The sequence below is a fragment of the Salvelinus sp. IW2-2015 genome, linkage group LG1 (assembly GCF_002910315.2).
Source record: "Salvelinus sp. IW2-2015 linkage group LG1, ASM291031v2, whole genome shotgun sequence".
In the NCBI taxonomy this organism is placed as follows: domain Eukaryota; kingdom Metazoa; phylum Chordata; class Actinopteri; order Salmoniformes; family Salmonidae; genus Salvelinus; species Salvelinus sp. IW2-2015.
The window spans coordinates 9,609,235-9,753,413 of NC_036838.1; the positions used below are offsets into that span (position 1 = coordinate 9,609,235).

A 144,179-nucleotide genomic window follows, 5' to 3' on the forward strand; every position below is an offset into this window, starting at 1 on the left:
ACTCTTTCTTTCTAGTGCCTGTCTGCTCATACCGGGGCTCCAGAGAAAAATCCCCATCTTTAAAAAAAAGTGAGACGACATGGTATGTCTCACCGGGCATTCTTACACCTGCCAGATCTACCATATCTTGCTCTTGCTCTGAGAGTGACCTTGAGGAGGAACCCGTCCAACTTGTTCGCAGTTCTTTTAGTGCCTTGGATAGAGAAGCATCGGATACCAAAGCTGTTGACTCTCTCTCTGTAAGAGCCTCACCTGAAAGAAAGACCATTGTTAGATCTTTTCAACAAACTATTGGTTCAATAACTATTGTTTTTACATTTTAGAAGCCTGCGACTCCCTATCAATTTGAACCTAAAACCTGTGATCATGAGAACAAGGGAGCATACTGGTAATGTTGTTTATTAACTTGATATTGCCTTTTTTATTGATACAATTCAAGGAAAGCACAAAATGACCATTCTTCATTTGTGTTGTTCTGCCCTACAGGTTCCAGTGGCCCCATGCAGGTCTGTTCCAGTGCAGTATAACAGGACTAGTATTTGAGATGGAGGGGGAGGGAGAGGTGCTCTATTGGACAGTCCCCTGGAACAGGAGGCTTCTAGCCCAGAGAGGCAAGAGGCCTGCAGGGCCCCTGTTTAAGTTTACATGTCCCCAAGGATCTGTCGGTCAGCTACACCTCCCACACTGTGAGCTCTATGATCGTGATTGGTGATTTGATAAAAGTCCTAAGACTTTACGACTGATTTGATTCTGAAGGAGCATGTGCTTTTCATTTACCTATCATCTGCATCAACATTGTTTTGATTGTCATAAAAATCTCAGCATGTCATGAAATTCTATAAATATATTTCTTTCCTAGAGGGTGGATGTGAGTTCCTGTCTGTAGCCCATGTGACTGATGACAAAACAGTGGAATTTATCGATAACCTTGAGCTAACAGACACGCATGTCATAATAAATGTCACTGGATTTTCTAAGTATGGCATCGTCAGTGAAGAAGGCAGGCCCATCTCCCCTATCGATGCCCTTGTCTTGTTATTCTACCAACTCCCAGATGTTGACAAGAGGTCCATCCTGAAGGTTTTGTTGCTTCCCAGTAATGTTGTACTCAAGGAGGTAGGCATATCAGAAAACCCTATACTTTTGCTGGAATTCAATTAAATACACACTGTGAATAATGCTGAACACAATTTATCCGTCCATTCCATATCTGTCTTCTCAAGGTACGGGAGGAAAGGAGAAGCAGCAATGGGGATAGAGAAATCTACCTTGAAACAACTTCTCACTGCCAACTCACCTCGAAGCAAGAATACACCCTCTCCACCGATCTTACAGATGACCATCGAATAAAACCAACGGTGATATCTGAGACGAGCTAGAAAATGTTGCTTGCCAATTATTTTATTACCTTGTGTATTCAAATGGCATAATTTGATTGACTAAACTAACTCTTCTTTTACAGAAAGCATCATTTGTTGATTTCCAGTCCTATGAAAACTACATTCCAACATTTCAGTTGTTCATGCAATCGATTGTTAAGGAAGCAAATATTTTTCTGAACGAAAATGGCAGTGATAAATTTGTATGGGATGGACTTGTCTGGCTTCCAGGTAACTGAAAGTGAAAGGTCAAAGTGCGCAATTCACATGTGCAAGAAGTACTAGAACTATTGGTCATTTTGCTGTTGTCATTTATTTTGATCAATATGTTTTATTTATTTGTAAAACAATGTTGTTATTTATGATAGTGTATTTATATTATCATGATGACTTATTGTAATAGATGCAGTCTTTCATCAGATAGCAACAAAAATGTGTTTCTCATCCACAGCCTCACTAACAGAATTCACCTCTACAGGTAACTTTACTCATCACAACTTCTACTTTGCCATTCGTGATGAGTATATCTCACAATTGAAACAATAATTATGGAAAAATCCAAATCAAATAAATCCAATTAAAATATATTTAAGATGCACCATTGTAGCTATCCTAATGGTCCTGAGCGATTTAAAAAATATATATTTTGGATGTCAAGTCTCAATTTTAAATAAGTATTTTTAATTTCCCAGTTTTGGCCCCTCCACCTGCAACTCCTTCTATCCCCCCTGGTCGAGCCTTCATTACAAAACACAGAATGGCGCTAGAGACTCGTCTGGGAGTCTTGCGACCCATACTCCTGCGTCTCCAGCAACCGGACCAGGGGGTTCTGATTGACGAGGAGAGGGAGGAGGTGCTCAGCATAACCACCAAGACCCTGCAGAACCAAGCTCTGCTGGACATGGTGATCAGAAAGGGGGCCCGCGCCCAAGAACACTTCTACCAAGCCCTGAGAGAAGCAGACCACTGCCTGGTTGAAGACCTGGAAGAGCAGACAGCCTGAGAGGTGGCGATAGACACAAGAAGATCAGAGTGTATTTAATGAGGAGCCATCCTGATCAGAGGTGGTTGGTGTGTAAAGTGTTAACCCCACCCAGGATATGACAGCACTTTCAGCAGGTTGAATTCACTAGACACCAAGTGGACTGAAATAGGGAGGTGATATAGAATTTTGTTATCAATTTACATACATTTCAATTATCCTACTCGGTCTGCAACCCAGAGTGTGTAAAGTTCTGGTTTAAATGAAACAGACAGAATTCCCAGCTCACAATTAGTCAAATCCAAGTTTATTCACGAGAGCTCTACCGTGCATATACAAAGATGTTCCTTTTATAACATTATTCTTTAGCTACGCACACACATGCACACTAACATTAGGATACTATCTTCTTCTCCTGAATTCTCACCACAGTTTATCACTACCCAGCTGACAGTCCCAGTCCCCCCCAGATAAGGGAAACCTGGAGGGGTACTCCCTGTCCTATCCTATCTCTCCAGTTATAGCCGGGTCATTTCAAACATAGGTTAAGGATTCTCTTTGTTTTCTTTCGGCAAACACATACATTCCTCTCTTCCCCAGTCCAACCTAGTTGGACATATGTTTATTCTTTTTAATTACTCCTTGTCCCTGCTACATAACCTCTAATCCCTAATGGTTAAGTTTCCGGGTAGAATTATTTAATCATTTATCTTAAACCTTATAAATTATTTTATCAGGAGGGACTACCTGAACTTGTCCAATAAGAAATGCTTGTTTTCATTTTACGTTGCAAACATTTTGCTACAGATTGCACTAATGAATACCACCAAGTTGTTCCAGTTTAATGTTAAGTTGATACAAGACCAAAGAAAAGGGCAAGGTTAAGTTACTGTGTGGGGCGATCGTCCACCAAACAACCTACCTCTGCTACACAGGTGCATTGGTTATACTCTAGCTCAGGGACTCAGATTTTCTTAGTGGTGTGACAGAATTGTTCATATCTCTTTAGTGTATAGATTTATAGAACATTATTTTTCATGTGCAAACATGACATGTTTTGATCTGATCTACAGTATTGCGATGGAGAAATGTTTTTTATATTTAAAAATGTCTGTAAATGCTGTAGTGTATACATACAAAGGTATTTGTATTGTATTTGATACATTTTCATGTAAGTTTGTAGTCTTTTGTGGAGTACCCCAGGTTAGCCACCAGGGAGAGACGTGTTGAGGCCTGGTGACAGATGGGAGTCTACATCACACAGCGATGGCTCCCTCTGCTGGATATGCCAGGTCTCGACTGGGTCTCCGGCCAGGACTAATTGGGGCTGATTATGCTTGGTGAGTAATCAAGGGGCTGATTGTTCACCAGCTGGACGAGTCCCATTAAAGCTGCCAGAAGGGCATCACATGAGAGTGGGGACTGTGGAAGAGAGGTTACTTAAGCGATAAGGCCCGAGGGGGGTGTGGTTATTGGCCAATATACCACGGCTAAGGGCTGTTCTTAAGCACGACGCAACACAGAGGGCCTGGATACAGCCCTTAGCCGTGGTATATTGGCCATATATCACAAACCCCCGAGGTGCCTTATTGCTATTATAAACTGTTCAACGGAATTAGAGAAGTGAAAATAAGTGTTTTGTCATACCCGTTGTATATGGTCTGATATACCACGGTTGTCAGCCAATCAGCATTCAGGGTTCAAACCACCCAGTTCATAATCCTGTATAGTCGTGCTCAGTACCAGAGATAACGGAGGGAGCTTGGTTTTGTTCCCCATAGGATACAGCAAGACCCCGGAGCCCCAGAAAACAGTATCCTGGAGGAGACCTATTCTTTTCTCTTTGTTTATTATTTAAATGAACACCCTTGAAATTTTGTCCGTGTCTGATCTGTGTAAATGTCTTGACCAAATCCCCTGGTCTGCCACACTTTCTTCCTACCAAGGTGATCCGTTTCAGGAAATTAGGCATATGACGCAAGTCACGACTTCACAGGAGAGCAATTTGAACATTTTACTTTTTTTTAATCAAAATGCATTTTTAGGCAGAAATGCCTTCTGGAACATGTGAACTTTCATGTGCCTTAATGACAAATGTGTATGCCATCTGTAAATACGAATACAATTGTTAAATTAGCCATAATTGACAGAGGTAATGAGCGGGCTGGACATACTAAGAGAGGAGTTCGGATTGGTCTGCCATAGAGAGGGCTTCTGTCTATTTGAGCTGATCAGTCTGTGTTGGTAATCTAGTCAAATGCAGCTTTTTAAAAAAGGTATCGTGTAGTGGAGCTGCATAAGTGTTGCTCTCCACTTTCTGAAGGGTTGAATTTTGAAATCAGTGGAATTAGAGTGTGGTAGCTTAAAAGCTGGCAAAAACACCTGTCTCCGGATTACATCTTCAAACTAAGGGCAACCGTGGCATGGCAACCATGACATAGCATCCGTGACAGGGAGACACTAGCTACATTTTCAGATATTACACATTTCAAATTTTGGCAGAAAGTGGTTTAATTTCAAGCTAAAGTGTACTGTTTAACGATACATGTGTAACGTTATTATTCATTGTTGTTTAACTAGCTAATGTTAGCTGGCTGGCTCATTAGCTAACGTTACGTGATGTGTGTGATCTTACACGTTGTTTACCTAGCTAGGTTAATTGTTTACATAGCTAGCTAGCTACATGTCTTATGCTAAAGTATACTGTTAGCTAGCTAACATTAGCTGGCTGGCTCCCTAGCTAACGTTATGTGCATGACGTTATTATTCGTATCCCAGGCCCGTTTGCTTTGCTAGTTAGAGCCTAAAGTTAGCTAGCTAACATTGAATCTGGTTGGTTAGCTCCCAGCAGATTCATGCAGCGTAGTAACAACATTATTTGACGCTATGTTCATAGTTGTTTAACTAGCTAACATTAGCTGGCTGGCTCATTAGCTAACGTTACGTGATGTGTGCATTCTTACACAATGTTTACCTAGCTTGGTTCATTGTTACCTACCTAGCTAGCTACATGTATTAAGCTAAAGTGTACAACACCCGATGAATATGACCGGTGTCAGTAAACGTCGGCAAAAAAGCAGAATTCAATTAATTTACAATTGGTTGAGTTGTCGTCGAATGTGAATTCAATGTGGAATCAACAAAAACTGTCATCATGTCATTGGATTTAGGTGAAAAACTGTGAAAAAAAGACAATGTCTTTACGTTGATGACTTTTTGCAAATCCAATCAGTTTTTACATTGATTCAACATCACATTGAATTATTTTGTTGAAATTACATGGATTCAACCAGTTTTTGCCCAGTGGGTAGTACATTTTACTGACAGTGGATATTGAGTAAGCATATGGTACATTTTATTTTTCATTCAAAACTTTTCTGGGAACTTTGAGTGAGAGGCAGTGGCGTAGCTTCAGCCGGTGAGGACGTACATTGGCCAAGTGACGGGCCCTGATCTGCAGAGCGGCGGGACCCCTTCGTAATTTGAATATCGCCCCACCATGCCTAAGTATTAATTGTTGACAAGGGTCCATCACGTCTACAATTAGAGGCAAATATATTTCTTTAATCTATGCTATATGATAAATTATCCTACTGATGGTTTCACCAACAAAATGTTTTTTGCCACTACATAAGTCAGTATGATATTTTAGTGTATCGGTGCCAAAAAATCGAATTAATTTGCTAATAAATCATATTACTCAATAGTTTCAATACTATGTTAAGATAATACAATGCATTCTGGGATTCATTGTGCAAATACTCTCCAAAGCGTTGTTGTTTCTGTCATCATTTTAAGCAACAGTTGAGCTAGCTATCAAGAGACAACGCCGGAAAAAAATTAGAGAAAAAATTAAGGATTTAAAAAACAGCAATGTATCAACACAAAAGTGGAGCCCCAAAGAGGAAGGCCAGAAATGATAAAGCAAAGGATGTATCAAAATTAGTTTAATTAGATTCCTTTTTCAAATGCAGTTCAAGTGCTAGCACAAGCAATGTAGCGGGACCAAAAGAGGATGTAGGTTTATCATCGCCAGCAGCAGCTTTTAGCGGGTCAAGTGAGCCAAGGCCAAGCTGTTCCATCGTGCCAGAAGAAGCAACTTACAGGTTGTCAGGTATCGCGGATACGACCCTGAGCACAAGCCAGGCCGGACAAGCTATCCCCGGGCCGGTCCGGGGAGGAAGCGGGGAAGGGTGAGGCTAGAATTGTGCCGGCTGATGAAACAGGTGGAAGTGGGACAGATGGCCTTTTAACCTATCCAGCTGACGGGTCATTATGCAACAAATGTGGAAGCAAAAGTTAAACGGCACGTTACTGCATTAGGCTCGTGTAAGCCTACTGGCCCATTCCCAAGAGATGACGAAAGGCGGTGTTTTTCTGAGTCGTATTACACCACTACAATCAAGGCTGGAATCAAATTACCACGTACATGGCTATGTTATTCGGCCAAGCTAGATTGCGCGTATTGTGAGCCTTGCTGGCTGTTCGGAGATCGGAGTGCCCCTTTCTTCTCTGATGCATGGGTAAATGGGGTGAGAGATTGGCGCCATCTAACATCCAAAATAGCATGTCATGAGACATCCCAGATTCACATGGGTGCCTGTTTGGTATATGAGCAATGGAAGCTCAATGGCACTATTGACGCAAAAATGGAGAGAGGCGTGCGTAACGCAGCACATTTCTGACGACAGGTGTTGCAGCGCATAGTTAAAACCTTTTTGGGGTAGGGGGCAGCATTTTCACTTTTGGATGAATAACGTGCCCAGAGTGAACTGCCTCCTACTCTGTCCCAGATGCTAATATATGCATATTGTTATTAGTATAGGATAGAAAACACTCTGAAGTTTCTAAAACTGTTTGAATGATGTCTGTGAGTATAACAGAACTCATATGGCAGGCGAAAACTCATATGGCAGGCGTTTGTAGTTTTTCAAAGCTTGGCCTACCGAATACACAGTGTCTATGGAGACAAGTTGCACTTCCTACGGCTTCCACTAGATGTCAACCGTCTTTAGAAACTGGTTTGAGGATTCTACTATAAAGGAGGGGCTCATGAGACCTCTTTGAGTCAGTGGTCTGGCAGAGTGTCTCATGCTCGTGACGAGTGCTCTCGACAGAGTTAGCTCTCGTTCCAGTGCTTTTCTTCAGACATAGGAATTCTCCGGTTGGAACATTATTGATGTTTTATGTTAAAAACATCCTAAAGATTGATTCCATACATCGTTTGTTTCTACGACCTGTAACGGAACTTTTCGAGTTTTTGTCTGGACGAAGTGCTCGCGCCTCATGAAGATGGATTACTGGGCTGAACACGCTAACAACAAGTGGCTATTTGGACATAAATGATGGACTTTATGGAACAAATCAGTCATTTATTGTCGAACTGGAATTCCTGGGAGTGCCTTCTGATGAAGATCATCAAAGGTAAGTGAATATTTATAGTGTTATTTCTAACTTCTGTTGACTCAATGGCTCTGAGCGCCGTTCTCAGATTATGCTTTTTCCGTAAAGTTTTTAAAAAATCTGACACAGCGGTTGCATTAAGGAGAAGTCTATCTTTAATTCTGTGAATAACACTTGTATCTTTTATCAATGTTTATTATGAGTATTTCTGCAAAATCACCGGATGTTTTGGAATCAAAACATTACTGCAAGTAACGTGCCAATGTAAACTGAGGTTTTTGGATATAAATATGCACATTATCGAACAAAACATACATGTATTGTGTAACATGATGTCCTATGAGTGTCATCTGATGAAGATCATCAAAGGTTAGTGATTCATTTTATCTATATTTCTGCTTTTTGTGACTCCTATCTTTGTCTGGAAAAATGGCTGTGTGTTTTTTTGGCGGTGATCTAACATCATATGTTGTGCTTTCGCTGTAAAGCCTTTTTGAAATCGGACACGATGTGTAGATTAACAAGAAGTGTATCTTTCATTTGCTGTATTGGACTTGTTAATGTGTGAAAGTTACATATTTAAAAATATATATTTTTGAATTTCGCGTGCTGCCTTTTCAGCGGAATGTTGTCGAGGGGTTCCGCTAGCGGAACGCCTGCCCTAGAAAGGTTAATGTAACTCTCACACTTGCATCATGTAATTTGGCGTTCAGAGGGCACTGTGAAAAGCTGGGGCAGGCAAACAGTGGGAATTTTCTCAATATAATTGAACTGCTGTCATTTTACGACCCAGTTCTAAAATAACGTTAACTATCTCAGTCCTCAAATCCAAAATGAGCTGATTTATATTTTAGCCAAGTGAGTGAAGTGTGACATTCAGGGAGAGATGCAGGAAGCCCGATTTTTTTCAAATGATTATGGACATCACACCGGATGTATCCAAAGTAGACCAGTTAAGCCAAGGTTATCGCTATGTGAGAATGATAAGGGATGCAAATAATGTCGCCACAGATCTGACCATCACAGAGTCGTTTTGGAGATTTCTGGAGACTGCTGACACATCAGCAGCTGAGCTTCAACATGAAATCCTTGGCAGCATAGAGGACAATGGGATGGATATTTCAAAATGTTGTGGGCAGGGGTATGATGGAACTGCTAATATGAGCGGGGTCTATTCGGGGTGTGCAGGTCAGAATATCCGAAAAAGAGCTGCTTGCTGTTTATGTGCATTGCGCAGCGCACAATCTTAACCTGGCTTTCTCTGTCAAAAATGTGCCAGAGATTAAACAGTTTTATGATACTATTGAATTGTTATACAGTAGCATAAAGAGCATAGCATAAAGAGATGGTCCATGTTGAGTGGTTTATTTGATTTTGCGTCAGAAAAATAAAATGTAACTCTAAAACGACTGTGTCCCACCCACTGGTCATCTAGATATGAGTCCCTTGCCGCCCTGAGATACAGATATGTGGACGTAATGAAGGCCCTCGCCAAGATTGTGCTTTTAAGTGACACGAAGGAGGAGAGGGATGATGCAGCAGCACTGAAAAAGATAATGGAAAGCTGTAGTTAAATTATTTTGTCGTTATCCAGACTAACACGGCGCCCAAACCGGCTGCGCACTTGCGCCATCGTGCATAAATTTATTTTGTCCCCCTACACCAAACGCGATCACGACACGCAGGTTAAAATATCAAAACAAACTCTGAACCAATTATATTAATTTGGGGACAGGTCGAAAAGCATTAAACATTTATGGCAATTTAGCTAGTTAGCTTGCACTTGCTAGCTAATTTGTCCTATTTAGCTAGCTTGCTGTTGCTAGTTAATTTGTCCTGGGATATAAACATTAGGTTGTTATTTTACCTGAAATGTACAAGGTCCTCTACTCCGACAATTAATCCACACTAGAATCGTTTCTAGTCATCTCTCCTTCCAGGCTTTTTCATCTTTGAACTTATATTGTGATTGGCATCTAAACTTCCATAGTATTACCACGACAACCGGCAACACAGTTCATCTTTCAATCACCCACGTGGGTATAACCAATGAGGAGATGGCACGTGGGTACCTGCTTCTATAAACCAATGAGGAGATGGGAGAGGCAGGACTTGCAGCGCGATTTGCATCAGAAATAGAAAGGACTTCTATTTTAGCCCTTGGCAACGCAGATGCTCGTTGACGCGCACGAGCAGTGTGGGTGCAATAATTGAATAACATAGATTTCAAAATTTATTTTGCAACGCTCGCGCACGCGACGCGAGTGGTGTAGTCAGGGTATAAGGTTTTAGAAAATGTGAACGTCGTCTCTAAAATGCTACAGGCCAAAGACGCAGACCTGTACAGGGCAGTCAGCCTACTCAAGGACATGAGAGGCCAAAGTCACTGCAAAGATGAGACCGCCAGTCGGCTGGCTGAACATTACAGCAAAGATATATCAGCACGCTTCCCTGGCCAATTACTCTCTTTCAGGGCCTGTTTTAAGAAGGAAATAGCAAAGCACACTACAGTGAGAGACCTGGCCAAGATGCTCATTGTGGATTACAATTCAGTCACTGCTACATTTGGGGAAGTAGTTACAGCGATGCTCCTTTTTATGACTGCCTGTAACTGTAGCCAGTGCCGAGCGCTCCTTTTCCAGACTGAAAATAATTAAATCATACCAGCATGGGACAGGAGAGACTGGGTGGGTTGGACATTCTGTCCATTGAAAACACCAGGGCCAGGACCATGGATTTGAATGCCTTAGTCAACGACTTCGCAGAGCGCAATGCCAGTCGAATGCCAATCAAATGAGTGAGTAAGATTGTATTTTTACAGGGCAGGCTACCCAGACAGCCTATATAAATCAAGCTTTATATAGATTAATTTACATTGCTTGTCAATCTACGACTATGCTCGATCTGTCTTTGGAAACCATGTTCTTGTGCGCGGCCGCTGAGCCATTTCATTGTCATCATAGCCTATACGTTTAACTAGGCTATAAGAATAATAGTAAGCACATAGGCATCTTATACTGTTAAATGGCATGCTGCCATTTAAGCAATCTGTTTGAATGCTCCACTTGATGGATTTGCTGGTGTTTCTGCAATAGGCCTCTGCTGGAGGCAGATTATATGAAATACCGGTGTGACAGTTTTGCCGCTGTGCATAACTTCAGCTAGCATGTACTGGGTCATTAGCTGTGTTTCTGTGTTTCTGTCAAGAGGTTTTATCTATTTCTTTATGTTTTATAATATAGGATATTGCCTATTATTTGCAGATAAAATAGGGTGTTTTTTGACCGCTTTGTGCTTTCCGTGGTGCTGATCAATATATACGGGTTAATTTCGGACTGCCGTTCATGGTGTTGAATGTATTGGCTATATTGCGGCTTCTCTGGTAACAGCTTCAAATGTGCACTTAGATTAGGTTCTGTTCTGCTGTTACAATGCTTAGTAATATTAACACACAGCCTTACCAACAAAATAATTTTCATTTTAAGGGAAATATGGGTGGTGATAGGGGCCCGTCTTTTTTGGGGGAACCTGGGCCCGTCATGATTAAGATATGCTACTGGACAGAGGAGAACCAATCAATAAAAAATCACAACCCCCTTCATAATCGAGCATCATGCCTACAACATCAAGGAGCCTTTCCAGACTCTGAAGTCAGGAAGAATGAGTTCGGTGTCAGCCAGACTAAAAGACTGTGGCTTAACCCTGGCAAATGCTAACATGCTTTGTTATGAGATAGTTTCCTATGTGCTTTACTTACTTGCAGTACACAATCACCTTCTCTGCATTTTCTTTTTGGTCTCGCAGCTGCTGTATGACCCAGGCCACCTCTGCTCAGATACCCCTCCTACCTCTGCAAGCGGTTATTGCCAGGTGAATATCAATGTATCATCCTGTGTGGCTCATTTGGTAACGGTGTAGAGCAAGCTAAGCCAAGGTTATGGGTTTAACCCCCACAAAGATCAGAGACATATACAAAAAATACAGTATTCAGTCTGTATAGTGTGAGCCACATTGGATTAAAGTGTCTGCTAAGTGACATACTGTAGACTGAACAAACATATAAAGGAATATGCAACAATTTCAAAGATTTACCTGAGTTACAGTTCAAATAACGAAGTCAACCAATTGAAATCAATTATTTAGGCCCTAATCTATGGATTTCACATGACTGGGAATACAGATACAGTGGGGCAAAAAAGTATTTAGTCAGCCACCAATTGTGCAAGTTCTCCCACTTAAAAAGATGAGAGAGGCCTGTAATTTTCATCATAGGTACACTTCAACTATGACAGACAAAATGAGAAATAAAATTCCAGAAAATCACATTGTAGGATTTTTTATGAATTTATTTGCAAATTATGGTGGAAAATAAGTATTTGGTCAATAACAAAAGTTTATCTCAATACTTTGTTATATACCCTTTGTTGGCAATGACAGAGGTCTTCACAAGGTTTTCATACACTGTTGCTTGGTATTTTTGCCCATTCCTCCATGCAGATCTCCTCTAGAGCAGTGATGTTTTGGGGCTGTTGCTGGGCAACACGGACTTTCAACTCCCTCCAAAGATTTTCTATGGGGTGAGATCTGGAGACTGGCTAGGCCACTCCAGGACCTTGAAATGCTTCTTACGAAGCCACCTCTTCGTTGCCGGCGCGTGTGTTTGGGATCATTGTCATGCTGAAAGACCCAGCCACGTTTCATCTTCAATGCCCTTGCTGATGGAAGGAGGTTTTCACTCAAAATCTCACGATACATGCGCCCATTCATTCTTTCCTTTACACGGATCAGTCGTCCTGGCCCTTTGCAGAAAAACAGCCCCAAAGCATGATGTTTCCACCCCATTGCTTCACAGTAGGTATGGTGTTCTTTGGATGCAACTCAGCATCTTTGTCCTCCAAACACGACGAGTTAGTTTTTACCAAAAAGTTATATTTTGGTTTCATCTGACCATATGACATTTCCCAATCTTCTTCTGGATCATCAAATGCTGTCTAGCAAACTTCAGACGGGCCTGGACATGTACTGGCTTAAGCAGGGGGACACGTCTGGCACTGCAGGATTTGAGTCCCTGGCGGCGTAGTGTTTACTGATGGTAGGCTTTGTTACTTTGGTCCAGCTCTCTGCAGGTCATTCACTAGGTCCCCCGTGTGGTTCTGGGATTTTTGCTCACGTTCTTGTGATCATTTTGACCCCACGGGGTGAGATCTTGCGTGGAGCCCCAGATCGAGGGAGATTATATTATATGTCTTCCATTTCCTAATAATTGCTCCCACAGTTGATTTCTCAACCAAGCTGCTTACCTATTGCAGATTCAGTCTTCCAGCCTGGTGCAGGTCTACAATTTTGTTTTCTGGTGTCCTTTGACAGCTCTTTGGTCTTGGCCATAGTGGAGTTTGGAGTGTGACTGTTTGAGGTTGTGGACAGGTGTCTTTTATACTGATAAAACAGTTCAAACAGGTGCCATTAATACAGGTAACGAGTGGAGGACAGAGGAGCCTCTTAAAGAAGAAGTTACAGTCGTGTGAGAGCCAGAAATCTTGCTTGTTTGTAGGTGACCAAATACTTATTTTCCACCATAATTTGCAAATATATATTTTTTTGTCATTTTGTCTGTCATAGTTGAAGTGTACCTATGATGAAAATTACAGGCCTCTCTCATCTTTTTAAGTGGGAGAACTTGCACAATTGGTGGCTGACTAAATACTTTTTTGCCCCACTGTATGCATCTGTTGGTCTAGGATGCCTTAAAAAGTGGGGGCATGGATCAGAAAACCGATCTGTATCTGGTGTGACCACCATTTGCCTCATGCAATGCGACACATCTCCTTCGCATAGAGATGATCAGGCTGTTGATTGTGGCCTGTGGAATGTTGTCCCACTCCTCTTCAATGGCTGTGCGAAGTTGCTGGATATTGGTTGGAACTGGAACGCGCTGTCGTACACGTCAATCCAGATCATCCCAAACATGCTCAATGGGTGACAATGTCTGGTAAGTATTCAGGCCATGGAAGAAATGGGACGTTTTCAGCTTCCAAGAATTGTGCACAGATCCTTGTGACATTGGGCTGTGCATTACCATGCTGAAACATGAGGTGATGGTGGCGGATGAATGGTACGACAATGGGCCTCAGGATCTTGTCACGGTATTTCTGTGCATTCAAATTGCCATCAATAAAAAGCATTTGTGTTTGTTGTTCGTAGCTTATTCCTACCCATACCATAAACCCACCGCCACCACGGGGCACTCTGTTCACAACGTTGACATCGACAAACCGTTCTCCCACACAACACCTTACACGTGGTCTGTGGTTGTGAGGCCGGTTGGACGTACTGCCAAATTCTCTAAAATGACGGAGGAGGCTCTGTGGCATTGTGTTGTATGACAAAACTGCACATTTTAGAGTGGCCTTTTATTGTCTCAAGCAGAAGGTGCACCTGTGTAATGACCATGCTGTTTAATCAACTTCTTGATATGCCACACCTGTCAGGTGGATAGATTATCTTAGCAAAGGAGAAATACTCATTATCAGAGATGTAAACAATTTTGAGCACAAAATTTGAGAGAAATAAGTGTTTTTGTTCGTATGGAATATTTCTGGGATGTTTTATTTCATGAAACATGGGACCAACAACACTTTATATGTTGCGTTTATATTTTTGTTCAGTGTAAATGGCAATTTATTTTAAAAAAGAAACTGAGAGCAACAATAGATATAGCAAATCTATTCTATGATCCCCAGCAGAGATGATCTCTATCTCAGAAATTCCCAGGTGCATCCTGTCGATGAAATCTGTAACCATGGTTTCTGAAGAGGTGGTTCAGGAGCTTGGATAAAATCCAAATCACTGTGCCGAATACAACAGGTGTAGACTTTACTGTTAAATGCTTACTTACGAGGCCTTTCCCAACAATGCAGAGTTAAAAAGTAAGAACATTTGCAAATCAAAATGGAACATTTTCATGAAATAAAAAATAATGAGGCTATATGCAAGGAGTACCGATACCGAGTCAATGTGCAGGGGTACTTAAGGTAGTTAAGGTAATACAGTATGTACATGTACTGTAGGTAGGGGTAAAAATGACTAGGCAAACTAGATAGATCACAAAAAGAGTAGTAGCAGCAGCGTATGTGGCGAGTGTGAAAGTGTGTACCATCAATATACAGCTGAAGTCGGAAGTTTACATACACTTAGGTTGGAGTCATTAAAACTTGTTTTTCAACCACTCCAAACATTTCTTGTTAACAAACTATAGTTTTGGCAAGTCGGTTAGGAGATCTACATTGTGCATGACACAAGTCATTTTTCCAACAATTGTTTACAGACAGATTATTTCACTTATAATTCACTGTATCACAAGCTGACTGTGCCTTTAAACAGCTTGGAAAATTCCAGAAAATAATGTCATGGCCTTAGAAGCTTCTGATAGGCTAATTTACATCATTTGAGTCAATTGGAGGTGTACCTGTGGATGTATTTCAAGGCCGACCTTCAAACTCATTGCCTCTTTGCTTGACATAATGGGAAAATCAAAAGAAATCAGCCAAGACCTCAGAAAAAAAAATTGTAGACCTCCACAAGTCTGGTTCATCCTTGGGAGCAATTTCCAAACGCCTGCAGGTACCACGTTCATCTGTACAAACAATAGTACACAAGTATAAACACCATGGGACCACGCAGCCGTCATACCGCTCAGGAAGGAGACCCGTTCTGTCTACTAGAGATGAACATAAACTCAGCAAAAAAAGAAACGTCCCCTTTTCAGGACCCTGTCTTTCAAAGATAATTCGTAAAAATCCAAATAACTTCACAGATCTTCATTGTAAAGGGTTAAACACTGTTTCCCATGCTTGTTCAATGAACCATTAACAATTAATGAACATGCACCTGTGGAACGGTCGTTAAGATACTAACAGTTTACAGACGGTAGGCAATTAAGGTCACAGTTATGAAAACTTAGGACACTAAAGAGGCCTTTCTACTGACTCTGAAAAACACCAAAAGAAAGATGCCCAGGGTCCCTGCTCATCTGCGTGAATGTGCGTTAGGCATGCTGCAAGGGGGCATGAGGACTGCAGATGTGGCCAGAGCAATACATTGCAATGTCCGTACTGTGAGATGCCTAAGACATCGCTACAGGGAGACAGGACGGACAGCTGATCATCCTCGCAGTGGCAGACCACTCAGTGGCAGACCACGTGTAAGAACACCTCCACAGGATCGGTACATCCGAACATCACACCTGCGGGACAGGTACAGCATGGCAACAACAACTGCCCGAGGTACACCAGGAACACACAATCCCTCCATCAGTGCTCAGACTGTTCGCAATAGGCTGAGAGAGGTTGGACTGAGGGCTTGTAGGTCTGTTGTAAGGCAGGTCCTCACCAGATATCACCGGCAACAACGGGCACAAACCCACCGTTGCTAGACCAGACAGGACTGGCAAAAAGTGCTCTTCACTGACGAGCCGCGGTTTTGTCTCACCAGGGGTGATGGTCGGATTCGCGTTTATCGTCAAAGGAATGAGGGTCCGTCATGGTCTGGGACGGTGTGTCACAGCATCATTGGATTGAGCTTGTTGTCATTGCAGGCAATCTCAACGCTGTGCGTTACAGGGAAGACATCCTCCTCCCTCATGTGGTACCCTTCCTGCAGGCTCATCCTGACATGACCCTCCAGTATGACAATGCCACCAGCCAAACTGCTCGTTCTGTGTGTGATTTCCTGCAAGACAGGAATGTCAGTGTTCTGTCATGGACAGCGAAGAGCCCGGATCTCAATCCCATTGAGCACATCTGAGACCTGTTGGATCAGAGGGTGAGGGCTAGGGCCATTCCTCCCAGAAATGTCCGAGAACTTGCAGGTGCCTTGGTGGAAGAGTGGGGTAACATCTCACAGCAAGAACTGGCAAATCTGGTGCAGTCCATGAGGAGGAGATGCACTACAGTACTTAATGCAGCTGGTGGCCACACCAGATACTGACTGTTACTTTTGATTTTAACCCCCTCTTTTTTCAGGGACACATTATTCCCTTTCTGTTAGTCACATGTCTGTGGAACATGTTCCGTTTATGTCTCAGTTGTTGAATCTTGTTATGTTCATACAAATATTTACACATGTTAAGTTTGCTGAAAATAAACGCAGTTGACAGTGAGAGGAAGTTGCTTTTTTTGCTGAGTTTACTTTGGTGCAAAAAGTATAAATCAATCCCAGAACAACAGCAAAGGACCTTGTGAAGATGCTGGAGGAAACAGGTACAAAAGTATCTATATCCACAGTAAAACGAGTCCTATATCGACCTAACCTGAAAGGCCGCTCAGCAAGGAAGAAGCCACTGCTCCAAAAACGCCATAAAAAAGCCAGACTACGGTTTGCATCTGCACATGGGGATAAAGATCGTACTTTTTGGAGAAATGTCCTCTGGTCAGATGAAACAAAATAGAACTGTTTGGCCATAATGACCATCATTATGTTTGGAGGAAAAATGGGGAGGCTTGCAAGCTGAAGAACACCATCCCAACCATGAAGCTCGGAGGTGGCAGCATCATGTTGTGGGGGTGCTTTGCTGCAGGAGGGACTGGTGCACTTCACAAAATAGATGGCATCATGAGGAAAGAAAGTTATGTGGATATATTGAAGCAACATCTCAAGACATCAGCCAGGAAGTTAAAGCTTGGTCGCAAATGGGTCTTCCAAATGGACAATGACACCAAGCATGCTTCCAAAGTTGTGGCAAAATGGTTTAAGGACAACAATGTCAAGGTATTGGAGTGGCCATTACAAAGCCCTGACCTCAAACCCATAGAAAATGTGTGGGCAGAACTTGAAAAGTGTGTGCGAGCAAGGAGGCCTACAAACCTGGCTCAGTTACACCAGCTCTGTCAGGAGGAATCGGCCAAAATTCACCCAACTTATTGTGGGAAGCTTGTGGAAGGCTACTTGAAACGTTTGACCCAAGTTAAACAATTTAAAGGCAATGTTACCAAATACTAATTGAGTGTATGTAAACTTCTGATCCACTGGGAATGTGTTGAAAGAAATAAAAGCTGAAATAAATCATTCTCTCTACAATTATTCTGACATTTCACATTCTTAAAATAAAGTGGTGATGCTAACTGACCTAAGACAGGGAATTTTTTACTAGGATTAAATGTCAGGAATTGTGAAAAACTGAGTTTAAATGTTTTTTGGTTAAGATGTATGTAAACTTCCGACTTCAACTGTACATGAGTTACACAACTAATTAATATAGACAATAGAATAGTGACATATACAAAAGTGACATGCATGATACATGATATAGTGGAAAATGTCCATCATACTAAAGTTTTTAGGATATGACCATTGTAGGAAATAATTTCCCCAATTCAGCAGTTTGGGGAGCTTTCAGGTCAGGACTTGGTACTGCAGCAGCCTTAGGAGTTGTCATCTCATGCTGAAGCTACTGGTAGTGAGTGTATTTCATTCAACTCAACCATGGCATCATTTCTAGACGTGTGCTTATGCCTACCAAGAAAAGGGAAAACAATTAGGCACCTGACTTCGTCATATTAACATAAAAAAAATGTTACAGTAGCTAATAAATTGAGCAGCAATGGTTGCCAACTATCGTCTAGCAAGTTTGATAAGAATCTGTCACACTTTTCAATTGTTTAACCCAGCCTGTATTTAACGGACTGAAAATGAGAGCTTATTGTGCAGAGTGTGTTTGACAGTACCTTCCCTCTACGTCGAGGATGTTTTCCGGAAGACACACATTCAGGGTCTCGGGCAGCAGGAAGACCACACAGCCGCTGCCAATGGCGGTGGCGGCGAAGATAAGTGGGGGCGTGAACACCCAATAGTCCTCCAGCAGCATGACCATGGGGACCAGTGAGCCCCCCATACGCCCCATGAATGAGGTGTAACCTAAACCACACTGTCTGAAGGAGGAGGGGAGTGCAAAGTCCGTGTTAACACAGTCTATCCTGGGGTCTCATTAAGAAAAGTTGCCTACTTTCTTACTTACATTTCACAGTCAACTCTTAAAATGTGAGGAAACAAATGTATCCATAGTGGACAAAGTAGACTCTGTGAAGCAGAATTTGGAAACGCAGAAGACTAAGAATGACAAAAGTTCAGACGATTCAACCATCATCAAAGAAAGTAAGGTGATTTAGGAGTAGTGTGCATATGCATGTAAGTTATGGCGCTAGTTCCACAGTCGCACTTACCTGAGAACGGTGGGATAGAGCTCCGCTGTGTAGAGAAAAGCTGTAGTGAAAGCAACTTCTGAGAAGCCCTTCCCCACCACAGCTATGCAAGTGCGAACCAGGGCATTTTCTGGATGAAGAAACAAGAAGGATAGGATAAGAACAGGGGCGTCGTGATCCCCAAATCTGAGGGGCCACAAAGTATGTGAGGACGGCTGAGGGGTGTAAGTTGGGAGAATTTTGTATTTTTCAAACACCTGAAACAGCTTTTTCCAGCAATCTAGAGCGGCAATCATTATGCTTAATTCTATGTACAAAAATATATATATTTTTTCTATATATCTAAGCATACGTCTTTTTTAAAGAAACGAAATATGCTTCTCTGCATCTCTGCAAAATTTGAGAGGCGCACCGCGATGCGGTGTGGAGCTTGATTTGGCCTGAGCATACCTCCGGAGGCTCCGCAAATTGCATCACACCCTCCATATGAAGCCTCCGACCACATTTACGGATCAAGCTTAAATTGCCTTTGACTTGATTGATAGCTTGAAATAACTTCTTGATAGCTAGTTATGAGGGATGTCCACATACTTTTGTAAATAGTGTATCTGGGTTAGCTAAAACCAACTTTACAAAATTGCTAGGTGGCTAGTAGTATTACATTTTAGTAAATTTGACTAAATCACTCACTCAAAATGTACCAAGTATAATCTATTAAATGTATAAATATTATTTACATATTAATGTTTATGTACATTAAGTAAGTATTCAGAGACTTGCAAAATGTAGATAACCTCTCTCAACAACAATTATACAGAGCAGGCCTGACACAAAATGTAGAAATAGTAGCTTACTTTGACAACAATTCAGTGAACGCAACAAGTATTAGAGAAGATACAAAACAGACCATTTTAAAAGGTACACAATTTCCCAATAAGATTTGTAGGACAAATTATTCATATTTCACACTGTCACATTAGTGTTTGCATTTAGCCTACAACATGACATGGAGTTTCTGGAAGCATGACCCCATCCTTTAAAGTAGCACAGAACGAGTAGGACACCCAAAGTAGGTTTCTACACATCTCCCACTCTTTGCCCTGCGTCCACTCCGGATGCACACCACTCCCTCTCTTGTGCCCTTTAAACTTCACCAGAGAGTGACCTGCTTTCAAATGATGAGTAACAACTCTGTCCACACCCCTCTGTGCCACACTGTTGGCTCCCCCCTTCCCTACCACTATAGCCATCACAAAGTGAATGCACAAGGGGCATTTTAAATGCCTTCAGGGACCAGCGCCTGCGGTTTATGGGAAGGGGCCTTTGCAGGTTCCCTCATACAATGTATGCATTTATGATGGCAATGTTGAGCATCCCCCAAAACACATACTTCCACCATTTCTGCCTGTGCGTCTAACATTCTATTAGCTCTTCAGTTGGTCAAGATGGTCAACTCTGCTCATTTTCTTGTTGTAATCCATTAAAGCTCTGGAACAGATATGTTTATTCTGCCTGAATTTGGACACTAGTTTTAGGATGTCCTTCCCTGAGCTGTTTGTGGACAGACAATCTCTTTTGACCCTCCACCAACACGCCATTACATTATCTGCAGACCATTTTACACTCTGACCTCTCTGGAGCTTTCCCTTCATAATGGCCTTGGGGAAGTTCTTACGATTGGGCCTTACTATGCCACAACAATCAGTACGGTGGATGCCCATGAGTGCTCCCTATGGGCATGACGCCTCTGGATAAAAGTCCCAGGATAAGAGAAGAGCAACTGTGATATGCATATATCAAGTAGAAGAGCAACTGAGTTTTAAACCATTGCATTGATATTCAATGTCACTGTTTAGTATTTTGTGAGTTGTTTTAATATGTCAGAAACTCTTCAATACAGGACCTGAATCACAAGATGAGTGTGCATAGAGTGTTTTTAATAACCTACCTGTGGGGATAGCGGTATTGAGAGCTATCAGCGCTCCCGTGATGATGAGAGACCACGCCTGGCCATTTCTTCGGCCAATGCGATCCAAGGCGAAGTAGGCCCCCACTTTGGCTGGGACTTCAATTGCGCCGTAGACAAAATGAGTGAGGTACATGTTCAGACCAAACCCTGTAATCTTAAAGCTGATCCCATAGTATGCGAACGACACAGCAAACCTTTTGGGAGGTAAATATAGGTAAAAACATTACTTGCAGTTTCAGTGAGGGCTCAACATATATTATAATCAGTAATTGGGGAAACTTGAAATATGAGTAAGTGAAAGAAAGTATGCAAGGGAAACATTTTATGGGGCAGAATGTTTTAATTAAAACGTGTTGAAAGTGGAATCATGGAGATTGCAGGTCTAAACTGGACACAAATGTACATGCATGCCACAAACTATACACACACACACACACACCTATTTCTCTTCACAGCAGTAAGTCCACTCTCGCCCTAGCTTAGGGGCAGGCAGACTCTATATCTCCAATCAAAGTTATGGGTGGAGTTGTGGAATCATAGACCTTTCAGGCCTAAACTGGAGACAAACACACTCATGCACAAACACACACACACACATTTCTTCCCAAATACTCCACTCTCCCTAGCTTAGGGACAGGCAGCTTCGCTAATTGTCTGTCTCATCAAAAAGGTCAAGGGTGAAAAATTTTTTCCTCATACCAGAATATTCCTGAGCAAATAGTGATTTTCCTGAGCTTGGGTGTCTTGACCAGATCCAAGTAGGAATAGTTCTTTTTGGCAACCTCAGAAACAGTTATCTTCCTCAAAGTCTAAGATAAGAACGAATCAGAATATAAAGTTCAGAGGGTAATGTTCAGATATATTTTATTAGTCAAGTTTCAGTAGAATAATTTTGGTCTGCATTTATTCTATAATGCTCAATAGGTAATAAGCAGAGCTTTGCAAAATATATATTTTTTTTTAAACAATTGGACAAAATGTAAAACCTCCAAGATAAATTGTATTTCGTACAAAAGTTTTCATTCAACTGTCAGATGAATTTCAGGATTTATCCATTTGTTCTCAAACACATGTATTTTAAGACATGAGAAAATGATGGTGTTTCGTTTACATTTCATTCAATTATGTATTTACTGTGTCTTCAGAAAGTATTCATACTTATTCCACATTTTGTTGTGTAACAGCATGATTTTAAAATGGATTAAATTGATATGTTTTCTCACCCATCTACACACAATGCTCCATAATGACAAAGTGAAAATATGTTTTTATACATTTTAGAAAATGTATTGAAAACGAAATACAGAAATATCTAATTTACATAAGTATTCATACCCCGGAGTCAATACTTTGTAGAAGCACCTTTGGCAGTGATTACAGCTGTGAGTCTTCCTAGGTAAGTCTCGAAGAGCTTTCCACACCTGGATTGTGGATTGACATTTTTTATTTTTTATTATTCAAGCTCTGTCAAGTTGGTTGCTGATCATTGCTAGATAACCATTTTCAGATCTTGCCATATATTTTATAGTAGATATAAGAAAAAACTAACTCGGCCACTCAGGAACATTCACTGTCTTCTTGGTAAGCAACTCCAGTGATATTTGGCCTTGTGTTTTCGGTTATTATCCAGCTGAAATGTGAATTCATCTCCCAATATCTGGTGGAAAACACACTGAACCAGGTTTTCCTCTAGGATTGTGTCTGTGCTTAGCTCTATTCCGTTTATTTTTTATCCTGAAAAACTCCCCAGTCCTTAACAATTACAAGCATACCAAAAAGATGATGCAGCCACCACTTTGCTTAAACATATGGAGAGTGGTAGTATGTAATGTGTTGTATTGGATTTACCCCAAACATGACACTTTCAGGACAAAAAGTGAATTACTTTGCCAGATTTTTTCCATCATTACTTTAGTGCCTTGTTGCAAACAAGATGCATGTTTTGGAATATTTGTATTCTGTACAGGCGTCCTTCTTTTCACTACAATGTTGTTGATCCATCCTCAGTTTTCTCCTATCACAGCCATTAAACTCTGTGACTGTTTTAAAACATTCCCAAACCAGAAACCGTGGATTGACGGCAGCATTCGCGTGAAACTGAAAGCGCGAACCACTGCTTTTAACCAGGGCAAGGTGACCGGAAACATGACCGAATACAAACAGTGTAGCTATTCTCTCCGCAAGGCAATCAAACTAGCTAAGTCCCAGTATAGAGACAAAATAGAGTCGCAATTCAACAGCTCAGACACAAGAGGTATGTGGCAGGGTCTACAGTCAATCACGGATTACAAAAAGAAAACCAGCCCCGTCGCGGACCAGGATGTCTTGCTCCCAGACAGGCTAAATAACTTTTTTGCACGCTTTGAGGACAATACAGTGCCACTGACACGGCCCGCTACCAAAACCTGCGGGCTCTCCTTCACTGCAGCCGAGGTGAGTAAAACATTTAAACGTGTTAAACCTCGCAAGGCTGCAGGTCCAGGACGGCATTCCAGCCGCGTCCTCAGAGCATGCGCAGACCAGCTGGCTGGTGTGTTTACGGACATATTCAATCAATCCTTATCCCAGTCTGCTGCCCACATGCTTCAAGAGGGCCACCATTGTCCTGTTCCCAAGAAAGCTAAGGTAACTGAGCTAAACGACTACCGCCCTAGCACTCACTTCGTCATCATGAAGTGCTTTGAGAGACTAGTCAAGGACCATATCACCTCCACCCTACCGGACACCCTAGACCCACTCCAATTTGCTTACCGACCAATAGGTCCACAGACGACGCAATCGCAACCACACTGCACACTGCCCTAACCCATCTGGACAAGAGGAATACCTATGTGAGAATGCTGTTCATCGACTACAGCTCAGCATTTAACACCATAGTACCTCCAAACTCGTCATCAAGCTCGAGACCTGGGTCTCGACCCGCCCTGTGCAACTGGGTCCTGGACTTCCTGACGGGCCGCCCCCAGGTGGTGAGGGAAGGTAACAACATCTCCACCCCGCTGATCCTCAACCACTGGGGCCCCACAAGGGTGCGTTCTGAGCCCTCTCCTGTACTCCCTGTTCACCCACGACTGCGTGGCCATGCACGCTCCAACTCATCATCAAGTTTGCGGATGACAACTACAGTGGTAGGCTTGATTACCAACAACGACGAGACGGCCTACAGGGAGGAGTGAGGCCTCGGAGTGTGGTGTCAGGAAAATAACCTCACACTCAACGTCAACAAAACAAAGGAGATGATTGTGGACTTCAGGAAACAGCAGAGGGAGCACCCCCTATCCACATCGACGGCAGTAGTGGAGAAGGTGGAAGTTTTAAGTTCCTCGTGTACAACATCACGGACAAACTGAATTGGTCACCCACACAGACAGCGTTGTGAAAAGGCGCAGCAGCGCCTCTCAACCTCAGGAGGCTGAAGAAATTCGGCTTGTCACCAAAAGCACTCACAAACTTCTACAGATGCACAATCGAGAGCATCCTGTCGGGCTGTATCACCGCCTGGTACGGCAACTGCTCCGCCACAACCGTTAAGGCTCTCCAGAGGGTAGTGAGGTCTGCACAACCGATCACCGGGGGCAAACTACCTGCCCTCCAGGACACCTACACCACCCGATGTCACAGGAAGGCCATAAAGATCATCAAGGACAGCAACCACCCAAGCCACTGCCTGTTCACCCCGCTATCATCCAGAAGGCGAGGTCAGTACAGGTGCATCAAAGCAGGGACCGAGAGACTGAAAAACAGCTTCTATCTCAAGCCATCAGACTAAACAGCCACCACTAACATTTAGCGGCCGCTGCCAACATACTGACTCAACTCCAGCCACTTTAATAAAGGAATTGATGGAAATTATGTAAAAATGTACCACTATCCACTTTAAACAATGCCACTTAATATAATGTTTACATACCCTACATTACTCATCTCATATGTATATGTATATACTGTACTCTATATCATCTACTGCATCTTGCCATCTTTATGTAATACATGTATCACTAGCCACTTTAAACTATGCCACTTTATGTTTACATACCCTACATTACTCATCTCATATGTAATATACTGTACTCTATACATCTACTGCATCTTGCCTATGCCGTTCTGTACCATCACTCATTCATATATCTTTATGTACATATTCTTTATCCCTTTACACTTGTTTGTATAAGGTAGTAGTTGTGGAATTGTTAGGTTAGATTACTTGTTGGTTATTACTGCATTGTCGGAACTAGAAGCACAAGCATTTCGCTACACTCGCATTAACATCTGCTAACCATGTGTATGTGACAAATTTGATTTGATTTGATTTGATTTGAAAGTCCCCATTGGCCTCATATTGAAATCCCTTAGTGGTTTCCTTCCTCTCTGGAGGAAGGACACCTGTATCTTTGTAGTGACTGGGTGTATTGATACACCATCCAAATTGTAATTTTTAACTTCACCATGCTCAAGGGGATATTTAATATCTGTTTAATTTTTTTTTTTTTTTTACACATCTACAATAGGTGCCCTTGTTTGGGATGCATTGGAAAAACTCCCTGGTCTTTGTGGTTGAATCTGTGTTTCACTGCTAGACTGAGGGACCTTACAAATAATTGTATGTGTGGGGTACAGAGACGAGGTAATCATTCAAAAATAATGTTAAACACTTATTGCAAACAGAGTGTGTCCATGCAACTTATTATGTGACTTGTTAAGCAAATTTTGCCATAACAAAAGGCTTGAATATCCTAGTTACTGACTCAAGAATTATGATATTTTAATATTCAGACTTTTTTAAATTCAGGCTGTAACACAAAAATGTTGGGAAAAATTCAAGGGGTTTGAATAGTTTCTGAAGGCAATGTATTTACATGTATTTTTTGATAGCACCCAGGGCTGGGGTCAATTTAAATCCCAGGCAATTCAGGAAGTGTACTGAAATTACAATTACAAATCCAATTCCCTTCAATGCTTTTCAATTCGAAAAATGTGGAATTGGAATTCAGAATTGATTGGAATTGAAATGGACCCCTACCCTGATAGCAGAACATTATTAAACTGAGAAGAAAGAGTCCCTAGTGTACACCTGGGTTCGTTGACTCACCTCAGTGTCTAGTTTTGCAGCGTAACCATACTTCCCATTCATTATGGCACACTGCACCAAATACTTCTTTGCCTCCTTAACTTTGCCTTTGGCCAGTAGCCATCTGGCAGACTCTGGTATCCACCTAAACGAAGAAAAAAAAATCTGGATGTTATATTTGTCATTATCCACTGTGGTAACAGGATAATATCTTGGACACAAAATCTGAGATTCAAACCATGAGCACATTGATTCATTAATGACCTTTAATAATAATAATGCACTTTAATCCTTCATCAATCACTGTACTGTTATTCGTTTTGTTTCATTCGTAACTCTACATTAGATGTACTGCATAACGCTAACAGGTGGGAACACATCATGCGTGCGTCTTCTTTTCCGTTGGCAACTTTCAAATGTATGTAGTTCTGTCCTTGAGCTGTTCTTGTCTATTGATGTTCTGTATTATGTCATTCTGTATTATGTTACATTTGAGCAAATGTATAAAACTAAAACTGAAATATCACATTTACATAAGTATTCAGACCATTTACTCAGTACTTTGTTGAAGCACCTGTGGCAGCGATTACAGCCTTAAGTCTTATTGGGTATGACGCTACAAGCTTGGCACACCTGTATTTGGGGAGTTTCTCCCATTTTCTCTGCAGATCCTTTCAAGCTCTGTCAGGTTGGATGGGGAGCGTTGCTGCACAGCTATCTTCAGGTCTCTCCAGAGATGTTCGATCGGGTTCGGGTTCTGGCTGGGCCACTCAAGGACATTCAGATACTTGACCTGACGCCACTCCTGCGTTGTCTTGGCTGTGTGCTTAGAGTCGTTGTCCTGTTGGAAGGTGAACCTTCGCCCCAGTCTGAGGTCCTGAGCACTCTGGAGCAGGTTTTCGTCAAGGATCTCTCTGTACTTTGCGCCATTCATCTTTCCCTCAACCTGACTGGTCTCCTAGTCCCTGCCGCAGAAAAATATCCCCACAGCATGATGCTGTCACCACCATGCTTCACCATAGGGATGGTGCCAGGTTTCCTCCAGACGTGACAAATAGTTCAATCTTGGTTTCATCAGACCAGAGAATTTTGTTTATGATGGTCTGAGAGTCCTTTAGGTGCCTTTTTGCAAATTCCAAGCTGGCTGTCATGTGCCTTTTACGTCTGGCCACTCTACATTTAAGGCCTGATTAGTGGAGTGTTGCAGAGATGGTTGTCCTTCTGGAAAGTTCTCTCATCTCCACAGAGGAACTCTGGAGCTCTGTCAGAGTGACCATCGGGTTCTTGGTCACCTCCCTGACCAAGGCCCTTCTCCCCCGATTGCTCTGTTTGGCCGGGCAGCCAGCTCTAGGAAGAGTCTTGGTGGTTCCAAACGTCTTCCATTTAAGAATGATGGAGGCCACTGTGTTCTTGGGGACCTTCAACCCTGCAGACATTTTTTGTAACCTTCCCCAGATCTGTGCCTCAACACAATCCTGTCTCAGAGCTCTACGAACAATTCCTTCGACCTCATGGCTTGGTTTTTGCTCTGACATGCACTGTCAACTGTGGGATCTTATATAGACAGGTGTGTGCCTTTCCAAATAATGTCCAATCAATTCAATTTACCACAGGTGGACTCCCAAATTGTATAAACATATTTCAGTTTCTTGTTTGTAATACATTTGCAAAAATGTCTACAAATCTGTGTTCACTTTGTCATTATGGGGTATTGTGTGTAGATTGATGGGAAAAAATAATACATTTTAGAATAAGGCTGTAATGTAACAAAGTGTGGAACAGGGAAAGGGGGAAGAATACTTTCCGAATGCACTGTATGTCATGGCTATGATGTTATTGACTATGGGCTATTAAGGTCTTGCTCCAAAACCACTTCTATAGTATCACAGCAAAAATCTGTAAGATACTGTCCTTTCTTTTTTTAAATAGTCTGTTTAATGAGATTTTTGTGACATTTCAAGTGTAAAGATGAACAGATTACTCAATTAATTTCCTTCCCACATTTGTCAGAAATATACTGTCTTTTACAGGGTTGGACTTCATTCCATTTCAATTCAGGAAGTACACTGAAATTCAAGTTTACTTCCTGAATTGACTGAATTGAAATGGCATTGCCCCCAACCTGGAGTTTTTCTAGCCCCATCTTACCACCAGGAAATGATTGCAGCGATGCAGGGGGACGTCACCACCAGCATGAGATATCTCCAGTCTCGTATGAAGTATGCCAGGAGGGCCAGGAGCATGTTGCCCACACTCCAGCCCAGACTGATAATGGTCCCTGTGAAGGTGCGATGCTTAATGTCCGTCCACTCTATACCTGGAGGGAAAAACACAACTGCAACTTACCTCTGTGTACAGTAAATAGCATTTATGGGATAGGTTAAAAAATATATATTGTCAGGGTAGTCCTTTAGGACTGATTTTGGGCCCATTGCTTTAAAATGACTGTCTGGGATCTGGAAGTCTGTTCAATGGACATTTCAATTCTTGATGAAGCCTCAAACGGTCTTTCACTATCATAACCCAAAATATAACGTCTTATACCTTTATTGTTCTCAAACAAGAATGTAAACAAACCATGTATAGCTTTGTTTAAAACTATCATGTGGATGTCATGGACTGTAAGTCCTTGCATCTGGAGTGCTGTCTATAAATTTGAGAGGGGTTACATTTTTCCATTGGATGTTCAGTCCTTGCATCCATAGCTCTGTCTATAAATTTGAGAGGGGTTAAATTTCCCAGTGGATGTTCAGTCCTTGTATCCATAGCTCTGTCTATTAATTTGAGTGTGGCTGCATTGTTGTTGTTTGAACTACAAATTGCCCCTTTAATCAACACATATCATGTTATAGGAAACCCAGTGGGGGTTAAAGATCATAATAGTACTCAGGGCAAGAGTGGTAATGGTCATTCCCGTCAGTGCGACTCCACAGAGGGTCCTGGTCACGGCAAACATGACGTAAGAGACAGAGAAGGCGGACATGGTTCCAAACACGGCACTGGCCACGAAGGACACTAGGATCATGGGCTTCCGACCAAATCTGCAGCAGGAGAGAAAGGGGAAAGATTCAGAGTTCCTTCAGCGGTCTTCACTGTCTGAATGTCTGCCACAAAATACAGAAGTACAGCGATTTCTCTCTCCCAAAAATTATTTTAACCACTAGCCCTAACCCTGACCTTAATCCAAACGTTAACCTGACTAACTTGGTCATCGAATTCTGATGATATAGCAAATTGAGTCATTTGTAGCATCTAGTAAGTAAGGACATTCTCTTTTATTGTGACCATCAGTCTGCAGCTAATGTATGACTGTCTACTTCTATCGAGACCGTGTTAAGAAAGCAATGCCAATTTTCTTGTTTCATGTTGAGAAAAGACAACACAGTTTTGAAACATGGCCAAGCCTATGTTTTGTAAATTATGTTTGTATGCAAGATGCTGTGGTCAAGTGGTAACATGCATGTCCTGTAAATGTTGAATTTGGGAACATTAATATTGTCAAATATTTGTCACAGTTATTACCATAGAATAATTTGATTCTAATAGGATAAATAACATACTTATCTGAGAGGTATCCAAATATAACTGCACCGATTGTGACTCCAACGAAAAAGAAAGTAGCAACGGCCTGGTTTAATTTCTTACGGTCACACACCAAATCCCACTGTGAAAAAATAAAAAATAAACAGGTTCATAAATCAGAATTAACCCCCAGTTCCACCAGTTTTCCCACAAGCACCCCAAGGTGTCATAAAACAGCAAACAAGGCCTTTCACACCACAATGTGAAAAGAAATGATCCAAGCCAGCACAGTTCGGTTTGGGTCAGCCATGTAGGGTAAAGACTTGGGCTGCAGTGTGACCGTATTACCGCCACACTGGCAGTCATGAGTCAAGACCGCATAAAATTCCATGTGGCAGTTGAGTCACGGTAATCTCCTCTTATGCACTCTGGACAGGCTTTGATAGTACCCAACTCACTAATGACCATGAAGTCCTAATGGCCTGGTACTCAGGGTTCCATTGTCCCTCTAACCACTCTGACATCAACGCAAATGGAATAGAAAATCACATCAAACACTTATCAGAAAAACAGTATCATGCTTTTAAAACTCACCTCACTGTGATGATCAATTTAAAGAAAGATGTTCAACAGCAGGTTGAAACTGAGTGTAAAACATGGTCGTTGTGGATGTTGTTTCAAAGCCTAACACAACAAAATGGACAGCTTTTTCTAAGATGATTATTCATTCAAAACACCTATACGAATATTGGAGCTTAAGCAATCGCATAGGCTTATGAGCTCAATCCCGAAGAAAAACCCCTGAATACATACAGTTGAAGTAGGAAGTTTACATACACCTTAGCCAAATACATTTAAACTCAGTTTTTCACAATTCCTGACATTTAATCCTAGTAAAAATTCCCTGTTTTAGGTTAGCTAGGATCACCACTATTTTAAGAATGTGAAATGTCAGAATAATAGTAGAGAGAATTATTTATTTCAGCTTGTATTTCTTTCATCATATTCCCAGTGGGTCAGAAGTTTACATACACTCAATTAGTATTTGGTAGCAGTGCCTTTAAATTGTTTAACTTGGGTCAAACGTTTCAGGTAGCCTTTCACAAGCTTCCCACAATAAGTTGGGTGAATTTTGGCCCATTCCTCCTGACAGAGCTGGTGTAACTGAGTCAGGTTTGTAGGCCTCCTTGCTCGCACACGCTTTTTTAGTTCTGCCCACAAATTTTCTATGGGATTGAGGTCAGGGCTTTGTAATGGCCACTCCAATATCTTGACTTTGCCACAACTTTGGAAGTATGCTTGGGGTCATTGTCCATTTGGAAGACCCATTTGCGATCAAGCTTTAACTTCCTGACTGATGTCTTGAGCTGTTGCTTCAATATATCCACCTAATTTTCTTTCCTCGTGATGCCATCTATTTTGTGAAATGCACCAGTCCCTCCTACAGCAAAGCACCAAATCAAATCAAATCAAATTTTATTTGTCACATACACATGGTTAGCAGATGTTAACAACATGATGCTGTCACCCCCTTGCTTCACGTTTGGGATGGTGTTCTTCAGCTTGTAAGCCTCTCCCTTTTTCCTCCAAACATAACGATGGTCATTATGGCCAAACAGTTCTATTTTTGTTTCATCAGACCAGAGGACATTTCTCCAAAAAGTTCGATTTCTCCAAAAAGTTCGATCTTTGCCCCCATGTGCAGTTGCAAATCGTAGTCTGGCTTTTTTATGGCGGTTTTGGAGCAGTGGCTTCTTCCTTGCTGAGCGGCCTTTCAGGTTATGTCGATATAGGACTTGTTTTACTGTGGATATAGATACTTTTGTACCTGTTTCCTCCTGCATCTTCACAAGGTCCTTTGCTGTTGTTCTGGGATTGATTTGCACTTTTTGCACCCCAGCACGTTCTTCTCTAGGAGACAGAACGCGTCTCCTTCCTTAGCGGTATGACGGCTGTGTGGTCCCATAATGTTTATACTTGCGTACTGTTGTTTGTACAGAGAGCGTGGTACCTTCAGGCGTTTGGAAATTGCTCCCAAGGCTGAACCAGACAACCAGGTCTACAATTTTTTTCTGAGGTCTTGGCTGATTTATTTCGATTTTCCCATGATCTCAAGCAAAGAGGTACTGAGTTTGAAGGTAGGCCTTGAAATATATCCACAGGTACACCTCCAATTGACTCAAATGATGTCAATTAGTCTATCAGAAGCTTCTAAGGCCATGACATCATTTTCTGGAATTTTCCAAGCTGTTTAAAGGCACAGTCAACTTAGTGTATGTAAACTTCTGACCCACTGGAATTGTGATACAGTGAATTATAATTGAAATAATCCGTCTGTAAACAATTGTTGGAAAAATTACTTATGTCGTGCACAAAGTAAATGTCCTAACCGACTTGTCAAAACTATAGTTTGTTAACAAGAAATTTGTGGAGTGGTTGAAAAACGAGTTTTAATGACTCCAACCTGAGTGTAAACTTCCGACTTCCGCATATTACGGATGGCAGAAGAACAGATTTTCTAAAGACGTATTTTTGGTAATTCCCAGCTGCACATGATGATGGAGCACATGATGACTGGGAGTGTGACAAAGTCATAGGTCACATGTTATTTGGATAGACAACAACAGATCTGTTGATGCTCAATCTATCACCCTATCAACTCATCAACTGCATCTCTGTTGATATGCAACAGCTTGCTCACGTGAAGGCTTTGGTTGGGGCTACAATTTAGGATTAGGGTAAAGGGGGATACTTAGTTAGTTGTACAACTGAATGCGTTCAACTGAAATGTGTCTTCCGCATTTAACCCAACCCCTCTGAATCAGAGAGGTGTGGGGCGCTGCCTTAATCGACATCCACGTCATCGGCGCCCGGGGAAGGTTAGTGGATAGTTAGTTGAATAATTGTTGAGAGTTAATGGAACACCTATAACCTATATAACCATATATTGCAACATCACAAACACCTCATTACCACAAACCACCACATCATCATACAATTCATCGAAGATGGGTAAAGCCATAACAAATGAAAACCAATGGAATGGATAAAAAAAATATTTTACCAGGTAAATTGACTGTGAACACATTCTCATTTACAGCAACGAGCTGGGGAATAGTTACAGGGGATGAATGAGACAATTGTAAACTGGGGATGATTAGGTGACCATGATGGTATGAGAGCCAGATTGGGAATTTAGCCAGGACACCAGGGTTAACATCCCTAATCTTACAATAAGTGCCATGGACTCTTTTAGTGACCACAGAGAGTCAGGAGACCTGTTTAACATCCCAGCCAAAAGACAGCACCCCAACATTGCCCTGGGGAATTGGGATATTTTTTTTATAGCAGAGGAAAGAGTGCCTCCTACGGGGCCTCCAACACAACTTCCAGCAGCATCTGGTCTCCCATCCAGGGACTGACCAGGACCAACCCTGTGTAGCTTCAGAAACAAGCCAGCAGTGAGATGCAGGATGGTATGCTGCTGGCCTACTGTACACTGTGTTACATATGCTGTGGTTATGAATCTGATTGGCCATCTCTTGGTAAAATATGCATGTATAAAAAATTACAATGGCAGTGCTATTTATAGCTACACAAGCTAACCACCATTCTATCAAATATTCAGTTGGAGTTACTGTAGTCATGGAAACAAATGATATTGGGGAAGTTTTACAGTTTGATCATTTTTTTCTTCTGATTGACAGAAACTACAAACAGGGTAACAATTAACATGAACTGCATGTTCACGAAGCATACATTAGACATCTATAAGCACATTAACATGACATTACATCTACATAAGGCATCAAACCCATCGGTACAAGTGTTCTGGAGGTAGGAGCTTAGACTGCTAGACCACCATTGTGGGCAACAGTGTTAATTTTTTTAATTTTACCTTCTTTTTTTTTAACTATGTAGAACAAGGGGAGGAACGATAGATTTTTACCTTGTCAGCTCGGGGATTCGATCTTGCAACCTTTCGGTTACTAGTCCAACACTAACCACTAGGCTACCCTGCCGCCCCGTTAATAATGACATTACCTGGGTGGCAGTGGTGGATGTGAACTGGGAACGGTCGTACACCCAGCCGTCCTGGCACGGCACCGACATGGACACATTGGTGTAGTTGGAGTGGCCAAGGTCAAGGGTCACCAGAGTGGCAAAGGCCCTGCAGGAGCTGAAGGAGCCGTCGGCTTCACGAGGGACCCTGAGGGCCAACGTCATGGGGTCGGCCAGGGTTTGGGGTCCATCTCCATGGATCCCGAGGGCGCAGTGGTGCGGAGGCACACCCGAGATGAAGTTGTGCAGGAGAAAGTGGAGGGGGAGAATGACCCTGGGCAAGCAGAGCAAGTGGAGCATGAGGAACTGAAACTTGGAGAAGCCACCCACCTCGTCCAACACCTCCTCGAACCTCATCACGAGAGTGTATGAGTGTGCGTGTGTGTAAAGTCAGGCAACACAGGCCTCCTTTTTCCTTCTTCCCTCTCTGTCTTCTCTCCCCCAGGAATAGGAGTCTCTCAATGTGGAGTACCCAACAGAGGGAGGGAGGGTCTTATTCAGTGTAAGTGTGCAAATTGAGGCACACCATAGGCCTTGCTTCTGATTCCCACACTGTCTGTGGATAATCCCAATATAGTACACTACTCATTGTAGTATTTCATAGCGCTAGCTTCTGTCGTACGCCTGTTGAACTGTGAGACACACAAACACTCCTTTGTGTAAAATGGTATGCGTGAAATAGTACTCACAGGGATCCTCTTCACCAGAACTTCTCACCTGACCAACAGCGAAAAAGCAGATCTAATACATTAGCTCTGGCAAGAGCTCCTTCCTGAAATCCATCGTAATAGTGCTGGTTGTGTAAGATGTAAACTAATGACCAGATAGAACTAATAATGAAGATGATCCCTGTCTAACTCTTGAGCATATGTTGGCTTCCATCTATGATTTAGAAAATGTGATTTTATACTGAACAAATGCAACATAATTGCAACAGGCAACAATGTCAACGATTTTACTGAGTTACGGTTCATATAAGGAAATCAGTCAATTGAAATAAATTCATTAGGCCCTAATCTATGGTTTTCACATGACTGGGCAGGGACGCCCATCCACGGGAGCCAGGTCCAGCCAATCAGAATGAGTTTTATTACAGACAAAAATACTCCTCAGCTTCATCAGCTGTCTGGGTGGCTGGTCTCAGACGATCCCGCAGGTGAAGAAGCCGGATGTGGAGGTCCTACGCTTGCATGGTTACACATGGTCTGCGGTTGTGAGGCCAGTTGGATGTACTGCCAAATTCTCTAAAATGACTTTGGAAGCAGCTTATGGTAGAGAAATGTACATTCAATTCTCTGGCAACAGTTCTGGTGGACAATCCTGCAGTCAATATATCAATTGCACGCTCCTTCAAAACTTGAGACATCTGTGGCATTGTAACACAACTTAACATTTCAGAGTGGCCTTTAATTGTCCCCAGCATAAGGTGCACCTGTGTAATGATTTTGCTGTTTAATCAGCTTCTTGATATGCCACACCTGTCAGGTGGATTGATTATCTTGGCAAAGGAGAAATGATCACTAGCAGGGTTGTAAGCAAATATGTGCACAAAATTTGAGATGGGTGTAATGGTCATGTGGATTGTGAATATATTGTTTATTTAACATATAAGGCACGGGGGGGTGGTACATGGCAAACATACCGTGGCTAAGGGCGGTTCTTAAGCAAGACGCAACGTGGAGTGCCTGGATACAGCCTTTAGCTGTGGCATATTGGCCATATACCACAAACCGCTGAAGTGCCTTATTGCTATTATAAACTGATTACCAACATGATTAGGGCAGTAAAAATAAATGTTTTGTCATACCCACGAGGTACAGTCTGATATACCATGGCTACCAGCCAACCAGCATTCAGGGCTCAAACCAACCAGTTTATAATATATGATAATGTATATGTGCACTTGTATTTTGTTTGACCTGATAAACGATTATCTGGATCAAAACATTGTCTTTTAAGGTGTTATTTAGGTGCATATTCAGTGTGCAGACCTTTCTTTTCATGTACTTTATTAGACCAGCAACTATGTTTTTTCAGATTTGCCTATAACCACAAGCATTTCTAGATACTGTACGATGGCTTCCGCCATTACTCACACTAAGACTGAAACTCATCTAGACTGCTGTTATTTTTTTACTTGAACTTTAACGTAAAATCTTGTTACGATCTCACTCTTCACTCTCCTTGATCTTTATCATTCTGTCTCCAAGCTCAGTCAAATTGCCGGAAAATGTGCGAGGCGACATTTGCCACACCACTTTTGATTTAGTTTAAGAAAATATATTGACGCAAAGCATTAAAAAGAGGGGCAAATTGCTGTTTTTTAACCGATTTGCCAACTCAGGCAAAAATGATCTGTCCTTCACATGGGGAATGCTGCTGCAGGGTCTTTGCGTGTCTTGACCAATCAGATACTTTCCTACAGTATTCATTTAGCAAGCGTAGGTGATTTGAGGAGTTAGCAAAGTAACTTTGGTCAACGCTGAGTTCATCTCGGGATAACTGGTCAACGCATTATTTGCTTGACAAATAACTTTTCTTTCATTTTGATTTCGGCACAAATGAAAATGTGGCACTGACTCGCTGATGGATTGATGTTTCAGCATTGTCTCAGTTTAGAGTTCGGCGCTCGACTAGCCATGTGCTACATGCACGCGCAGTTACATTGTCTGCTAGAAATAGCGGCAGGCAGACGAGCAATATCTACAGTTGTAGTATGGATGAAGCTTGGGTTGGAATGTGACGCTAACTGAATGTGAAGCTTTAGAAAACCCTGAGTAGATCTACCTTGCTTTGTAGGATACCCTCTGGTCAACATGATACAACAATGCCAACTCTCCAGTATCTTTGGTTTATTAGCTAACCCAACAATATTTCCCTAGTTCATTCAAGTCCTGTATTCCGGTATTTAGATTTTCATTGCCGTAAATCATCACATGACCTCTCTCTGCTCTCACTTGGTACGTTTACATACACTCAGATTAATATACTAGTTTGATTAATAGATGTACATGCTTTGCAAGATCAAGGATTTCCCTAATAACTTTGATTCCCTAATAACTGATGACTGCCGAAAAATCGCCAATCAAAATAACCACAGTGACCCATGTTATTTCTGGGAAACCCGTTTGATTCCGAGTTCAGACATATACCTTTTATATGTGAAAACGATTTCTAAGATGCATACTTTCAGTTTTTCCGAACTCACTTCACTCACGCTAAAGAGGGAGGCTCGCACTGCTGGTGCTAGCACATGTGCAGATAAAATATACCCCTGGAACGCAGATTAAGGTGTTTACATGTCCTAATAATTTGAAAGATTGCAAAATAAATCCAGGTGTTTTAATAGGCGTATGCTTAATTCGATTGTGACCTTACGCTGGTGAAGATAGACATGTAAATATCTTACTCGGCCTAATGTCATACTGTGGATGTAAACATACTCACTATTCTACCACGCCTTACCTCATACTCATTTGGGATTTAATCATTTTTTATTGAACTTTTTACAATACGTCAACGTAACCTCAGGGAGACATCTCACAGCCTCGTGGTAGGGAGGGAGAGACCATCTCACATGCTTGCATTGAACAAGTGGGGGCGGGGAGAAAGGGAAAGGGAGGCCTCCCTTCTACTGGATATCTCTCAGGACTCATAGGCTCAGCTTTCAGTGCATATATAACAGAATTTAAAGGGCAACTCCAAGAGACCATTAGTCTCAGCACAGTACTACACTGCAATGAAACATACTCCTATGCGCATAAATTGCATTATTTATGTAATCAATTGCTTCCCGTTGGGATGGATCAAAGATGAATTTAATAGCATTAATAGTATTCAAATGTGGGTTATGTACTTGCTCAGGAATATTCTGATATGGAAAAAAATAAACATTTTCACCCCTGGCCTTAACGAATGTAGACAGACAATTAGAGAAGCTGCCTGAGCCTAAACTAGGGAGAGACTGGACTTACCACTGTGAGGAGAAATGTGTGTGTGTCTGTGTGAAATATTTAACAGTATGTCGTTTTTGTACACGTCTGTACTGTAACTTTACCTCTTGAAAATAAAATGACCTAAATATGTGAAAACACTTCAAAAATGTGTCGGAGTCAATTCACCCTGATAAGGAACCTTTCAGACCTATTCAGTTACCCAGGACGCTTCAGTTCCAGTCCTGGAGGGCCGAAACACTTCTGCTTTTTGTTTCAACCTGGTACTTTTATTGCCCTCACCTGGTGTCACCTGGTGTTCACCTGGTGAATCAGTCTCTGATTAGAAGAGGATGAAAACAAGAAGCAGTCCTTTCTAGAGGCGATGGTTATATCTGACAAACAGTGTAGAAAGGAAACAGGAGATAGTCAATCCACACGACCATGATTTTACTTTAGCTCAGTGCCCTGCAATTGTAGGTTTCATTTACCCAATACAAACACAAAACATGGGTTCCAATGATGCACCATTCATTTCATTGTCAGAACATTAAAAGGCAGGTATCTATCGCTCAAAGTTAACCTTATTTTTCTCATGCGTAAAAAAACAGGCATATTTGCCAACATTGTTCAACAGCAGAGGAAAGGCAAAATATACAGGTTGTTTTCACAAGATAAAAAATAAAGATGTCTTTTTTCAAGAAATGATCATATTATATACACGTCTTCGGAATGTAAATATAATCAAACACCCCAAAAATAGAATGATATAATGCATGCCCATTGTCACACGCTAACAAGGAGACCAGCAATATTACTTCTGCATTCGCTTAATATCGGCAGTAATTTACCCCATAATCCAACCTTCCTCTTTTAACACATCTGACCAGAGTTGGGAATGATTTTGGCCTTTGCATTCTATCAGATTTGGTTATCGCGTCAGACCATTGGAAGATTGAGACTTTCGTAAATTTCCTTAACATTATTCAAATTATCAAAAGTGTTTGTGATATCTATACCATGCAATGTAAAGTGAGCAGGATATTGTCGATGATAACTTAGTATATCGGTGTGAGACGTTTGTGTGTTGAGAAAGATTGCAACTTGGCTTGCAAAGGGGTCATGACGACCGACTTTGTTCAAATACATTTCTTGCATGTAGGATGCAAAATTCACAAACCTAAAGAAATGTTCAACCTCAGAAACAAAAGGAACATTTATACAATGCACCAGTGAACAGCGTACACATAGCACCATGGTAGCATCGCTCCTCGGTGACATTGACTAAAAGTTATTTGACTGGAAGCTCATGAAGATCGTTCCGTATGGTTCCTCTTGTAAATGTTGTTGTCATGGTCTAGTTAGTAGAGGTACATGATTTGGATCAAAGAAGGTAATTGAAAGATTAAAAAAGATGGGAAACCGCGTCAGTCTTAATTTGGGGTCGGCCTGGAGCTTTTTGAGGCATTGAGTCTCTCTGAGGACAACAGAGAAGCGTATGCGTTTCATCCCAGTGAATCTGTTTACTATCTCGAGGTAGCCATCTTGTCCTCTCTGCTTTGTTTCGCTTTGGCAGGGCCTGTGGATTTGGCTCGGATTCTGGCAGGCATAGCGGTGAACGCCTGGGTAAAGCGGCCCTGTGAGTTGGCCTGTTTCATGGTGGTGGTAGTAGTATTAGCCCTGGGCCGGAGCGGAGGAGCAGTTGTGGGCCGGACAGAGAGGGGCTGTCTAGTTGGACGGACACGTTGTGGGGAGGGGCTGTCTGTCCTGCAGTGGGAGGTGCTTAGGCTGCGTGGGGTCATGAAAACGCAGCGCAGGGGCATGCGGGGGCTGCCGCAGGGCTGGGCGGGGACAGGACATGGCCTTGGACAGGAGGAGGAAGAGGAGGAGCCAGTCTGCAGAGGTTTAGACCGCCTCTGGGTCGGGAGAGTGCTCAGTCCTATTTTCTGAACTTGGAGCCTGAAATGAGAATAAGTGGAATAAGAGTTAATTCTTCCCCCCAGAAACCTTTGATGAGTCATCATTTAAGTGTTTTTACAAAAACCATAACAAAACTTTAAAGAACATGACACCGTTCAACCAATCAAATTAAGTTTAGGTCATAAACGACAGAAATCAGACTGTCTTTGGCAATGGCTAAACTCTTGATATTTGGCACTGTAAAGAAGTGTTTTCATAAATTATAGTAAAGCAACCACGGGTCTTTTCATTTACAGTGGTAACCAATAAGCCATACAATGTTATAATGTTATGTTTGCAAACATGATGTTGTGAAGACTACTTACCCATTACCAACGGTGGATGCATCTCTACAAATGCCCGATACTGGCAACGCGAGAGGGGAGGCCACGGCGGCTACCAGCCGCCCCGAGGGCCTCTTGATGGGGGTGACAGGCCTGGGGATTCTGCTGCGCCACTCCGTATGGCTCTGGTCCCCCCCAGCCCCTGCCCTGGCCTTCAGACATGAGCTCCTCCTGGCCAGGGACTCGTCCGAGGCGTGGGTGTCTTCTTCCGAGCCGGTGGTGGAGAGCGTCTCGGAGGCCCTCCCATCGCCAGAGGACAATGAGGAGGATGTCCCCGAAGGTAGCCTCATCCAGCGGCCCTGCTGCTTCTGCACCACCAGGCGTGCCAGGTCCAGTTGCCGGGCTCTCTTCCGTAGTCGCGCTCGGGCAGAGAGTGAGGCTGAACGCTCCGAGCCTGTGTCTTCTTCAGACAGTAGAACCGGGATGCGGCTTTTGATCCTCTGCCTGAGTGCGGTATACGGTAATCCAGCGTTGGACTCGGCAACACCTTCGGTAGACAATGCCCCCTTGTTGGGATCTGCAGAGAGAGTTTTGTGTTCCAGAATGGGCGACATGGCTTCTGGGACAGGCTCCAAGGACTTAACAAAAACCAGCGGTGGGCGGTCGTCTGGTTTGGTGCGAGTGACACCCTTCTCCAGGGTCACGTCTGGGATAGAATGGGCTTGGGGCTCTCTGGAAAGACGCTGGGATTCCTCACCCTGTTCAACATGTACGGTCTGATCATGGGAGTCTCCTTCCCATGGTGAGGTCTCCTGGGTAACGGCAGAGAGGTCGCTGCTCTCCTTTGCGGTCTGACCTCTGGAAGACATGACGTTAAAGTGAGAAGTCTCTGCGATGTGGACAAAGGTGCGCTCGACTTTGGTGAAGGGGGGAGACGCGGGGGCGATTGGGGTGGATGGCCTCAAGTCTGACCTCAGTGTGAAGGAGAGCTCTGGCTGGCTGCCCGCACCCACCAGAGGCATATCGCTCCTAGGGGTAGAGGCAGACGGCGTCCCGAAGTCAACCTCCAGCAGGACGTGTTCTCCCTCAGTGGATGGAGACTTTCGGGTATCCCCCGGTGAGAACAGAACCAGGGTCTTGGAGCCGTCCTCCAAGTCAGGGTCAGCATCTGCGGCCGAGGCGGGTTCCCGGGGGCCCCTGGGACCATCATCGGCCATGAGAGTATTAGGAGCCCCATCCTGGCTCCGCTCTGTGCTTTTTTGGCTGGCCTCGCTGTTCGACTCACTCTTGGTCACGTCATCGTCCTGCGGGCCCTGGACCTCGTTCTCTGCCGGCAGAGCTGCTGTGAAGGTTCGCCGCTGAGGAAGGGTGCCGGTCAGCATGACGGTGAGGAAGTCGGCCCGCTTGACCTGGAGCTGGGGAAGGATGTGGAAATGCTCCTTCTCGTCCAGCTGGCCCTTGGTCCTGAAGTCTGGACAAGGCTGAGATAGACCATTGTGCTCAGTCGGAGACATGATCACCTACAAAAGATGCAATTAAATAATTACTTTTGCACTTGGAACAAGAGGCATGCTGGAAATATTGTCAAGGCAAAAAATATAAAACAATAAGTATTTTGGAAGATATGGCTCATGTCACATGATGTAAATGAGGACAAAACTGGGAAAACACCCAAGATTATGTAATGTGAACATATCTAAGATAACTTCATAAAGAACGAAACGAGGGACAAAATTGTTTCCCCAAACGATTTAATGTTTTTTGGGTTATACACAGGCTTTTAAAGATTGTCTAGATTACATACATTGATAGAAAAGGCACAAAAATGCATTGAAGAGTATTCCCTTTTAGAGAGACACTTCAATATCTTGTGATTTTCAAGTGTTTCCCTTCATAAAGATTTGACATACAGTACTGTAGTATATACACACTAAAACCAACTATCTTGCATGCTACTACAGATTAACTGAGAACTCAGTAGGCAAACTGGTTAAAAGTACGTATTTTCAACATGTTTTAAAGTTAAAAATACATCATTTCAAACAGTTTTGCCCACTGGGAATTGAAAATGTATTGAGTTGTATGTATATATATATATATATACACACATACATACGTTTTGTTGATTTACAAAAAGTTTAAAATACATGCTTTTTACCTGTAAATATTACAAGCAGACTGTACAATTGTATTGTGATACAAAAAATGCTTACACGTGTATATACAGTATATCGTACATCTAAAAGACACTCACGGATCACGCTTGACAAATACTGCAGTTATACTCACTACTATTTATTTCTTTCACAATTATATCATACAGTACCTTCTACTATCTCATGAGCCCTGTTTCCAAATATGAAGATGAATGCTCACTCATTTACAACGACTTGACAAAAATCTCTCCTGTAGACTGAACAATGTTCTTGTCTTCTATTTGACGAGGTTGAAGCACTTCTGACACCATGATATGTACTGTGCAGCAGAGCAGAAGCAAATAGCTCAGCTTCAAAATGTTAATGATCAATTTAGTGATACCCGCGGCCTACCCGTACCGTAGTTATTGATGAAAAAACAGGCCCTACCCGGCACTAACCCAATGTATAATGTCAAGGCCCATCGGGCTCAGGTCGTGTAGCAGAGCTCTAGCCTACATCCCTGAACACAACAGGCGCATTTTATTCAATTTATTCATTTCCTGCACTAATGTGTTATCATTTACACACCCGACGTTCATTTGAAACAGGCGTTTTTTTGATGAAATGTGTGCCATTGCACGGCTATTAAAAAGTACATGCGGCTATTTGAGACTGCATTTCATTTAAGTTTTACAGTACATCTTAATTTTCAGTAAATTTTCCTTAAGGAGATGCATAAAATATTCAAGTCATTAAACACTTACGACTTATAGACTGAAAACACTTTCAAATTCTAGGCTATCTTTGACAAATATAACTGCAATTCAAGATAATAATTGTATACAAGACCACATCATGCTTTTATTTTAACTCAACTTGAAAGGCTAAGGGGCTTTCTGAGCATACAGTGTGCTTTACAGTGCAGTGGCTTTATGTAATGTTATGTGATATGTTAAACAGGTATCACATCGATGGCATTTTCAATCACTCTTAGTCCATGGCTAAAAGGGATTTCTGCCACAATAAACAGTTTACAATATTTCACAAGACACTTTGCCCATTGTCCTGTGGATTTCGCAGCAGATTTCTCAACTTATAACGCTATCCATTTACAATAGATTGGACACCCAGCCTCGCGGTCAAGTCATTTTTCAGACTATAGGACATGATATGCAGAACATATGGAAGATATGCTCATGTATCAGTGACGTGAGCTGAATATGTTTAACTTATCTGAGAAATTAAAATAATAAGGTGCGAAGCACATAGTTTTGTTAACTGAAAATGCAAGTCCCTCTTCGCTGCAACTTGAAATACATTTTTGATCCGTGAGTATACTCCGAGTCAATATTCACATAATAAGGAATTGCACGCCCACAAATTGGGGAAAACAAACATTCTTTCAAATTGACCCCCATTGTAAAAGAGCCAACTTCATCGTTGTTTTTTTGTTATATAGAAATAACAAAACATGCCGAAAAGCTGCTGTGTTGTTCAATATAACCAGGTAAAAAAAAATCCAGATCTATGGTTCCCAATGCTCCCATATAGGGAAATAGAGCCTGCGAGAAGAGCTATTTGGCATGGGAAGAGAGTGTCCAAGTATGCTCCACATAGCTGTCTGTATGGAAAACATTTCCTCACAGGTAAGACAGTTAACTTGTTAAGTATAGTCTGTTTGTAACTCCACTCACTAGTTGTAGCTGTATAGTCCGTTTGTTTGTGTTGTTGGTCTTGGCTATCTTAATGTTGCGGTTGATAGCTAGCTAGCTCTCACTCACGTGGCTGCTAACACCTTCATGAAAAGGGTCACGAGGGAAGACCTACAATATAACGTTTTTTCTAAGCAGTGGAAACGCAGGCAATGTTGAAAAGTCCTCTTTAGACATATTGTACTTTTCTTAATTGTAGTTCTGTAATTGACTAAAACAAGCAGACAAGAAAAGTGCGTTTGAAAAAGGTCACGTTTTTGCTGTGAGCCAATGGGGTAACTTAGGTAACCACAGTTTGTTTCCCCACAGGCGAGTGGGGCCGGTACGTTCTATATCTAATACCGACTGGGACTATCCCTTTACCTGTGGTAATATACAGAACTCACCGAGAAAAAAAATCACTGGGTTCCACCAATTGCGTGCCATTTGAGTGCCAAAACTTTTGATTTCACCTAATTTATAAAAGGGTTGACGTGTTTTGCTCGACACCCTCAGGTTTCCAACACAAAACACCAGAGAATTGCCAAAATGGGCACAACCAGCTCACCTGCTTTCACACTATGATTTGACTTCAAGAATTAAGAATGAATAGTTTCACCATATCAAAATGAGAGTTCGGTTAACAGGGTTGACCTTAAAATGAGGGACAGATGTAAATTAATCACATGAAATATATAATAATCTTTCAGAAATGACTTTGTCAAAGCAACAATGTAACTATAGCATTACAATGATGAAGACTTTGGATTTTTTGGGGTTGTTGGTTAAAATCTTCCTAAACTCTGAAGAACTTGAGGGACCTTTCAAAATTCTGGCACTTTAGCAAGTCTTTTGGCACTTTAGCAAGTCTTTATTCATATTATAAAAACAGATTTATTGAATTGTTCATGTTGGCTATGTTAAATGATACTTCATTGAATATAACAGGCTTTTAGAATTCAATATTGGTGCACAATTATTATTATTATTGTTTTATTTTGTACTTTTGGTATCCAATTGGTAGTTACAGTCTTTTCCCATCTCTGCAACTCCACTACGGACTCAGGAGAGGCGAAGGTCAAGAGCCATGCGTCCTCCGAAACACGACCCTGCCAAGCCGCACTGCTTCTTGACACACTGCTCGCTTAACCCGGAAACCTTCCGCACCAATGTGTGGGAGGAAACACAGTCCAGCTGGCGACCGAGGTCAGCTTGCAGGCATCCGGCCCGGCACAAGGAGTCGCTAGAGCGCGATGGGACAAGGAAATCACGGCCGGCCAAACCCTCCCCTAACCCAGACGACGCTGGGCCAATTGTAGGACGCCTCATCTGTCTCCCGGTCACGGAAGGCTGTGACACAGCCTGGGATCGAACCCGGGTCTGTAGTGACGCCTAAAGCACTGTGATGCCTTAGGCCACTGCGCCACTCGGGAGGCCCATTGGTGTACAATTTCTACTTAAAATACTAAAGGGACGCAAAAGGCATTAATTTCATAGAATGACCGTACTATACATTTATAGCCAGAGGTTTGATATTATTATATATCATTCAAATAATGTTAGAAGTATGAAAACAGTCTTGTACAATACAATTTCTCTGCAAGTACATTTCAAAATTGCCTGCGTTATTTTCAGAGTTCAGTGACAACATTCGACATCCTGTTTTGATTGAGTATTATGGCGAGATTTGTTTGACCGAGAACGGACAAAAAAGTACAAAAACAATATATTTTTTAATATCATTGCCAATTATGTCAATGAACAATTTGCATGTGTGCAAAATGAAGTTTGGCGTTAGCAGCTAATCCACTCTCAGTACATTCACTGAGTAGTGCTCGTTACATGATGCTATACACAAAACGACAAGCATGATTTGCTGAAAATCGTCTAACCAAGCAGTGATTAATGAACTGACGGAACAGTTATCTTTTCTAAATCAGAGACAGAGGCGACATTCAGAGAGGGATGCTTGCTTGCTTGCTTCTTAGTGCCGTTAAGTAAATGCAAACGTCTTAAATGCAAAGCTTGGCAAAAGTAAAAATGGTGCATATTTCTGTAAGCGTAGCCCTTTAGCGCATTCACAAAAGCAATCATAAAAGAAACATAAGATCCTACTCATTGAGAAGACCAAATAAGAAGGCTGTATGTGGTTATGCCATTTCAGAAATACAGTAGTATCGTTCCTCTTCACAATGGTTTCAGCAAAACAGGGAACACAAAGCCAAGAGATACATGGTTATTACAAGATATCAGTAAAATAACAGCATAAAACGTTCATTAAAATGTTGAAAAGACATCCAAAAAACATTGGCGTGTAACAAAAATCAGCTTACAGTGCAGCGTGAAGCCTGTGATGTCACGGGTCAAGTATTTCTAAGCTGAGGTGCAATTCTATACAATTCATTTCTATACTGTACATTTTTGCACTTGGCTACATCTACAGTGCATGCCCTTTACATTAGAACTGCTACCCACTTAAGTGTCTGAAACCTCATTGGTTGGGGATGGAGAGAGTGGCATAAAATGAGTGTGGAAATAACCAATCCTCCTCCTTTCCTCAACCTTTTTTCTTCAAAATGGCGTAACATTTCCCCCCCAAGCACCCTTATTTATTGCGTTTCTCATCTTTTGCATCAATATTTTCTACCTGGGCCCAACAGTAACCAAGTTCTCCTGTTAAGTCCTTAATAAAGTGCAATAGTGAGGTACAGTACTCAAAGGACAACAATGGAGAAAGTGCTATGTTGATGACTTATCTACACAAACATACCGTCACATACAACAGTCGATCCTGATACAGTATGTAGCTCACTTCACTGCAAAAATACACACCAAAACCCACAGAATTCCAATGGCATTTTTGGCTAACTTTGGCTACTTTAATTAATGGTTTATGCTATTCTGCAGGAAGATAGATAACGCAACGCCCCCCCCAGTGCAATCCAAACCCTGGCATTATCTATCTATAACAATGACAGAGTTGAAGTGCTGAGCTAATGCAATGGCAGAGATGTCATTCTATGGAGCTTAAACTGTAAGTGCCTGAAATACTTTGGAACCAGATTTCAATTAATAAAACACAGCTGTTTGCATAGTACACCCTAACCACTGGTCCAGGGTCTACCCTGCTTATGGTTAAGGATAGGATTCAGGGTTGGGTGATCTTATCCTAGATCTGTGGTTAGAGGCAACTTCTATCTCAAGCAGGAAATCCAGTCTCTCTGGGTAGAACTTAAAACGTGCAAGTTTTCCTCCGTCAACATTCACACATAGCAGCTTTGCTACCGATTCTAGACAGTGATGTGATTTCACGACTAAAGTGATGTGATTTCACGATTTCATGACCAAACGAACTTCAGACAACTGTGAAATAACTACTAGGGTGAGCTGAAGCTGGAAGCAACGTCAGTACAAGAAATGTTCGTTTGAAATGGGTTTCCATGGCCGAGCAGCCACACACAAGCCTAAGATCACCATGCACAATGCCAAGCGTCGGTCGGAGTGGTGTAAAGCTCACCGCCATTGGACTCTGGAGCAGTGGAAACGCATTCTCTGGAGTGATTAATCACACTTCACCATCTGGCAGCCCGATGGACGAATCTGGGTTTGGCCAGGAGAATGCTACCTGTCCGTATGCATAGTGCCAACTGTAATGTTTGGTGGAAGAGGAATAATGGCCTGGGGCTTTTCATGGTTCGGGCTAAGCCCCTTAGTTCCAGTGAAGAGAAATCTTAACGCTACAGCATACAATGACATTCTAGACAATTCTGTGCTTCCAACTTTGTGGCAACAGTTTGAGGAATGCCCGTGCATGACAATGCCGTGCACAAAGCGAGGTCTTTACAAAAATGGTTTGTCGAGATTGGTGTGGAAGAACTTGACTGGCCTGCACAGAGCCCTGACCTCAAACCCATCACCTTTGGGATGAATTGGAATGCCGACGAGCCAGGCCTAATCGCCCAACATCAGTGGCCGACCTCACTAATGCTCATGTGGCTGAATGGAAGCAAGTCCCCGCAGCAATGTTCCAACATCTAGTGGAGGCTGTGGTAGCAGCAAAGGGGGGGGACCAACTACATATTAATGCACATGATTTTGGAATGAGATGTTCGACGAGCAGGTGTCCACATACCTTTTCATCTAGTGTAGCACGTCATTAAATGCTATGTCACATAACTGAATTAAGAACAGTTATATGAAAGTAGGTTTCACCATTTCCTGCATCATACCCATCGAATCATGTTACCGTGGCTACAGTAAGTTGTCATAAACTGCCATGACATGTTATAACATGATTTGGACACTGGTACAGCAAGTGTTATTACATTTTCAATACCTCAAGCCAAAGAGAACCATATAGAATTACACTAAAGTTATATGTATGGGACAACTGATACGGCCTATAATTTCTATAGTTCAAGATGCCATTGTAGTCATAGTAGCCATAATGGAAATACAGTACAGATGTAGGATCTTCATTTTAGTCCGTTTGCTACAGCATGAATATAATCCTGCAGCAACAGGACATGGAAATTATTATGTGCATTATCATGAATGGACATTTCTGTAGGGGTTGATACATTTTTTGTTAGAGCATTCAAGTCTGAAATTTCAAAGCCTTTTTAAAAACTCAGACATAACAAGTTTAAATTCTCAGCAACAAAAGAGTGATCAAACTAAGATCTGTACAGTACATTGAAGTCAACCACGATAACGCTGGTCATAAAACATGACACAGAATATTAGAGAACAGGAGTTTTCCTATTGCAAAACCCCACACTTCATATCCTCACCCTTCAGAGGCCTGCCTAATCCATTGCTCAAGCATTTTAACGCATAGAAAGCATGGAGATGCAAGCAACCGACACACAAAAAACACCTCTAGTACACCAAAAGCAAGATAAGACCTATAGAAAAGTGGCCTGTGTGATAAACATACAGATGCTGAAGGATTTCTGTTTACATTCCACAAGAACTAGCCTGGTCCCAGATCTGTTTGTGCTGTCTTGCCAACAGTATGGTCATTGTTAGGACGTTGTTATGGACGACATGGATAATATAGAGCTGGAGGGATTTTCAATGCACCGGCAGAACAGAGAAGCTACGTCTGGTAAGACGAGGGGTGGGGATGTGTGTCTTTTTGTCAATAACAGCTGGTGCGCGATGTCTAATATTAAAGAAGTCTCTAGGTATTGCATTGTTCGCTTGAGGTAGAGTACCTTATGATAAGCTGTAGACCACACTATCTACCAAGAGAGTTCTCATCTATATTATTCGTAGCCGTCTATTTACCACCACAGACAGATGCTGGCACTAAGACCGCACTCAACCAACACTATAAGGCCATAAGCAAACAAGAAAATGCTCACCCAGAAGCGGCGCTCCTAGTGGACTTTAATGCAGGCTAACTTAAATCAGTTTTACAATTTTTTTACAAGCATGTCATGTGCAACCAGAGGAAAAACAACTCTAGACCACCAGGGGTGGCAGGTAGCCTTGTGGTTAGAGCGTTGGGCCAGTAACCGAAAGGTTGGTGGATCGAATCCCCGAGCTGACAAGGTCAAATTCTGTCATTCTGCCCCTGAACAAGGCAGTTAACACACTGTTCCTAATCTGTCATTGGAAATAAGAATGTACAAGCAAAAACTAAAGCAGGAAGTACCAGTGACTTGCTCAAGATGGAAGTGGTCAGATGATGCGGATGCTACGCTAGAGTGTTTTGCTAGCACAGACTGGAATATGTTCCGGATTGAGGAGTATCGGTTTCATCTGTCCTCGTGCTACTAGACCTTATCCTGGTTTCATCAATAAGTGCATCGACGACGTATTCCCCACAGTGACCGTATACCCCAACCAGAAGCCATGGATTACAGGCAACATCCGCATCGAGCTAAAAAGCTGCCGCTTTCAAGGAGCGGGACACTAATTCGGATGCCTATAAGAAATCACTCTATGCCCTCAGACAAACTATCAAACAAGCAAAGAGTCAATACAGGATTAAGATTGAATCCTACTACACCGGCTCTGATGCTCGTCGGATGTGGTAGGGCTTGAAAACTATTATGGACTACAAAGGGTAACCCAGACGCGAGCTGCCCAGTGACGCGAGCCTACCAGACGAGCTAAATGCCTTTTATGCTCGCTTCGAGGCAAGCAACACTGAAGCATGCACGAGAGCACCAGCTGTTCTGGATGACTTTGTGATAACGCTCTCGGTTGCCGATGTGAGCAAGACCTTTAAACAGGTCAACATTCACAAAGCCGCAGGGCCAGATGGATTACCAGACGTGTACTCAAAGCATGGGCGGACCAACTGTCAAGTGTCTTCACTGACATTTTCAGCCTCTCCCTGACTGAGTCTGATACCTACATGTTTCAAGCAGACCACCATAGTCCCTGTGCCCAATGGAGCGAAGGTAACCTGCCTAAATGATTACCGGCCCGTAGCACTTACATCGGTAGCCATGAAGTGCTTTGAAAGGCTGGTCATGGCTCACATCAATAGCATCCTCCCGGATACCCTAGACCCACTCCAATTTGCATACCACCCCAACAGATGACACAATCTCAATCGCACTCCCCACTGCCCTTTCCCACCTGGATAAAAGGAACACCTAGGTGAGAATGCTATCCATTGACTACAGCTCAGTGTTCAACACCATAGTGCCTACGAAGCTCATCACTAAGCTAAGGACCCTGGGACTTAACACCTCCCTCTGCAACTGGATCCTGGACTTTGACGGGCCGTCCCCAGGTGGTAAGGGTAGGAAACAACACGACTGCCACGCTGATCCTCAACACTGGGGCCCCTCAGGGGTGTGTACTTAGTCCCCTACTGTACTCCCTGTTCACCCACGACTGTGTGGCCAAACACGACTCCAACACCATCATTAAGTTTGCTGACAACACAACAGTGTGATCACCGACAACGATGAGACAGCCTATAGGGAGGAGGTCAGAGAACCTGCAGTGTGGTGCCAGGACCACAACCTCTTCCTCAATGTGAGCAAGACAAGGAGCTGATCGTGGACTACAGGAAAAGGCGGGCTGAACAGGCCCCCATTAACATCAACGGGGCTGTAGTGGAGCGGGTCGAGAGTTCCAAGTTCCTTGGTGTCCACAATACCAACGAACTATCATGGTCCAAACACAACAAGACAGTCGTGAAGAGGGCACGACAAAACCTTTTCCCCCTCAGGAGACTGAAAAATTTGGCACGGGTCCCCAGATCCTCAAAAAGTTCTACAGATGCACCATTTGAGAGCATCCTAACCAGTTGCATCACTGCTTGGTGTGGCAGCTGCTCGGCATCTGACCGTAAGGCGCTGCAGAGGGTGGTGCGTACGGCTCTGTACATCACTGGGTCCTGCAATCCAGGACCTATATAACAGGCGGTGTCAGAGGAAAGCCCATAAAATTGACAGACACTCCAGTCACCCAAGTCATTGACTGTTTTCTCTGCTAACGCAAAGCAAACGATACCGGACCGCCAAGTCTTGGACCAAAAGGCTCCTTAACGGCTTCTACCCCCAAGCCATAAGACTGCTGAACAATTAATCAAATGGCCACCGGACTGTTACATACCCCCCCCCCCCATTTGTTTTGTACACTGCTGCTGCTCGCTGTTTGTTGTCTATGCATAGTCACTTCAACCCTACCTACATGTACAAATTACCTCTAACCTGTACCCCCGCACACTGACTCTGTACCGGTACCCCCTGTACTGTATATAGCCTCAATATTGTTATGTTATTGTGTTACTTTTTTAAATATATTTGTTTTAACTTTAGTTGATTTGGTAAATATATTCTTAACTCTTCTTGAACTGCACTGTTGGTTAAGGGCTTGTAAGTAAGCATTTCACGGTACACTCTACACTCGGTGCATGTGACAAATAAAGTTTGATTTGACAATGACCATAAGTGTTTGCAAGACGGCACAAACAGATCTGGGACCAAGCTACACAAGATCAGTGTGAAGACTGCAGAGCACGGATAGTACCCTAGCATCTCATGCCGTCTCTGGGGAATAATTGAACTCGAATGCTTTGTCACAAGACCCTCATTACAGTGTCAGGAGCATGACATAACTGACGCCTTGGGATAAACAAGGATAACCTAGGACTCTACATTTTTATGACACCGTTGATAAAGTTACGACTGCTTAAAGTCAGCTATCACTAGAGGCCGTAACTGCCTATGACAGCTATATGTCATTATCATGACAGTGCACATAGGTCTTATGAGGAAATATTATTTAAGGAAAGTGTGGTAACACAACTTGTAGCTTGCAGGTGTAAAGCGTTATTACTTGTTATAAGCATGTATGAGCCTTTATAACGACTTACATTGCATTATAACGTCATCATAATGCATTATACCTGCGCGGGCAATCTGCGATTGGTACATTCATTTTAATACATACCCATTGATTCTTAAAGAATATAACTTAGAAATGCCTCATGAGCTTGGTTCAACTGTCGTACCCCATCAGAAGCCAAAATATATGCTTGGTTTACTCCATTGATTGTAAACAATGTAATTGTTAAACAGCATCAAAACATGGCTAAAACTGTACGTTTGATATCATGGATCTTCATTCCTTACATAGCTCTGTCTATGAATTCGAGAATAGTTCTTCATCCCCATCCCTCAGCTGTTTACCAAAACAGTGGTGGGGTGTCCGAACGCCTTGTTATTGTTTGAACTACAGATTGCCCCTTTATTTTAATGTTACCGAAAGCGTTACTGTATTCCTTTAGGTACGCATCGCCGACATGACCTGCATTCGACGACAATCCCTCAAGCCTTCAGCATGAATGGAAAAAGAAGAATGCAAATGAAGTTGAACAGCCTCTTAACAGTCCCGGTTTTGTGACACCTCCTCACGGCACCCTTAAAGGATGAAGAAACCTCAAGTTTACACTTCCACCACTTTTTACTGAAATTGTGTACATTTTTGTGGCATGTGCAACTGACTTTGCAAGGAGCAGACTTTTAAGAGTTTATTGCGCGAAAAATATTTTGCCGTCAGCACTTTTCTTCTCTTCGTATTCACCTTTCAAAAAGTTAGTTACATTAAAGTGAGTTGTTTGTGTTTTAGTTCAGCATGTTTGCGTGTACGTCTGTGCAAGCGTGCATGTGTTTGTGTTCTAACCAACCCGCCAAAATATGGCTCTTTCGGTTACAAACTGCGTGTGTGTACATGAGTATGTCCCTCTGTATGTACACAATGGGTGTGTACGAGTATACGTTAATGCATTTTGGCATGCAGAGTGCCCTTCCCTCAGCTCGCGTTCTTGTTCATGAGCTTGGCAAGCAATTGCTGGATTTGCGTGCGCGACACGTTCAGGACCGAGTGCCTGCTCCGCGGGCTGCCCGGGCTCTGCAGCGGAGCATGGCGCCGGTGGGTGGAAGCGTTCATGTGGGCGGGGCTGCTCTCGGCCGAGCGGCTCCGCTGGATGAAGGACCCTCCGGGGTGCGGGTACTGCTCCGTCTCCAGCGTGGAGGATGAGAAGACGTAGGAGGCCAGCCTCCGCAGCTGATTGGGCCTCGGGTGGTGCCTGTCATCCTCCAGCTGCAGAAGAGACCAATCAAAAAACAGAAGGAGGGGCATTAGGATGGAAGGGGGGAGGAACAACCAGGTCATGCTAACAGACTATAGACTAGTATTTGGGCCACGTCCCAACACTCCTGAAACGGCTTCATTTCCTTGTCTTCTTACCCTTCCTCACCAGCGATCTAAAAAGATTAGATAGTTTAGAGTTATAGGCTTGGGCTCTCAACTATCCAGTACCTTTCAGGTCAGCTGATAAAAGGAGACAAGGAAAGGGATCCATATAGAGTATTGAAACATAGCTTGTCATACATCTCTCCTTCCCTGTATGCATGCTGTAAGGGTTCTCTGATGTAGTCCAGAGAGAAACAAGGAGAGGAAGACTATGGTTGTAGCTAGGGTTGCCATTACAGTATGTTAAAAGGATAGAAGACAGTATTCTACAAAACTCTTAAGTGGGTTGCCAGATTGGAAGCAAATGAGAGTAGGTTTCCGTCTCTCTCATAATCAAGGCACAGTGGACACATTCCCCAACAATCCCATTAAAAACACACAAGTACTGCACATGTTCCTCTAGTATGTCAACACATTGAACCTGGGAAAATGCCTGGACACCATCAAATTTACACTAAATTTTGCTAAAAGACGTTAGTCGAAAAATCACCATTGGAAAATGCTAAATGAATAACACAAAATATAGATGGTCTCATCAAGCACACGAAACACAAACACAGGACGAAGAAAAAGGGAATAAATATGGCTCAACAAAAAAAAGGGTTCGGAACAGAAACGAATTAAGAATAAAACAACAGAAGTAAGGACTATCCTAAACTGTGCTTACCCCAAAACACCACTTTATTTCTTCGCTTGTTGTTCCCATGGCACCCTCGCTTTTTCTCCTTGGGTGAGTGCAACTTGACATACTGTACTTTTAATTGATAGGTTGCGCAAATACATCAGTTATGTCAAGGAAGAGGTCACAGGGCAAATAAAACGAGGGTCCTTGATCATGTTTGCGGTAGCGAGGCCTGCAGTACTAGGCACTTGCGGTGAAATCACAAATAAGGCTGGTAAAACGTTATTGGTGAGGTAAGTAAATCAAAATTTTTGTTTCCTTTTACAGTAATCCATGACAAGTAAATACAACTGACACAGGGAATGGGTGAACTGGCCTTGTGGTTTTGAAGGCCCCTTGTGTATGCAGGTATTTATTCGTACCAAACTCCTGAGCAAAACATGTTCTTTAACATATTTCATGGACATACCGTAACAGTCAGAAAAAGACACGCAAACTTACAAAAGGTTTAATAGACATAAAATGTCAAGTTGATAAAATGGTACGCAGACCTGCATAACACAAGAGTTCTTCAGGACTGGTTTCTAAATGATGCAGTGCTAACGGACCCTAGTGATACATGGATGCTGGGTAATGTGTAAAAGGTTTTTAGGCACGGCAACAAGGTCAACAATATTAAATTGTAATCTAAGCCAGTGGGAAAAACTGGTCGATGTCAGGTTGTGTTCTGATTATAAATGTTTTTAGACATATTTTTAACGTCTTTAAATAATTGAAATCATCTGACCAGTTAACAACCAAATTATGGTGCCTTTCCCAGGGCCAGATTACTGAAGAGGCATGCAGGGCACATGCCCTGGGGCCCCCGACCTCCAAAAAAAACATATGAACACGTCGGTTGGGGGCCCCTTGGAAATGTTCTCTCAGTCTCATGGCAAAATGTATAGAATAGCATGAAATGTGTTTTAAAATTGCAAATGTTTGTCTGGCAAAATGTGTAGAATTGCAGGAAAGCTATGAAATCAGGTTTAGTATAATCTTAGCTAGTTTATGTATTTTTATTCAAATTGAAGAGATTGTAATCTGATGTTGGTTCAACAACATTTTCAACATTTTCCCCAGGGTTGTTGATGTCGTCATGATAAGGATGCCTTTATCTGGTTGTAATCTGATTATCTGACTTCGCTTCAACCAGAAAACCAGATTTCAACAAAAGGGAACCTTACAAAAGGTGACTTTAATTAAGGCTGTTGTGTGAAGTTTTGGATTTGTACACAAAATAGTTTGAGTGCGTGTATTTTGTTCAATAAAAATAATAAAAACAACTTTGATTTCGGGTTTTCAAAGAACAAGGATTTGCTGCAAAATTTAAATAAAATATCTGAAAAGGTATTCTTCCACAGTGCATTTAAACTCCATTTAAATTCCACTCAATTGAGGCAATGAGTGATAACTGAGTCGTTCCATGAAATGAGTCCCTTTTGGGTAGTGTAATTTGTTGAACGTTTTATTTCACCTCATTTTAACATTCTGCCATGACAAACACATGTTCAACTTCATAAAAAAGAGGTCTATAGTAAGTGCATATTAACTGCCAAATAAAGTAACAGGGAAGCTTGTTGTGTGCAACAGGGAGGGGCAATTGGGTGGGGTTTTTGGACCGACTGGTGACATCACCAAGTGGTATGTCACGTGTTAGGTCCCGTGTGGCTCAGTTGGTAGAGCATGGCGCTTGCAACGCCAGGGTTGTGGGTTCATTRCCCACGGGGGGACCAGGATGAATATGTATGAACTTTCCAATTTGTAAGTCGCTCTGGATAAGAGCGTCTGCTAAATGACTTAAATGTAAATGTAAATGTACAAGTTAATAGCCCAATAACAAAGAGAGTTTGCCCTACTCTCTGCCAATAACAGCTAGTTTTCAGGTTAAATTAGGCTCCTTCAAATTAGGTCCCTCTCTCAAACCACTTCCAGACAGTCCTAGCAAAATTCTAGCTTGAGAAATATAATTTAGCTAAGGAGCTATTTTGGTTTCTTTTTAGCCACTTTAATTGAAAACAATCACAGTAAGGTACTTAATTGTTACCCAGAAATTATTTTTTTTTGAGATGAAAATGGCTGCATTGAACCTTTTAAGAGAGATACATTTAACTAGGCAAGTCAGTTAAGAACAAATTTGGTGGGGTTAAACAGACGGATTTTGATGTGAATATTTGTATTATGTTAACTAGATTGACACTCGGGTACTTTTTAATATAATTCAAATTTAAAATTCAATATTGGTGCACAATATCTACTTGAAATATCAAAGGAACTGTCACGTTCTGACCATAGTTCTTTTGTATTTTCTTTGTTTTAGTGTGGTCAGGGCGTGAGTTGGGTGGGTTATCTATGTTTTGTGTTTCTGTGTTGGTTTTCTCGTTTGGCCTGATATGGTTCTCAATCAGAGGCAGGTGTTAGTCATTGTCTCTGATTGGGAACCATATTTAGGTAGCCTGTTTTCTGTTGGGTTTTGTGGGTGGTTATTTTCAGTCTTTGTGTGTCTGCACCAGACAGAACTGTTTTCGGTTGTTTCTTTGTTATTTTGTTATTCAGTGTTCTGTTTTGATGATTATTAAACATCATGAACACTTACCACGCTGCACCTTGGTCCTCACCTTCTTCCACCGACGACAGCCGTTACAGAACCACCCACCAAAAAAGGACCAAGCAGCGTGGTAACGGGCAGCAGCGGCCGAAATCTCAGGACTCCTGGACATGGGAGGAGATTTTAAAACGGAGAAGGACCCTGGGCACAGGCTGGGGAATATCGCCGCCCCAAAGCAGAGCTGGAGGCAGCAAAAGCTGAGCGGCGGCGATATGAGGAGGCAGCGCGACAGGTACGAGAGGCAGCCCCCAAATTTTTMGGGGGGGGAACACGGGGAGTGTGGCTAAGCCAGGTAGCAGACCTGAGCTCACTCCTCGTGCTTATTATATGCAGCGCGTTACTGGTCAGGCACCGTGTTATGCGGTTAAGCGCACGGTGTCGCCAGTACGTGCCCATAGCCCGGTGCGCTATAGGGCAGTCCCCCGAAAGTGTCATGCGAGTGTGGGTATCCAGCCGGGGCGTATTGTGCCTGCTCAGCGTGTCTGGTTTCCGGTACGCCGTTTCGGTCCAGGGTATCCTGCGCCGGCTCTGCGTGCTGTGTCTCCGGGGCACTGGGAGGGTGCAGTGCGTCCTATGTTTGCGCTCCGCTCGTGCCGGGCAAATGTGGGAGTGGAGCCTAAGGGAAAGGTGCACGTAGTAGGCACTAGATATCCAGTGCTCACCCACAGCCCGGTTCAACCTGTGCCTGCACTCTGGAGGGTCCGGGCTAGAGTAGTTATCCAGCCTGGGGGAGTGGTGCCAGGGCTGCGCACCAGAGCTCRAGTGCTCCCCCACAGCCCGGTCCTTCAGGTGCCTCCTCCTAACACCAAGCCTCCTGTAGGTCTCCCCAGCCTGGTGGGTCCTGTGGCAGCCCCATGCACCAGGCTGTCTCTCCGTCTCCTCCCTACAGGTGCGCCCATCTGTCCAGCGCCACCTGAGCCGCCCGTCTGTCCAGCGCCGCCTGAGACGCCCGTCTGTCCAGCGCCGCCTGAGCCGCCCGCCGGTCGGGAGCCGCCAGGGCCGGGAGCCGCCAGCCGGTCGGGAGCCGCCAGAGCCGCCCGCCGGTCGGGAGCCGCCAGCCGGTCAGGAGCCGCCAGAGCCGCCCGCCGGTCGGGAGCCGCCCGCCGGTCAGGAGCTGCCAGAGCCGCCTTTCAGTCCGGAGCCGCCTTTCAGTCCGGAGCCGCCCCTCAGTCCTGAGCCGCCCCTCAGTCCAGAGGCGTCCTTCAGTCCAGAGGCGTCCTTCAGTCCAGAGGCGTCCCTCAGTCCCGTGGGCCCATTTTTTGGGGTTCCCAGGCCAAGGTCGGCGGCGAGGGTCGCGGCTCAGGGGACGCTGCTGAGGCGGACTAAGATAGTGGTGGAGTGGGGTCCAGAGCGCCAGAGCCGCCACCGCGGACAGATGCCCACCCAGACCCTCCCCTGTAGGTTCAGGTTTTGTGGCCGGAGTCCGCACCTTGGGGGGGGGGGGGGGGGGGGGCCCTGCACGGTCTGACCTTAGTTCTTTTGTATTTTCTTTGTTTTAGTGTGGTCAGGGCGGGTTATCTATGTTTTGTGTTTCTGTGTTCTGTGTTGGTTTTCTCGTTTGGCCTGATATGGTTCTCAATCAGAGGCAGGTGTTAGTCATTGTCTCTGATTGGGAACCATATTTAGGTAGCCTGTTTTCTGTTGGGTTTTGTGGGTGGTTATTTTCAGTCTTTGTGTGTCTGCACCAGACAGAACTGTTTTCGGTCTCACCCTAACCTCATAGATAAATACACTACATGATCAAATGTATGTGGACACCTGTTCGTCGATAATCTCATTCCAAAATCATGGGCATTAATATGGATTTGGTCCCCCCTTTGCTACAGTAACAGCCTCCACTCTTCTGGGAAGGCTTTCCACTAGATGTTGGAATATTGCTGCAGGGACTTGCTTCCATTCAGCCACAAGATCATTAGTGACGTCGGGCACTGATGTTGGGCGATTAGGCCTGGCTCGTTCCAATTCATCCCAAAGGTGTTCGATGGGGTTGAGGTCAGGCCTCTGTGCAGGCCAGTCAAGTTATTCCACACCGATCTCAACAAACCATTTCTTCATGGACATTGCTTTGTGCATGGGGCATTGTCATGCTGAAACAGGAAAGGGACTTCCCCCAACTGTTGCCACAAAGTTGGAAGCACAGAATCGTCTAGGAAGTCATTGTATGCTTTAGCGTTAATATTTCCCCTCACTGGAATAAAGGGGCCTAACCCGAACCATGAAAAACAGCCCCAGACCATTATTCCTCCTCCACCAACCTTTACATTTGGCACTATGCATTACGGCAGGTAGTATGCTCCTGGCATCCAGCAAACCCATATTCAGCCGTCGGACTGCCAGATGGTGAAGTGTGATTTGTCACTCCAGAGAACGCGTTTCCACTGCTCCAGAGTTCAATGGCGGCGAGCTTCCCACCACTCCAGCCGATGCTTAGCATTGCACGTGGGTGGTCTTAGGCTTGTGTGCGGCTGCTCAGCCATGGAAACCCATTTCATGAAGCTCCTGACGAACAGTTCTTGTGCTGACGTTGCTTCCAGAGGCAGTTTGGAACTCAGTGAGTGTTGCAACTGAGGACAGATAATTTTTTACACGCTTCAGCAATCGGTGGTCCCGTTCTGTGAGCTTGTGTGGCCTACCATTGCACAGCTGAGCCGTTGTTGATCCTAGACGTTTCCACTTCACAATAACAAAACTTAGTTGACTGGGGCAGCTCTAGCAGGGCAGAAATTTGACGAACTGACTTGCTGGAAAGGTGGCATCCTATGACGGTGCCACGTTGAAAGCCACTGAGCTCTTCAGTAAGGCCGTTCTACTACCAATGTTTGTCTATGGAGATTGCATGGCTGTGTGTTCGATTTTATACACCTGTCAACAACGGGTGTGGCTGATATAGCCAAATTCACTCATTTGAAAGGGTGTCCACATACTTTTCTATWTAGAGTTTACATACTCTGCTCTGAGTTAGGATGTTTTGAGCACAGGGATGTGTTGTGGCACCCTCTAGTGTTTGGCGCAGGGGAATAAAAAATAAATAAAGTGTTACTGTACTTACACTATGTGTATGGGCCTCCCATTATACATACACAGTAGCCCGTAGTAAGCAATGTATGACACGTTCATAATCATTGAATATACATTCACACGTAATGTTTTCTTGTCAGCATGCACAGTTTATGTAAATCAGAGTTCTCCAACTCTAGGGAGCTACCTGTTTCCAATAATCAACTCATCATGATCTTCATTCAACCAGGGATGTCAAACTCAAAACAGTTCTCTATCCATCATTTTGTGACTTTTTGATGCTCCCTGATTGTCTAGCTTTCAATTCGATGATTATTAGCGAGCTGGACACAGTCAAGAACATTTATGTATGTAGGTCCATTTTAATTTCTACACAATAAAAATTTTGTTTTAGTCATTTTAAAGTATATTGAGTTTGTGACCCCCCCCCCAAAAAAAGAAAATATTTATATTGTTCGTTTTTTTAAACTCAAACCACCCGCGGCCTGGATTGGACCTTCTCGCAGGCCGGATCCGGGCTCTGGGCCGGATGTTTGACACCTGTGCCATATGCCAACCAGTGATTGTTTTGAAACGCTTAAAGCATTTATGAATCTCTTTGAAATACTCATGGATGTGTATTTGGTTCATACTGAAACATATTTGTGTAGAAAACTGTATTTCAGAGTTGAAAGTGTAACTAACATTTCCTTGTTTTCCATGAAAACATATATGAAATGAGTTGCAAAATGAATAGYAAATAGTCAAGACGTTGACAAGGTTATAAATAATGACTTTTATTTTAAATAATGGTGTCCTTCAAACTTTGCTTTCGTCAAAGAATCCTCCATTTGAGGATATGACAGCCTTGCAGACCTTTGGCATTCTAGTTGTAAATTTGTTGAGGTAATCTAAAGAGATTTCACCCCATGCTTCCTGAAGCACCTCCCACAAGTTGGATTGGCTTGATGGGCACTTCTTACGTACCATACGGTCAATCTGCTCCCACAACAGCTCAATAGGGTTGAGATCCGGTGACTGTGCTGGCCACTCCATTATAGACAGAATACCAGCTGACTGCTTCTTCTCTAAATAGTTATTGCATAGTTTGGAGCTATGCTTTGGGTCATTGTCCTGTTGTAGGAGGAAATTAGCTCCAATTAAGCGACGTCCACAGGGTATGGCATTGCGTTGCAAAATTAAGTGATAGCCTTCCTTCTTCAAGATCCCTTTTACCCTGTACAAATCTCCCACTTTACCACCACCAGAGCACCCCCAGACCATCACATTGCCTCCACCATGCTTGACAGATGGCGTCAAGCACACCTCCAGCATCTTTTCACTTTGTCTGCATCTCACGAATGTTCTTCTTTGTAATCCGAACACCTCAAACTTCGTCTGTTCATAACACCTTTTTCCAATCTTCCTCTTTCCAGTGTCTGTGTTCTTTTGCCCATCTTAATCTTTTCTTTTTATTGGCCAGTCTGAGATATGCGTTTTCTTTGCAACTCTACCTAGAAGGCCAGCATCCTGGAGTCGCCTCTTCAATGTTGATGTTAAGACTGGTGTTTTGCGGGTACTATTTAATGAAGCTGCCAGTTGAGGACTTGTGAGGCGTCTGTTTCTCAAACTAGCCACTCTAATGTACTTGTCCTCTTTCTCAGTTGTGCACGGGGGCCTCCCACTCCTCTTTCTATTCTGGTTAGAGCCAGTTTGAGCTATTCTGTGAAGGGAGTAGTACACAGCGTTGTATGAGCTCTTCAGTTTCTTGACAATGTCTTGCATGAAATAGCCTTCATTTCTCAGAACAAGAATAGACCYATGAGTTTCAGAAGAAAGTTATTTATTTCTGGCCATTTTGAGCCTGTAATCAAACCCACAAATGCTGATGCTCCAAATACTCAACTAGTCTAAAGAAGGGCAGTTTTATTGCTTCTTTAACCAGAACAAATCAGACTTTATTTGTCACACGCGCCGAATACAACAAGTGTAGACTTTACCGAGAAATGCTTACTTACAAGCCCTTAACCAACAGTGCAGTTCAAGAAGAAGAAAATATTTACCACAGTATTTTCCACAACAGTTTTCACTAACATAACTGCAAAAGGGTTTTCTAATCATTAATTAGCCTTTTAAAATGATAAACTTGGATTAGCTAACACAACGTGCCATTGGAACACAGGAGTGATGGTTGCCGATAATGGGCCTCTGTACGCCTATGTAGATATTCCATTAAAACAAATCTGCCGTTTCGAGCTACTATAGTCATTTACAACATTAGCAATGGCTACACTGTATTTCTGATCAATTTGATGTTATTTTAATGGACAAAAAAAATKGTTTTTCTTTAAAAAAACAAGGACATTTCTAAGTCACCCCAAACTTTTGAATGGTAGTGTACATCACTGTTGGGCAAAATAGTATGATTGCACGTTTTTAAATGGAGAATGACATTCTCACCTCAAAGACCCCTAAAGAACTGAAACACTAATGGAAGCTACAGGCTGAGACACATTGGTTTTAACAATGAGGAAACATTTTGTCAACTTCAACTGTTCTCCAAGAATTTGCTGAATTTACTCTATAATTCATTCAGCTAAAAGACTTGAACATTCCCCATATTTTATTTTGTGCATCTTTTTATGTATGAGGTAACGGTCAGCTTAAACACATTTGTTGGCAGCGATGGGAAGACCCATGGTTTAAACCTTTTCATTTAACATTTTCAACCAAAAGGTTTTCATGTCAGGACAGTGTACATCTAACTTTCTAACACTGACGTCCAGAACATGTTCAGTGTGAAGAAAATGTTTTGAAACTAGGTTGCACCACCTGAACATGTCCAAATATTTTGTTTGTTTGTTACAAAAACCTTTTGCTCGGTTGTGCCATACTGAATACGACCCAGCTATCTGGATGTTTGCTACATTATTCTCATCAGAATGACAGTGTCATCATGTATGCGTATATCTTGTTTCACCAGTCAGTGTGTCATAACGAGGGCATCAAGTGCAGTGCAACCCTGCCAAATGTCATCCTGAATACAGGGACGTACTGGGAACAGGAATCTGCCCGTGGTATGGAACAGCCTATCTGGCATTTGCCGGAACTGCACTATGAGAAAATGCTCTTGTGGACTCATTGAGAAAACTATTGAGAAAATATTGTAGAAATACATTTTTTTGGGGGGGGGCACTGTCAAAATAACCCTGCTCATGCCACCATCTCACCCAAAAAGCATAAACTGTTCAATAATTCTAATATGTAAGGCTACATCTGATCTGATGCTGGAAAATGCAGTTAGCAAAGCCACGTCTCCCACTCATACCTTAGCATTACAAAAACAATGGTTAAAACCAAAAGTCATGGGCAAAACTAAACTCATGGAAAGGAACAATTTGTGCCTACTGACACAGAAAAATGCACTTTTTCTCTCTTTACACTGGCAGGATATGTCACACCAATGACAGTGTGAATGACATTAAAATGGCTGTGGGAATAATGGTCGCCCCCCCCCGCCAAGGTATTCAGTTCCCACTGGCTTGCAAAATTCTAGGGTTGCAAAATTCCCTGTTTTTCTAGAATGATGCCTGAAATTAGAAGGAATCTTCCAACTGAGATTTCCGGAAAAACAGGTAATTTTGGCAAAGTTATCGGAATTTTGCAACTCTAGGCTTAGCACTGCATGTTAATTGACATCCCGACCAGAGGGGGCACCGACGAGCTAATCTTTACATCATCTGGATAGATCAACAACAACACCCACCGCTTAGGTGGGTCTCATCCATATCATCTGAAGATCAATCGCATTGTACAGCAGGCGACCCAGCTCTGAGCCGACTCCCATGAACATGCAAGGAGAGAAGCCTCTCTCCACCGATAGGTCGGCCCGGTCTCTTACCGGTCTTTGTGGTCCAATAGGACGGCCTGATGGGAGTGAATGACAGGGCGACATGGCGGGGCTTCCCCCACTTCGTCTGGAGGCTTCCTCCTCAGTGAGCGTGAGCATGCCCCGGCTGCTGTTGGTCGTGTGGGTCGTCTTGGGTCGCACCACCATCTCCGCCCCTAAAACAAAGGATTGGTTTGGAATCTAGTACCCTTTTCACACTATCATGCCAACCCGAACCAAACTGTGATGGGTTGAATATTTAATTTTCACATGGTCCTTTTCAACACGGTTCTGCTTGTGGAGGATGCATAACCAGGTCAGCTCAGTACAAATGGTTTGGTTAGGCTCAGTAGTAGGAAAAGCATTTGCCGGATTAAGTCAAACATCAAACAATATTTGAAAGTGAGAGGAGAGATGAGCATCATCGTCAACACAACACAACTTGTACAGAATAGAACTGAATACAACAGAACCGAATAGAATGGAACAGAATTGAACTGACTGAAATTGCACATCATTGAATGCACATAAAACCTCCAGGCCCACCTCCTCCACGCAGCCGCCTCCTCTCCTCTCCCTCCTCCAGGGGCCTCAGCTCCTCAGGCTCCTCATCGGTGGTGCCCGACGTGGTGGGCTGGAAGTCCCTCAGCTCCGTCTCCTTGTCGATGATCACCCACTCCTTGCTATCAAAGTCTTCTTCCTCTGCCAGCGGCACCGATCTGATAAAGGCATTACTGTGGGCTTCCTGGTCCACGGACGCCACCGAGCCCTCGCCGTGCCGCCCGCGCTGTAGGCCGCAGTCCACAGACAGCATCATGGCCGGCTGGGACGAGTACACGTGGCGCGAGGGCGATCCCAGGATGTCCATGCGGGACCTGATACTGTGGCACACAGATGTGTACACATACATTCACACAGGTACAAGCACGAGGACGTACAAGGGCACATAGACACACAAGCACGCGCAAACGAATGCACACACACAAAACCGACACATTAAGTATTGAATTAAGTATTAAAGTGGAGCGCTATAATAGATTGGCTTATAGCAGTTTCACAACCCTAACCCAAAGGACTATCCTGGAACACCTAAGAGACTTTAATGTAGCTAGGTACAATACTAAATGTATATTGTACCTCCTGGTTAACTACATTACTTAAATACTACTATACTAAAAGCTAGTACAGGTCTGGAACTAATACTAGAGCTGGTTTGTTGTGGTCACCTTTGGCCGTATCCGTCGACGCCCCTCCCATCAGCAGCCGACATGCGGTCTGACTCGGGGCTGTTGATGCGGCGGTACCGGAGCGAGCGCACCTGGCCACTGGGGGACTCGGGGGCCCCTCCTGGCCGGCACGGAGACATGGGACAGGCCCCTCTGCTGGGTTCATCCCCCTCCTGGGCCCCCTGCAGACACAGAGGGGAGAGGAGCGGAAGAGACGGGAGGGGAAAGGAGAGACAGGAGGTCACAATGATGTATGCTAAACAGTAATTCATTCTAAAATGTGTCTATTACCACTGCTAGGAGTTTAAAGGGTAGACCTTTGTCTGTCTGGTGTACATATTTTCTGTCTGGATGTCCATCTCTGGCTGTGCATCTCTCTGTCCGTCTATCATCCTCTACCCAGCCAACCATCAATCCATCCCATATTTTTCATTAATCAAAAATGCTAAAAATACTGTATCAACAAACAGTATAAGCTACGCTAAAACATCTACATCGATGCCATCCTTCCATCTACGGGCCATTGTGGTGAGACCAGGCCATACAGTAAAATGTTGTGGTCTCCTTCCCCTCATTCCTCCCCCTTACTCACCTTGCCCAGGCTGATCCTGAGTTTGTTGCGGTTGAAGTCGGTGTCCTCCCATCCCTCGCCCTTAGCGGGCGTCTGGCCACCTCCCCCCTGGCGGCTCCCACCGGGGGGCAGGGCCGGAGGGGCATTCTCCTGGTCGCTGAGGTGCTCGTCCTGCAGCACGTTCTCCGTGTTCTCCCTCTGGAGGTCTACGGGCACCGGGGTGTTGAGGGCTCTGGAGGAGAAGATGGGTGGGAGTGGGGGGGTGGGTTCAGGTTTAATCAGTTGATTTAAGAGCAGTGGTGGCCCAACGATATATACAATGTATGTACTAATGTGTATGAATGTATATAATAAACACATGTATATAACACCTACAGTGGGGAGAACAAGTATTTGATACACTGCCGATTTTGCAGGTTTTCCTACTTACAAAGCATGTAGAGGTCTGTAATTTTTATCATAGGTACACTTCAACTGTGAGAGACGGAATKTAAAACAAAAATCCAGAAAATCACATTGTATGATTTTTAAGTAATTAATTTGCATTTTATGGCATGACATAAGTATTTGATACATCAGAAAAGCAGAACGTTTAATATTGGTACAGAAAACTTTGTTGTGCCAATTAACAGAAGTCATACGTTTCCTGTGTTCTTTGACCAGAGTTTGCAACGAACAACTGCAGCAAGGGAATTTTGGCCCACTCCTCCATACTAGACTTCTCCAGATCCTTCAGGTTTCGGGGCTGTCGCTGTTGCAATACGGACTTTCAGCTCCCTCCAAAGATGTTCTATTGGGTTCAGGTCTGTAGAGACTGGCTAGGCCACTCCAGGACCTTTGAGATGCTTCTTACGGAGCCACTCCTTAGTTGCCCTGGCTGTGTGTTTCGGGGTCGTTGGTCATGCTGGAAAGATTCAGCCACGACCCATCTTCAATGCTCTTTACTGAGGGAAGGAGTTGTTTGGCCCAAGATTCGCGATACACTGGCCCCCATCCATCCATACCCGTCAGATACGGTGCAGTCGTCCTGTCCCCTTTTGCAGAAGAAGTTCATCTCGCCAAGAATGATGCGTTCTCAACCTCCATGCTTTCACGGTTGGGATGGTGTTTTCTGGAGGTAAGTGTACTCATTCGCTTCTTCTATCCTCCAACACACGGCGAGTGGAGTTTAGACCAAAAAGCTCTATTTTTGTCTCATGAGACCACATGACTATCTCCCATGTACCTCCTCGTGGATCTATCCAGAGGGTCATTGGCAAAGCATTCAGACGGGCCTGGAACATGCGCTGGCCTTTGAGCAGGGGGACCTGGTGCGCTGCAGGATTTTATCCAGTGATAGCGTGAGTGTGTTACTAATGGTGTTCTTGAGACCGTGGTCCCCAGCTCTCTTTCAGGTCAATTGACCAGGTGCCTTCCGTTGTAGTTTCTGGGCTGATCCCTCACCTATCCTCATGGATATTGATGCCCTACGAGGTGACGATCTTAGCATGGAGAGCCCCAGACCGAGGGGTAGTCTGACCGCAATCTTGAGCTCTGTCCATATCTCAATAATTAGGCCAAACAGTATGTTGCTTCTCAACCAGCTCTTGCCTTATTGTCCTTGTAGCCCATCCCACCTGTGCAGGTCTACAATTTTAAATCCTGATGTCCTTACACAGCTCTCTGGTCTTGGCCATTGTGGAAGGTATGGAGTCCTGTTTGATTGAGTGTGTGGAAGGTGTTCTTTTTACTAGGTAACAAAGTTCAAACAGGTGCAGATCTTTAATCAGGTAATGAGTGGAGAACAGGACGCTTCTAAAAGAAAAACTAACGGTCTGTGAGTTAGCGAATTCTTACTGGTTGGTAGGTGATCAAATACTTATGTCATGCAATAAAATGCAAATTAATTACTTAAAAATCATTCAATGTGATTTTATGGATTTTTGTTTTAGATTCCGTCTCTCACAGTTGAAGTGTACCTATGATAAAAATTACAGACCTCTACATGCTTTGTAAGTAGGAGAACCTGCKAAATCAGCAGTGTATCAAATACTTGTTCTCCCCACTGTATATGTGAATATGTCCACTGGTTGTGCAGGTTTTTGTTCCAGCTGTACTCTATTCCAAAATGTTTTTTTTATTTCCTAAATTAAGCATAGGCAACCCTCAAAGTTCAGTAAACATCTATTTACATATCTATTTATTCAGTGAAACATTAATTGTAAACTGGTATATCAAATGCCTTTTACAGCCTAGTTTAGAATTCAATATCATGCATTTCAAAGGGTTTGGATGAACAGTGTGGCWGTAGCCTCGAGGTGTGACAGCAATACCGATGGACACAAAACCTGTTATCTCTCTCTGTTCACACTGAGACTCTATGCCAAATGGCACCCTATTCCCTACTTAGTGCACTACTTTTGACCAGAGGCCTATGGGTCCTGGTCAAAAGGGCCCATACATAGGGAATAGGGTGCCATTTAGGATAGAGTCTCAGTGTGTGATGACGACCGAAAGACTAATGATGTCTCCAGAGATAAGGATGTCATGCAGCTGTGTGTGTGTGTGTGTGTGTGTGTCTGAACGTGTGTGTGTGTGTCTAGGGGGGCTAAACAGTAAAGAGCTTCAAACAAGACAGTCATCAGAGAGAGAGAACTTCAAAAGGATATATTTGGGTGAGTGAGTCAAACAATAGCTCCCATGAAAGATGTATAAAAGACAGATTAAAAATAGAGCACTGTGACTGTATCACGTTGTGAAACATTCAGGATCTAATATTTTGTACCATTGCCTTGTTTATTGATACTGTAGATGTCAAGTGTCAAAGACAGACAACTGGTGAAAAATACTCTAGGATTAAAGGAAMACGCAGATATATGACATCATCGTACACAATGGGGAAACTTTCTGCTTACAAAAATCAACAACTACAAAATGTGAATCTGCCAAGATGGCCTCTTTTGGCTCTTCCCACATGGGCACGCCTCAAGGGAGGGCATTTCAGCAAGCACATTTACATTGATGTGAACACTGAAATGTTGATGAACGGGCACTGTCCCTGTTAACACTAGAATCACTAAAGCAGTAATTTTGACTGCTCATTCATATCATTTTTTTATTACTCTGACATTTTTAAAGCCATGGATTCATCCCCCTCCTTGACTTTTCCTAAAAAGGTCCATATAACACACTGCCGTTGTTAGAATGTTAATATCACAAACAGAACTGGAGTTATAACCAGTTTAAGGAAGGCATCTCATTTTTTGAATGTTTTTCCACTGTTGCCCCCCCTTCTCCCGACAGTGGAAGGTGCCGTGCCCAGTTGATAYTTGTCACYTAAGAACGGGACCAAGGCGCAGCGGATGTTGAGGTCCACATATTTATTGCAAAGTGAAACTTAAAGAAAAAACAATAAATCAATAAACAAACAACTAAACGTGACTACGTGGTGCACATGCACAAAACAATATCCCACAAACACAGGTGGGAAAAATAGCTACTTAAATATGATACCCAATTAGGGACAACGATTACCAGCTGCCTCTAATTGGGAATCATACAAAACACCAACATAGAAAATATAAACTAGAACACAACATAGAAATAATAAACTAGAATAACCCCTAGTCACGCCCTGACCTACTARACCATAGAGAAACAAGGGTGCGGACTCCGCCAGCAAAACCTAAAACCAAATGGGGGGGTGATTATTGTCGGTGGCGGCTCCGGTTTAGGTCGTAGCCCCGGCCCAGACCACGGATCCTGCKATCGCGCCGGGCTTAACACCGTGCCTGGACTGGGKATCGGCACAAAGMAGGACTCCGGCCATGGAGCTGGGTTGGACGCCGTGCCTGGACTGGACACCGGCGCAGAGGAAGGCTCCGGCCTTGGAGCTGGACTGGACGCCGTGCCTAGACTGGGCACCAGCGCAGAGGAAGGCTCCGGCCTTGGAGCTGGACTGGACACCGTGGACCGTCGCAGGAGGTTCCGGACCGTGGACCGTCGCAGGAGGTTCCGGACCGTGGACTGTCGCCGGAGGCTCCGGACCGGGGACCGTCGCCGGAGGCTCCGGACCACACTTACACAACATCTCTCTCTCTCTCCTAACCTCCCCAATGCCTCCCTGACCGTCTCTGGCACTTCAGGGCGAGTGCAGGAAGCAGGCACAGGACGTACCGGGCTGGGGACACGCACTTCAGGGAGAGTGCGAGGAGGAGACACAGGACGTACCGGACTGGGGAGGCGCACTGGAGGCCAGATGCGTGGAGCCGGCCCAGGTTTCACCGGACTGATGACACGCTCCTCCAAACGCCTGCGTTGCCGCATACTCCTAGCCAACTCCATTCTCCGGTATCCCTCTTCACACTGTTCCATCGACTCCCAGGCGGGCTCTAGTACTCTCCTTGGGTCGACCGACCACCGCTCTAACTCCTCCCAGATGTTCTCTGGCTCTTCCCTCTGCTCAGTTGCCAGGTCCATGTGCCCCCCCAAAAATATTTTGGTTTCTGTGGCCGCGGTCCCCGGCGTCGTCGCCGTTCTTCTTGCGTCTGCGACTCCTGCCAAGGAAGGGTCTCCTGTCCTTCCATAATTTCTTCCCAGGTCCAGCTTATTTTTCCCATCGTTGCACGTTGCTTGGTCCTTGGTTTTTGGGATATTCTGTCACGGTTGTCGTAAGAACGGGACCAAGACGCAGCGGATGTTGAGTTCCACATATTTATTGCAAAGTGAAACTTAAAGAAAAAACAATAAATCAATAAACGAACAACTAAACGTGACTACGTGGTGCACATGCACAWACACAAAACAATATCCCACAAACACAGGTGGGAAAAATAGCTACTTAAATATGATCCCCAATTAGAGACAACGATTACCAGCTGCCTCTAATTGGGAATCATACAAAACACCAACATAGGAAATATAAACTAGAACACAACATAGAAATAATAAACTAGAATACCCCCTAGTCACCCAGATAATTGTCTCAAAATTGAACCAAAACAATACCGAAACTAATTTCACACTTATACCAACAGATTAAATATATTAAGTAAAGTTTGATGGGGGAGAATGGGTGAGTTAATGAGCGAAGGGATGAGAACAATGCATAATTATGTAATTACCAATTGTGAATGAAGAACAGGGCGGGAAATTCTATTGTATTGGTATATTCTAATTATAATCTGAAAATGGTATAGTATGTGCTCTATATCAGTCCACCAAATCCAAGCAGTTTTATCAGTCTACTCTGACCTATTTGGAGTACACAGTGAGAGTGTGCGTAACATACAATGGCAAGAAGATAAAGACGAATGGATGCACATGCTGCGTTAGCACTGCTACTAGATCTGAATGAAAATTACTCAGATGGTGGGGGGGGAAAAATGGATCATGACATCTGATTATTCTTCAGATTCTGAGCCTCAGCATGAACCTACACCTCCGAGGCCTAAGCGCAAAAAAGCCAGAATGATGCTCACTCAGCAGGTGCCCACGCCACCATTAAATAAATATTATTCAAATGTTACCTTTTTTAATTTTTGCGATATCATATATGAAATTGATTAATTACACTGTCAGAGTGTTGCAGTCAGAGTCACTGCTCATTAGCTTGAGGGGGGTTCTCTTGAGGCCCAGCGGTTCTAGTGTTAAGTAAAATGCAGAAAGTCGCCCTGCAGTGTATGATCATGTAATATTGTGGACTCTCCTTTTAATCCTAATGGTAAATATATCAGGGTCCTTACCCCACCATGGCGACGGTGGGCCGTGTGTTGTGTTGTGGTTGGGTGGAGGCGCTTGTTGACTGTGTGGAGTCTGTCCCTCCTTTCTCCCAATCAAACGGCTCATTTTCCATGATGATGCGCTCCTTCATGCTGTTCTCAAACACCGACATCAGCAGCTGGGAAATAAAATAAATGTGACTTTGGATGCATCCCAAATGGCACCCTAATCTTTCAAATACACCCTATTCCCTTGACCAGACCAGCAGTCGGCCAATAGAAAACAACTCCAAATGAGACTCTGGTTGTGTCCAAATGGCACCCTATTTCATTTACACTGTAGTGTACCTCTCTGGTCAAAGTAGTGCAGTAAATAAGAAATAAGGTGTCATTTTAGATGCAATTTTGTTATTGGAAATAGCACAGGGAGTACTAGGAAGCATTGACGAAGTCAACATATCAGTTTGTGTGAGCATACAAAAAAAGTCCCCGCAATAGCGGCCAGTCAATTTTTTTTTAAATAGACGTTTGTGGGAGTATTTCAAAACACTTTCAAAGTACTTTCCTTATTCTCTATACTGCGATGGTACCTGATAATCCGGCTTGGTGTAGTAGTCAAGGCCCAATACATGGTCGAGGAAGATATGAAACTCTGAAGGCATGTGTTTCAGCAGCATCCTATGGTCATATCGCTCTTTTATCTGCCCAACTTGCTCCTGCGCAAAACAGAAGGAAAAAAACAGATTTGTTTGACTTTTATTTTATTTATTTGCTTGTCATTCAGTAGCTGAAACCAAACCAGTCCCCCTCCATTTGCCCATTGCGCCATATGCACAAGTGTCTGAAAACTGATGGGGTGAAAATGATCAAGGGTGTAGGGGCAAATTAGATCATCCTATATGCCACTTCGAGAGAGCCAACACACACTGGGATATTTGGAGTTTGCACAATTTCATACAATGAATCGAGAGGCGTACCAAATGATATGCCACATGCATTTATTTCTATCGGATTTCGAGGCGCTACTCACATTACAAATGAAATACCTAGAAAAACGGACTAAATTAAATGTTTAGTTGTTACTTACATTGTCAAGAGTTGAAAGAAAATAAGCTCCAAAAAGGCTTGTGTTTTGTTCATCTTGCGTATGTGATTATTTGACTTTAACGATTCGCTAGAAATACAGTGGGTCTGTCGTGGACGAGTGAAGTGACTCTACCTTGTCCTTGATTTTCCGCCATGGTAGCTGTCCAACTGCAAATTCCACCAACATGTAAAATAAAGACCATAGGTCATCATGGCGTCCCATTTCCTGGGGAGAGAAAAAAATGAAAGTAGAGATTACGAATGGTATCTTCCTCCATGCTATATCGTTTTAATTAGTACAGTATACCCTTAATAGTGCCAAACCTAAGGTTGCCCCCATAGAGATCCTATTAAATTACTAGAGGGGGTATGTATTGGAATTCCTTATTCTATGGTTGCCTGCCACCATTTTATAGTAGAACAACACAATAAACAAGTCTATTTCAAAGAGAAAATTTGGCAGAATACATTTTCCAGCATATCATTTCGACAACATAAACATTGTTGTTTACTTTGTTTTTATGTGCGTTGACTGAGGCATATCGGACAGTTCCTCGAAAACCTGCGACAGTTCTCGGCTGAAAGGAAACAAAAGGGAACAGTATTAGTGACGGACCAATATCAAGATGCACATACTTCAATGTCTTGGAAAAAGAACAATTCTAACACATCTTCCTTCTAGGTTTCTCCCTACTGCTCACTCTCCAAAATTGGTTTTAAAAACGAACTATTCCGATCTAACAAACACTAAAACACCTTCTTTTTTTTGTTTTACTTAAATGGGAAGTAAATAGTAAGGAAAACAAATGGAACAGTATAAATGACCGGTAACAATTTACACTACACTAGCATTCATCTCACATCTGTTAGCGCCAAATAACCAGGACACAACAGCTACATAGAGGATACATGCAATAGAAGTCATCTTAAGACCCAAGAGCACATCATTGAACATGCTAAATTTGACCTTGCAAATTCCATCTGACATATAGGTAATATCAATGCTTTTGTTGCCGCCATTTAGTGCCGTAGAGGAGCTATGGATGCTTACTGTAAACACAGTGAATCTAAATTGTATAAATAAAATAAAAACGAAATAATAAAGTAGACAAAAACAAAAGTGAGGGGTCACACCAGGCGTCTGTACACTAATCCTACTAAAAGCTCATGAATTAATGTCTGCGTGTGTTTGGCTCAGTAAGCGACTTGGGTAAAACCATTATGGTATTATACTGTAGTTGAGCTAAATTTCATTTGTAATCCAGTCAATATCAATAAGCAATATTCAATGAACTTGTCTTGAAATAATTCAATAACTACTTTATTCTTTCAAACGTTTTCCTAAATGTCGATTCATCTCCTGAACTGACAATCTGAAAACTTCAAAATAGAATTGCGCCTCTCTGGCTTATTTTAGTAACTCAATCTCCTGTGAGTTTGGCTTGGGATGGCAGTATCAGTGGTGCGGCACATGCTGTTCGTTCTCACGTTACCCTCGTAGTTTGCTGGTGCCGTGACCTTAGCTCCGGGGGGAGCAAACTGAACGCTCGCGGTCGAGTCCCACGGTCATTTATCGAACACTGAGCACTGAGCCCTCGGAGGTAGACAGTGGGGCTGTATCCAGAATGGCACTCTTTGGAACGCTTAGATCTTCTGTTGCTTTCAAGTTTCTACTCCTTGTTGACTGCGTATGCATCAGAATCAGGGCCCTACTCTGACACATAGCTAAAACCTAAAAGAAACAACATCTAAGTGTAAGTTAGAAAGAGTTCAAGTTAGCGAGAGAGCGAGTAATTAATGTACAACTGTCTTACATCCGAATGTGGCTCTAATATCATTGCTATGTAGATAGATCCATTTATAGCTGTTGCTATATAAAATAGCTGCCAGCAGCAATAACGGGGTCCTAGCATTAGAAACAGTAACCATTGATATGAGTATAACAGAAAGGTCGAAAGTGGGTGTCCTTAGTGTGACCCCTCTGCTATGAGGAGAACAGAAAGCTTGGTGACCACACTCACGTCACTCTGTCACCATGCACGTGACAGCCATGGCGGAGCAAGGATCTGATGGAGAAASGGGTTGGAGCATGCACTTCAAAATCAAATGTCCAAAAGGAACTGTAAAACACAAAACAAAGGCAAGCACTGAAACAAAATGTATGAATAAATGTAAGGAAATGTAAAATAAATAGGCACACATCACATAGGAAAACAGTGACGTTCATGAGGTCTAAATTACACATGGTAATGGCAGTAACTTGTCAAACATTTTCTATTGGCGTTTATGTAATAGAGACAGAACTATATATACACAATAAGTAATGTCCTTGCTGACCACCAATGGCCACAATTCTGGCAGAATTTTTTTTTTTTTATGTGTATCAACTTCCTGTAACAATCACATTCTGGTTTACAACATCACACATTCAGAAAACGATTCAGTTTGATTTTTGGGAACTGCTGGTGAGTAGGGACCTTACTTTTTTCAACTGGCTGTTTTCAAGTTTCAAAAAACTGCATCCCATTTTATCACCTACTGTAGGTATGCAAGTGGATTGAGTGTTATCCTATCCAAGAGGCAATAATGTGCATGAAACAGCCTTAATTATGCCTATATAATGGTGTTATATAGTGTTATACAGAGACATGTTATAGGAAATGAATTAGCATGCCAAAATCTCTACATACATAATTATTTTCCACTTCTCAGCAGCAGTCATGGAAAACAAGATTTCTGAGAAACGCATGACGCGTGCCACGGGAGGAAAAATAGCTCCGCTATTTATTACCCACAATGATTTATTCAGTTATCAGGGAAGGAAAGTGAGGGAAGATCCCTCTTCATTGCAGAGAGAACACTACAGTATGTAGCAGCTGGTAGGTCATTCACTGCACAAGCACTGGATGCTAAAGGCTACATGCTAACAAATATGCTTTGTGACAAATGGCTGGAGGCTGACGGCTATGTGCTAACAAATATGCTTTATGGCTAAGGGGCTGACATAGCGGCAAGATGAAGGTCATTTGGACTGGAGAGGCCCCTGACACATCCTTCCCTGGAGATCTGGCTGCCTCAGGGTAGGAGAGAGGCATACATGGCTATTTGCCAGGAACTGGGGGAAGAGGGAGATGAAGAGAGAAGGGAGATGGAATGAGAAGGAGGGAGAGAGAGGGAGGGAAGCAGGGGTAAAGAACGAGAGACAGACATGGAAGCAGGGGGAGTTAAATAAAGCAAGATGGAGAGACAAACAGGAGGGTGAGAGGTAGACAGAAAGAGGGAGAGGCAAACGGGAGAGAAAAAGGGAAAACGCAGAGAGAGAGAGAGAGAGAGGGAGCCAGAGCCTCGCATTCATCACAAATCAATGAGCTGAAGCTGACTCAGCTGTACTGGCTAGAAGAAGAAAAAAATCAGAGAGCAAGAGAAGGGTGTTGGGGGGGTAAAGGGGGGAGCGATGCCCCAGGGCATTGCCCACTGACGCATGCATGCAAATTAAATATTCATCTCACGCTGCTGCACTCACAGAGCTCCGAACACAGAGAGAGAGGGGGGGGGGGGCTGCATGAGGACACAGAGTGGTAGAGCCAGAGATATGAGGGAGGTGGGAGAGGAGAGGGAGGGAAGTGGCAGAGAGAAATAGAGGAGAGCAGATAGTGACTGAGTCAAAGAGACGAGAGTAGGAAAGCAGAGGGAAGGGAGAGTGGTGCCTAAGAAATGGGAGGCAAAAGGAGGGGAGGGAAATGGAAAGGGAGAGGATCCGAAAGAGAAATGGAGTGGATGACAGAAATGTAGAAGGGGCAAGAGGGGAAAGGAGAGAAGATAGAAGTTACCTGAGAGTCTAGTGACAAGGAGGGGAGAGGAGAAGAGGAAAGAAGGGAGGGGAGGAAAAAGAAGAGACGGGTGAGGAGGATGAATGCATATGCAATTGATGAGAGGGAGAAAAAAGGAGAGGAGGTGAAAGTGCTAGAAGAGATTAAGAGAGATAAAAGGAGACAGGGAGAAGTTGGGAGAGGAGGAAATGACAGGATGGAAGTGAAGAAGAAGAGAAGAATAGGGAAGATCAAAGGCGGGAAGAAGAGGAGAGATTGAAAATGCAGTCAATAAGAGGGGATGGGAGCGGATGAATGAGACGGAGGAGCAAAGGGGGGAGGAGGGGGAGAGTTACTGTAAGAGTGATTGACTCACACTTGAAGTGAGCTAAAATAAGACAAGACACCACAGATTGAGAGAAAGCACTTTGGATACCTCTCTCTGGGATGAAGGTGTGTATGTGTGTGCGCGCATTTGCTTGTGAGAATGCATTTGTGAGTGAGTGAGTGAGTGAGTGAGTGAGTGAGTGAGTGAGTGAGTGAGTGAGTGAGTGAGTGAGTGAGTGAGTGAGTGAGTGAGAGAGAGAGAGAGAGAGAGAGAAAAAAAGAGATTGAGTGAAGGAAAAGGGAGAGAGAGTGTGCCGGTCGAAAGTGGGAGGTTAGTCCTTCTTCGGCTTAGTTCCGGTCGCATATCCCCTAAGACTTTGATTAGCATGTAAACTAACTACAAAAGCCAGGGATTACTGTGTATGATGTGAATGACAAATGGGCTGAACATTTCAACTCAATTTGAAAATGATGGAGAGGCTTCCACTTGACACCCAAATGATTAAATAAGACTATGATATTGTAAATAAAAAGGGTTTTCTGGGTCATTTTAAAAGGCTGATAGAAATGACCAAAGCCTGCAGGAAATCTCATACAAAAAAAATAAAAGTGTCTGCTAAGTGGCATATCTTACAGTATATATTATATATTAGCCAAACCATGGACTAGGCACAAATATAACCAATATGATCCATCCATTTTTAAGATGTCACTTTGAAGATGTCACTGTACTATCATTAGCTAACACAACATAACCGATGTCATAAGCAGTCACTGGATAAWGCATTTTAACTGTCATCTGTTTGATTTTGTACATTACCAACAGGTTTCCCAGACCCAGATTAAACCTATTCCTGGATATCAAAGCACTTTCAATGGTGATTCTCCATTGAGCATATATTTTAGTCCGGTAATAGGTTTAATCTGGGTCCGGCAAACCGGCCCTAAGCGCTTTTTTAAAAAGCCGATACCGCCAGGCATATTGGACAGCTACCCATGTAAACAAGGAACAGTAAAACAAGGATTCAGATATTGTACAATGAATGAGCTCACTTGTGCATGAATTGTACTGCAATGCACCAAACCCAGGGTCTGAACGTAAACAAAACAGTACCAACGATGATAATATAGTCCAGTGATCCTCAAAATTCTGCATTGTGACCCACAACCTAGACAAYGTTCTTGTTCATTATGGCACAGACCCAAAGGAAAACTTAAAAAATGTTTTGTAACACAAAAACTGAAAATGTGTGTTTGTTATTGGACAAATCCAGGTAATCCTTCCCTGTTTCACTCTTGGAGGAAGTAATTAGTGTTGTGTGCATTGTGTCTGTGCACTTAGCTAACTACCATCCCATAGCCTACATTGTATATGAAGTGTGACTGCCTTGTCCGTGGATGTACAAAGAAAATGCCCCCCCAAAATTCTCATGCTCTCGGATTGGCTCAAAGTCAAGTTGTTGGCCACTGACGAGCGTTGCGATTCGTAGGTTCGACGGTACCGCTTTTGTTCTAGCAAGAGAAGGAACGGCCTCCCACTGTGATAAGTACCTATCGGCAGTCTATCGGCAGTGAGATTCTCAGTGTTACATGCTTTAGGGTGGGTCATGTGACGTCATTGATCCTGACCCCACCATTTAGGGAACACTGGGCGCGTTCCAGGTCTGGCTCATTTCTGTTGCGCTGCACATCGCAGAACAGGGATATATCGTATGACCATTTCATAATGAGTCTCAGAGTAGGATGCTAAGTTAGAATCACGTTTGCCTTTTAGATCATAAATACATGGACAGTGGGACATGATCCTAGATCTGCACTCCTACTCTGAGATGGTTTATAAATGATAGGCCCAGATGTTGGAATCTCAGACCTGCTAATCTGTGCAGCCTCACCATTGCAATAAAGATGACCTGGAACTTACCCACGAGCTGGACATTATTCTAATAACATCACAATAACATTGAACTGGGSGGCAGGTAGCGGTTAGCCTAGCGGTTAGAGCGTTGGGACAGTAAAGGTTGCTGGTTCGAATCCCCAAGCCGGCAATGCTCTGTCGATGTGCCCTTGAGCAAGGCACTTAATGGATAAGAGCGTCTGCTAAATGACTCAAATGTAAACAAACATTTCGTAGGACAAACCAAAGCAAAGGAACAAAAGAGGAGACTTACAGGGCGGACTTCTCCAGTGGTATTGGTGTACTGCCGCGCGAGGCCGAAGTCCAACATGTAACACTTCCTCAAGGTCGAAGGCAGCCTTCCCATGGCGAAGTTTGACTGCAGAGAAAATACATGATTATTCAGTGCATTACAGATATGGTCGTGTGGCTCAGTCGGTAAGAGTGATGGGCTACTGTAGCAACACCAAGGAACCATCACTGTGCCATTAGACCTAGCCAGGAGGGGTGCTTGTTCTTAAGAGGGGGGCATTGAGGAAACATCGGCTATAGGACCATCTAAGAAGCCACAGATTGCCGTTGTGCCCTTGAGCAAAGCACTTAACCACTAACCTGCTCCAGGGGTGCTGTTCTGCTGCTCACCCAACGCTGCGTGTGTGTGACTGTGGTGTCTGAGATTGCGAATGAAACGAACCGATGGCAAAAATACATTTCCGTTTTGATGGACAATACAGATGCAGTCTTTTCCCCATGCGTCACAGCACAGCATGCCACAGCATTATGGAAGGCTATCAGTGCCAACTCTAAAATGCAATGGTTAAATGGTAAATTAGAATGCAAAAATGACACACATTTGCATTTAAGCATTGTATTTTAGAATTAGCACTGATAACCCTTCATAAAGCTGTGGCATGCTGTGCCACGACACGTGCAACAAAAACAAGTCTGCATCTGTATGTTACGTACCGGTTTGATATCTCGATGCAGGAAGCCAACAGAGTGGATGGCCTCTATAGACTCCAGGATCTGTTTCCCCAGGCGGAGCGTGGTGCTCATGGTGAAAGTCCCCCGAGGCTGGCTCCTCCTCAGGTCCGCCAAATTGCGTCCCTGCTCCACCCCCCAAAACAAAACAACGCTCTGGGGTGAAGTTACCTCTAGGTACAGATCTAGGATCAGCTTCCCTCCCCCAATCCTAACCTTAACCTTTGGTGGGGAAAATACAAATCTGACCCAAAAATCAGCATTTGGGGGCAACTTCACCCTACTCCAGAAAACCAACCATATGTAAAGAAACAGGTTTTGTGCGAAAGAACACATCATTTCTTATCGGAACGGGACACCCAATCACCTAGGTGTAATCATAGAATTACATATAGAATCCTTATTCATTTCATATATGATGTCTGTGGGCCTAGTAACCTAGGCCTAGTAAAGATTTGTCATATCACTTAACATGCAATACCTATTAACATAGTGCTTGGGTTTCAAGTTTGGGGAAGCAAATTTTCACCATAAACATGCACCTTAAATAAAGCATTCCATGCATCCTCGCATTTGCAGACTTACGTAAGAAAGCCTACTATTCCTAATGTGATTTGATTAGTCATAATTTAGGCTAATAATATAACTAAATCGCTGTTCGCAGAAAAGACTGTTCAATGCAGCGCGTAGTGGCGTTAAGTAAGCCTAGGTTACAAATACAAGATAGAATTTTTAAATATTGCAATATGCTTGTCTGGGTCTCTCTGCTTTTCACTGACAGTCACAACTCAACAATCAACTATTTGCCACGCGAGCTGCCCAAATTGCGGGCCCTTCCTTCTGTAGGCTATGCAATTGAAAACAATCCACAGCTTTTGTTTAAAGAAGCAAATGGTCCTCTGTGGCCAAATCATGCTTTCTGGTGTAGTAGCCTATTTTGAATGATTTAATTTATTTCTGTATAGAGGGGAGTAAACTAATTAGGCTATATAATTTTGGCAATTTAATTACATTTACTTTATGGAAAGCTTCCCCCTAGTCTGATGGACACACCGCCTCTCGCTTTTAATGCGGCATAAACACAACCAGTCATGATGTTTTCATCTGATTGTCAAACAATCCCTTAACAAAGGCGTTCCTGTAGGCTACGTTCGTCCACTGACAAAATCATTTCAGGATCCAAACCCCAACACTGCACTGTGCACTCGCAATTTGATGAATGCAAAGAGACATCAGTTACTAAACACCTACTGTACATGTATTGTAATGACATTCTGCGATTGTCATTAGGCCTACAGTCTAAACTAATTTAGACTATTAGACTGTAGTCTAAACTAATTTGTCCACTGTTGTATGTTTCAGTATGTTTCAATATGTTTCAATATGTTTCAGTATGTTTTCTTCCATGTTATGCCTTATGAGTACAACCCTGAGTTTCAATTTAACTAAAATAAAATGTGATACTTCTTAAATGAATTCCTTCGAACCTGGGCATTGGCTTGGCTAAGTTATCACAGCATATCAAGTCAATTCTGTACAGCACATAGAGTTTTTTTGTATTGGAAGCTGATTGCAGCCTTGTCAATAAGTCATACAGTACCAAAAGTCTGGTCATGATGGATTTTTACACCCAAGTAACATGGCAGAATAGCTTTATAGGCTGTGTCTCAATCGACAATGGATTGGACTAAGACACAGGTATAGACTCTCCATAAGATACTTTCATATTATAGAAGGCTGACAATGCTATGTTGGATCATGTCACATATGACATTTGCATTTATTGTCCATCATCAGTATGTGCTTTGTCAGCCTCTAACCAGCCGCTGCTTATGAATCATTTATTCAGTTAATATGGCCTATTTGCAAAGACTTCACATTTCACAATGCCTTATGCAGGCTTTATAAAATTGCACTTCTTTAGAAAATGTGTGTTTGTTGAATGGTGGTCAGATTCTCACAGAATGCTTTTTGGGGATGGTGGTCAATCTTTCAAAAAAGCAAATGTCAGCTTCTTACCTGAAGTTGCATGACCACGTAGTTGAATTTGTCATTTCTCCCACAGCCAATAAATTTGCACACGTGGTTTTTACCTAAACAAAAAGGCATATTTTAAGAATCGTAGTTCAAAGATGCAGACGCCAAAATATTCCATTTCACTTCAACTTGATGATTGGATTGGTTTTCATTGGTTACACCAGGGAGATGAGAGTGGTGACAGGGCCTAGGTGAGATCCATTTTGAAATTCCCATATCAATCAATGCAAATACAGCAGAACCACTCATGTTGACAATCAATGGCTGAAGAAAGGAGAAAGTCATCTTTTCTTTCCAGGTTTTCTTCTGTCTCAGGACTGTTCTTTTCAGTACTTCTGTCTTTCTCTAGGACATGGCCTTGTGTTAAATACTCTATAAAATATAAAATATTGCCAGACAAATAAAACTGGACAAAGGAATAAGCCGGGCAGTCCATGTTTCCTGGTCTTCCTTTTCTTCACAGTTAATCCCAATTAAGGATGATCAGTTGGGCATAAATCATTGTTATTCCTCATGCACCATTKATCTTTTGATGGAGCACCCTGTTAATGTGACTCAGTTAGCACCGAACATTTAGGAATCTCAGACTTAAAAAAAAAAAGAATCTGAGGGAACTTCATTTGATCTCATCGTTTTGGTTGTTTGATATTTAAAAAGGTATAGTCTATAATATGACATCATCATATGCCAAAGGGTGTCGTCCTGCTTACAGTCCTGCTTACAACGACAACAGTATTGGCACCTCATGATATGGGAATGCTGGGAAGGGCCAACAGTAGCAGTCTAAGCTGATTTGAATTTGTTTGTTGTTTCGCCCCGCTTTGATGATGTCACATTGCAGTCTTCCTTTAATATGTACCTAGAAATACCAACACACACACACACACACACTCACATAAACATTAGCTTCTTCAAAGACATAGTACATGTTGCAAACCAATCATGTGTCGCTTTGGGCGACAGTCACACTGTGACTGACGTGTGACAGCTTTCGAGGTTACTTTTTCCCCTCATATTGTGACGATGACTCGTAGCCAAAGTGAGTCACTTGTCACCCTGGCACATTGACGTGCATACTCCAGCAGGAGAGTTGCTCTCATTCTATGTGCCACGTGATCACCATCACGTTTAACACGATACTGCTGCCCCACCCAGCATGCAAAAACATGCTGTGAGTCACAACAGTTAATATACATAAAAACATATAGAGGGCCCGTTATGGCAGAATTAAAGGCATAGTCTAAGTCAAAGGATTTGCTCTAATTTGTTCACTGTTTTTGGATATACTGTCGGGACCATGCAATCAAGCATCAATAAAGTACTGTGAGGATGTATGTTTGGCTTTAAGGGCACAATTGTAAGATATCTGATTATTGGGACCTCTCTACTTCCTACCGATGTACGTATTAACCAAAAACAAACAGCACTATATTGCTTATCCTTCAGGCACATTTTTAAGTGCCTTTTTATCATGAGTGGAGTATTTTTCACTACAGCTACTACATAATGGCCTTGTAGACATTTTACCTACACTGAACTTCAAGGAGATCAAAGGCCCCTTAATCAATAACAACATGAGCAATGATGTGAAGTAGTTTACTAGGTTACCTATTGATTCAATAGGTCTAAGCTATTCTTAGCCACTCTTCCGTGAAGCTACTATGGGTGTGGTAAGCGAGAGACATCTGTTTCCACATTTGCTTGAACCTCGAGCAAAAGATTCAAGGGCCATAATGCAAGCAGCACACCAAAATGCAAAAAGCGAAACAGATATGCTTAAATAGTGCATCGGTGACCCACTAAATTAGGACAGGCAGAAGGGAAGGCTCCATTAAACTAGCTTAATGCAGGGCAGACAGAGCCATTGTTCCTCTCCCTAGCCACTTGGACAAAAGCTCTATTGAAAGTCCACAGCCACCTAGTCACAATAGTCTGGCAGCCCATTATTACATATTTCCTAAACAAATGTAATTGGCTCTTTATGGAGTTGCAGACGTCTGTCACAGTAGACTGCATGGCTCTGCAGCTTTTAACGCTGTAGGACGCTTAATAAGGGTGGTCATGACAATATGAGCGGAAATTTATTTTGTGTCACTCTCTGACAAGGTGTCTCAAAGGAAACCCAACGCAGTAACACTTTACCTGGTTCTACTGTCCTGAAACCTACGTTGTGCTGTCATGAGGAGAGATGGTTACGCTTCTTACTAGACTGTCATGAGTATGACATAGCAGATTTTTATAACCAATCATAAGTGCAGTCTTAAGCAGTATTGATGTAACACATATTTATATTACACAGGAAAGACAAATGTTCTTACTTGACTATGTACTGTAGCTGACTGAAACGTTATATATTTGTCTGTCATGACTACAACACAAAGTATGTTGACACATGGTGTCAGGGGTGGGATCTGGGTTCAAGTCAAGAGACATCAACAAAGAATGCCATTTACTGTGAGAATGACAAGTCAATGAAGAATGGCTGAGCAGCACAGACACCTTCATACTCATTGACTAAGCATAATGGTAAACACAAAATGGCTGCCGCAGGCTCATTGTTATAAAAACTAGCAGAAAAGGTCCAAAATGGCCACCGCAGTGGGCCCTTACCCTGCAGTTTCTTCAGGACTGCCACCTCCATCTTCAGGACCTGTTTGGGCTGCTGGGCCGACTCCACCTTCAACGCCACGTTCTCCCGCGTCAATAAGTCCAGCGCTTCGTAGATCTCCCCAAAACCTCCTCCTCCGATTTTCTTCAGCTAGAAAGGTGTCGAGGATAAAAGGTGTATTAAATAACATTCTTCTTGCGCTGTTCGAATGCTGGCTTTAAATCAACGAAATAAATGTACTGTGCTAATCAAATTGAAGTTCAACTTGACAAACCCTTTTGCACGAGGAACACCAGTTTTGATGGAAGAGTAGGTTAGCCTGATCCTAGATCTGTTTGTGCTGTCTTGCCAACTCCTATGGTCGTTGTCATTGTTTGGCATGACAACGACCAAAATGTGTTGGCAAGACAGGACAAACTGATCTGGGACCAGGCGATAGAGAGGTGTGTCTTATTGGTCGAACAGTAATCGAGTAAATTCCTTTTTTTCTGAGTGATTAGATAGTTGCCCTCCGTCGTCCCATCCCTCCTTCTCCAGCCCCACTTCCTCAACTCCTCTATTGCCTTTATGATTCTTTCACCAAGTACTTAAGTGATTTGAACAACCCTATTATCATTTATGGCTTGATCATGACAGCCAAGTGCCGAAGACAAATATTTACCAGCCATCCGCAAACACCCTCTACTTTCTTCCTCAGCTCTTTGGCAGAGGGATCTGTCAATCCGCGATTGGTTCTGACAGGGTCGTCCAAGTGATCACCATCAGAAGCACAGTAACTTTGGCTGTTGCGCTATCACTTTCTTAATTCAGTGGGCCAAATGTGTGGAACTGCGTATAGGATACCATAATTAAAGGGCCAGAAGTAACCCCAAAAAGTTTGTCAGATACCATTAAAGGGACATTTCACCACAAAATAAGTGTGTCCAATGATTTAACACCCCAACATCAGTATTGAGTCAATTTTACATTCTGTTCTGTAGCTCCAGAAGTAGAGTTTAAATCATTGGACAATCTTGTGGTCTCAAATGAATAGGAACGACACGGAATAGATACTGCTGTGTATTAGTTAGTTARAATCTTTCCCATTCAGGCTGGATGGAGGCCTACAGAATTCTGTAATTTGCTTGCTTTAAAGGTATGAAAAAACCTGACAAAATGATTTTGGATTTATCTGCTCTACTTCAAGGTATGAAATCACAGATTTTCGAGTACACTATCCCTTTAATTCTGGTGAGACACGTAGAACCTTAGTAATGGGGAGTCAAATCTGTGTGTGTGAAGGTAACCTTGTACTAAGCCCCTTAGGGAAACACTGATATAGAGAGACTATACACGAAGACAAAACCACGACTAGATCTACTATGTAGCGTACTTACCACTTTCCATCGGTCCTTGACCATGCAGTTAGGCGGCAGTATGTCCGCCGTCTCCCCAGTCCCATTCATGTTGGCGTGGTCCTGGAGGGCTGGCACTAGGCACTGCATCTGCCAGCCCGACAGAACGCGAGCAGCTCCCAACTTAAATGAGCCATTTATCTGGAAAAGGATATTCAATAGGACATAAGTCAGTCTTATTCCCTTTCTTTTAACACAATACCCAAGAGCAGGCATCACACAGCGCACTCAAAGCAAAAGGCATAAGTCAGGGTTGTCTTARAAAGCCATTCGTTTTGTTAGCTCGGGCCAAAGTGGAGGAGAAAACAAAATGGTATTTGCAGTTGTCCGTGCAAATACCCTGGTCATACAGAAAGCTTGCTGGTATTGACGGTTGTAGTTMGACATCTAGATTGTCTTGAAAGAACAAGGGGGACAGACAGTACATACTCTGCATTTCTTGCCTCAAGTGAACAATGGTAAATAAGGCCTTAGGTATATTGTATGTTGGAGGTACATCAACTACAGCGACTATATCTGTCCCATGGATACGAAATGTCCTTCATATCTGAATAACATCAGGCCCAATAAGGAGATGCACTTTCCTTAGGGTGTGGCCAAATCAAATTTCAAATGACTTTTGGCACTTGAAGCACAGTACATCACACTCTGCTTGAGCGCTGAGTTAAGAGTTTTGAACAAAAGCTTGATTATGTAACAATATATGCCAATAGTGTACCTACAATATATGTAATTTGTATGAGATACATGGTTTTAGTGACCTACTATAAAGTGGGATCATAACCATTCTCAGTCTTGAACACTGCTGTACAACAACAAATTGACAATATATCTATGAAATGAATAGTAATGGAAATATTATTTGGCCTCAAATTTTCTGGTTGTAAACTAATTTTGGGGGGGTTTAGAAGACGTCATATACCTAGTTTACGACCAACTGGTCTCTGTTACAATCAGGTAAAGACGTCCTCTTCATGACGAGATCAAGGCGTCACCAGATAACAACCAGATTTGGTTGCTAAAAAGACTTCCGCAAAACTTCATTATACAACCTGACCATGACGTCATTGCAACCAATTTTTCCTGATGAGATAGACACTTCGTAAATGTAACTTTATAAAACAAAATCTGTTTTTACATTGTAATATCTGGTCAGTCGCTGTTAGCCCTCTAAACTATTAGACAGTATTGGTATTGGGATTCGAACCGATATCTATCAACTTTTATTTTCTAGCTGCTTATGATTATTCTGGGTAAACAACATCGGGATAAGAGTGATGCATGTAAATAGGTTAGTACCAAAACCATGCTATTCTGCATGCAGGGCCATGGAAAATTAGTTATGCATGCACAGCTCAGCTCCATTTGCAGGGGGGGGGGGGGTGTACTTAGTCATGCCTAGGCTGAGGCCAGTAGAGAGACTGTGTGCCTTATCTAGCAGATTAGTCAGCTGTGAAAAAGTGACAAAATGCACTAGAACACATACAATAGGTTAAGACAGAAGGTGTGAGCCTACGAGGGTGGTATTGCCAGTGCTTGTGGCTTTAAAGCAAGGTGTGTCAATGCACCTGGGTCGGTTCCCAACATTTGCATTGCTACGGCGGGAAGCATGTGAACGGAGGCTGTGTCATTGAACGTCAATATGCCAATAACTGGTGGTTATTTCAAGCACTCTCATAACACAGCAAGATTACAGGCTGCTAACACTGCAAATGTAGCAAGACCTGGGTCACGTTCAGTAGGCAAATGTTGTGGAACCTTGCAGCTAGAAATGTCATGAATAGAGCGTACGTGACTCCTTATTCTACATGTCAGAGGTGCATGTTCGTTCTACATGACATTTTATATCTGAAATGTCCCATAAACATTGCACCATGCTGAAAGCGGCCCTAGCGCCCTCATCAGACTTGATCCAAAACCCACAAGAGCAGGCAATATTATAAGTAGTTCAAGTGAAACACAAAGAGGTTTGTTCAGGGAGCATTTCCTCACTTAGCATCCTCTACACATGCTCCATATTAACTCCCACACACTACAGCCATGGAATTGGAATTAATATTTTACTTTAACCTTAAATCATTAAAGGGATAATTCACCCTTTTACAAATCATATTGGTTTCCTTGTCCATAGACTGCTTAAAGGGTAAGGAAATTCATGTACATTTTGTAATTTGAGTGATCTATCCCTTTAAGCTTATTTTATACTTTCATAATTATGACTGACTAATAATGAATTAATCGAGATAATTGCTGATCAGCAGTTGTAGTGACTGCTCATCATGATGCCACCCTATAAGATCGTATAGAGTAGGCTTCATGTTGTATGGTTTAAGATGATATATAATGCTCCGTCTAACTATTATAATGCTATGGCCATCTTGCCAGGTGTTATGACAGATTCTGCTCATGTAGGGAAACACTGCAGGCCTGTTCCCTCCCTTTAGGTGTAGTCCAATAATAATCTTGGAAAATGAAAATCATATTAGCATCACCATAGTTTCATTTTCACTGGGTTGTGATAGTTCAGGGTACAGTTGCCATAGCAAAAAACAACACGTAGGGGGCAGTGCATCAGTGAGGATAGTGAGAGACTCATATCAATTATAACACACAACTGCATGTGTATTTGCTGTCCTATACTAACAATAGTGTGAGGGGATCTACTTTGCAAAAAAGCCAAGGGGTTGCATTCAAGTTTCCCAGAACTATAAAGCGAAATCATGAAATTTCCTTGAAATCCGCGAAGGAAGCCGCGACAGCCATTTTGTGTTCAAACTGGTGGCTAAAAGTGCAGCCGCATTTCCAAGGGAACTTTGAAGAACACATTAACCTCTCACCATATTTACAACCTCTTCAAAAACCTTACGTCTGAGAAAAAAATCCTGAACTTGGCCAATTTAGTCGATGCCAAAACCCTCCTTTGTAAGCCTACAAGCCAAAATAAATATAAAAAATACAAAGAGGTTTGTTACAACTGCCTCCACAACCAAATCAATGATGTTTAGAGATATAAATAATATTTATGAGAATGACAGTTTAATTTGAAAGAGTAGATAATGAAATGATGACAAATAATACTATGATAGACAACAATACACACAAACAATACAATGCAATAACTTAGCATAACATCCATATAAGATGATGATTAGAACGACGAGACATACTGTATATAGCAATGGACAGTTGAAAATTAAAAGAAAAACATTAAAAAATATATTACAATCTATTGATTACTTCACAGGTCCCAGATCTATATTTGGCAGTATAAATGTTGTAAATAGGTCCTGATCCAAGCCACGGTTGAACCTGTAATATTACATGTAACACTGGAAAGTAAAAAGTTGGAACAATTACACAAATCTGACATCTCATCCTAAAGTCATTTATAATAGCCTAACAATTATACAAATATTTAGTCTTACTCTTAAACACAAACTGTAATTTGTATTATGTTTCTATTGAGTTTAATTGATACTTCTTGATGGGCTATAAGCAAATTAACGCTACACTGGGTGTGTGCTATAACTCTGTAGACCTATCTGCTACTAAGGCAACTGACTGTTCAACATTCACAAATAACAGGCAAAGAGAAAGTTTGAGTTAGTCAATAACCAATACCAACAAAGGGCCAGGTTAAGTAGTGTACAAGCAGTATTTTTTTTATGGTTAATGGTTAAATAATATGGTTAAATATGGTTATATGGTTAAATAAATAGCTATAGACCTATCACACAACAATTAAACGTAACGTTTTGTTCAATTTCTGGACAACATTTCTGTCAATTTAGGGCACCCCTTGTGGCTCAAGCACAGCCCCAGAGGCAAAAGTCATATATAGCCTCTTTAATAAAGCACCCTGCAAGTTCCATTCATGCCCGGTAGGCCTACTGATATCTACTTTAGGTGAAAGTTATTAGCCAAACTGAGATGTCATGAAGAATATTACCTGGCGCAGAGACGGCACGTTAGTCTTTTCCGTCTTTTTGGAATCTTCATTTGGGATTTTAAGGTGGGAGAAGACTTCCTCTGACAAACAGTAGCCTTACTGCTACAGCTATACACTCAATAATAGCATAATGTCCCCATGTATGACCAAATCCATTGCGAGAACTTTTGAAAGGTCCATATAAACATCTATTCCGATATCCGACACTAAAATGAACCGTACTCCTATGCATTTAGCAGGCAATTATCCCAAGCGAAACCTCCAATAAATTCAATCAAACATTTGATTTTATTCAATTGTGTATTGGCCTAACACTCAAAATTAAAAATCTAAACTAGAATAATATCCTATTTCTTCGACAAAAATGTGTCACGCAAGCGGAATCCTATGATTCCGAACTGCAGTGTATCGGTGTAGGCTTTGCATGAATGCACAATTAAAATACATTGTCGACGACTAAAATCCAGGTAAGCAGTGGGTCCAATTCCGAAAAACTAGTCCGATACAATTCTTTGTCTTAATAATTGATGTCTCGGTTTAAAATACGGTTATATGCTCTCAAACGCCACGGCTCTCGGTCCATCCCACTCCACAGTTTTTGTCCGCACTGCAGCGTCGACTCATGCTTGACAAGAGACCCACCTATTACTACCGCCTTTATGTCGACAGGGGGCGCACGACACCCCATAAAGATTATGCAAGAACTCACAAAGCTTGTCCCACCTTACAAATATTCTACCCCAATAACAGTCAGTTTATTATCCTCTCGTGTAATGGACAGAGAGTTGGCAGTTGGACGGCAGCCTTTCTAATCTTACAATAATATTGCATATTTTAATGGAATTGTTTGATAAAGGTAGACCTACCATTAGGAAAAATAATACCGAATGCAATTTAGCATAAATGAGAGCAAAAACACGGGACTACAATTCCCAACGTGAACCAATCACTGGAAAAGGCCAGCCCTGAACCTTATCATACTAAAATACGCACAATAATAGATATAGGTCTATAATAGCCGATTGGCATTAATGGATTGGGAGGATCAAAATGTATTGCTATATTTTAAATACATTCCACGGCCATTAGTACATTCTACTGCAATTCAAATCCAAATTCCACATTTATATTCATTAAGACAACTATAATTCCTTAAACCAGCCACCCGGGCCTTCCGTGTACGAACATACAGCGATATTTACGTAACCCTTCAAAACTGGGGAATGGAAATAGCAATAGGATAGTAAAGCTTTTCTTCTTACCTAATTCTCTTCAGCCGTGATGACATGAAAACCTCGAAGACTTTGAAGAGGCGCATTGTTTCGCCTCAACCGTCAAAACCATTTCAGGATGTTCGCCCCACGTACCACCATTTCTACGGCAGCATCCTCNTTAGCCAAACTGAGATGTCATGAAGAATATTACCTGGCGCAGAGACGGCACGTTAGTCTTTTCCGTCTTTTTGGAATCTTCATTTGGGATTTTAAGGTGGCAGAAGACTTCCTCTGACAAACAGTAGCCCCACTGCTACAGCTATACACTCATTAATAGCATACTTTCCCCATGTATGACCAAATCCATTGCGAGAAAGGTCCATATAAACATCTACTCCGATGTCCGACGCTAAACTGAACCGTACTCCTTTGCATTTAGCAGGCAATTATCCCAAGCGAAACTTCCAATAAATTCAATCAAACATGATTTTCTTAAGTGTATTGGCCTAACACACACATATATTTTTCTACATTAGTTTGTCAAGTTGTTTAAATTAGAATAATATCCAATTTCTTCGACAATAAATGTGTCACGCAAGCGGATTCCTATGATTACAAACTGCAGTGTACAGGTGTATGCTTTGCATGAATGCACAATTAAAATACATTGGCGACGACTAAAATCCAGGTAAGCAGTGGGTCCAATTCCGATAAACTATTCCGATACAATGCCTTCTCTTACTAATTGATGTCTCGGTTTAAAATACGGTTATATGCTCTCCAACGCCAAGGCTCTCGATCCATCCCACTCCTCGGTTTTTGTCCGCACTGCAGCGTATACTCATGCTTGACAAGAGACCCACCTATTACTACCGCCTTTATGGCGACAGGTGGCGCACGACACCCCATAAATATTCAGCAAAAATCACAAAACCTGTACCATTTTACAAATACTCTACCCTAATAACAGTCCGTTTCTTCTCCTCGCGCGTAATGGACAGAGTTTGCAATTGGACGTCAGCCTTACTAATCTTACAATAATATTGCATATTTTAATGGAATTGTTTGATATAGGTAGACCTACCATTAAAAAAAGGATACCGAATGCAATGTAGCATATATGAGAGCAAAAACATCGGACTACAATTCCCAATATGAACTAATCACTGGAAAAGGCCAGCGCTTAACTTCATCATACTAAAATACGCACAATAATAGATATAGCTCTATAATAGCCCATTGGCATTAACGGATTGGTATCAAAATGTTTTGCTATATTTTAACTACATCTACTGCAATTCAAATCCACATTTCTATTCATTAAGACAACTATAATTTCTTAAATCAGCCACATGGGCCTTCCGTATACAAACATACAGCGATATTTACATAACCCTTCAAAACTGGGGAATGGGAATAAAGAGAGGATAGTAAAAGCTTTTCTTTTTACCTAATTCTCTTCTGTCGCGATGACATGAAAACCTCGAAGACTTTGAAGTGACACATTGTTTCGCCTCTATGGTCAAAACCATTTCAGGAGGTTCGCTCCACGTACCACCATTTCTACGGCAGCATCCTCCTCCTTGCCCTCATTCGCGGCCCCAGCATCAGCATCATTTAGCAACCAAAGCGATCGTCCTCTGTGCTTTCCTCAGAGCGTTGTGGTGTAGGCTACACGGCACATACTGCCACCTACCGAAGTGGAGAAGAACATTTTAGACCTGGATGCACAATTAGGACTATACTTATGTTTTGAAAAAATTAACATGGTGACTTAAAAGTTAGGGAGGATGACGGATGAAAATGATTTTGAACAAAACGTTTTAGGTGGATTGATTTTATTTGTATAATTTTATAAAAAGCCTTATCTATATAATTTTGGGAGTTCTCAAAGTAATTTTGAGGAGGACATTTCTCCCAGATATTTCAGAAAAGGCTTGACTGAGTATACAGCAGCCTAAAATAGTATTACAGTAGTTTTAACAAGTGGCAGCGCATACAAGATGGCGCTGAAGAACATGGCTGACGTTTTGCATTCTCCAAACCAAGTGTGCTATTTTGTATTTTTTTGTGTAACTTGTTTTTTAACTTATTGTGTACATAATGTTGCTGCTGCCGTGTCTTATGACCGAAAATAACTTCTGGACATCAGAAAAGCGATTACTCACCGCGGACTGGAAGAAGGTTTTTCCTTTAACGAGTCCGACAAGAACGATATCCTGCTTTCACTGGAACAGGCCCAGATCCACGCCTTTTGCGTGAAGAAAAGATGCCGGAAGATTCTCTTCTGAGAATCCGGAGGCGAGCAAGTAAACTCCCATTGCCTTCCATTCTTCTTGCTAACGTACAATCATTGGAAAATAAAATTGATGACCTACGATTAAGATTATCAAATCAAATTTTATTAGTCACATGCGCCGAATACAACAGGTAGACCTGACAGTGAAATGCTTACTTACAAGCCCTAACCAACAGTGCAGGTTTAAAAAATATGGATAAGAATAAGAGATAAAAGTAACAAGTAATTAAAGAGCTGACAACAGAGAGTGGCAGTGGTTTGGAGAGGGGAGGGTGGGGAATGCAAATAGTCTGGGTAGCCATTTGACGAGATGTTCAGGAGTCTTATGGCTTGCGGGGTAGAAGCTGTTTAGAAGCCTCTTGGACATAGACTTGGTGCTCTGGTACCGCTTGCCGTGTGGTAGCAGAGAGGACAGTCTATGACTAGGGTGGCTGGAGTCTTTGACCATTTTTAGGGCCTTCCTCTGACACCGCCTGGTATAGAGGTCCTGGATGGCAGGAAGCTTGGTCCCAGTGAGGTACTGGGCCGCTCGCACTACCCTCTGTAGTGCCTTGCGGTCGGAGGCCGAGCAGTTTCCATACCAGGCAGTGATGCAACTAGTCAGGATGCTCTCGATGGTGCAGCTGTAGAATCTTTTGAGGATCTGAGAACCCATGCCAAATCTTTTCAGTCTCCTGCGGGGGAATATGTTTTGTCGTGCCCGCTTCACGACTGTTATGGTGTGCTTGGACCATGTTAGTTTGTTGGTGAAGTGGACACCAAGGAACTTGAAGCTCTCAACCTGCTCCACTGCAGCCCCGTCGATGAGAATGGGGGCGTGCTCGGTCCTCTTTTACCTGTAGTCGACAATCATCTCTTTTGTCTTGATCACATTGAGGAAGAGGTTGTTGTCCTGGCATCACACAGCCAGGTCGCTGACCTCCTCCCTATAGGCTGTCTCGTTGTTGTCGGTGATCAGGCCTACCACTGTTGTGTCATCGGCAACATTAATGATGGTGTTGGAGTCGTTCCTGGCCGTGCGGTCATGAGTGAACAGGGAGTACAGGAGGGGACTGAGCACGCACCCCTGAGGGGCCACAGTGTTGAGGATCAGCATGGCGGATGTGTTGTTACCTACCCTTACCACCTGGGGGCGGCCCGTCAAGAAGTCCAGGATCCAGTTGCAGTGGGAGGTGTTTAGTCCCAGGGTCCATAGCTTATTGATTAACTTTGAGGGCACTATGGTGTTGAACGCTAAGCTGTAGTCAATTAATAGCATTCTCACATAGGTGTTCCTTTTGTCCAGGTGGGAAAGGGAAGTGTGGAGTGCAATAGAGACTGCATCATCTGTGGATCTGTTGGGGCGGTATGCAAATTGGAGGTGGTCTAGTTTTTTTTTGTTCACCTTTATTTAACCGGGTAGGCTAGTTGAAAACAAGTTCTCATTTACAACTGCGACCTGGCCAAGAAAAAGCAAAGCAGTGCGACACAAACAACAACACAGAGTTGCACATGGAATAAACAAACATACAGTCAATAATACAATAGAGAAAGTCTATATACAATGTGTGCAAATGAGGTAGGATAAGGGGGGTGAGGCAAGAAAAAGGCCATAGTGGCGAAATTATTACAGTATGGCAAATTAAACACTGGGGTGATAGATGTGCAGAAGATGAGTGTGCAAGTAGTGATACTAGGGTGCAAAGGAGCAAAATAAATAAAATAAATAACAATATGGTGATGAGCCTGGGGTGATGACCAGCCTTTCAAAGCACTTCATGGCTACAGACGTGAATGCTATGGGTCGGTATTCATTTAGGCAGGTTACCTTAGTGTTATTGGGCACAGTCACTATGCTGGACTGCTTAAAACATGTTGGTATTACAGACTCGGACAGGGAGAGGTTGAAAATGTCAGTGAAGACACTTGCTTGTTGGTCAGCGCATGCTCGCAGTACACGTCCTGGTAATCCGTCTGGCCCTGCGGCCTTGTGAATGTTGACCTGTCTAAAGGTCTTACTCACATCGGCTGCTGAGGGCGTGATCACTCAGTCTTCCGGTACAGTCTTCCGGTACAGTCGTGTACTCAAAGCATGCGAGGACCAACTGTCAAGTGTCTTCACTGACATTTTCAACCTATCCCTGACCCAGTCTGTAATACCTACATATTTCAAGCAGACCACCATAGTCCCTGTGCCCAAGGAAGTGAAGGAAACCTGCCTAAATGATTACCGCCCCGTGGCACTCACGTCGGTAGCCATGAAGTGCTTTGAAAGGCTGGTCATGGCTCACATCAATAGCATCCTCCCAGACACCCTAGACCCACTCAAATTCATATACCGCCCCAACAGATCCACAGATGATGCAATCTCAATCGTACTCCACACTGCCCTTTCTCAGCTGGACAAAAGAAACATCTATGTGAGAATGCTGTTCATTGACTACAGCTCAGCGTTCAACACCATAGTGCCCACGAAGCTCATCACTAAGCTAAGGACTCTGGGACTAAACACCTCCCTCTGCAACTGGATGCTGGACTTCCTGACTTCCTGCCCCCAGGTGGTAAGAGTAGGCAACAACATGTCTGCCACGCTGATCCTTAACACTGGGGCCCCTCAGGGGTGTGTACTTAGTCCCCTCCTCTATTCCCTGTTCACCCACGACTGTGTGGCCAAACACGACTCCAACACCATCATTAAGTTTGCTGATGACACAACAGTGGTAGGCCTGATCACCGAAAATGATGAGACGGCCTATAGGGAGGAGGTCAGAGAACGGGCAGTCTGGTGCCAGGACAACAACCTCTCCCTCAACGTGATCAAGACTAAGGAGCTGATCGTGGACTACAGAAAAAGGCAGGCCGAACAGGCCCCCATTAACATCAACAGGGCTGTAGTGGAGCTGGTCGAGAGTTTCAAGTTCCTTGGTGTCCAGATCACCAACGAACTATCATGGTCCAAACACACTAAGACAAAACCTTTTCCCCCTTAGGAGACTGAAAAGATTTGGCATGTGTCCTCCTATCCTCAAAAGGTTTTACAGCTGCACCATCGAGAGCGTCCTGACCGGTTGCATCAACGCCTGGTATGGCAACTGCTCGGCATCTGACCGTAAGGCGCTACAGAGGGTAGTGCGAACGGCCCAGTACATCACTGGGGCCAAGCTTCCTGCCATCCAGGACCTATACACCAGGCGGTGTCAGAGGAAAGCCCATAAAATGTTCAGAGACTCCAGTCACCCAAGTTATAGACTGTTTTCTCTGCTACCGCACGGCAAGCGGTACCGGAGCGCCAAGTCTAGGACCAAAAGGCACCTCAACAGCTTCTACCCCGCAAGCCATAAGACTGCTGAACAATTCATAAAATCACCACCGGACAATTTACATTGACCCCCCCTTTTGTACACTGCTGTTTGTTTGTTACCTATGAATAGTTACTTCGCCCTCACCTACATGTACAGATTACCTCAACTAGCCTGTACCCCCGCACACTGAATTGGTACAGGTGCCCCCTGTATATAGCCTCATTATTGTTATTCTTACTGTGTAACTTTTTATTTTAGTCTACTTGGTAAATATTTTCTTCTTCTTGAACTGCACTGTTGGCTAAGGGCTTGTAAGTAAGCATTTCACGGTAAAGTCTACACTTGTTGTATCCGGCGCATGTGACAAATAAAGTTTGATTTGATTACCTCTCAACCAGCCTGCACATAGGCTGTCCTGCTGCAGATCCTTTTGTAGGCTGCACACTCTTGCTTTCAGTGCAGTTTATGTCAGGAAAATGGAAAAGGAAAACTGTTCAGGGTTTCAGGTCCTCACTATTTGGAGACTTAATGTTAGTGTGCAAAGTGCAAGAATGGAGGTACCTGACAATTTAATAGGCTTTATTAGTATGGAAAGATCAAGCACTTATAAATATCAAATATCAAGATGATCCAATAATAATAATAACATAAATGCCTGTCTTCGACAAAGGCCTTCTTCATCTTAGCGATTAATGTGGTGTCATCATGAAATACTGTGAAGTGTGGCTATCATTGACATGGTTGGGATCTCCTTTTCCCACATTATGGTAGTTGCAATTTTGAGAGATGCCATCACCTCCATGATGTCTTCTGCTTTGCTTAAATGTTAAGAGAAGTATGTTCTCAATGTTCATAAACTGAACTTCAATTAAACTACTCGGTCTGTTACCAAGAATTTGTAAGGTTCTTGTTGAAATGAAACAGACAGAGGCCAGTCTACAATGGTCAGAATGTTTATTTACGAGAGCTCTCCTTATCGTTTCCTGTACATTGGTTTATATACCTCTCATTTCATCATAAATGTCCCTCCTTCTCTCAGACAATATAGTTCACAAGTCTTCTCCTTCTCATACATTGCCTGCCACCTGTTATACAATCTACTACAAGCCCAAGGTTTCTCCCCTCCCTGGGTGGGGAGACTTCCTTCCCTGTTATCAGTTTCACAGAGGTCACAAGTTGTTTGCCACAGTTCTTCTTCTCTTATGGACAAACATTCTCCATCATTATACAGAGACAGGGTAGAATTCTGTTAGTTATAGTTCTACGTTAAATGTATACATCATTTAGTCATTATTCATAAAATTCATAACACTTAAGTCCTTCTCAGTGCTCACGTCCATCCCCTTTTCTGAGCTCTCTTGACATGTGTGGCAAAAACAACAGGTTGTTGCTCCAGGAAACGTTCAAGCATATCATAGGAGCTGTTCCAGCAGGTGGTCACATCTTAGATCTTGTGGGATGGCAAGGCAAGTAGCTTCTGCTTCTCCCGATGGATTTTAGTTGCTGTTGTGTTGCGATGGAAAAAACAAACTACCTTCCTCACTCTTGCCAGTAATCTCTGTGCATCATTGACGTTACTCAGGGCATTCTGGGAGGCCCGATTTAAGGTCATCTAAATTTAGGATAGTCTGGGCCTTAACACAGCAACAATCAAGTTAACTGCGTTGTCCTTGACCAGTGGCCTCATTTATAACTGTTGCGTAAATTTCACACTGAATTTCTGCTTGTGCCATTTCTGAAAAGTCTGATCACATACAAAAATATAGAGATTTATAAACTTGACACATGCCATACAGTCGTAAAACTGTGCGGGCGTGAACGAACATTAAAGCTCTGCCTGGTAACGCACTCCATTCTCCTTTTATGGTGACAATAACTTCCCTTATTTGCTGTATAATTTGGAACTATTTGGATTTCGATCACGACAGTTTCTGGAAGAAAGAGCAATGGCAATTTTGTGCAGAATGTTTTGATATTTTGCCGTGACTAAACATGCATGCTGCCTATAGCAAGTGCCTGCCCCGTCATTCTGCAAGATTGATTGTATATTCGAAAACAATTTAAAAGTAGGCTAAATACTGCAGCCCACACTACAAAACACAAATTGATTTTCAATATTTCGTTTACCATAAGATTATTGGGTTTCTATATCCTGACTTGGTATAGGCTTTGAGATTAAATAGGCAAAGATGTCGCGCTCCTATCGCACAGCAATACTGTAACCTACCCATATTGTCAAATATTTTACACAAGCTACCGGTCTATTTAGTGTGTTAGCAGAATGTTTTAATATTTTGGAGTAATTTATGCTGTATCTGGGAAAGGACTGTGTCAATTTCTGAAAAGAGAAAACAATGGCAAGTTATTGTAGACCTGTCAGCAGAACGTTTGAATTCAATTGTGTTTTGCATTAAACTTTTCTTCCAACCTAAATATAATGGACTGGCCACGAATTCTGAAACATTGTCTTCGGCAAGCTACAAAAAAAGCAATTACAGTACTTACAGTAGCATACATAGGCCTACTTCAATGTAAAATATCAACTGTATATTATAAACTTACTCTGCCTATGGGATTGCAATTTGAAATACATATAGCCTATCTATTTACTGGGCTACTAGGTCTAATTAAACGAGAGAGGCACATACACAGAACAAAAATATAAACGCAACATGGAACAATTTCAAAGATTATACTGAGTTACAGTTCATATAAGGAAATCAGTCAATTTAAATTAATTCATTAGGCCCTAATCTATGGATTTCACATGACTGGGAATACAGCTATGTATCTATTGGTCACAGAGGAGGAAGGCACAGTGATGCCGAAACATTGGTAAATACCCATTAAACTGCTGGAAGTTTATATATGGAGTGTGCAACTTTCTTTATTTTGATAGGTCACAGATACCTTACAAAAAAGGTACCGTGGATCAGAAAACCAGTTAGTATCTGATGTGACCCCCATTTGCCTCATGCAGCGCGACACATCTCCCTCGCATAGAGTTAATCAGGCTGTTGGTTGTGGCCTGTGGAATGTTGCCCCACTCCTCTTCAATGGCTGTGTGAAGTTGCTGGATATTGGCGGAAACTGGAACAAGCTGCCATACACGTCGATCCAGAGCATCCCACACATGCTCAATGGGTGAAATGTCTGATGAGTATGCAGGCCATGGAAGAACTGGAGCATTTTCAGCTTCCAGGAGTTGCGTACAAGTCCTTGCGACATGGGGCTGTGCATTATCATGCTGAAACATGAGGTGATGGCGGTGGATGAATGGCATGACAATGGGTCTCTAGATCTTGCCACTGTATCTCTGTACATTCAAATTGCCATCAATAAAATGCAATTGTGTTCGTTGTCCGTAGCTTATGCCATCCCATACCATAACACCACAATGGGGCAATCTTTTGACAATGTTGACATCAGAAAACCGCTTGCCCACACAACGCTGGTTGTGAAGCTGGTTGGACGTACTGCCAAATTAACGTCTAAAACGACGTTGGAGGCAGTTTATGGTAGAGAAATTAACATTCAATTCTCTGGCAACAGCTCTGATGGACATTCCTCCAGTCAGCATGCCAATTGCATGCTCCCTCAAAACTTGAGACATCTGTGGCATTGTGTTGTGTGACAAAACTGCACGTTTTAGTGGCCTTTTATTGTGCCCAGCACTGTATAATGATCATACTGTTTAATCAGCTTCTTGATATGCCACACCTGTCAGGTGGATGGATTATTTTGGCAAAGGAGAAATGCTCACTAACAGGGATGTATAGAAATTTGTGCACCAAATTTGAGAGAAATAAGCTTTTTGTGCAAATGGAACATTTCTGGGATCTTTTATTTCAGCTCATGAAAAATGGGACCAACACTTTACATGTTGTGAGGACAGCTGATGGGAGATGAGAAGCAAGTCCAGCGAGTGAATATTTAATTAGTAAATAACGGACATGAAACAAACCACGGACAGCGTCTGGACAAATTAAACAAAATGACATTAATGCAGACACAGGGAAGAAACTGAGGAAGTGACAGATATAGGGGAGGCAATCAAAGACATGATGGAGTCCAGGTGAGTCCAGAGAGGGGGAGCGGGAGCAGGCGTGACACATGTTGCATTTATATTTTTGTTCAGTGTAGTAATTTGTTGTATGAACCCATCATGACCAGAAAAGGTAAGACATTTATTCTACAATGGTTATGAAAATAAAATAAATAGGAATAAATAAATGTCTGTATTTTAGATTGTAAAAATGGAACACAGACTTTCGCTCTTCTCACTAACATCAAATGGCTGCATTCTTGTAATAATCTTTTCATCATATCCACCATTGGCAAAAATAAAATTAGGCTACTTGCCAGCTTGCAGAACAATATTTAAACCACTAGCAGAGATGTGTGTATGTACGGTCTAAAGTTTGTGGGGAGATGACCACATTGTCAAGTTACATTTGTATAAATGCCAACTTTTCTGTGAAAACTGGCGCACGCACATTTTTGGGGTATATTTTGTACGTACGCACAATTTATACATGAGGTCCCAGGGCAGGTTCTTTGTTGGTGATGTCCAATTCCACGCATGACTGCTTCAGTAAACCACCAAGATTTTTGCCTGTGTGTGACTCGTTGTAGACTCTGGTTTGTAACATGTGGCCCTTCATATCTCACTCTGGAGACATGTAATGTGCAGTGATAGTGACGTAGGAGTCGGTAGCACATGAAGTCCACGAATCACTTGTAATTGCAATGCGCTCTGCATTTGCAAGGCCTTCTGTCACCTCATTCCTCACTTTTGTGTACATGTCAAGTGTGCATTTCTCAGTAAAATACTCTGAGCTAGGTATTTTATCTCCACAGTGGGGTCACATTATTTTGTAGGCCAAATGGTTCAGACACTACAAAGAGAAGCTGGCAAAACAATGGTACCGACTTCAGACGAGTCCCCTGACACTTGTGGGGGTCGTAGAGCAAAATGGAGAACAAAACACACTGTGAGAGTCTCCACTTTCCATAGAGTGGTTCGGACGCTACAGACATTTTCATGAGAAGTCACATCTTTGGGATGTCTAATGGTCTGACAAAAACCGCTCTAGCTCTGCCACCTTTCACCGCAGATGCGGAAGTGCCAAATTGGCAGATTGCGTTGGATTGAGACACATCCAATGCAACAAAAAAACAGATACACTACAGATCAAAAGTTTGGGGTCACTTAGAAATGTCCTTGTTTTTCAAAGAAAAGCAAATGTTTAGATTTTTTATGGAATATCTACATAGGCGTACAGAGGCCCATTAATAGCAACCATCACTCCTGTGTTCCAATGGCACGTTGTGTTAGCTAATCCAAGTTTATAATTTTAAAAGGCTAATTGATCATTAGAAAACCCTTTTGCAATTATGTTAGCACAGCTGAAAACTGTTGTTCTGATTAAACTGGAAGCTTCATTAAATAGTACCCTCAAAACACCAGTCTCAACGTCAACAGTGAAGAGGCGACTCCGGGATGCTGGCCTTCTAGGCAGAGTTGCAAAGAAAAAGCCATATCTCAGACTGGCCAATAAAAAGAAAAGATTAAGATGGGCAAAATAACACAGACACTGGACAGAGGAACTCTGCCTAGAAGTCCAGCATCCCGTACTCACCTCTTCACTGTTGACGTTGAGACTGGTGTTTTGCGGGTACTATTTAATTAGGCTGCCAGTTGAGGACTTGTGAGGCATCTGTTTCTCAAACTAGACACTCTCATGTACTTGTCCTCTTGCTCAGTTGTGCACCGGGGCCTCCCACTCTTTCTATTCTGGTTAGAGCCATTTTGTGCTGTTCTGTGAAGTAGTACACAGCTTTGCACGAGATCTTCAGTTTCTTGGCAATTTCTCTCATGGAATAGACTTCATTTCTCAGAACAAAAATAGACTGACGAGTTTTGTAAGAAAGTTTTGTTTCTGGCCATTTTGAGCCTGTAATCAAACCCACAATTGCTGATGCTTCAGATACTCAACTAGTCTAAAGAAGGCCAGTTTTATTGCTTCTTTAATTAGTACAACAGTTTTCAGCTGTGCTAACATAATTGCAAAAGGGTTTTCTAATGATCAATTAGCCTTTTAAATTATAAACTTGGATTAGCTTAACACAACGTGACATTGGAACACAGGAGTGATGGTTGCTGATAATGGGCCTCTGTACGCCTATGTAGATATTCCATGAAATAAAATAATGAGCAGTTTCCAGCTACAATAGTCATTTACAACATTAACAATGTCTACACTGTATTTCTGATCAATTTGATGTTATTTTAATGGACAAAAAAATTGCCTTTCTCTCAAAAACAAGGAAATTTCTAAGTGACCCCAAACTTTTGAACAGTAGTGTACCTCTAGCTTAAATTGATGGAGATTTGATTATTATCTTACCAAGACGCACCGGTGTGTCAATCAACTCTAGGGGGTTAAACAATATTCCTGAATGTCAGTAATTTGTCGATACAATATATAGTTTATAGCTAGCTAACTTGGACAACAGTAGATAGCTAGCTTAATTCATCTGAGTTGGTGTGAGCATACCAAGCTAATGTATCATTGTTCATGGTGCTAAATAGCTAGCTACACATTTACATTTGAGTCATTTAGCAGACACTAAGCGTGGGAGTTTGCTGTACATCAGAGTAGCAATATTAGTTAGTAGGTAGCTAACTAACATTAGAAATTGTAAGCTCATTTGTCACTTATATAATTTGAGATGTATTGTTTAAACCAAAACGTATCACTGCAAAAACTGAACCATGGCTAGCTAAAATTAACTGAACATGGTGGTGTACAGCGGTCACGACTTCCACCGAAGGTGGCTCCTCTCTATGTTCGGGCATAGCTCGGGGGTCGTCGTCACCGGTCTACTAGCTGCCACCAATCCCTTTTTCTTTTCGGTTGGTTTTGTCTTGATTGTTTTCACCTGTTGCTTATTTTGGTTCATTTACAGTCTATTTAAACTTCAAGTGCCCGAGCTGCTTTTGTGCGGGCTTATCCTTACTGTCAGTGATGAAGTTGGTTTTCGCATGCGTATTTGTTGTATGTTCTTTTCCTGGTTTTTGGAAACATACGTGTTTTATGGTCATTGCCTGATTGTTGGCTAGACCAAGCGCAATAAACGCATTCATTTGGAAGTATTGCTCTCTGCGCCTGACTCTACACCCACCACTCCTAGAAATCCGTGACAACAGCAAACTTTCATGCCCATTGTAGCTAGCTTACTAACTATTTAGCTAGCATCATGCAAGATGTTAGCTCTTGAATAACATTAACATAACAATGTTGGGGTAGGGATGCAATTTATCGACTTATCAAGAAGGTAATCTTGGTGATTGTTGTTTCATATATATATCAGTGATTCCTTAGTGCTTGTTAGTTTATACCATGCATATATTCGATTCTTGCTGGCAGTGAGACTTTTCTTTTATAGCCAAACAGCGTTTCTTACTGCCAATAAAAAATTATATCATATGTGATGGGTACTTTGAGTACCTATTTATTAGTTTCTCATTTAGTTAATAAATAATACATTCATTTTTAATGTCTTGCATTCATCTTCTGAAGGAATGTTAAGAATGTATAATTGAATTCATTCAATTGTTACTGCATATGTTTTTATGGAGGATTTGACATAATTGTCAGGTTTTTTGAGGACCTATTAAGTTAATTAGTGTTACTTGCTCAGCAGACTAAATATTGTATATATCAGGTAAGAGCCAGATGCAGACCATGTCGAAGTAACAATGTTCATTACAGCAACAGGGGCAAAGGTACAGGACTGCAGGCATGCTCAGGGGCAGGCAGAGTGGTCAGGCGGGTGGGTACAGGGTCAGGACAGGCAAGGGACAAAAACCAGCGGGACGAGAAAAGAGAGACTGAGGAAAAGCAGGAGCTGATAACAAAAACAATGGTTGAGTTGACAAAACAAGACGAACTGGCAACAGACAGACAGAGAACACAGGTATAAATACACGGGATAATGGGGAAGATGGGCGACACTTAGAGGGGGTTGGAGACAATCACAAAGACAGGTGAAACAGATCAGGGTGTGACAGTATCCCCCCCCCCCCTTCTAGGGGCGCCACCTGGCATCCTACCTGCCGCATACCTGGTTGACCGGGGCGCCGGAAGTCGGCGATGAGTGCTGGGTCCAGGATGTCTCTAACGGGGACCCAGTACCTCTCCTCCGGGCCATCCCTCCTAGTCAACCAGGCACTGGAAACCCCTGCCCCGTGGTCAACCCCTCAGGAGTCGTCTCACCATGTACGTCGGATGGCCATCGATGATGGGGAGGGGTGGGCCTGGAAATAGAAGACAAAGGGCTGTGAGACATGGGCTTAATTCTATACACATGGAATGTAGGATGAATACAAAGGGTACGAGGCAACAGAATATGGACAGCAGAGGGGCTAATGATCTTGGAGATGGGGAAAGGGCCGATAAACCGGGGGGACAGTTTGGGAGACTCCATCATGGGTGGACAGCCATACCTTCTGCCCAAGACGATACTGGGGAACCGGGGTCTGATGGTGATTCGCTTGTCGTCGATACCTGGAGGTGGTCTTGAGTGCCAACTGAGCCACGGCGGACAAACATCTGGGCAGAAGGTATGCCGACCTCCTCTTCATGCTCAGCGAAGAACAGCGGCTGATACCCCAGGGAACACTCAAAGGGAGATAGGACCGTGGCAGAGCAGGGAAGGGTGTTGCGGGCATATTTGACCCACACAAGCTGCTGGCTCCAGGTGGTGGGGTTGGCGGAAACCAGGCAGCGCAGGGTAATTTCGAGGTCCTGGTTGGCTCGATCCGACTGGCGGTTGGACTGGGAGTGAAACCCGGAGGACAGGCTGGCCAACGACCCAATGAGGGTGCAGAACGACTTCCAGAACTGGGACGAGAACTGATGACCCCGGTCGGAGACCATGTCCACGGTCAGTCCATGGATCCGAAAGACGTGCTGCACCATGAGCTGGGCCGTCTCTTTGGCAGAGGGCAGTTGGGGGAGAGGACAGAAGTGGGCGGCTTTGGAAAACCGATCCACCATGGTCAGAATGGCGGTGTTGCCATCAGTAGGGGGAAGACCTGTGACAAAGTCCAGGGAGATGTAAGACCAGGGATGGTGGTGGACAGGCAGAGGTTGGAGGAGACCAGCCGGAGCTTGCTGAGGACTCTTGTTCTGTGCACACACCATGCAAGCGGCAACGAATGCAGACACGTAAGGAACCATAATTGGCCACCAAAAGCGCTGTTGCACAAAGGTCAGGGTTCGACGGGCGCTCGGGTGGCAGGCCAGCTTGGAAGAGCAAGCCCACTCAAGGACCGCGGAGCAGACGGCATCAGGAACGAACATCCGGTTATCAACCACCCTGGGGTTCGGCTGGGAACACTGCGCCTCACGGAGCTGCTTCCCTATTCCCCAGCTGAGTGCCGTCGCCAGGTATGAAGTGGGAATGATGGTTTCGGGTTCCGGGGTAGTAGTCGTGGGGCTATAGCGGCGGGACAGTGCATACGCCTTGATTTCTTGGATCCCGGCCGGTATGAGAGGGAGAGGTTGAACCGTGTGAACAGCAGGGCCCATCTGGCTAGCCTGGAGTTGAGGCGCTTGGCGGTGTGGAGATACTCCAGGTTCTTGTGGTCAGTCCACACAATGAACGGATGTTCCGCCCTCTCCAGGCCAAGGAGATGAGTGGTAGCGGGTAATGGTTCTTAACGTAATGTCATTGAGTCACCAGTAGTCAATGCATGGGCGCAGGGTCTTGTCCTTTTCCTCCACGAAGAAGAACCCTGTGCCGGCGGGAGAGGAAGAGGGACCGATAAATCCAGCAGCTAGGCAGTCCCCAATATAGGTATCCATAGTCTTGGTCTCCGATCCTGACAGAGAGTACAGACGTCCCCAGGGCGGCGTGGTGCTAGGGAGAAGGTCAATCCCGCAGTCATAGGACGGAAGGCAGGCTCAGGTCAGGCAGAGGTTGGTAATCCAGAGGTGGGGCAAAGGTACAGGACGGCAGGCAGGGTCAGGGGCAGGCAGAGTGGTCGAGTGGGTACAGGGTCAGGACAGGCAAGTGTCAAAAACCAGGCGGACAAGAAAGAGACTGGGGGAAAGCAGGAGCTGATAACAAAAACGCTGGTTGGCTTGACAAAACAAGACAAACTGGCAACAGACAAACAGAGAATACAGGTATAAATACACAGGGGAAGATGGGCGACACCTGGAGGGGGTTAGAGACAATCACAAAGACAGGTGAAACAGATCAGGGTGTGACAGTATAACTTGGTTCTGACTTATTAGTCCCACTAAATCTTTCACTCATATCTTACTTTTATTTGGAACACTATTTTTGTACAAGGTTTAAGTTAGAAACACTATTCAAACTCTAAAAAGTGCAGACTGGTATGGAATGGTGTGGTTGTATACAACTTGTTCTTCTTTTTGTCCTTCTCCATCCACTTCGATGGGATTTTTCATCATTTTAAAGCTCCCATTAATAAAAATGGCCATGACTTCCAACATTCTATTCATTGTAAACAATGTAACTTTTAACACATATTACCTACTTTTACCACTTTCCCAACATGACTACAATGTACGATAGGAATTCAAGGAACTCAGTGAGGAACGCTGTATATGGCCCAGGAGGCCTGTAAACAGTAGCTATAAAAAGTAATTGAGTAGGCTGCATAGATTTCATGACTAGAAGCTCAAAAGACGAAAATGCAGTCGTTTTTTGGGGGGTAAATTGAAATTTACGATTTTATATCGTATATGTTAGCAACACCTCCGCCTTTGCGGGATGTGTGGGGGATATGGTCACTAGTGTAACCAAGAGGTGAGGCCTCATTTAACACAGTAAATTCATCAGGCTTAAGCCATGTTTCAGGCAGGCCAATCACATCAAGATTATGATCAGAGATTAGTTCATTGACTATAACTGCTGGGTAGCTGAGTTGACTACACTGGTGGCAGACTCCACTAATCTGGCAAGCTGGCTATCTCATTGTGGAGCTAGGGGAGTTAGAGCCCTGTCCATGTTTGTAGATAAGATGAGAGCACCGCTCCAGCTAGAGAGAGCACCGCTCAGCAGGCCAGGCTTGGTCCTGTTTGTGGGTGAGTCCCAGAAAGAGGGCCAATTATCTACAAATTCTATCTTTTGGGAGTGGCAGAAAACAGTTTTCAACCAGCGATTGAGTTGTGAAACTCTGCTGTAGAGCTCATCACTCTCCCTAACTGGGAGGGGGCCAGAGACAATTACTCGATGCCGACACATCTTTCTAGCTGATTTACACCCTGAAGCTATGTTGCGCTTGGTCTGACTGTTTCATCCTAACATCGTTGGTGGATAACAATGGATAACAATATCCCTATACTCGCTACAGTCGCCAGTTTTAGCCTTAGCCAGCACCATCTTCAGATTAGCCTTAATTAAACGTCGGTAGGCTTGCCCCATGGTAAACAGTGTATGATCGCTGGATGATTCGTTTTAAGTCTAATACTGCGGGTAATGGAGTCGCCAATGACTAGGGTTTTCAATTTGTCAGAGCTAATGGTGGGAGGCTTCGGCGTCTCAGACCCCGTAACGGGAGGAGAGACCGACCCGTTTCTTAATGGGGAGAACCGGTTGAAAGTTTGTCGGCTGAATGAGCGACAACCGGTTGAGCATTTCTACAGCATTTCCTTCTAGAAGCAATGAGAAAATTGTCTGGCTGCGAGGACTGTGTGAGGTGATTTATACTACTAGGTGTACTTACTGGTGGCACAGACGCTGTTTCATCCTTTCCTACACTTAAATTACCCTTGCCTAACGATTGCGTCTGAAGCTGGGCTTGCAGCATAGCTATCCTTGCCGTAAGGCGATCGTTCTCCTGTATATTATGAGTACAGCGACTGCAATTAGAAGGCATAATGTTAATGTTACAACTTAGCTTCGGCTGGTGGAGGTCTTGACGAACCACGTCCAGATAAAGCGTCCGGTGTGAAAAAGTTGAATGAAAAAAGTTGAGCGAGGGAATAAAAAAATAAAAAAAACGATAATTAAAAAATACAAACCGTAAAGTTGGTAGGTAGCAAAGTAAGGTTAGCAACAAACCGCACAGCAGCACGTAAACAAGTCTACAAGTTGTGTACAGAAATCGTAGACGACTTTTCTGTTATTTAAATCTGAAATCAGAACAGAAATAACTTCTACTAATCTAGAGGTACAGCTGTTTCAGTAACCGCATCAACTACTTTGTAACCCTTCATTTTACACATAGTGTCAATTTAGTCTTAGGAACCAAGGAAGTTAGTACTACATGAATTAGTATATACAAAGTCACAAAATTTAATTATATAGATAAGTACAAGTAAGAAGGTAGGTATAACTAAGTACCTGTTAATAACTATACCTAGTAACTCCAAGGAACATACAAAGTCACAAAAGGTAATTATATAGCAAAACATTTGTCCCAAAAGTAAGAACAAGTAAGAACCAGCTTATTACTATATAAATACGTAGTCACACCAGCCTCTTTCAAAGTAATACCTAAGAATCACCAATGAACATACATGGTAATTTATAATGTATTACTATGTAAATACCCCCCAAAATACCTTCTCCCGTTGTTTCTATGTACTTAACCTTTAGTTACCATGAATGTTCATAGTAACAGGGCTGAAAAATGAAGTCGTTTCTGTTTCCACGTAGATACAATTTAGTTACTTATGAGGTACCATTGCATTGGACGACTCTATCCCATGAAGACAACAGAAAATCTGTCCGTGATCTTACTCTGTTACAGGGTACAACCTTCACACTTACAGGGTAAGTAGGAGATAAGAGGGCTGTAAAAAAAAAAAAAAGTGGTGTCTATTTCCACATAGATACAGTAGTTATTTGTGAGGTACCACCGCATTGGATGAAGAGAACAAAATTAAATAGTTTGTCAAAGTGGGCACATTTTTCGCAATAAAGACAAGCACCCAATTCAGAGTGAAGTTTATTAAACGAAAATCAACCAAACAAACCTAAGTAGAAACAAATTTGTACTCACAATCATAAAGAGCTAGCATAACAACAAAAGTTTTTGATTCCTGGTTAGACTCATGTAAATTCGTTTTTGGGATTGAGGGAAGTAGCAGCAAATGTGTTTTGACCTGTTATAAGCGATTGTGATCAACTGAAGCGCATGGAGAACCTCACAAGTTTGACTAAATCACCTTACACTCTTAGAAAAAAGGTTCTCTGGGGTTCTACATAGAACATCTTGGTTCTTTGTCCGATCACTGCAATACAAAAAGAGGGATAGCAATTTTAACCAATCAGCGCACTTTTACTGCATAAAATAGTTCAATCAAGCAACACGTCAACAAACTTTTTTTTTGTTGAAATTGTGTAAATTCAAGTAACTTGTATACTCAAAATAGTTCCCTACTTTTCAGGTATCCATAAGATTAGTCTCCATTGAGGGACAGCACATTTACCTGGATTTAGGTATCGAGGTTACCATAGTGCAATGAATATTCAGGGAGAAAAAGGTGTAGATTCACGTGCAGAGCGCACCAGGTGTTTATTTCACCTTCGCAGAAGGTAGGAATCGTGGTCACAGGCAGGCAATGGTCATACACAGGTAGGCAGGCAATGGTCATACACAGGTAGGCAGGCAATGGTCATACACAGGTAGGCAGACATTGGTCATACACAGGTAGGCAGGCAATGGTCATACACAGGTAGGCAGACAATGGTCATACACAGGTAGGCAGGCAATGGTCATACACAGGTAGGCAAACAGGCAGGTGAATCAAAACTAGGACTGAAGGCTATAACTGGTTTTCACAAACGAGCTAGGAAAAGGCTTAGTAGAGTCAAAACGAACAATACCTCACAAAGGCACAAACAGAATGAACTGAACTAAATAAGGAGCTGATGAGACCAGGTGAAATCAATTAACAAAAATGAAAGACAGGGCTATGTTTAAGAACACAAAGAAACAGGGCTACGTTCAAGAACACAACGAAACAGAACACAAGGTTGACTAAGAAAATAAATACAGAACCTTACACTAAGATTACAACTCAGAGGAGAACACCAGTCTGCATAGTGACAGTGGCCTACAGGTCAAGTCTCTGGTCTCAGGTGAGAACAACCTGACCAACAACTCCCTCTCTTGGCTCCAAAAAAGTCAAAGTCATCTGGGATTCCATTCTGTGTGCGGACCCTCAAAACCCTTCTGCAATCAAGATGATCCTGAGGAAGGTTGGTTGTCCAGGCTCATCTCAGAAGGCTGTGTTGAGTCCTGAGCTGACCCAGCAGGCCTTGCGGTGACCAGGACTGACGCAGGGTGCTGTGCAGCATGTGAAGGCCAGTGCCAATGCATGTCTGGTGTCCGAGTACCTTTCCTTCCCCCTGACAGAGGAGCAGTTGAAGGATAGCCTTCCTGTCAACCAGGAATTGAGCCAACTCAAGAGGCCTAAACTGTTGTACCCAGAGCTAAACCAGCTGTTCCAGAATGCTGTGTAGCATGTGGAGGGCAGTGCAAAAGCCAGTCAGGTGTCCGCGCACATTTGCTGGAAAGGGCTGAGGGATAGTCTCGATCAGGAACTAAGCCAGTCCAAGAGGCTGGTTCTCAAGGACCCCAGCACAAGCCTACAGAAGCAGCATCGACAGAGAAAGAGGCCCATCGGCACGTAAGATAAGGCATCTGGCAGCAGGGAGCACAAGAGAGCAGACAACCACAGTAAAGGAAGTGACAATTCGCCCAAATGCCTGAAAGAGGAAGGAGCATAGTCACTGATATTGACTCATTTTAATATGCACACATCAGATGTTAATGGAGGAATACAGTGTATTCGGAAAGTATTCAGACCCCTTCTCTTTTTCCACATTTTCTTACGTTACAGCCTTATTCTAAAATGTATAACATATTTTTTTCCCCTCATCAATCCACACAAAATACCACATAATGACCAAGCGAAACAGGTTTTTAGAAATCTTTTCAAATGTATAAAAAATGTAAAACAGACATTTACAAGTATTCAGACCGTTTACTCAGTACTTTGTTGAAGCACCTTTGGCAGCGAAACAATCTTGAAACACCTAAATGTGGGGAGTTTCTCCCATTCTTCTCTGCAGATCCTCTTAAGCTGTCAGGTTGGATGGGGAACGTCGCTGCGTAGCTATTTTCAGGTCTCTCCAGAGATGTAGGTATGTATAGAACTGGTTGTATGTTGCTGCATTTAGCAAAGTCACCTTGAGTGGACACATAGTAAAGTTCACTGAGTGGGGCACCACTGTATGGATTACTGCCTGAGTGTTGTGGCTGTCTTAGGCACGTGGTTGCACTGATGCGAAAACGGTTAAACTTTTGACAGCGTCTGCATGTCTGGCCCTTAGCTGGGCAATCTGGAGCTCTTGTTGCATGACGGGTAGATCCACAATTTCCACAGCGCCTCTACTGATGGACAATGGCGCCGGAGGAGATGGCTGCCGTTTTATGGGCTCCTAACCAATTGTGCTATTGTGTGTGTTGTTATTTCTTACATAATGTTTCTGCCACCGTCTCTTATGAACCAAAAAGAGCTTCTGGAACAGCGATTACTCACCTCGTACTGGACGAAGAAATGTTTCTTTAACGAGTCGGACGCAAAGGATTTACTTCAGACATAGGACAAGGCCCAAATCCCCGTCATTCGCATGGAGAAGAGACGGAGATATAGGGGTCGTAGGTCGGGGTGCCTTGTAAGAATCCGACGTCGAGTGGGTAACCCGCCTCTACCATCAGTCCTATTAGCCAACGTGCAATCTTTGGATAATAAACTGGATGAGCTCCGATCAAGATTATCCTACCAATGGGACATTATAAACTGTAATATCTTATGTTTCACTGAGTCGTGGCTGAACGACGACAAGGATAACATACAGCTGGCTGGGTTTTCTGTGCAATGGCAAGATAGAATGGCTGCCTCCGATAAGACAAGGGGTGGCGGTCTGTCTATTTGTCAATAACAGCTGGTGCAGTAAATCTAATATTAATGAAGTCTCGAGGTTTTGCTCACATGAGGCAGAGTATCTCATAATAAACTGCAGACCACACTATATACCAAGAGAGTTTTCATCTACTAAGACCGCACTCAACGAGCTGTATTCCGCCATAAGCAAACAGGAAAACGCTCATCCAGAGGCGGCGCTCCTAGTGGCCGAGGACTTTAATGCAGGGAAACTTAAAACCGTTTCACCTCATTTCTACCAGTATGTTACATGTGCAACCAGAGGAAAAACAACTCTAGACCACCTATACTCCACACACAAAGACATGTTCAAAGCTCTCCCTCACCCTCCCTTTAGCAAATATGACAGTAACGCTATCCTCCTGATTCCTGCTTACAAGCAAAAACTAAAGCAGGAAGTACCAGTGACTCGCTCAATATGGAAGTGGTCAGATGACGCAGATGCTAAGCTACAGGGCTACAATAGTTCCGGGAGTATTCCAATGGCATTGAGGAGTACACCACAGTAACTGGCTTCATCAATAAGTGCATAGATGACGATGTCCCCACAGTGACCGTACGTACATACCCCAATCAGAAGCCATGGATTACAGGCAACATCTGTACTGAGCTAAAGGGTAGAGCTGCCTCTTTCAAGGAGCGGGACTCTAACCTGGACGCTTATAAGATATCCCGCTATGTCCTCCGATGAACCATCAAACAGGCAAAGCGTCAATACAGGACTAAGATTGAAACCTACTACACCAGCTCCAATGCTTGTCGGATGTGGCAGGGCTTGCAAACTACTACGGACTACAAAGTTAAGCAGAGCTGCCCAGTGACACAAGCCTACCAGACTAGCTAAATAACTTCTATGCGCGCTTTGATGCAAGCAACACTGAAGCATGCATGAGAGCACCAGCTGTTCCGGACGACTGTGTGATCACGCTCGCCGTAGCCGATGTGAGTAAGACCTTTTTTAACAGGTCAAATTTCAACAGACAGATTACCAGGACGGGTACACTGAGCATGCGCTGACCAACTGGCAAGTGTCTTCACTGATATTTTCAACCTGTCCATGAGAGTCTGTAATACAACATGTTTCAAGCAGACCACCGTAGTCCCTCAGCCTAAGAACACCAAGGTAACCTGCCTAAATGACTACTGACCCTGACGGGCCGCCTCCAGGTGGTAAGGTTAAGTAACAACACATCTGCCACCCTGATCCTCAACACGAGGGGCCCTCAGGGGTGCATGCTCAGTCCCCTCCTGTACTCCTTGTGCATGGCCAAGCACGAATCCAACACCATCATTAAGTTTGCAGACGACACAACAGTGGTAGGCCTGATCACCGACAACGATGAGACAGCCTATTGTAACGCCCGGGGTGTAGTGAGTGAGAAGTCAGGAGCAGGAAGCAGAGAGTTCAGGGTAGTGCTAACTTTTAATGCACCACAACGGTGAACATACGCCAACCAAATGCCCCAAACATGGGGGACTAAAACAGTCCAGCAAAAAACCCAAACACATGGGAAAACTGTGACACACAGACGCGTACACATGCACATCAAAACAATCCCGCACAACCAGCAGGCGGGCCTGCTGGTAAATAAAGCCCAACCAATCAGCCTAAAACAAACACAGGTGAAACCAATAAACAGAAAAGGGGAAAAGGGATCAGTGGCAGCTAGTAGGCCGGTGACGACGACCGCCGAGCGCCACCTGAACAGGAAGGGGAGCCACCTTCGGTAGGAGTCATGACACCTATAGTGAGGTGTCACACCCTGATCTGTTTCACCTGTCTTGTGCTTGTCTCCACCCCAACTAAGTATCTCCTATTTGTCCCCATTATCTCCTGTGTATTTATACCAGCATTTTCTGTTTGTCTGTTGCCAGTTCGTCTTGCCCCGTCAAGTCCTACCAGCGTGATCCCGTGTTTCCTGTGGCTAGTTTTTGTTTTTCCTAGTCTTCCCAGTTCTGAACTTTCTGTCTGTCCTGACCCTGATCCTCAAATCAAATCAAATCAAATCAAATTTTATTAGTCACATACACATGGTTAGCAGATGTTAATGCGAGTGTAGCGAAATGCTTGTGCTTCTAGTTCCGACAATGCAGTAATAACCAACAGTAATCTAACCTAACAATTCCACACTACTACCTTACACACACACACAAGTGTAAAGGGATAAAGAATATGTACATAAAGATATATGAATGAGTGGTGGTACAGAACGGCATGGCAGATGCAGTAGATGGTATAGAGTACGGTATATACGTATGAGATCAGTACTGTAGGGTATGTAAACATAAAGTGGCATAGTTTAAAGTGGCTAGTGGTACATGTATTGCATAAAGATGGCAAGATGCAGTAGATGATATAGAGTACAGTATATATACATATGAGATGGGTAATGTAGGGTATGTAAACATTGTATTAAGTGGCATTGCTTAAAGTGGCTAGTGGTACTGCCAGCTGTCCTGTACCTGCCTGACTCTGATTTGGATTTCGACTCTTTGCCTGCCTTCACTTACCTTTTGCCTGCCCCTTCTACTGTATTAAACTCAGAGACTCGTACTATCCGCCTCCTGTATTTGCATCTGGGTCTTAGCCTGAGCAGTGAAAGGAGGAGGTCAAAGACCTGGCAGTGTGGTGCCAGGATAACAAACTCTCCCTCAACATGATCAAGACAAATGAGATGATTGTGGACTACGGGAAAAGAAGGGCTAAGCATGCCCCACTTCTCATCGACAGGGCTGTAGTGGAGCAGGTTGAGAGCTTCAAGTTCCTTGGTGTCCACATCACCGACGAACTGTCATGGTCCAAACATACTAAGACAGTTGTGAAGAGGAGACGACAACGCCTATTCCCCCTCAGGAGACTGAAAAGATTTGGCATGGGTCCTCTGATCCTCTACAGCTGCACCATTGAGCGCATCCTGACTGGTTGCATCACCGCCTGGTATGGCAACTGCTCGGCCTCCGACTGCAAGGCACTACAGAGAGTAGTGCGTACGGCCCAGTACATCACTGGGCCAAGCTTCTTGCCATCCAGGACCTCTTAACCAAGCCGTAAGATGCATCTCAAGGTCCTGGAGTGGCCTAGCCAGTCTCCAGACCTGAACCCAATAGAAAATCTTTGGAGGGAGCTGAAAGTCCGTATTGCCCAGCGACAGCCCCGAAACCTGAAGGATCTGGAGAAGATCTGTATGGAGGAGTGGGCCAAAATCCCTGCTGCAGTGTGTGCAAACATGGTCAAGAACTACAGGAAACGTATGATCTCTGTAATTGCAAACAGTAATTGCAAAAGGTTTCTGTACCAAATATTAAGATCTGCTTTTCTGATGTATCAAATACTTATGTCATGCAATAAAATGCAAATTAATTACTTAAAAATCATACAATGTGATTTTCTAGATTTTTGTTTTAGATTCCGTCTCTCATAGTTGAAGTGTACCCATGATAGAAATTACAGACCTCTACATGCTTTGTAAGTAGGAAAACCTGCAAAATCGGCAGTGTATCAAATANTCTCACAGTTGAAGTGTACCTATGATAAAAATTACAGACCTCTACATGCTTTGTAAGTAGGAAAACCTGCAAAATCGGCAGTGTATCAAATACTTGTTCTCCCCACTGTATGAGGCTGCAGGTCCCAAAGTGCTGAAAATGCGGCACCCCTCCTCTCCGAGGCAGTGTAGGAAGATAGACAGTTGCCTGGCAGCCAGTATCCAACGTTATCCAGTCCTTGTGGCTAGAAGGTACGTTTCAAACAAGCCTTTCCATCGCTCCCAGGGAATGACAGGATCGCCTGGGTGAGGCAGAAATGCGTCCGGAGGAGGCAGAGAGATAGTGGGTAAGACGAGTGCAGGATCAGCCATCCTCGTCGCCAATGTTGTGTTGGAAGAATGAGACTTTTCTTCATAAACGGCTCGGTTTTATAAGCTATCACTCTAACATGCTCACGTTGCTGAGCTAGTATAACAACAACGTTTAGCCAAGGTACGGTGGCTCTTCAAGATCACAATATGGTGAGTCAGAAGAAACGCACAACAAACTCACAGGAGCTATACAACAAACATAATAGATATATGATAAACAGAGCAGCAGCAGTGTCATTGTGATTGTATGTGAGTGAGTGGAAATGGTGCTGTGGAAATTGTGGGTCTACCCGTTATGCTTTGTCACATGCGCTGAATTCAACAGGTGTAGGTAGACCTTACAGTGAAATGCTTACCTACAAGCCCTTAACCAACAATGCAGTTTAAAGAAAAATGCCTAAAAAATAAGAAATAAAGTAACAAATAATTAAAGAGCAGCAGTAAAATAACAATAGCAAGGCTATGTGTATATATAGGGTGTACAGGTACAGAGTCAATGTGCGGGGGCATCGGTTGGTCGAGGTAATTGAGGTAATATATACATGTGACTAGAGTTATTAATAAAGTGACTTATGCATAGATAATAACAGAGAGTAGGAGCAGCATAAAAGACGAAGGGGATGGCAATGCAAGTAGTCTGGGTAGCCATTTGATTAGATGTTCAATAGTCTTATGGCTTGGGGGTAGAAGCTGTTCAGAAGCCTCTTGGACCTAGACTTGGCGCTCTGGTACCGCTTGCCGTGCGGTAGCAGAGAGAACAGTCTACGACTAGGGTGGCTGGAGTCTCACAATTTTTAGGGCCTTCCTCTGACACCGCCTGGTATAGATGTCCTGGATGGCAGAAGGCTTGGCCACATACCAGGCAGTGATGCAACTCGTCAGGATGCTCCTGATGGTGCAGCTGTAGAACCTTTTGAGGATCTGAGGACCCATGCCGAATCTTTTCAGTCTCCTGAGGGGGAATAGGTTTTGTCGTGCACTCTTCACGACTGTCTTGGTGTGCTAGGACCATGTTTGTTTGTTTGTTGATGATGTGGACACCAAGGAACTTGAAGCTCTCAACCTGCTCCACTACAGAGCTCTGTCGATGAGAATGGGGGCGTGCTCGGTCCTCCTTTTGCTGTAGTCTACAATAATTTCCTTTGTCGTGATCACATTGAGGGAGAGGTTCTTCTACTAGCATCACACGGCCAGGTGACCTCCTCCCTATATGCTGTCTCGTCATTGTTGGTGATCAGGCCTACCACTGTTGTGTCATCGGCAAACTTAATGATGGTGTTGGAGTTGTGCCTGGCCGTGCAGTCATGAGTGAACAGGGAGTACAGGAGGGGACTGAGTACACACCCCTGAGGGGCCCCCGTGTTAAGCATCAGCGTGGAGGATGTGTTGTGTGATGTGTTGTTGCCTACCCTTACCACCTGGGGGCAGCCCGTGAGGAAGTCCAGGATCCAGTTTCAGAGGGAGGTGTTTAGTCTCAGGGTCCTTAGCTTAGTGATGAGCTTTGAGGGCACTATGGTGTTGAATGCTGAGCTGTAGTCAATGAACATATTTCTTACATAGGTGTTCCTTTTATCCAGGTGTGAATGGGCAGTGTGGAGTGCAATAGAGATTGTGTCATGTGTGGATCTGTTGGAGCGGTATGCAAATTGGAGTGGGTCTAGGGTTTCTGGGAAAATGGTGTAGATGTGAGCCATGACCATGACCAGTCTTTCAAAGCACTTCATGGCTACAGATGTGAGTGCTACGGGTCGGTACTCATTTAGGCAGGTTACCTTAGTGTTCTTGGGCACAGGGAGGTCTGCTTAAAACATGTTGGTATTATAGACCCAGATAGGGAGAGGTTGAAAATGTCAGTGAAGACACTTACCAGTTGGTCAGCGCATGCTCGGAGTACACGTCCTGGTAATCCGTCTGGCCCTGCGGCCTTTGTGAATGTTGACCTGTTTAAAGATCTTACTCACATCGGCTGCGGCGAGCGTGATCACACAGAACAGCTGGTGCTCTCATGCATGTTTCAGTGTTATTGCCTCGAAGAGAGCATAGAAGTAATTAGCTTGTCTGGTAGGCTCGTGTCACTGGGCAGCTGTCGGCTGTGCTTCCCTTTGTAGTCTGTAATAGTTTGCAAGCCCTGCCACATCCGACGAGCATCGGAGCCGGTGTAGTATGATTCGATCTTAGTCCAGTATTGACGCTTTGCCTGTTTGATGGTTCGTCGGAGGGAAGCTGTTCAGGAGCCTGTTGGTGACAGACTTGATGCAACGGTACCGCTTGCTGTGAGGAAGCAGAGAGAACAGCCTATGGCTTGGGTGGCTAGTCTAATGATTTTCCGGGCCTTTCTTTCACACCACCTGATATAGAGGTCCTGGATAGCAGGGAGCTCGGGCCCCAGTGATGTACTAGGCAGATGGAGGTGTTCAGTCTCAGGGTCCTAAGCTTGGAGTGGACAATGGTGAACACCGAACTCTAGTCAATGAACAGCATTTTCACATAGGTATTCCTCTTATCTAGGTGGGTAAGGGCAGTGTGGAGTGCAATTAAGATTGTGTAGTCCATGGATCTGTCGGCGTGGTATGCAAATTAGTGGGTCTAGGGTGTCTGGGATGATGGAGTTGATGTGTGCAATAACCAGCCTTTCAAAGCACTTCATGGTTACAGATGTGAGTGCTACAGGGCGGTAGTCATTGTGACCTGAAGCCTTAGAGTTCTTGGGAACAGGAATGATGGTACTCATCTTTAAGACATGTCCCAGTCTGTAATCTCCACAAGGAGAAGTTGAAAATTACAGTGAATATGCCTGCAAGCTGATCTGCAGATGCTCAAAGAAAGCGCCCTGGAATACCATCCTTGCGAGTGTTGACCTGATTAAAGACCTTACTCACATTGGCCTCAATGAGCGAGATCATTCAGTCCTTTGGGTCGGTGGGGGCCCTCACGCACTGTACGCCTGTTGTTATTGTCAAAGCGTGCATAAAATGTATTGAGTTCGTCTGGAAGAGAGGCATCGTTGGGCAGATCATGGCTGGGTCTTTTTTTGTAATCCATAATGGACTGTAGCTCTTGCCAAATGCAGTGGGCCTCGGAGAATGTGTAGTATGATTCCACCTTATTCCTATATTGTCCTTTTGCTCGTTTGACTCTGCAGAGGTTGTAGCGGGACTTCTTGTACTTGGTCCTGTTCCTGTCAGCCGTAGCCTCAGGGTTATCTGCGATAGCCCTGTGTGTGGTAGCTTTGTCCTTTAGCTTAGCGCCAATCCCTGTGTTAATTGATTGGGGAAGCAATGAACCTTCACTGTGGGGACAATGTCGCTGATGAATTTCCTTATGAAGCCGGTGACGGAGGTGGTTAGCTCGTCGACGTTATCGGCGCAGTCTTGGAACATATTCCAATCAGCGCTAGTAAAGCAGTCCTGTAACATTGTCATGAGAATTTTCAATCCCAATGATAATCACTGACAATCAATAGCTCTGACCAATCCCATAGGTTTGTAAGACCATGGGTATAATAATAATTAGTCAAAGACTCAGCTTATGCAAAAGGCTAGTACAGTTTATTCAGAGAATGTTCTAAAGTCAAGAATACAAAAATATAAATTTTATAGCTGCACACATACTTCCACACAAACAGTAGGTGAGTTTTATCCTTTTCCACAGTTCTCACCACTTGTATCACTACACAGCCAACAGTTCCATTCCCCCGAGATTAGGGAGACCTTGAGAAGTACTCCCTGTCCTCTCCTAAGTCTCTGAGGCCTAGCCAGGTCGGCTCTGAAGCTACGCCTTGCTCAGACAGTCTGTGTTTCCCACTACAGTGATCCCTCGCCACTTCGCGGTTCACTTATCGCGGATTCGCTATTTCGCGGATTTTCATAATGCATTTTTTTTTTTTTTTTGGTGCATTGTGCTCTGCATTCTGATTCGCTAAAAACTCACTCCCGCTTCTTGTATCAAAACATGCTACGAATTGTGCTATCATTTTGTCGTCTCGTGCAGTTACTGTGGTACGTACATAAAACAGCTTGGCAAATTTACATTAAGTTGGCCAAATTATCTTGTAATTTCGAACATCTCCTAACCCATAATGTCGACGAAACGGCCTACACGTGAGTCACTGTATTGTATACATGTAATAGTTGCTAATTGTAAAAAAAAAAAAAGTTTTCTATTTCGCGGATTTCACTTATCGCGGGTCATTTTCGGAACGTAACCCCCGCGATAAACGAGGGATTACTGTATACAGATACGTTGTTTAACCTAATTCTGACTAAACTACACACATCATCAGATTATAATTTTATGATTCTAATCAATTTCATAACAATTATAAGGTTTCAGAGTGGAATTATTTAATCATTATCTTCAACATTTAAATTATTTTATCAAACATAATTTCTCAACCGGAGCGAGTCACGGGTACTTCTTGTAAACAGGAAGCAGGAGTATGGAGTCATGATCTGATTTTCCGAATGGCGGACGAGGGAGGGCCTTGTATGCTTGCTTGTGGGAAGAGTAACAGTGGTCTAGGACTTTATCACCCTAGTGGGGAAGGAAGCGTGTTGATGGAACTTGGGCATCACCTGTAACTTCTTGAGAATACAGGGGGTGCTGTTTTCGCATTAGCATAATTTGCTCTACAGATTAAACTGCCTCTTATTCATTATTGCTCTTACTATATGCATATAAATAATACCATTGGAAGAAAAACAATCTCTAGTTTCTAAAACCGTTTCAATTTTGTCTCTGAGTGATACAGAAGTCATTTCACAGCACTTTCCATGACCAAGAACATAAAAGCAAGATGTGTTATGCTGGCTTCAAGCTCTGCCTATATATGGTCGTGCCCCCTATGACCCGAAACACAACTCATTGGCCTTCCTCTGGGTGACAAGAGGACGTCAGAGGAAATTTCTTGTCTATCTGGGACTGACGTGAATGAGAGCTAAATCTTTGGCGTGACGACAACTTCCGTTCTCTATAGCATGCGAATTGTCTTCTGTTGTACGGCTAATTATCTCCGTCTCGAAGTTTGTTTGATACATGTGCCACAGATCATCGTAATGTATGTTTTTTCAATATAGTTTAATCAGATTATTTGAATTTTTTCGGGAGTTTTGAGGTGTTCCGTTGTCTGATTTTATTATCGTTTGAGAAATCCGTGCACTCGACCGGTACCTGTGCTAAATGGAGTGGGAAAGGAACAATTCTGAACGGAACCAACGACTCTCTTGACAAAGGACACTTTGATCAACATTCTGATGAAAGATCAGCCATAGTAAGACCCAATTTACGATGTTTTATCATATCTGTTGTGCATGTGAACTGGCCGTGGGCGCTAGCCGAATCTGCCTGGTATAGCTATGCTAATTTAGCGCTACATTTTGTTTTCGTTATAAAACATTTAATAAATCTGAAATATTGTTTGGATTCCCCAGATGTTGGGCTTTCAATATCTGTACGCTGTGTATTTTTCTGAAATGTTTTAAGATGAGTAATTCGTTATATGACGTTGGTCTCTGTAATTGTTCTGGCTGGGTCAGCACTTTTCAGATTGCAGCTGCAATGTAGAACTGTGATTTTACCTGAAAAATGCACATTTTTCCAAAAAAAACTATGCTATACCATAAATAGTTATCAGACTGTCATCTTATGAAGTTGTTTCTTGGTTAGTGGCTATATATATTTTTATTTAGTCGAATTAGTGATAGCTACTGACGCAGGAATACTGTTGGGAGTAAAAAATCGTGTCCTTTGCTAACGTGGTTAGCTAATAGATTTACATATTGTGTCTTCCCTGTAAAACATTTTAAAAATCTGAAATGGTGGCTTTATTCACAAGATCTGTATCTTTCATCTGGTGTCTTGGACTTGTGATTTAATGATATTTAGATGCTACAATTTACTTGTGACGCTATGCTAGCTATGCTACTCAGTGGGGGGGGGGGGGGGGGGGGGGAGTGGGGGGTGCTCCCGATCAGGGTTGGTGACTCGTGAAAGGTTTTAATCACTTGTCTTGGGCATCACTTGTCTACAACCAGTCTCCGGTTGTAAGTTTTCCTGCTTGTTTATAGCCTGGTACAGTTCGTTAAGTGCCAGCGTGTTATATTTTCTTGTCCTGAGGTGGAATGTTTACAACACTCACGATAATAGCTGAAAACTCTCTCGGGAGTAGAAGGCATTTAACCATAAGTATTCCAAGATGGGTGAACAATGGGTCGAGACTACCACTGCGCTCGGGCCAGCAAACCATGTTGTAGATAAGAAGGGAAACCCCTCCCTTCTCGATTTCCTGACTCTACTCTCCTGTGAATGGAGAATCCATAGAGTTATTTATTTATTTCACTTTTATTTAACCAGGTAGGCCAGTTGAGAACAAGTTTACAACTGCGACCTGGCCAAGATAAAGCAAAGCAGTGTGACACAAACAACACAGAGTTACACATGGGATAAACAAACGAACAGTCAATAACACAATAAAAACATCTATAGACAGTGTGTGCAAATGTAGTAAGATTAGGGAGGTAAGGCAATAATAGGCCATAGTGGCAAAATAATTACAATTTAGCAATTAGACACTGGGTGATAGATGTGCAGAAGATGAGTATGCAAGTGAAATACTGGGGTGCAAAGGAGCAAAAAATGTATAACAATATGGGGATGAGGTAGTTGGGTGGGCTATTTACAGATGGGCTATGTATAGGTGCAATGACCGGTAAGCTGCTCTGACAGCTGATGCTTAAAGTTAGTGGGGGAGATATAAGACTCCAGCTTCAGTGATTTTTGCAATTAGTTCCAGTCACTGGCAGCGGAGAACTGGAAGGAAAGTCGGCCAAAGGAGGAGTTGGCTTTGGGGATGACCAGTGAAATATACCTGGGGAGCGCGTGCTACGGGTGGGTGCTGCTATGGTGAACAGTGAGCTGAGATAAGGCGGGGTTTTACCTAGCAAAGACTTATAGATGACTGGGAGCCAGTGGGTTTGGTGACGAATATGAAGCGAGGGCCAGCCAACGAGAGCATACAGGTCGCAGTGGTGGGTAGTATATGGGGCTTTGGTGACAAAATGGATGGCACTGTGATAGACTACATCCAATTTGAATGGGCAACTTTGCATAGTGCGCACACATACAGTGCCTTCAGAAACTATTCACACCCCTTGAATTTTTCCACGTTGGGTTACAAAGTGTGATTAAAATGGATTTAATTGTAGTTTTTGTCAAAGATCTACACAAAATACTCTGTCAAAGTGTAAGAACATTTTTAAATAAATCTAAAACATTTATGAAAAATAAAACACTAATATAGCTTGATTAGATTAGTGTTCAACCCCTTGAGTCAATACGTTAGAAGCTTACAGCAGATTACAGAGTCTTTCTGGGTAAATCTCTAAGAGCTTTCCACACCTGTATTGTACAACATTTGCCCAATATTATTTTCAAATTTTTTCAGGCTCTTTCAAATTGATTGTTGCTAGACAACCATTTCCAGGTCTTGCCATAGATTTTCAATCAGATTTAAGTCAAAACTGTAACTCGGCCACTCAGGAACATTCCCTGTTTTCTTGGTAAGCAACTCCAGTGTATATCTGGCCTTGTGTTTTAGGTTATTGTCCTGCTGAAAGGTGAATTAATCTCCCAGTGTCTGGTGGAAAGCAGACTGAACCAGGTTTTCCTCCAGGATATTTCCTGTGCTTTAGCTCCATTCCATTTATTTTTCATCCTAAAAACTCCCCAGTCCTTAACAATTACAAGCATACCCATAACATGATGCAGTCGCCACTATGCTTGAAAATATGAAGTGTGCTACTCAGTAATATGTTGTATTGGATTTGTCCCAAACATAATACTTTGTATGCAAGTGTAACGATGTTCGTCTGAGGAAGAAGGAGAGGACCAAGGTGCAGCGTGGTACGTGTTCATGACTTTTAATAACACTGAACACTAGAACAAAAAATAACAAAACGGAACAAACGAAACAGTCCTGTCTGGTGCAGACACAAAACAGAAAACAACTACCCACAAAACACAGGTGGGAAAAGGCTACCTAAGTATGGTTCTCAGAGACAACGATAGACAGCTGCCTCTGATTGAGAACCACACCCGGCCAAACACATAGAAACAGACAACATAGAACAAAAACATAGAATGCCCACGCCAACTCACGCCCTGACCAACCAAAATAGAGACATAAAAAGGATCTCTAAGGTCAGGGCGTGACAGTACCCCCCCCCAAAGGTGCGGACTCTGGCCGCAAAACCTAAACCTATAGGGGAGGGTCTGGGTGGGCATCTATCCGCGGTGGCGGCTCTGGTGCGGGATGTGGACCCCGCTCCACCTTAAGCTTGGCCCACTTATGTGGCGCCTCTGGAGCGGGGACCCTCGCCGCGGGCCCCAGACAGGAGGGCGAATCTGGCGGCTCCGGACAGGAGGGAGACTCTGGCGGCTCCGGACAGGAGGGAGACTCTGGCGGCGCCGGACAGGAGGGAGACTCTGGCGGCGCCGGACAGGAGGGAGACTCTGGCGGCGCCGGACAGGAGGAGATCTTGGCGCTCCGGACAGGAGGGAGACTCTGGCTGCCGGACTGGGGACGTCGCTGGAGGCTCTCGGCGGCCGGAACTGGGGATCGACGCTGGAGGCTCCGGACTGGGGATCGTCGCTGGAGGCTCCGGACTGGGGATCGACGCTGGAGGCTCCGGACTGGGATCGACGCTGGAGGCTCCGGACTGAAGGGCGTCACTGGAGTGGAGAGACACACAGGAGGCTTCGTGCCAATGGATCATCACTGGAGGCTTCTTGCCATGGATCATCACTGGAGGCTTCTTGCAATGGATCATCACTGGAGGCTTCTTGTCATGGATCACCACTTGAGTGGAGAGACACACAGGAGGCCTGGCTCTGGGAGAAGGCACAGGACTCACCAAGCTGGGGAGACATGCAGGAGGGTTAGGGCTTAGCACAGGCACAGGACTCACCAGGCTGGGGTGACATGCAGGAGGCCTCTTCCTTGGCCGAGGGACCGGATACATGAAAACCTGCTCCAGAGCGCTCAGGACCTCATACTGGGGTGAAGGTTCACCTTCAAATGGGACAATGACCCTAAGCACACAGCCAAAGCAACACATGAGTGGCTTCGGGACAAGTCTCTGAATGTTCTTGAGTGGCCCATCCAGAGCCCGGACTTGAACCCAATCGAACATCTCTGGAGAGACCTGAAAATAGCTGTGCAGCTACGCTCCCCATTTAACCTGACTGAGCTTGAGAAGATTGGGAGTAACTCCCCAAATACAGGTGTGCCATGCTTGTAGTGTCATATCCAAGAAGACTCGAGGCTGTAATTGCTGCCAAAGGTGCTTCAACAAAGTACTGAGTAAAGGGTCAGAATACTTATGTAAATGTGATCTGTTATTTAATTTGAATAAATTAGCAAACATTTCTAAAAACCTGTTTGTGCTTTGTCATTATGGGGTATTGTGTGTAGATTGATGAACAAAACAAACAATATTACATTTTAGAGTAAGGCTGTAACCTAACAAAATGTGGGAAAAGTCAAGGGGTCTGAACACTTTCCGAAGGCACTGTCTACATTCAGATACTTTCACAAGCTCCCTCAAACCTCTTCCCTGTACGTCTGCTGAGTAACGTCTGTACTCACCTGTGCTGGACCATGCGGCACAGGTGAGTGCCGCATGGGGAGGAGAGCCGACTGGGGGAGGAGAGAGAGATAGAGGGGAGCCATGTCTTCAGCGGGTGAGGCTGTGACTTCATCATGTTCACCTGGATGTTCAGGAGGTCCGCCAGCTAAACAAATGCCACTTTCCCTGAACAGATGGATGGACTAAATTAATAAATTAATTAATAGCTGACATATTAAACACCTATCCAGGTCTTGTGAGATCTGGCAGCCATCTGCAATTTACTCAGCATGTAACACATCTTTGTGTGGGTCTCTGTGTGAAGTCGACTCCAACCACTCACCTATGCAGCCTTTGTTGTTGTCGTCGGAGACGCTCCACAGCAGCTCCCTGTGGGCGTTGCTAATGTCCGGCTGGACCAACCGCACAAGCTGGTTCCGACTGGCCTGGCTTACCACAGGCTCCTCCTCTCCCTTCCTTTCCTGCAGCATGCCGAAGGCTCGCACCATCTTGTGCCTCTTGGCCCTGACGAGCTTACATACTTCTTTCTGATTGGGTACATAGGATAGGAGTAGGATGAAGTTGCCCATAGACAGTGATCTTGGGTCAGTTTAGAATTTTCCCCACAAATGGTTGAGGTTAGGATTGGGGAGGGGAATCTGATCCTAGTCCTTTAACTAGAGGAAACGTCACCACATGGGTGAAGTGACTTCACTTGACCTACAACCTCGGTAGTCTAAAGTATGCCTTCCTTCATCTTCACTGATCTAACACCCACCTAGGGAAAGTGATGAGAGGGTTCTCATAATGAGTCCTTTTTGACACCACCCAATTATCAGCTGCTCACTTTTCTCACCAACTCAGTGGGCTTGTGGTTAGAGTGTCTGCCCTGAGATTGGAAGGTTAGGAATTTGATGACCGGCGGAGACATACCAAAAGACTGTAAGAATGGGACCTGATGGGTCTCTGCTTGGCACTTAGCATTAAGGAGATCTGAGAGTAAGGCCCTGCGATAGGACGCTAGTCTTTCTTGGGGGGGTTGTACTTCTAGACCAAGCTGCCTTAAGCCACAGAAACAGTAGAAAGGAGCAGGAGCCTATGAGCCATTCCATTTGAAAGTCAATAATGAATTTCATACTAAACACATAAAAGCACTCAAAATAGCTAACTTTAAGCAACAACCTATCAAAGTTGTGTGACGTTCCACTATCTCAGACACGCTCTACACAGAACTAAACAAACCATATCAGAACCAACAAAAGGAGCCTATCTGTATCATTGTCTTGTCTGCCCACTCTACCTTCAGGTACTTTTTGTAGTTGTACACAACCGCCAAGAACACCAACATGTGTTGGTGTTCAAGATTTGTCCACGTACAGTACCAGTCAAAAGTTTGGACACCTACTCATTCCTGGATGTTTCATTATTTTTTACTATTTACCATTGTAGAATAATAGTGAAGACATCAAAACTATGAAATAACACATATGGAATCATGTAGTAACCAAAAAGTGTTAAACAAATCAAAATATAGTTTATATTTGAGTTTCTTCAAAGTAGCCACCCTTTGCCTTGATGACATATTTGCACACTTTTGGTATTCCCTCAACCAACTTCATGAGGTAGTCACCTGGAATTAATTTCAATTAACAGGTGTGCCTTGTTAAAAGTTAATTTGTGGAATTTCTCTCCTTCGTTTGAGCCAATCAGTTGTGTTGTGACAAGGTAGGGGTGGTATACAGAAGATAGCCCTATTTGGTAAAATACAAAGTCCATATTATGGCAAGAACAGCTAAGCAAAGAGAAAAGACAGTCCATCATTACTTTAAGACATGAAGGTCAGTCAATCTGGATAATTTCAAGAACTTTCAAAGTTTCAAGTGCAGTCAATAAAACCATCAAAGAAACCACTACTAAAGGACACCAATAATAAGAAGAGACTTGCTTGGACCAAGAAACACGAGCAATGGACATTAGACCAGAGGAAATCTGTCTTTTGGTCTGATGAGTCCAAATTTGAGATTTCTGGTTCCAACCGCCGTGTCTTTGTGAGACGCAGAGTAGGTGAACAGATGATCTCCGCATGTGTGGTTCCCACCGTGAAGCATGGAGGAGGTGGTGTGATGGTGTTTTCTTGGTGACACTGTCAGTGATTTACTTAGAATTCAAGGCACACTTAACCAGCTTGGCTACCACAGCATTCTGCAGTGATACTCCATCCCATCTGGTTTGCGCTTAGTGTGAGTATCGTTTGTTTTTCAACAGGACAATGACCCAACACACCTCCAGGCTGTGTAAGGACTATTTGACCAAGAAGGAGAGTGATAGAGGGCTGCATCAGATGACCTGGCCTCCACAATCACCCGACCTCAACCCAATTGAGATGGTTTGGGATGAGTTGGACCGCAGAGTGAAGGAAAAGCAGCCAACAAGTGCTTAGCATATGTGGGAACTCCTTCAAGACTGTTGGAAAAGCATTCCTCATGAAGCTGGTTTAGAGAATGCCAAGACTGTGCAAAGCTGTCATCAAGGCAAAGGATGGCTACTTTGAAGAATCTAAAATATATTTTGATTTGTTTAACACTTTTTTTGATTTCTACATGATTCCACGTGTTATTTCACAGTTGATGTCTTCACTGTAGAAAATAGTGAAAAGAAAAGAAAAACCCTTGAATGAGTAGGTGTGTCCAAACTTTTGACTGGTACTGTAATTGTCTGTATAGTAAAGATTAAACAATTACATTTGTACAGTTTAGTCATTTAGTAGAGGCTCTTATCCAGAGCAACTACAACCAGTTTATTCAACTTCAGTAGACAAAACCCACCACGTATTACCATCATTGCAAGTATAATCTACTCTCAGCAAAATAGTTGTAGGTTTATTAGGCACGCTACCCGTTCAGTCACGTGTCCGTGGCTTGCTATATAAAGCAGGCAGACAGGCAGAGGCATTCAGTTACTCTTCAGTTTAACATTAGAATAGCAAAACGAGTGACATTAGCGACTTTGAACGTGGTATGATCGTCAGTCCCAGGCGCTACGGTTCCATCTCAGAAACATCCATCTTCCTGGACTTTTCACACACAATCTTGTCTAGGGTTTACAGAGCATGGTGCATCCAAAACAGCTTGTTGATAAGAGGTCGAAGGAGAATGGCAAGAATCATGCAAGGTCCTGGCACACGTTAGGTCACTTGAGCAACGTTTCCATGCCCCAAATAATTCAGGCTGTTCTGTAGGCAGAGGGATCCGACCCGGTACTAGATGGGTGTACCTTATTAACTGGCCACTGAGTGAAAAGAGAAAGGGGATATTGCACTACAAATCAAAAGTCACAGTTAAAGCTAGAATCCTTAAATGCTACATCCATTTTTGGACTTAAATTAATGAATTAATGATATATACCCATTGATTCTTAAAGAATATAACTTATCAATTCCTCATGAGCGTAGTCCAACTGTCATACTCCATCAGAACCCAAAATATAAGATTGTTTTTACTCTAATGTTGGTAAACAATGTAAATGTAAACAAACACTGTCCAGCTTCAATACATGGTTTAAACTATATTTGTGTTATAATGGATGGTCAGCCCTTGCATCCATAGCTCTGTTTATGAATTTGACAGTGGTTACATTTCTCCAAGCCTATCCCTAAGGTTGTCAACTTTGTTTTTTTTTCTTCAATTAAAGATTCTAGCTTTAAAGAATAATTTCATGACAAAAAGCATAAATACAAATTATCACAAATTCATAAGAAAAATCATAAGGAACATGTTTGGATAGTGGATATATCCAGAGTAGTCACATGACATCCGGGCTGTTTGCAGGTCGTGACTAGGACAGAGATCAAAGACAATCTCCAGATAGTTGGTGAAATAGGGGCGTCCCTCTATTGTTTTAAGGCCCCTAGGGAGGAAGGAGCACAAATCTGGTTTGCATTATGTCCAACAACAATGCCCCCCCCCCCCGCACCATTGGCAGAAATTACCCTGGATAAGCGTCTAAGGGCAACTTGATCCTAGACCCCTCCCCCTTCTATTGGGATAGAATAGCTGATCCTAGACCTTCTCTTATAGAGGCAACTACGGTAGTTTTCAGTGCGACTTTATGAAGCGCTATGCATTTGGTAGGAATTCTTTGCTTGCCAACTATATCAGACCGGCATGGGTGCAGGCTTTTGTTCCAACCTAGCATGAACACACCTGACGCCAACTAATAAAAGTCTTGATAGATTATGAGTTGATTAGTTGAATCAGATGTGTTAATGCTTGGCTGGAATAAAGGCCTGCATTCAGACCAGGCTTCTGCAGACAAAATGGTCACACCTGTTCTGGATTTTACAATGCTGGCAGACATTATGCCCATATGACTACAAGACATTCCTGATCCTGACTTACCTTTTCCCAAAGAGTTTGAGGGCCATGAGTGAGAACATGAGCACACTGAACATGAAGAGCAGGAAGACAGAGGATCTGAGGCAGTGCATTGCGGATGCTTCGGAATGCTCTCCGGAGCTAGAGGAATAAAGAGAGAATGTGAGTGAGTGAGAGATGAAAGGGAAAGGGGATACCTAGTCAGTTGCACAACTGAATGCATTAAACCGAAATGTGTCTTCCGCATTTAACCCAACCCCTCTGAATCAGGGGGAAGATGGTGTTTGAGACAGACTAACTGACATACAGACAATACATTCACGCACACACACAGATTGTTACCTGTTGTCCCTCAGTGATGTTGACCAGTAGGAGGGGCCTCAGTACCCACGGACAGCGTAGAAACCACTGGCTTTCAACGCCCCCATAAATGATCATGTCAACAATTAGGGGCTGAGAAGTAAGAGAAAATGTCAATTATTACCCCGTTTCTTTCTTTGTAAATAGGGGCAGTTAGTCAAAGTTGCATGCTAAATTCCAAATCAACCTCTAACGACTCCTGGAGACGTTAGTAAATTGTATAGATTTAGTGTGGTAATTGTATTGTAGCCATATTGTTTCCATCTATCCAATCCTGAAGTGGGTGAGAGTAATGGCTAATGGTTGATTTGCAATTCAGCATTTTTTTATTATTTCATAGCAATTCTCATACAGAAACTTCCTAAAGTGGAGCTCAGTGTTGGAAGTTGGAATTGATCTAGCTTCAAGGCTAGACCAATTCCAACATTGGGTTCAACTTTTCCACACACTGCTCAATCAAGAGTCAACATCACCCCAGTCATACAATTTACATTAACGTTGAAATATGTTTAACCATCTATAGTTGCCATATACTATCTATATGTACCCATCTATTGCTAGGTTCTGATTTTCAGAGTAAATAACTCGACGGACACTAGAGAAGCTCAACCAAGTTTAATTCCTCCAAAAGGGTCGCTACAGCTGGATTCAGACAAGAAAACATTCACAAGCACTGATATTTAACCCTTTCGCCTAGGCTGAGTCTCCTCCTCCACAACTGAACAGCCAAAGCATCTCTGTTGCTAGACAGAACCTTAGTGATATCTCTTCTTCCTCACTTCATTCTAACCTGACCTCTAACCCAAAGTGATCACTCCTCCCCAACTCAAGGCTGTCATGGTGATTGATACCAGACTGTGTCTCTTCTCCTCCCAGAGGATCCCCGATGGCTAACAATAACATATCCTGACATAATGTAAACATTATACATTACCCTCTCTCCCTCAGTGACATTGTTCATTTCTAAGATCTCCACCCATCTCTCCTTATCAATGCCTGCCACATGTAATTGTCACGACCGTTATATGACGAATGAGTGGACCAAGGCGCAGCGTGAAAGAAAGCCATCTTCTTTTAATGAAGAAAAACAAACACTTACTAAACGAACAAAAGTGAAGCTAAACCGAACTAAGTGCACACATGCAACATAGAACATAGACAATTACCCACAATCACCTAAAGCCTATGGCTGCCTTAAATATGGCTCCCAATCAGAGACAACAATAAACAGCTGTCTCTGATTGAGAACCAAACCAGGCAACCATAGACTTTCCTAAACCTCTCTACTGAACACAACCCCATACTGTCACGCCCTGGCCTTAGTATTCTTTGTTTTCTTTATTATTTTAGTTAGGTCAGGGTGTGACATGGGTATTTATGTGGGTTTTGTAGTGTCCAGGGTGATTGTAAGGTTTAGGGGGTTTATTTAGAGTAGTTGGCTTTATGTTTAGTATAGTTGTCTAGCTGTGTCTATGTTGTGTGTAGTTGTCTAGGAAAGTCTATGGTTGCCTGAATGGGTTCCCAATTAGAGACAGCTGGTTTCTGTTGTCTCTGATTGGGAGCCATATTTAAGGTAGCCATAGGCTTTAGTTTGGTGTGGGGAATTGTCTTGTTTAACGTTTGTTGCTTGTCTGTGCACTTACGTTTATTAGCTTCACGGTCGTTTATTGTTTTGGTAGTTTGTAAGTGTTTTGTTTCGTTTTGCCTTCTTCTATAATAAAGAGAAGATGGCTTATTTTCCTCATGCTGCGTTTTGGTCCGAATCTCTTCCAAACGAACGTGACACATACACTATACAAAACCCCCTAAACAATACACACACCCTAAACTAGACAAAACACACAAACATCCCATGTCACACCCTGACCTAACTAAACTAATAAAGAAAATCAATATAACAGAGGCCAGGGTGTGACAGTAATGGCATCCCTGCACTAAACACATTCCAAGCTTAGTTGCACACACTATATACCTTCCTCCTATAACCCTTAACTTCTGGTGTAGACCCTCTAAACCTTGGCACTCCATCAGTGACATGAATAGGTATATTTCACATTCTCAAAACCCAACACTCTCAATATATGTTTGCATACATGGTCCAAATAGGAGTTAGCAGTGTACAACAGCGCATTCAAAATGAGTCATTTGTTTATTCAGAATCAAACTGAGTAATTTTGTGGAACTCAACAGTCGCTGCGGCTTGGTCCGTTTCTACAAACGAACGTGACACTGGGCCTAAGTCCTGTATTAAGCAGACCGATATGCACCAGTGTGGGCAAAAAATCCCAAACTACTTCCCGCGGCTATGATGGTAGTAGCTGCCAAGCGCACCGGTTTGGGTGTGTCAAGAACTGCAATGCTTCTGGGGTTTTCATGCTTAACAGTTTCCCAAGTGTATCAACAATGGTCCACCACCCAAAGGACATCCAGCCAACTTGACTCAACGGTGGGAAACATTGGAGTCAACATGGGCAAGCATCCCTGAAACTTTGATCATTCATATTTTCTGCACCTCTTTGATTTAGAGGGGTTGTGTTTTTTATTTGACATTTATTTAACTAGGTAAGTCAGTTAAGAACAAATTCTTATTTACAATTTACAATGGGTTAAATGCGGAAGACACATTTTAGTTGAATGCATTCAGTTGTAAACTGACTAGGTATCCCCCTTTCCCTTTCATTTCCTTTTGATAACATTAGCCATGTTTCCATCAAACCGTTTCATATTCCAGCCATTTTGTATTTATTTTTACACAATTTGATGTGCTTATTTATACGCTTGTGACATGATGATCAGTGCTTGACTTGCAAATAAAGACAAATACAAATGATCTTGCTCTCATTTTAACCAGGTAGGGTTTACTACCTACTAAGCATGGACTGACATTGACACTTATTTTTGTGCAGTACAGACTGGCCTTGATTTCAACGTCCACAGATGTAGATCTTTGGTCTGGACCAAATGTGGCTCATTTCAGGAAACTAGGCGTATGTCACATGTAACTACTTCACAGGAGACCCATTTGCTTTGGCAGAAATGCCTTCTGGAACATGTGAACTTTCATGTGCCTTAGCTAGCTAACATTGAACCTGGTTGGTTAACTACCTGCAGATTCATGCAAGGTAGTAACGTTATAAATTGGGATTATGGTTCATTGTTTAGCTAGCTAGCTACATGTTTAAACAATAGACTCCACTGTTCATGATGTCACTGCGACAACTGTCGATAGCCAGAGCAAATTTACCAGCCATGTTTCTCATTTGTGTCTGGAAGTAGCTAGCAAGCTAGCCAACGTTAGTCAGTTAGCTTGGGTGCTTGACTGCTGTTGTCAGATGGCCACATTGAGGTTACTGTAACTATAAATGTCTTGTTATGTAATCATAGAACGTTTGCATGCTTATGATAGCATGCAAAGGTCGCAGGTCTGTGGAGATCTTCACAATTGCTATAATAATCTGTGCAGAATCCCGAACAGCATGACCTTGGACTATGTACTTTTATATAATCTCAACTGCAATCCAGGTCATTTGGTTGTGTTATTATATAGATGTAACAGTGATAAAAATGTAAATTGTTGTATAAATACAAAATATTTGAAATTGTATTCCCATTTGAACTTTGTTGTGCTTTTAAATGGTTGAAAGCGCAGTGAAAACACATTTAGATGACAACTAAACCAAAAATCAGTCATTGTCTTTCCATTGGAATTTGGTTGTGCTTTTATATGGTTGAAAGCATAGTGATAACACATTGTGAATTCAACAAACGTCTGGCTTTCTTTTTGAGTGGGTGAATAAAGGTTGAAATCTCATTGATCAACGTCTCCACCAAATATTACCCACATTTTGATGTGGTGTGACCAGTGGGCTAAGAGAATGAACTTCAATCACTATATAGTTGCCCAATTAGTTTCCTTTCCTTAAACAGATCGTTTCCCTTTAATGTAGGGATTGTGATTGAATCAACAAAATCAGCCCTTTTGAATATAACGACTTAAAGCAAATCTAACTTTTAATTTGTTGTACGAGTGCATCGGCATAGAATATGTTGTATCGAGTCATCATAAAGTCTCATTGTTTGTCTCCATAGTTGGAATGTTAGAGTCACTGTCTGTATGGTCTTTGTTTATCTCTCACAAAACTAGACTAAACTATCTGCAAACTACAATTGAAAACAAACAAAAAAACATTGAAATGGTCTAATGCCCAAACAACAAATGTAAAGGGAGATAGACATATAGTCACGGTCCAATTCCCTAGCATTCTGCCATAGGCTGCACAATAGGTTTTGCATGAACGGCTCATAATAATGGCCGGAATGGAGCAAATAGAATGGGATCAAACACCTGGAAAGCATGTGTTTGATGTATTTGATACCATTCCACCTATTCTGCTCCAGTCATTACCCAAAGCGCGTTCTCCCAAAAGAAGGTGTCCCCAACATCCTGTGGTTGATACATGACAAAGGTACTGGCAAGATTAGTCTTTTAACTTCTCTGCGCTACGGATCCCTTTTACGGGATCACTTTCCTAAACAACTGCTAGAATTGCAGGGCGCCAAATGCATAAATATTACAAAAAATATTTATAATCATGCAATCACAAGTGAAATATACCAAAACACAGCTTAGCTTGTTGTTAATCCACCTATCGTGTCAGATTTTGAAAATATACTTTACAGCGAAAGAAATCCGAGCTTTTGTGAGTGTAGCGATCAATGCTACAACAGCTAGCCCCAAATTAGCATGGTCACGAAAGTCAGAAAAGCAATACATTTAATCGCTTACCTTTGATAATCTTCGGATGTTTCCACTCACGAGACTCCCAGTTACACAACAAATGTTCTTTTTGTTCGATAAATATAACTTTTATCACAAAAAAACGCCATTTGGGTTGAGCATTATGTTGAGAAAACCAAAGCTTTGTTCCGTTCGACAAATTCCAAAAAGTATCCGTAGTGGTCGTAGAAACATGTCAAATGTTTTTTATAATCAATCATCAGGTTGTTTTTAACAAATATTTCAACCGGACCATAACCTATTCTTTAAGAGAGAAAAGGAAAATGGGGAGCCCCTCTCGCGCGCAGGAACTATTCAGAGGACACCTGACCTCTTTTGAAACATCTCGCTCATTTTTCAAAATAAAAGCCTGAATCACTATGCTTAACTATGTCTAAAGCCTGGTCACAGCCTGAGGAAGCCATTGGAAAAGGAATCTGGTTAATACCCCTTTAAATGGAGGATAGACGGTCCAGGAAACACCGATTTAAAAGAAAATGTATATCACTTCCGGGTTAGATTTTTCCAGGTTTTCGCCTGCAGAATAAGTATTGTTATACTCACAGACAATATTTTGACAGTTTTGGAAAAACTTGAGTGTTTTCTATCCTAATCTGTAAATTATATGCATATTCTACGATCTGGGCCAGAGAAAATGTCCGTTTACGTTGGGAACGTTTTTTTTTTTATTATAAAAATTCTGACCCCTAGCGCTTAACTTGCACCTACACAACAAGCCTATAAACAACATCCTGAACATCTAATACTGTACTCTCTTCACAGGTCAACAACTCGGTAGGTTATTTTAAATATTTGAATTATGCTAGTTACAGCTAGAGTGAGTTGTGTGGGGTGGGGGAGAAGGGGAGTCTACAGTTACAAAGCCGAGCCCTTTGCAATGCTCACTGTTGCACAGAATGCTTACAATGTTCAAGTTTCCACTCACAAGACCTGAAATTTTCCCAGTGACAGAAAAATGTATTATGACCATATCACCTTGTCAGACTATTCCACTTTGCCACCTCTGGTGGCCTAAATGGTTGCAGCATGTTATGTTTCACTATATTGGATCGCTCCAATATATTGGTATCACTCCGCAGCGGAGGGATAACATCCGATGTGAGGATTTACCGATTTAATCCCGTGTACACCTGTGTCACAGCTGGGGTCCGCCCCTATATATAGACCCCATGGCCGTGACACGTTCTCTTTCATTTTCCCGGCGGACGTCCGTATGGTTTGAGGTACAAACTTTCTGAAGTTCACTTGGTAAGTCACTGGTAAGTGTAATAGCTTGCGTGGAAGTATATTCACTGGCTGTTTGCAGCCTGGAGCAGCTGGCCTAATGGCGCGATTGGAGGCCATGCACGAGTGGGTCGGCCAAGCTCGGGCTCAGGCTGGGGATGAGCTCCCTCCCTCAGGAGTGGTGCGCCAGCAAGCTGTTAGTCCCTCTACTGGGCCCAGTACCCCTCCCAGGAAGTGTGGCCAGAGCCACCGCAGGCAGAGTCCATGTGCTGCCAGTCCTGGAACAGGGGCAGGAGTCGGGCCGCTGGACCACCATGAACGGAGAGCGCATGCCCTGCGTCAGAAGGTTGATAGATTCGATGGTGACGACAGCTGTTCCTGGGGGACAAGGCTGGCACTGTTCACCACTGTGAGCAGGTTGCAGAGACTGGACCATGGAGTTGTTGCGGGCGCAGAGTCACTCAGCCTCCGGGTGTACCCGACCATGGACACCATGATAGCTGCCATGGTCCTCCTGGACCGGGATATTATAGGGCGGAACCCACAACTGAAGCAGGACCCCCCCCAGAGTCTTTGATGCTGACTTGAAAGTCACATATGGGTCCTTCTGCTCTCTTGGCTGCCTTACCAGACTCTGTTGCCCAGGCTGCAGGGATGCACAGAGGAGCTCCTCCGGGAAGCGATGGAGGTGTCTCGCCTGCTTTCCCTGCTCCAGAGGCACTGGCTACAACGAATGGGCCATGGCGCAGGTGGTTACCTCCCGGCACCATCTCCCAGCTGCTCTCCAGAGCACATTTTCCACTCTCCCCATCACCCCAGGGCTGACGATTGGCCCAGGGGTTGATGACGTTCTGGAGCAGATCGATAAGGTCGTAGGGACCTGAGACGGTTCACGCCGCCTCCTCAGGCCCCGGGTCCAAGACAGATGGACCGTCGCCACCCACCTGCACCCAAACAATGGTGGGGTCCTTCTCCTGCCCCATCGCCTCGTGCTCAGGGACGACAGCTGGGAGAGGCACAGCGTGCGGTGGAGCAACAACCTGTCAACCGTCACCGTCATAGGGACGTGCCTGGGGGACCCAGGCGCTCGGGGCACCAGAGGTGAGGCGGGCCCCGGCAGGACACCTGACACACCCTTACCCGGCCTCGGCCGCTTCTCCCAATCTCAAAGGGCAAAGTGGGAGGAGGGTGTGGAGTCCCCTGGGTGTTGTCCACAATGCTTGAGGGGTACCGACTCCAATTCTGGTGCAGACCACCATCCTTCAGGGGCCTTCGTGTCACCACGGTGGCCGACCCCTAGAAGAAAACCCTGCCCGAGACATCAGAACGGTTAGGTGGGTTCTACTCCACTTATTTTGTGGTCCCAAAAAGAGACTGAGGGTTTCGACCAATTCTGGACCTCTGCAACCTCAATGGGTACTTGAAGGTACTGAGGTTCCACATACTGTCCCCAGCCCGCGTGTTGCAGAACGTGTCCAGGGACCAGTGGTTTGTGACGATGGACCTGAGGGATGCGTACCTTCCATGTTCCTGTTCACCCAACTCATTGGCAGCACCTCCGATTCGCTTTCGAAGGGACGGATTACAAATTCAGGGTTCTTCCTTTCGGCCTCTCCTTGGCAGACCGCACTTTCACAAAGTGCATGGATGCTGTCCTGGCACCTCTCACATCCCGAGGATTGTTGATCCTCAATTACCTGGACCATTGGCATGGAACTGGACTCAGTCATCATGAGAGCACACCTGCACACCAGAAGGTTTCAGGCGATCTTATCGTGCTTCGACCACTTTCAGGAGGGGCAGGTGGTATCCGCACTGACCTACCAACTCCTGTTGGGCTTGCTGACGGCGGCCTCGTTGCTGATTCCCTTGGGCCTGCTCCATCTCCGGCCTTTTCAACGGTGGTTCAACTCACACCGGCTGCACCCGAAGTGCCACTGTCACCTCCAATGCCTCAGGGCATTGTTGAGGTGGCGCTGTCGCTCCTTTCTCTCAGGTGGGGTGGAGATGCTGAGGATGTGCCGCCGGGAGCTGGTCAGCACAAAAGCCTACCAGATCGGCTGGGGAGGTGTGACCAAGGGCAGGCCGGCCAGCGGCTGTTGGCTTCCCCCTTGGAGCGGCAGGCGCATCAATACACTAGAGCTCCGAAAGGTGCTGCTGGCCCTGCGGTCTTTCTTCCTACATCTGAAGGGAAGACATGTCCTGGTCAGAACGGACAACACCACAGTGGTGGCTTACATCAACCATCAGGGTGGACTGAGGTCCCATTGACTCCATCTTATAGCACGGGAGCTCCTTCTCTGGGCTCAGGGATGTCTAGCGCAGCGCACGTACCTGGCATCCTGAATGTGGCAGCGGATATGCTCTCGAGGGAGAGCCCACCACCTTGGAACTGGAGCATATATCCCCAGGTGGTGCAGCACCTGTGGGACAAGTTCGGAGGGCGCAGCTGGACCTGTTGCCTCCCTGGACAATGCACACTGCCCCCTGTGGAATTTTATGTTGGAGGGCGCAGGTGGACGCGGCTTGGATGCTCTGGCTCACGATTGGCCAGGGCTGGAGCTTGACCAGGACGGAGCATCGTTTGCTGCTGGCCCCATACTGACCCAGACAACCCTGGTTCAGCCTTCTCCTGTCCCTGTTGTCTGGGACACCTTGGCAACTGCCTTTGAGACCCGACCTGCTATCTCAGGCTGGGGGAACTCTGTGGCATTCGAGACCGGACCGCCTCAGTCTGTGGGCTTGGCCGCCGAATGGCACCAATGGTCCATGCTAGGACTACAGGAGGACATCATGTACACCAGGCAGAGCGCAAGGGCACTGGCTACAACCGCTACATACCAGTTGTGCTGGCGGTTGTTCTGCTCTTGGTACACTGGCATTGAGGTTGTGCCCGAGTCATGCGAGGTGCAGTATGTCCTCCAATACCTGCAGTCTTGCTTGGATGAGGACTTGGCAGCCTCTACACTGAAACAGTATTTGGCTGCGATATCTGCCTGCCATGTGGGGTGGATGGGCAGGCCAGTGGGGTGCCATCCCTTGGTCTGCAGGTTTATGAAGGGGGTTCATCGCCTGCGTCCAGCTAGGACTCGCTCAATGGCAAGCTAGGATCTGGATGTGGTCTTGGCAGCTTTGGCAAAGCCGACTTTCGAAACGTTGGAGTCTGCCTCCCTGAAACACCTCTCTATGAAGGTGGCTTTCTTGGTAATTATTACTTCCATGAAGAGGGTGGGTTAGCTCCATGCTCTTTTGGTAAGTTCAGAGTGCTACCGGATTGACCCCCGTGGGAGGAGTAAATCTTCATTCCCCAAAAGGTTCTTTCAGACAGGCATGTGAACATCACTTTTATCCTGTCTGCTTATGACCCCCCCCAGCAGTGGCGGGGGAGTCTGAGCCTCCCACCTACATGCTGTGCCCTGTGCGGGCACTGGCTGCCTATGTGGAGCGGACACGGTCAGTGAGAACAACAGACCAGCTCTTTGTCTGCTATGGTAGGAGAGTCCTGTGGGCTGGGTCATCAAAGCAGAGTCTAGCTCACTGGATCGTGTACACGATTACAACAGCATACCGCCTGGCTGGCAGGCCAGTGCTGGGATCTGTGGTGGCACATTCAACATGAGGTGTGGCTTCGTTCTGGGCTCTACTGAGAGGAGTGCCCGTCGCTGATATCTGTGCTACGGCCAGCTGGGCTTCCTCTTGCACCTTTGCTAGGTACTATCGGGTAAATGTGGCACCTCCCTCTGCGGTTGGTTCAGCGGTCCTGGGCGTCGCCTCCCCTTCCGGGGACTGTCCCGGGACCCCCCTTCCACATTGACGGCCCCTGCGTCTCAGTCCCGCGCTGGGACTTCGCCGCTGGATGACCAGGTCCCTCTAGCACCGACTAAATCTGGTACGGGTAATACCAAAATATTAAAAGTGATACAATATAGTGAAACATAACGAAGGTTACGTATGAAACCACGGTTATGTGAGCTATATGGATCACTCCAATCCTCTACAGTGCTAGAGGTGCCTCAAAAATGATGTAGAGAACGTGTCACGGCCAGGGCGTCTATATATAGGGGCAATATGGAGCTTCCGCAATGGCGTTCACCTTCGATCGCGCCTTGTGGAGCCCCGAACTGTCGATGACGTGGCCCAGGTACTCAACAGAGGGCCGGAAAAACTTGCATTTGTCCTTCCGGACCCTCAGACCGTACTCCTCCAATCTCTGTAGTGTAGCGTTCAGGTTTCTCAGGTGTTCCTGCTCGTCTTTGCCGGTAATGAGTAGATCATCGAGGTAACATTGGACCCCAGTGAGCCCGCTCAGTATCTGGTCCATAGCTCTCTGAAACAAGGCCGGAGCTGAGGTGATTCCAAAAGGAAGCCTCCAGTACCTGTACAGTCCTTTGTGAGTCACTATGGTCAACAGTTCTTGTGACTCTTGGTCCACATGCATCTGTAGATAGACTTATGTCAGGCCTATCTTACTGAATTTTTGTGCTCCAGCTAAACCAGAAAAGAGGTCGTCAATGAGGGGTAGTGGATATTTTTCAGCGGTCAAGACTCGGTTAATTGTGACTTTGAAATCACCACAGAGTCTGAGTGATCCGTCTTTTAATTATGACTGGAACAACAGGTGTAGCCCATTCACTGGATCCAATACTCCACTCTCCACTAGTCTGTTTAGCTCAATTTCAACTTTTGGTTTTATGGCGTATGGGACAGCTCTAGCTGTCAGCTCTACAGCCTCAGACAGCAAAGATATGGCTGCTCCAGTGTCCACATGCATCCGTAATGCGTTTCCATCCAGTAGCGGTGTCACCCAGTATCCGTATCCATTGTCTGAAATGGACAAAACATGCAAAGATTCTTCCCCTTCAGACAGGCTATCACGTTGTTCATCCTCTGTGTGCTCTATTTTATCCACTTTCTTTTTGTACTCCCTGAAGTCGCTTTTCCTTTGTTCAGTACTTTTGTTTGATTGTCTCTTTTTGTTTTTACATGCACGTTCGATGTGACCCTTTTTCCCACAACTTCTGCAGTCTAAGTCTTTGCACCAACACTCCTCTGCTTGGTGACCTGGTTTCACACAGTGATAGCATGACTTGCCACCTCCTGCCTTGTTTTTTAACTCCTTATGCACTTAGGTCGATGCATTTAGCTGTTGTGCGTCTTTATTTGCCATTTCCATTGACGTACTCACTTCTTTTGTTTGTTTGCGTCTTTCTACTGCGAAAAACCCCCGAATTTAACTCAGACAATCTGCCGAAGATAATGAGCACAAACGTGAGAACGTTTCTTCCTCGTCGCCAGTTTTGTTGTAGAGCACACTGTATTACTTATACAACTAATATAAGGACTGGACATGAGACGGAGTAGAAATTAACGTGGGCATTGTTTAATGCGTTTCACAGGCAGAACATTTCAAGCATTTCAACATAGGTAAGCAAGGGGGGTTACAGGTGCCCTAAAGGGACAAAACTAGAATATCAATACACAACAGATATGTAAAAAATAAATGTTTTGTCATTTGGATATTCATGAGTGAGAGTATCTTAATCACCACAATCTACATTTTAAACCAGCCTTGGTTTAGTCACTCATATCATTTTTCTGCACACTATTTGAATTGTGTACAGAATAAACATTATCAAAGAAAAAATAAGCCATAATGAATACATTCCATATTTACAGTTGAAGTCGGAAGTTTACATACACTTAGGTTGGAGTCATTAGAACTCGTTTTTCAACCACTCCACAAATTTCTTGTTAACCAATTATAGTTTTGGCAAGTCGGTTAGGACATCTACTTTGTGCATGACACAAGTAATTTTTCCAACACTTGTTTACAGACAGATTATTTCACTTATAATTCACTGCATCACAATTCCAGTGGGTCAGAAGTTTACATACACTAAATTGACTGTGCCTTTAAACAGCTTGGAAAATTCCAGAAAATCATGTCATGGCTTTAGAAGCTTCTGATAGGCTAATTGACATAATTTGAGTCAATTGGAGATGTACCTGTGGATGTATTTCAAGGCCTACCTTCAAACTCAGTGCCTCTTTGCTTGACAACATGGGAAAATCAAAAGAAATCAGCCAAGACCTCAGAAAAACAAATGTAGACCTCAAGTCTGATTCATCCTCGGGAGCAATTTCCAAACGCCTGAAGGTACCACGTTCATCTGTACAAACAATAGTACGCAAGTATAAACACCATGGGACCATGCAGCCGTCATACCTCTCAGTAAGGAGACTTGTTCTGTCTCCTAGAGATTAACATACTTTGGTGCGAAAAGTGCAAATCAATCCCAGAACAACAGCAAAGGACCTTGTGAAGATGCTGGAGGAAACAGGTACAAAAGTATCTATATCCACAGTTAAAAACGAGTCCATTATCGACATAACCTGAAAGGCCGCTCAGCAGGGAGGGGAAGCCACTGCTCCAAAACCGCCACTAAAAAAAGCCAGACTACAGTTTGCAACTGCACATAGGGACAAAGATTGTACTTTTTGGAGAAATGTCCTCTGGTCTGATGAAACAAAAATAGAACTGTTTGGCCATAATGACCATCGTTATGTTTGAGAAAAAGGCGGATGCTTGCAAGCCGAAGAACACCATCCCAACCGTGAAGCACGGGGTGGCAGCAACATGTTGTGGGGTGCTTTGCTGCAGGAGGGACTGGTGCACTTCACAAAATAGATGGCATCATGCGTAGGAAAATTATGTGGATATATTGAAGCAACATCTCAAGACATCAGTCAGGAAGTTAAAAAGCTTGGTCACAAATGAGTCTTCCAAAGGACAATGACCCCAAGCATACTTCCAAATGTGGCAACAAAGTCAAGGTATTGGAGTGGCCATCACAAAGCCCTGACCTCAATCAATCCTGTGGGCAGAGCTGAAAAAGCATGTGCAAGCAAGGAGGCCTACAAACCTGACTCAGTTACACCAGCTCTGTCAAGAGGAATGGGACAGAATTAACCCAATTTCTTGTGGGAAGCTTGTAGAAGGCTACCTGAAATGTTTGACCCAAGTTAAACAATGCTACCAAATACTAATTGATTGTATGTAAACTTCTGGCCCACTGGGAATGTGATGAAAGAAATAAAAGCTGAAATAAATCATTCTCTACTATTATTCTGACATTTCACATTCTTAAAATATAGTGGTGATCCTAACTGACCTAAAACAGGGAATTTTTATTAGGATTAAATGTCAGAAATTGTGAAAAACTGAGTTTAAATGTATTTGACTAAGGTGTATGTAAACTTCTGACTTCAACTGTATGTATACTGTATATACAGTGTGAAGGTGAGCCATCGAAAAGTGGGAGAACTTGTTTTGTTTTACAAACAGGTTTATTAGTTAACCTTTCCATCCAAACTTGATGTTACAATTAAGTATTGGCAACCATTTTTTTTACATGATATGTATTACTTTAATAGAAGTGTGTTAAGTGTACACAGTGCAGTATTGAAAAAAACAGAGGGATAAAACGCACATGATGCTAGTTACACAGTGACTAAGGTCAGCATGAGTGTACAAAACATTAGGAACACCTTCCTAATATTTGAGTTGCACCCCTTTTGCCCTCAGAATAGCATCAACTCTACAAGGTGTCGAAAGTGTTCTACAGGGATGCTGGCCCATGTTGACTCCAATGCTTCCCACAGTTTTATCAAGTTGGCTGGATGTCCTTTGGGTGGTGGACCATTCCTGATACACATGGGAAACTGTGGAGCGTGAAAACCCAGCAGCGTTCACCTGGATTAACCTGGTCAGTCTAGGTCATGGAAAGAGCATGGAAAGAGCACCTTCCTAATGTTTTGTACACTCAGTATCAAATCACTAAATAAATACTAAGGGGTATACTGTATGTTATAGTATATCTTGATATATTTAATTGTTTTTCTTTCAGACATTCAAAGTGTCACAGTCCAGCGATATTGTCTTTGTCCAATAGTTAAATTAGATTTTAACAACCTATTGCCGTTGTTAAACCTTTGATTATCAGTAGCCTTAATTCAACAACTGCAGCAACCCGTTTTGGTATTTTACATGACATCTCATTTGAACCTTCAGGGGATATGCAGTACATGGTTATGCCAACA

At 43.4% G+C, this 144,179-nt stretch overlaps 2 protein-coding genes across 7 annotated transcripts; both read right to left on the reverse strand.

Annotated features, from left to right (window-relative positions):
- Positions 1–14,202: 14,202 nt before the first annotated feature.
- slc22a7a (solute carrier family 22 member 7a) lies at positions 14,203–34,018 on the reverse strand. Its single transcript, XM_023989842.3, has 10 exons — positions 33,563–34,018; positions 29,557–29,660; positions 28,883–29,037; positions 28,145–28,313; positions 26,018–26,141; positions 21,628–21,737; positions 20,908–21,122; positions 18,981–19,089; positions 18,486–18,689; positions 14,203–18,273 (listed from the first exon to the last, which is right to left on the reverse strand). Exons 1-10 carry the CDS (start codon positions 33,935–33,937, stop codon positions 18,198–18,200), a joined length of 1,641 nt encoding a protein of 546 aa, XP_023845610.1. The 5' UTR covers positions 33,938–34,018; the 3' UTR covers positions 14,203–18,197.
- Positions 34,019–37,940: 3,922 nt separating this feature from the next.
- ttbk1a (tau tubulin kinase 1a) lies at positions 37,941–91,879 on the reverse strand. Of its 6 annotated transcripts, none has more exons than XM_023982902.3 (16): positions 91,714–91,879; positions 85,083–85,241; positions 83,709–83,856; positions 81,081–81,154; positions 79,047–79,190; positions 78,355–78,459; positions 72,563–72,628; positions 72,184–72,276; positions 71,555–71,680; positions 70,989–71,143; positions 65,287–65,497; positions 64,695–64,876; positions 64,015–64,349; positions 63,481–63,644; positions 39,798–41,275; positions 37,941–39,471 (listed from the first exon to the last, which is right to left on the reverse strand). In XM_023982902.3, the coding sequence occupies exons 2-16, from the start codon at positions 85,188–85,190 to the stop codon at positions 39,039–39,041; spliced, it is 3,822 nt and encodes a 1,273-aa protein (XP_023838670.1). In that variant the 5' UTR covers positions 85,191–85,241; positions 91,714–91,879; the 3' UTR covers positions 37,941–39,038. The 6 variants fall into 6 exon arrangements, with proteins under 6 accessions (XP_023838670.1, XP_070293414.1, XP_070293344.1 ...); XM_070437313.1 differs by lacking the exon at positions 91,714–91,879 and adding an exon at positions 90,312–90,436 and having other exon boundaries at positions 79,047–79,187; XM_070437243.1 differs by lacking the exon at positions 91,714–91,879 and adding an exon at positions 90,312–90,436.
- Between the last annotated feature and the right edge of the window lie 52,300 nt (positions 91,880–144,179).

Coding starts and splice junctions, on each gene's coding strand:
- slc22a7a (XM_023989842.3), bottom strand. CDS start 33,937: ATGAGGTTCGAGGAGGTGTTGGACGAGGTGGGTGGCTTCTCCAAGTTT. Junction 29,661..33,562: donor CATCCACCACTGCCACCCAG/GTAATGTCATTA, acceptor ATTTTTTCACAG/TGGGATTTGGTGTGTGACCG. Junction 18,274..18,485: donor ATCCTCGACGTAGAGGGAAG/GTACTGTCAAAC, acceptor TTTTCTTGGTAG/GCATAAGCACACGTCTAGAA.
- ttbk1a (XM_023982902.3), bottom strand. CDS start 85,190: ATGCAGTGCCTAGTGCCAGCCCTCCAGGACCACGCCAACATGAATGGG. Junction 83,857..85,082: donor TCAAGGACCGATGGAAAGTG/GTAAGTACGCTA, acceptor ACACCTTTCTAG/CTGAAGAAAATCGGAGGAGG. Junction 63,645..64,014: donor GAGGCGGCTGCGTGGAGGAG/GTGGGCCTGGAG, acceptor CCTTTGTTTTAG/GGGCGGAGATGGTGGTGCGA.